Raw genomic sequence first — 101,663 nt, 5'->3', positions numbered from 1 at the left:
GACTGTGGTCTGGTTTTAATGGCCACCCATTCCAGTGTTCTTAGCTGGGAAATCCCATGGGCGGAGAAGGCTGGTGGGCTACATACAGTCCATGTTGTACAGAGTCAGACACAACTGAAGTGACTTAGCATGCACACACTGTATTACACTCACCACACAACTTTCTAAAGCATTGAAGTACACACTCCAGCTTTCCACAGAACATAAGAAATGCTTTTACCTCTAGCATTCAACAGGATTTCCAAACCCAACTTTCTATAAGAGCTGTTGCTCTTTTAAACCCCTTCTAATTTTCTTGAATTGTGACCACTTAACTTTTGGCTGGTACTTCAACAGCTCAAAGGGTACCTGTAAAATATATCTTTTCACTTGGCTCTGTCAAGGAAAATTGGTTTATCATACTACTTCATTTTGCGAAGAAAATGAAGACCTTCCTAAGTAACTTCTTTTTTAAAAAACTAGTAAAATTTTTTGCTTATAATGATTAAGTAACTACTTCCCTATTTGCCTCTTGACTGAAGCCCTTACAATCGAAGCCCAAGGTTTCTACCTGTGGACCGTGTATGTGTAAGAATAGCCTCGATGGACAAGAGAATGGGATCAGGGACACCCATCCATCAAACGTGTGAACTGACAGCGTTTCATGAGATTTCCAAAATGCGGCCCTTTCTCTGTTGGGACTGGGGGAGAGAGGAGTATGAGTATATCTAGGTGATGAATTCCTCTGATTATAAAGAAATGATGATCAGTAAAGACAGCTACTAGAGACTCTCCCTCCTTTCAGTTTTACTCACAATCCAAAAAGAGATCTTTTCTCTTCTTCCCAATATCCTTCCTATCTTGTTTGTTAAGAGAGCAATCTATGTCATCAGATTCCAATCTCCAAAATGCTTTGATTTCTGTCATAAACAAATTGGGAACTGTTAGCAAGGTATAGGAAAACAGAGATAAATGGGCTAAATCCTCATTCTCCTTATGAAATTATGTTTGTTTGAATTTTGCTGTTGTTTCTTTTTTGAGCCACACCATGTGGCTTGTGGGAGTTTAGTTTCCTGACCAAGGATTGAACCTCAGGCCCTCAGCAGTGAGAAGTGTGGAGGAGTTGTAACTACTGGGCAACCAGAGAATTCCCTGAAGTTGTATTTTTTGAAAAATGTTTTCTGGTGTCCTTGAAGCTCCAAATATAAAGTACTACTGTCTGGGATACATGTTTCAAGACTGGGCTTCTACACCCCAAATGACATTAAGGAATTCTACAAACATGCACTTTGGCACAGTGTTGCTCAGACATGTACATTCATTATAAGGCTGACCAATGAGTTATTACATGGCACCTGTCAACCAGGCTAAACCAAAAACGGGAGCCTAAGGATCCCTGAAACTTTCTTCACTAGTTGGTTGTGACCTGAAAAACTAACGGAAGATTATTCAAACATTATATCTGAACACTTGTTTTTATATTCTAAAATATGCGACAGAGACTAATAATACACAGTTCAACCTAATGAGTGCTAAAAAATGGAGGAACATCCCAGTATTTGATAGACAGGAGATCATCAGTCACCCAATGCCCTTTAGCAAGACTTCCAGTTCACAAGGGGACCGTTTTAACCTAGTCAGTTTCCATGACCCTGTGTGCGCGTGCTAAGTCGCTTCAGTCGTGTCTGACTCTTTGCAACCCTATGGACTGTAGCCCCACTAGGCTTCTCTGCCCATGGGGTTCTCTAGGCAAGATACTGGAGTGGGTTGCCATGCACTCCTCCAGGGGCCCCAGTTGGTTTCAAAAATGTCGACACAGAAAAACAGACGGAAGACAGGGAGAAGAGATGTGACACAGAAGGGCATAACTGTTGAAGGTTCTACAGAGGCATTTATAAAATATTTAGAAATGTCACTTCCTTTGCAGATGAGGTAAATTACCTAGGATTCAAAAATAAAAGCAAAAGAATCTGGCAACAGTTAAGAAATCTCCAAAATTCTAAGGGAAGTTTAATCCAATCATCCTCATGGTTAGATGAATAAATTTTAAGTCATTCTATAAAAAATCCCTCATTATTTTTTATTTTGCCATACCAGGATACATTAAGAGTAATTGAGAGTCCAGAAGAGTAGGTTATTATGGAAAGCATTTCCCTTGGCCCTTAAAATCACTGGGTTTGGTTTATTCACTGAGGAGTTCTACTATAATCAAGTTTTCCATAAGAAGAGAAGTTTTAGCCACTGAAATCTAAGAGATATTTTTCAGTGGTACCCTGTAGAAAAGGAAAAAGAAAAACACCCTTTTGTGTTTGCAAAATGATTAGTCTGAAATGAACAATACTACCTCCAAAAACAAGAGAAAAGGCTGACTAGTTCAAGTCTGAAAGCCAGGGAAGAGGTTTCCAAGGCCCTTTTATTTGGGGACAGTCCCCTTTATAACACACGACTTCACTATGTGTCAGACAATCAGATCAGTTCCTAAAAATTAGAGGAGGGGAAAAAAAAGGAAAAACGAAACAGATGCATTTTACATATATATTAAACATAAATTAAAAGAATTTATAAAAGGGTCACGTTTCTTACAGAGTAAATGCAGAGTGTATTTTGAATGCACCTCCAGGTTTAAGTTGTTTAAGTTGTTTGTGTTTAGCTTTGCGATAATAAATAAATAACACAGACTGTTAAGTCTTGGATCCACCAGTGCCACCGCAGGGCTCTGAGTCATGACTGGCTCTTCTTCCCTTGTCGCTCCTGTGTGCAGCGTTGGCTTGGACCAGTTTCACCGGCCCATCAAAGTACTGGCTATCTTTGCGGGGTGGCATCCGCTCATTAATTCGGTCCAGACCTCGGGCTTCTTCAAAACTCCGGATCCTGTGCTGAAGCGAAAACCCTCTGATGGCTACAGGAAAACAGGAAAGGGAGGAGCTCCATTAGACATCTTTTAAGTTTCTTAGCATACAGCAACCTCCTAGAGGAAAATATAGAAGGGTGACCGTGGAGCACATGTCTGGTGAAGGCAATGAACAATATTTGATTTCAATTAGCCTGGTCTGAAGCTATTGTTTCCTTAAGGCCCAAAGGGCCACCAAAACTGTGAAAGTAATTTTCATAGCTCAGTTCATCACAGCAGAAGTGGACCTGACAAAAAGCCCCCAATATCTTTGAAAGAGTCTCTTATGGGCCAGAAACGTGCTCAGAGAGAGGAAAGAAGGCAACACTAGAATAAGAGAACAAGTTAAGCAGACTAGTTATCTAACTCAGACATCACACTGACCACACAAAAAAGTGACAAAAGAGCTAATCCATTTGTTTAGGATAGCTTTTTTTTTTTAATCTTGCAAAACCAGGAGCTGAACATAAGTTAAAAGCCATCTAAAAAAATAGTTTCTAGGTATTTTCTTTCTGTCTGAACTTCTGTATCACCAAGGAAAGGCATTCCCAGTGTGAACCACCTTCTCTAACAGAACAATTAAATTTATAACACAAGTTTATCAGTTGTGATGATTTTCAGCCTCTGATTCATAGATAATTTGTTAATTAAATTTGTATACTTTAGCTTGTCTGACTGAGGGCAACCTCAGAAACAAATCAGACTGCATTCCTATCTGCTCTTGCCTCCACTTTTGATATGCTTCAGAATCGTTAGATAAAGAGGTTGATAGTTTGAATTTCCAATAATTAAATGGATACCTCATAGCTATGGAAGGGCTATCAGAATGCACCATCTGAACAACCCATGACTGGTTGCTTAAACTTCAGCCATTACATTAAAACTGAGAGAGCCCAGAAAGGACTTTGGCTGTGGAGAGGGTCATTTGAGTTAATATTACACAAACGAAGGACACAAAGGAAATACTTTGTGAGCATAGCTAGAGTTATCTTTTCCTTGTCTCAGTGTTAACAGTTCTGGTGATGCAACAATAAAAGATGTCTAACATTGACAAAGCTTTTTAAAGAACTAACAGACAGACACATGATCACATCTATCGCAGGAACACGGCCATACCTTCCCGGGCCTCTACTGCTTCTACTGTGGCTGTGAGAGGCAGGAGCAGTGGCATGCAAAAATGAAGACAGAGAAAGAGTGAGTAAACCAACAGCACTGCTGCCAAGAGAGACATCCCGGGGCCCGACCTTCACGCTTATTCCCATCCGTAATGAAAGTGAACTGGTCAGAGAAGCGAGAGGATTATTGCGAAAAACTAAACTAGGGGTGGGGTTGGGGGAACATGAGGTGGGGAGAGTTACTAAGATTTTTCACACTGCAAGTGGCATGAGAACCTTTTAGCTAATGGCATCCACGGATAAGACAGTCAAGCTGACTCGGAGAAACGAAATGCTGCTTTCCTCATTGTAAATAGCCAGCTGCTAATTTATGCCTTGACATTCATGTATCAAAGTAATGACAGGTCCAGTCAAATCACCTGATATTACAACTGTTCTTTAGTTTGTGATAGTTCAGATGGTACTAAATGAGCTGCTGCTGTATCCTCTTAAAAAAAGTTATTCAAAACTATGAATGATTTCAAGCAACTTGTATAGAGTCTAGCTATCCTTTGAAATTACTTAATATAAAAGAGTGGCTTTTGCCACAGTAGCTATTCTCCAATTAAAATAAATAAATAAAATATATATTTTTAAAAGAGTGGCTTTTAAATAACAGACTGGCATTTGGAAGGAAAGAAAAAATGGTATATAAGTGAGAGGTTATTTCTTTTCCAAGGGGTGAATTACTAAGCTGGGAAAGGCATAAAGCTATTCAATTTCAAATGCAAATTCATGTACCATCTGGAATTAGAGACAGCAGAGGCTGGCATGTCTAACTTACATGGCTTCCATTTTCCATGGGAGAGAGCAGACCAGTTACTAAGAAGGCCCTCTTCCTCAGTGATGGAAAAGGAAGCTATTTAAAAATTAGTACTAACAGGTAAACTTTCCTGCATCTGTTTTTTAAGACAGTAAAAGCACTACTACAGTAAGTCCCCGACATATAAACCTTCAAGTTGAAGAAGGTTCGAGTTCTTCAAGTTGAAGAACATGTGTTCTCATGTTCAGTTACGTAAGTTAAAGTGAAACTGCAGCTTGTCTTCCATTGACTGATGATGATCCATCATCATGGATCTACCATCTCTCACCTCCTCCAGGCAGTAACTCTTGCCTGTTTACTCTCTGCCAGCCCCTATATGCCAGCTATTTACTGTACTTTTCAAGGTACTGTACTGTGAGATGAAAAATATTTCCTTTGTTTTTGTGTTTGTTTTTTATGTATTATGTGAAATTAGTTGGGTACCTAGGCTTACCTTTGTTGGACTTACAAACAAACTGGACATATGAACACGCTCTTGGAATGAAACTTATACTTATGTAGGGGACTTACTGTATATGAAAATGTTACAGGTTGAAGCAAGAAAGATCTTATTAGGAAAATCCTGTCAGCTTCCCCAAAACTAATTTTTAAAAGAAGGCAGGGAAGAATAATGAACAGTAACAGTTTGCTGTTCCCAAAGCTTTTTATAATGAATCATACATACAGGAAAAATTGGAAGAACTGAAAATTAACTTCTGAATGCAATGTGAAAAATGGCAACTTGGAATCAACTTATCGAGTGAGTGTTTACATTTGTCAACCAAATGTTGGCGAGTGTTAAAGCAATGTCACACCCTCCCAAATCACCTCACAGAGAACCAACTCTCAGAAGGAAAGGACAGTCCCTTCAGACAGCACACTATAACAGCAACTGTTAGGAAGTGAGAGACCAAAGCTTTCCCTGAGATTGTATACAGAGCGTTGGTTTAATTAGACTTTAAAAGCTATGTTTGCGGTAAAATGTATACTAACATCGCATTATTTTGGGTCCTCCTAGAATTGCTTTTTGCATTGGGTATTAAGATATTAGCCTGCATGAGGGATATTCTTTATAAGTAAGAGTCATACAAAACTGGAGAACTGTTTTTTTTCCCCCCTGTACTGAAATACTTTTTTTTATTGAATGAGATTTCTTTACTGAAATATAATTCATATACCAAAAAATTCACTTGTTTAAAGTGTACAGTTTAATGATTTTAATATATTTAGAGTTGTGCAACCATTACCACAATCTATGGTTAGAACATTTTCATCACTCTCCCCGCCAAAAAAACCCGATCTCCCGCCCTCATTCCTTCTCCTAACATTACACTTATCTACTTTCTGTCTCCACAGATTGGCTGCTCTAGACATTTTGTGTAAGTGGAATCATATACTATGTGGTGTTAGTGATTGGCTTTTTTCACATAGCAAATGGTTTTCAAGGCTTATTCATGCTGAGGATTGTATATCATTCCTTTTTATGACTGAATAGTATAGTTCATTGTATGGATATACCACATTTTGTTTGTTTATTCATTAGGTGATAGACATTTGTGTTGTTTCCGCTTATTGGCTATTAGAAAGCATGCTGCTATGAACATTTGTGTACAAGTTTTTGTGGGGCTATATCTTCATTTCTCTGGGTATGTAACTAGGAACAGAACTTCTGGGTCATATGATTAACTGTATGTTCAATCATCAAAGAAACTGCCTGATTGGTTTTCAAAGAGCTGCTCCATTTTACATCCCCACCAGCAGTATATGAGAATCATAATTCCTCTCCAACACTTGTTATTGTCTGTCTTTTTGATCACAACTGTCCAGTGGGTCTTTAATTAAAGTGATGTCTCATTGCAGTTAATGTCTAATGATGTAGAACATCTTTTTACATGCTTATTGGTCACCTGTATCCCTTCTTTGGAAAAATGTCTATTCAATTTTTTACCCATTTTTATTTGGGTAATTTGTCTTATTGCTATTCAGTTACAAGAGTTCTTTGCAGTTTCTAGATACTAGGCTCCTATCAGATACATGCTTCGTAAAGACGGGGTTGGCCAAAAAGTTCCTTTGGGTTTCTCTGCAAGATGTTACGAAAACACCCAGAGGAACTTTTTGGTGAACTCGGTGTTTTCACCCACGCTGTGGGTTGTCTTTTCACCTTCTTGATGGTTCTGTTTGTAGCACAAAACTTTAAAACTTTCAGTGGAGTACTGTTTATAACTGACCTGTTTTTGTTTTTCTTTTTTTAATCTTATGGTCTTTCCTCTTTATTTTGGCTACTTGGAAGCCTGGAATTAAATGTGTGATTACTGGATTTCACTGGTTTGTTTTCCTTTGTGCTCCAATTTCTCAGCATATTTATTTCCGTTTACTGTGTTGGATGTACACTGTAACTTACTCAAATCCCCCTTGGAATAAGGTGGAGTGTAAATGAATGTAGGCTATAAGGTCATATGGGATGGGGCCTTGCTCACTGAAGGCTGTCCAAGTGAAGTTCTATGAACAATAAAAGGTCTTTTCAGCTAATGCTCGTTTGTCACTGAACCTGTGGAACTGAGACTCTGATGGAAAAATGACAAAATTAACTCAGTTCTTGCAAATCAATGATAGAATAAGAAGCTCTAATAAGTTTGCTGCAACTTTAGTTATGTTCTGACACATTCCTGAGCTTTCTATCAATTTTCAAGTATTGATGCTGCTGCTAAGTCGCTTCAGTCATGTCTTACTCTGTGGGACCCCATACATGGCAGCCCACCAGACTCCTCTGTCCCTGGGATTCTCCAGGCAAGAATACTGGAGTGGGTTCTATCAATAGCAATCTTACATTGATTAAAACATTCATATTCAAGTCAGGAATGAAGAGAAACTGCATATATTTGGGACTGAGAACAAAAGGTGGGGTTATAAACAACAAATCTCCAAACAACACATCTATAAAATTCTGTTACTTATTCCAGATTTGCCGATTTACTTTTTCAAATCAAGATCTAGAAAAATTTGGTTCAGATTAAAAAAACTTTGTGGATCAGCAAATTTTTGAAAGGTTTCAAGCAAGGATGTATAGGATGTTCCTTTTTTCTTTACCCATGTTACTTCCTATTAACTCTAAAATGCCTTGTCAGAGTTGCTCTCAGAATATCTCACGTGACTAACAATGAAAACTACAGAAGCTAAGAAAATTAACTATATACTTCTAAGGAGGAAATATTCATTCTTCCTCATAAATAAACTAATATTTCAGTATCTGATTTGAAAGAGAAAAGAGGCAACCAATCCTATAAAAAGTATGGGGAAATGAGGCTGTTCCTAAGAATAGCCTTGGAATATTCACAAAACACAAAGAATTCCTATAAGAGGTATTCCTATAGGAGAAGAGGAAAAAAGAAAAACTGAAATAGAAACAATTAAAAAAAAAGGGCAAAAAAGCAGTGAACTCTAAGTTGTTAATGTTTCAGCTCCAGTTTTCAAGCCTAGAATTAGTCATCCAGTGATCTGATCTCATGTCTCTTCCCCCTGCTTGACCAGATCTGTTTATACTGACAAACATCAACCTTTTCACTCCTGGCTTCTATCAAGCCCTCTCCTTAGGAAGTCAGCGCCCATATGATTTTCAGAACTGACATTATGGTTGAAGAGGAAGCCATATCTTGCAGGATATGGTTTGCAGGCAAAGAGGCAAACTCCTTCTCTGACTGAGGAACTTTAACTGCCACTCCCCATCAAATTAAGATATAAAATGCACACAAGTGAGGCACATGCTATGCACAGATATGAAGTGCACTGCTTAATACATCTTTATATCTATGCATGCCCTTGTGTAACTACCACCCCAATAGTGATAGAGAACATGACTCCTACTCCAAAAGTCCCCTGTGCCCTGTCTGCGGCCACATTCTCCCCCCAGAGGAGCCATTTTGACTTCTTTTACTATTTATGAGTCTGCCAGTTGTTGTTGTTTTTAAAGCAGAAAAATAATTTATTCCGGAAGAGAGCAGAAGTAAATTCATCCTGAAAATATACTTAGGCATAATTCTGGTGGGACAGATCTTCCTTCCGAGTATGTTCTTCTACTGGTGGCCCCACTGTCCTGTGACAGTTCTTAAACCCTTCGCTGATGCTCATGTAGTGAGTAGGCAGAAGCAGCCTTCAGATCCACAGGTTTCACAGAGACAGTCATGTATTTTTCTTAGAAAAACAGTACTTTTTATTTTTTCATTTTATTATGTTTTAATTGTATTTTTTTCTAGAACAGCACTTCCTTTTTTTCTCTTTTATTAAAGTAAAGTAAAGTCGCTCAGTCGTGTCCGACTCTTTGCGACCCCATGGACTGTAGCCTATCAGGCTCCTCCATCCATGGGATTTTCCAGGCAAGAGTGCTGGAGTGGATTGCCATTTCCTTCTCCAGGGGATCTTCCCAACCCAGGAATCGAACCTGGGTCTCCCGCATTACAGGCAGATGCTTTACCGTCTGCTTTAGTATTTTTAGGCTCTCCCCCAACTCCCCCCCAGAACAGCACTTTCTGTCTCAGTTCAGTTCAGTCACTCAGTTGTGTCTGACTCTTTGCGACCCCATGGACTGGAGCACTCCAGGCTTCCCCGTCCATCATCAACTCCTGGAGCTTGCTCAAACTCATGTCCATTGAGTCGGTGATACCATCCAACCACCTCATCCTCTGTCATCCCCTTCTCCTCCCGCCCTCAATCTTTCCCAGCATCAGTGTCTTTCTATCTCAGCAGAGTACACAAACATTTTATGGAGTCTGTACAGTTTACATTAAGTAGGTATACAGTTAATCAAAAGGTGAGAAAAGGTGACAGGGAAAATAGTACTGCATTGTAGAGTAAGACGTTCCAATGTGCTATGAATACTTAAGGCAGTGGATGGCCAAGGTCAGGATACTAAGGTGATTTTATATCTCTTCATGACTAGAGACAACAGCTAAGTGACCAGGTCACCAACAAGGGGATGATAACTCCCTGGTTTGGACCCTCAGGGATGAACCAGGGCTCCAGGAAGCTGACGAAGCCCCAGGAACACGTTCCTCACGATGAAGGCATCATGAGGCCGTGCCACCATGGCTGTGGCCAGAGCTGCCAGCCCCTGCCCTACACCCTCACTTTGGTCCCACCTAGAAGTGTTCATCTGCCTGCTCCTGAACATCATACAAATCAAACAGTCTGTACCCTTTTGTATCTAGAGTTTTTAGTTAAACATGGTATCTGTGAGATTCAACCATATATTCAGAGTGTTATTTTTTGTACATATTCATGATGTTACCTTTATTGCTGAGTAATACTCCATTGTATAAATATTAAGTGGAATTTTTTTGCATGTACTCATAATGTTTTTGCATAGATTCATAATGTTATTTTTATTGCCTGGTTATAGGGTAGACAAATGTTTTCATTTACTGACCACAATTTTCTGAAGTGGTTGAACCAATTTACAAATGCACTGGCAATATATCTTGTTCTCCACAAACTTACCAACACTTGATATTGTCACACTTTTAAATTTTAGCCATTCTAGAGGATGTGAGTGGTATCTCACCATGGTTTTATATCGATTTCCCAGAAGAGTAACTATTTTAAGCACCAAATCTTCATATGCTTTTTGGCCATTTTGATACTTTCTTTTGTGAAGTACTGTTAAAATTTTTTGACCATTAAAAAAATTAGCTGTATTTTTCTTTTGGAGTTGTAGTTCTTTACAGACTTTGAATGTAAGTTCTTTGTCAGACATATGTACTACAAAAATCTCCCCGTTTACAGTTTGTCTTTTCCCTTTATTAGTCATGAATTTCTGTGAATAGACATTCTTAATTTTAATGAAACTCATTTGTTAATTTTTTAATTTTAGTGCTTTTTGTGTCATATTTAAATTTTTATCTTCCTCAATGCTTACTTTGCATATCTTTTTCTGGGAAGTTTATTTATCTTTTACATTTAAATTATAATTCATTTTGATTTAGTTTTTACATATGGTGAGAAGGATCAATCCATTTTCCCCCCTCCAGAGATGGATATTCAATGGCTTCAGTGCCATTAATTGAAAGGAGCCTTAATTTCCAATTTGACACTGACTGTTGGGTAACAGGAGCACACATTCCATGGAAGAAGCATTGCTCATACTCACCTGTCTCAATAGTCTGCTTCCCTCCTGAGAGGACACCCAAAGGGAGTGTCCCTGTAGGAGTCAGGCCCTTAAGAGTTAGCACGCTCTCACTCTCTTCCCTGCAAAAGAAGATCAAAGCCCCGGGTTAACGCCAGGCAGTGTCTACCACTCAGCATCTACAAACATACTTGAAAGAAGACAAGAAAAGATGCACAAAGATGGAGGATAGGTACTCCTTCTACCTCTTCCCTGACCCCCAAAAGGGATGTTTTCTGTATATATTCCAACTTTAAGCAATTAGCCAGGCCCCGCTTTTCAATTAGAGCCACTTAATAGTCAGGTGCTGATCTAATGTTTTCCATATATTACCCTATTTAATCCTCCAAATAACCTTAAAAGGCAGATCCTGCTATTATCTTTCACAGGCCAAGAAAATGAGGCACAAGATCACATGGCTGAGAAGATATAGGGCCAGGATGTGAACAGAGGCCACTGAGCTCCAGAATCCACATTAGATCACTAACATTCACTGCACTGTATCTAAGCTCACACCAAATAAATGTTTGCCAGAATTATTTCTAGTCACTTTAACATGTAGGGCTGATTCAATCTGCATTCAACCCAAAGACCCACAGTTTTGATACCACACTCCAATTCTTAAACTACTGATCTGAAATCAACTTCTAAATCACTCTCAAAACATTTTTATTGCACACCATATGACAAGGCTTTTCCTTACCGGAGAATTGAAAAGACCCGTGCCATCTTCCCAATAGCTCTGATTTTATTCTTGATGATCTCCTTGCGAACTGTAGTGCCTCCTTAGAGAATACAAACAATATGTGAGTTAAAAGAATACGTTAACAGGTTTAAAAAAATGCAGGATGAAGTGCCTTTCTAAGTTAAAGAAATGGTTTTAAACAAAGAAATAAAGGCCAAAGTTTGTCTAAACAAACAAAAAACCCAGGAAGTTTTAAGGAGCAGGAGAAAAAAATAAAGATGAAGTAGAAAAAAAAATGGAGGGGCCACAAAAAGGACAGAGTGAGCGGATTTATGAAGGAAGGAACTTACTGGTGCTTCTGAAAGGTAGAACACAGTGAAGAAGGAAATACGTATAAACAAAGACAGTTGCTACTACAGCAAAAATCTCTCTTGAGAATGCTGTGGGCCACCTTACGATGCAGGGCTTGGTTGGCCAAATGGCAAGGGATGACTTAAGCAGTTGTCTTCTACATGGAAACACAGCACACAGCTGGCTCTCCTAAACTGAGCAGGAGCTGCTTTCATTCTATCATCCTCACTTACACACTGGTGAGTTATTTCCAACCACAGACAGCTGTGCAGTAAAAATGAGGATGACAGGTAAGGTATTTTATAAAACATCAAAAAAGTTAACAGAAGACTTTGTGGCCTTTTCTCATACCAGATTTAGGAAACAGCTCACACACCAGAAGTCAATGTCCAGGCATGCATCAGGTGGCCGCATTCAAAAGTCAGAAACTAAGAAACGTGGCCTCTCCTTCCTCGCCCACCCAGCTCTGAAAATCCTGCAGGATCACACAGCAGGGGCCAGAGAAAACGTAAACATTAAAACAGAAAGGGAGGATGGAGGGCCTGTCTGAAATTACTCAACTATAACTAAAAAAGTCTAATTAATAGACTGTGATGAGACAGACAGCGAGTATTAAGCTCGTAGCACATTCTGTTCAGATACCTTTCTGAAAGCTTGAAATGTAGTGATCTTCAGGGAGAAGAGACACCAAGAAACAAGGAGATGGAAATAGAAATATGGGAAGAGAAATTTAAGTTTGCATGGAAGAGAGAGAGAAAAAAAATCAAAGTGAAATGCAATGAGAGAAGCAGGCTATTATCTTTATCAGCTCCGAAGAGACATCTTGGTATCATGATAGAATATTAAATTACAGACTTCTTGCATGGAATCTTCAGAGTTTTAAATGAATTCACATCTCTTATTTTCCAACATATTCTATCCCCACAGATCATGAAGATAAAATCAGACAAGGAAAAAAGATATTATTTGCATAACAAATAATGCTGAGAACAATGAACAAAGGACAGAATGAACAGCAGGTACATCTCTAAATGGAGGATCATGTTTTTGTATGATGGACACAATTATCTTCTCATCTCCTTCTGGAGATATTAGTTTTTCCATGTTTAAATTTTATATCTTTAGAATCTCAAGTTCATCCATTTAGGCTGTTTTTTGCTGTTGCCTCAGAGACTCTACAGAGAAGTCCCATAATCCTTGGTGTTTGCTCATTGTTAAGAATGACGGACTGGAAAGCTTTCTGAACTGGTTGGTGGTTGACTGCTGTCTTTGAGCTTTCTGTGCACAGAGTGATCGGGTGGGGCTTTTTTTAGGGAATTTTCTGTATCAGTACTGAGAGTGCGTGCACATGTGCCTGTGTGTTAGCTGTTCAGTTGTGTCCAACTCTTGGTGACCCAATGAACTGTAGCCCGCCAGGTGTCTCTGTCCATGGAATATCCCAGGCAAGAATACTGGAGTGGGTATAGTCATTTCCTTCTCCAGGGGAATCTTTCTGACCCAGAGATTGAATCCGGCTCTCCTGCATTGCAGGCAGATTCTTTGAGCCACTAAGGAAGCCCACTGAGAATGCATGGGATCACTTAATTTACCCATTTTTGGCAAAGTTATCGGTGCCCTCAACTGTATCCCTGTCCAGAAATTCTTCGGTTTACACTTTTTTGGATATTAGCCTCTGGTCTTGGGAGAAAAGACAGCTAGGACTTTAACTGTCTTTCAAATATCTTTTACCTGCTCTACTTACTTCAGCTAGGGGCCCACCTCCTTCTTCTCAATAGTCCCCAATTCTAGCAACTGTATAGTCTAGGAATTCCTCTGCTTTTTGAGGATTCTGTGCTGAACTCAGCTTTCTCCATTACTAAGCCAGGCTTCAGCTTTCTTGAATCAGCCAAGTTAGTAATACTAATTCGTTTCCTGGCTTCCAAAATTCCTACAAAAATCTCTACATTTTTGTAGGCTTATAACTTCGGTAAAAAAAAAAACTCTATTGTGAAGTATGATAAACATACAGAGAAGTACACAAAACAAACACAGACTCAATGCTTTTTTATTAAAACACAAATGGCCAAATAACCAGCCAGAACAATAAATAGAGCCTTGTCAGCACCACAGATTTCTCCCTACTTGGGCCCCTCCTAATAATTAAGAGTCTCCCTCTTCCCAAAGAAAACTGTTCTCTTGACTTCTATTGGAATCACTTTCTTGCTCTTCTTTATAGTTTTACCATTTAAGCATGTATTCACAAGCACTAGTTTTAATTTTCTTTTTAATGTTAGGTAGTTGGGACAATCAAATAATGAATTTTTGTGTCCGGCTTCTCTTGTTCAACATTATGTTTTTAAGATTCATCCATGTTTCCTCTGTTCCTACAGTTGACTGTCACTGTTGTATACAATTCCGCTATAAGAATATGTCACAGTCTATTTATCCTTTTCACTGTCAGTGGTCATTTGGGTTGATTCCAATTTTTGGCTAATTCAGCTGCTATGAATATTCTGGTGTATTTCTCTTAACTGCACATATTTCTGCTAAGTACACTCCTAGAGTTAGACTGCTCAGATATAAGGTATGTATATGTTCAACTTTGGATAATGGTTTGGCATTATCTACTAAAGTGGATGTACCAATTTATACTTTGGTATATGAGCATTCCTGTTGCTATACATTCTGGTCAACATTTGGTGTTATTCAAGTTTAACTTTAGCCACTTTGGTAGGTATGCAGAATCACCCATTGTGGTCTTAATCTGCACTTTCAAAATGACTAATGTGGCTGAATAACTTTTCCTATTTTTATTGGCCATTTGGATATCCTCTTTTACGAAGTGCTCATTCAAGTCTCACCTCATTGATCTGTAGTTTTTTATATATTCTGCAAGTGAACTGTTTGTTGGTTGTATAGCAAATACCCTCCCCCATTCTGTAGCTTTTTTTTTTAAAAACATTTATTTATCTGGCTGCTCCAAAGGTCTTATTTGTGCTTTCTATCTTCATTGAAGTATGTGGGATCCTTAGTTGTGGCATGTGAACTCCTTAGTTGCAGCTTGTGGGATCAAGTTCCCTGACCAGGGACAGAAGCTGGGCCCCCAGGCATTGGGAGTGCAGAGTCCTAGAGCCACTGGACCACCAGGGAAGTCCCTGTAGCTGTCTTTACACACTTATTCTTCTGATAAACACAAGTTCTAATCTTTAATGCAGTCCAGTAATTTCCTATATTGTTAGTGTTTTTTGTGTATTGTTTAAGAAATTTTCCTCTACTTCAAGGTCATGAATGTATTTTATGTAATACATATTAGAAGCTTTATTGTTCTGCCTATCATATTTGGATGTGTTAGTCCATCTGGAATTTATTACTGGGTTTAGAATACAATAGGGGTTAGTTAGGTTTAACTTTTTTCTCAAATAGATATCCTCAACCATACCCATCGTTTTCCTATTATTCTGCAGAGACACCTCTAGTGTAAATCAAGTGTCTATATACATGTGGATCTGTTTCTGGATTCTCTGTTTTGTTTCACTGCTTCTCTGTCCTTGGCTAGTAACTCCAGTTACTTTCTTCTTTGATCTTAGATATTTCCGTATGAATTTCAGAAACTACCCTTAGAAGTTCCATATATATTTTAGGGTCAAATTGTTAATATCTGACTTTGTATTGAATCTGCACATCAATCTGGGAATAACGTATATTTATACCACTAAGTCTTCCGATAATCTGTGGACATGGTATTTCTATTTATTTAGATGTCCTTTAATTTCTCTAATAATGGTTTAGTTTGTTGCTTAGAGGTATTACACATCATTTGTTAGGTTTATCGCTAGGAATGATATTGTCAATGGCAGCTTTTTAAAAATTTCATTTTGTTTGTTGCTGGCAAATAGACATACAATGATTTTTGCTTTCTGACTTTGTATCCAGCAGCTCTGCGACATCTGTTTATTGATTCTAATAAACAATCTATAAACTTTTAAATTGCCTCTCTATATAATCATATAAATAATCTATAAATCTATAAATAATGATCTATAAATAAACGATTGTTTTGTTTCTTCCTCCTCAATCTTTATACCTTGTATTTCTTTCTATTTCCTTACTGTACTGGCTATGACTTCTAATAAGATATTATAAAGAGGTTTTGATAGCTGGCATCCTTGTCTATTCCCAATCACTAAGGAAAGCTTTCAATATTTCACATATGATATTTGCTATAGGTTTTCACAGATACATTTGTCAGATTAAAGAACTGCTTTCTAAACCTAGTTTAAGAGATCTATTGTAAATGAAGGATGAATCTCATCCAATGCCATTTCTACACCTGGTGAGGTAACGATTTTTCTCCATTTTTTCCCTTAATGCAGTGAATTATATTAATTGATTGATTGATTAAAAAAAAAAAATTTGACCATGCCTGCAGCATTCAGGATCTTAAGTTTTCCAACCAGGGATCAAACTTGTGCCTCCTGCATTGGGAGCATGGAGTCTTAACCACTCAACTGCCAGAGAAGTTCCTGTTGATTGATTTTTTAATATATGTATTTTTTACTTTTCAATAGTTTTAGATGTATAGAAATGTTAAGATAGCATAATTTCCATATACCCTCTCCTTGTCTCCACTATTACTAGTATCTTACATTAGTATACCCTGAATGAATTTTGAATGCTAAATCTTCAAACATGTTGAATAAGTTACATTTTTCTAGAAATCTATTTTATCTAAGTTTTAAATTTTACTAGTATAAACGTATTCTTGTTATTTTCTTAATGTCTATAGGATTGGTAATGAATGTTGCCTTCTTTTTCTGTTCTGTCATCGCTATTTTTGTCTTCTTTACCAGGGATTTATCAATTTGATTGAAATGGGTACATTCTGGTTTTACTGCTCCTCTCTCCTATATTTTATTTATTTAGTTAGTTTTTGAGGGGTGCACTGCATAGCTTGTGGGATCTTACTCTCCCGACCAGGGATTGAACCCAGGTCCTCAGCAGTGAAAGCACAGAGTTCTAACCACTGGACCATCAGGGAATTCCCTATGCTGTATTTCATTTTGTTTTCTTATGTTTTCCTTAACTTCTTTATTTCATTCTACCTGCCTTCTTTAGGTTTAATGTGGTAGCCCCTTTTACTTTTAACTTCTTGAGACAAACTTTGAGTTTTCACCATTCTTCTTTTCCAACATATGCATTTAAGGCTATAAGTTTTCCTCTAAATATGATGTTAGATGCATCCCTCAAGCATTACTGTTTATTTTTGTTCAATTTAAATCATTCTGTATTTAAGCACTGATTTTACAAAATGTGATATAAAGGTCAACTAAATTTATAATTTAATTTGTTCATGTAAATTGCCTTCAAAATACACTGCAGCTAGGATGTGCCAGGAGAATCCCAGGGACGGGGGAGCCTGGTGGGCTGCCGTCTATGGGATCACACAGAGTCGGACACGACTGAAGTGACTTAGCAGCAGCACCAGGATGTGTATAAAACTTTACATGCATTTTGGAAGGAATCACACAGAAACAATTGCTTTTTCAACAAAATTAGCCAGTTTCACATCCCTTTTGGTCAGTCTCCCACAGATATGTGAGGTGAGAGGCACATGGACCTTGTACACATTGAACCATTCTAGGTAATGATTCATCTTCTCCGTTTGTAGGTAACTTGAGACATAAAACCAGATGCCTGATTACAATTTCTGAAAGAGAACTCCCTGTTGATGGCATCTCTCTCACTTAATTCTGACCATCCAGCTGCTTTAAGGTCAAGTATAACTCAGTTCCTCTCCTATGGTGTCAACCAGTGAACATCTGCTAAAGTTCTGGTTCCAGCGCCAAACCCACACCTGTCTGGTGCACTGCCTGCCCTCAAGTTTTAATGTGTACTGCTTTTCATTTTCTGTTCAAATTATTTTCAAATTTTAATTGTGATTTATTATTTGACTGCTGGATTACTAAGTATATTTTAAAATGTCCTAAAATATGGTGCTGTTCTAGTTATCTTTTTGTAGTGATTTATATCTTATCTGCCAGAGAAGGCAATGGCACCCCACGCCAGTACTCTTGCCTGGAAAATCCCATGGATGGAGGAGCCTGGTGGGCTGCAGTCCATGGGGTCGCTAAGAGTCTGACACGACTGAGTGACTTCACTTTCACTTTTCATTTTCATGAATCCGAGAAGGAAATGGCAACCCACTCCAGTGTTCTTGCCTGGAGTATCCCAGGGACGGGGGAGCCCGGTGGGCTGCTGTCTATGGGTCGCACAGAGTCAGACACGACTGAAGTGACTTAGCAGCCGCAGCATATCTTATCTGCATATAGTCAGACTGTAGTCATTGTGATTTTAATGCTTTGATACATGAAACTTGCTCTTAACCCAGAACATTTCTTGTAAAGGTCCAGTCTTGTAAGTATTCATGTGTGTTTGAAAAGAAAGTATAGTCGGTATGTTAGGTGCTTTCTCTTTCTACGTCGAGTGCTGTTGTCTGTCACTAAGTTGTGTCCAACTCTTTGCAACCCCACACACCAGGCCTCCCTGTCCTTCACTAGCTCCCAGAGTTTGCTCAAATTCATGTCCACTGAGTCAGTAGGTCAAGTTTATTATCTGCATTCTAATTTTCTACAACATTCTTAGTTTTGTTTGTCTGCTTATTCTGCCAATCCCTGAAAAATATTTGTTAAATTCTCTTATCACTGTGGACATTTCTATTTCTCATTGTACTTTGGTTAATCTTTGATTTATATATTATGAAGCCATTTTACTAATTCACACGAACAAAAATTTTTCATCATTTTATTTCATATAATTTTTCAGTATTTATTTTTATTTATTTATTTGGCTGTGCTGAGTCTTAGCTGCAGCACACAGGATCAATGATCTTTTTTTACAGCATAAGAACTCTTAACTGTAGCAAGTGAGATCTAGTTCCCTGGCCAGGGATCAAACCCAGGCACCCTGCACTAGAAGCATGGAGTCTTAGCCACTGGACTACTAGGGAAGTCCCTATTTCATGTAATATTAATCTATCTACAACAGCTTTTCTTTGGTTAGTAGTAATATAATATTATTCTTCTTTTACTTTCTGTTCTTTCCTTCTTTTATAAAAAGTAGTAATATATTCTTCTTTTACTTTCAAATTTTGTCTTTATGCTTTCTCTCTTATAAAACATCATACAGTGTTTTTTTCTTTTGTTTAATCTTTCCTATCTTTCATCTATTTACATGTAATGAAGTTGCTGACATATTTATCATCATTTATTTATCCTATTTGCCGTAGTGTTATAAGTACCTTCCCTCCTTTCCTGCTATCTAGACTATTTTTTTTTTAAACATTTATTTATTTGGCTGAGTTGAGTCTTAGCTGCAGCATATACAGGATCTTTAGTTGTGGCATGTAGGGTCTAGTTCCCTGACCAGGGATAGAACCTGGGACCCCCTGCATTGTGAATGTAGAGTCTTAGCCACTGGACCACCAGGGAAGTCCCCTAGACTATTTTTTTATTATAGTCATTTTCCCCCCTATAATTTAAAGATTACACACTTTAAAAAATCTTCTTGAAAACTACTCTGCATATTACATCATGCATCTCTTACTTATCAAAATACAATGTTAACAGGTACTTTCCGCCACCTTCCCCAGATAATATAAAGTCCTCACACCGTTTAACTCTATCCCACTGCCAACTACTATTGTCATATATTTTAACTGTCATTTAAATTCAGTAAAACATTATTATTATTATTTAATAAGGTCTGCATTCATTTTATTTACCTACGTATTTTCTACTGTTCTTGTTATTTATTCCTGACCCTCCAAGCTTCCATCTGGTATTTTCCTTCTGTTTGAGTAATATTCTTTAGAATTCCATTTAGTGTGGGTCTCCTGGTATTTCTTCTAGTGTAACTTTTACAGGGAGGGATACCTGAGAAGTGCTTATTTCTTCATTTTTAAAGGATATTTCTGCTAGGTATAGAATTCTAGGTGTACCAATTATCATCTTTCAGTGCTTTGAATATGTTAGTCTATGGTTTCCTCCTTCCATTGTTTCCATTAAGAATACATTGTCAGTTTAACTGTTCTCTCTTGAAAGTAATATTTATTTTAGCCTGGTCCAGTTAAGATTTTTTTCCCTTGTCTTTCATCTGAAGCACTTTCACTGTGATGTACTTAGATATTATTTTCTTTGTATTTATTCTGCTTTTGTTTTGGGGACTTCTTCAATCTGCGGCTTAACTAATCAGTATTAAAAAAACTTTTATCCATTATCTCTTCAAATACTGTTTGTACCCCATCCTCTCTCTCTCTTCTCTAGGATTGATTCCAAACACACAGTTGATACCTGTTCACTGTGTCTTCCATGTCTCTCATACTTTTTCTGAGTATCTTATTCTTTCTCTTTGTGATGTATTCTAGGTTGTTCCTTCTGACCTATATTCTCGTTCATTTATTCTCTGTTTAGCTTTACTGAGTCTTCTACTAATTCATCTGTTAAGTTTTTTTTATTTTTCATTCTTAGAATCTTCTTTTGGTGCTTTATCAGCTCTGCTACATTCCATTTTTATAATTCACAGTTCTCTGCCAAAATTTTTACTTTAGTCTTTTACATTCTTGAACATAGTTAGCATTGTTTAATTTTTTAGCATAGTTATTTTAAAGCTTGGTCTGATCAAGCTAACATCTGAAGAACTTAGGGGTCTGCTTTTATTTCTCACTCTTTCTGCTCCTTTTCGTTCGTGTTGTTATGTCTTCTCATGTATCTACTTATTTTGGGTTGTGAGCCATGTATTATATTTGGAAAACTGCAGCAGTTTAAGGTTCTATATAATGCTATCTTAGTCTGAAAATGTTTGCTTTTGCCAGATGCTTGGGACTACCTTATTTAAATTTCAGAGACTGAAATGATTGAGGATAGTCCCTTTCAGGGAATTATACTTCTAGTTCACCCTTACTCTTACATAGATACAAGCTTTAGGGGCCCAAAACCAATGAGCAGAAGCTTACCCATACTCTATCCGTTTTTGACAAGTCACAAACTCCCAACTTTCTCAGCTTTTATCAAGAGGGCTGGTCAATCTCTTAGCCCCCTCTTTTGAAATTCATGAATGTGTTTAGGAGAAAATTAGTCCCAAATGTGACCAAATGTCTTACTTCTCTGGATGTATGCTTTTCCTCAGATCTCTACTTGGTAATTCTTTTTCACTTTCTTAGCTTTCTGAATGCCTCTGAAGCAACTTTTTAAAATATTTTGTCTAGCTTTTCTACTTGTCTTAAGAGTCAGGCTTGGTTTGAACTGTCTGGGATTATTAAAGCAAAAATCCTTAGCTTTTATATCACTTGGATAAAACCAAAATTGTAGTTTTAGTGTGGTTTCAGGAAGGAATGGATTTAGAAGTATGCTCAATTCACCAGCTTACCCTAAAAGGTTATTCTTCATTTCCCTTCAGAAAAAAATTTTGTTAAAGCCTGTATCAGTTTATAGTCACATACCTTGTTAAAAAAAAGAGGAAAAGAGAAGATTCTATACATTTACTTTTGTACTTAATATCTAACACACTTTCCATATCAGCACCAATAGCTTTACTTCATTTTTTCACTTTTTAATGACTGTACTTCATACCATTCAATCTAACTCAACAAATATTTACCTACTATGCTCATTTACTTACTCTACTTGGTTCTGAGGTGATAATGGTAAGCAAAAACTAATTTTGTCCTCATTACTCAAATCCCTGTTGAGTGACTTGTAACAATACATGTATATTAACAGTAAAAATAAATGCAAAATTGTAACTCTATCAAATGCTAAGAAGTTAGCACCATTGATAAGAGAACACATCAGGGGTGTTGGGTCTAATCTGGGAAATCAGAAATACCTTCCATGACGAAGTGGCAATAAGTTGAATAGGAACTAACTAGAAGAGAAGCGGGAAGGAAAGGAGGCTTACTGCAAGGAAATAATCTAACTCCATGTTGAGAATCTACCATATGGATACATCATAATTGATTTACCCAGCTCTCCACTGAGGGATATTGTGATGTTTGAATCTTTTGCTACTATATATGATAATTTGATAAATATTCCCAAATATAATTTTTGGTATAATATAGGAATCTCATTCTTACGATAATTAAGGATACATATAATAGCATTAATACATACAAGAGAGTTCACAATAATTTCCACTTAGATTAAAATACAAAATTTACTAGATCTATTTCTTACATATTTCATCCTTTCCTAACTTGAATTCTTTGTTTTAATTTTCACTTGGCTACACTATTTTCACAAGAACTGGTTCCCTGCAGTGATCTCCTATCCCATTCTTAAAGGTAAACATAGTTATGCCCCATCTGCTCTGCAACTTCAATGTGGAATTTGAAGCATAAGTATGATCAGGACTTTCATCTATATTCTCAAAGTAAGCTGGGCTTTCTTCACAACACACATACTTCATCCTAACAGCTGAGTGAATCACCTTAGTATAAGCTTGGAGAGAATGAGGCAGTCAGAGGTTTATGCTAAGGTGCCACCATCTTTTCAGAATCTCCTGCATTCTCAGGTGAGTTAGGATCTATCTTTAAAATCAAATCTCACACAAATTACTAGAAAAAAAAATTTTGGCTACATAAACAAAATGTAACTATATAAAAATCTCTCAGGCTAATAAGAAAAACAAACAAGCATGTAACAGTACAAAAGTGGGAAAAATGCATGAATGGACAACTCACAAAAAAGAAATAAAAGAGGTCAATAAGCACAAGAAAAAAATGCTCATTAATCATCATAAAAATAAAATTTTAAATTAAAAAAACACCAGACTATAAACATTATAATAAGTAGTACTTGAAAGAGCACTGAGAACTATGTGTTGCACATGCAAAATGTAAACTGTTACAGCCTTTCCAGGTTATCTGTGTCTAAATTAAAATTATAAGTACTAATTGACACAGATTTTCAATTTATAGAAATCTACCCTATGGAAATAATCAAGAAAGTATTATTTTTCATTTCCTAATAGTGCTTTCTTTCATACCACATGTCAACATTTGACTTTATTGTTTGTTTGTTTTTCCCACCACTAGAATACAAGCTTATTGAGAGCAAGGGCCTATATAGTTCTTGGCACATATAAGGCTTATAATAAATGTTGATTGTTGGACAGAATATGCAAGGATTTATCTATAAAAATTTTCAAAACTGAAGTTTTAAAAGAAAAAAGGTGGAAAAAATTCAAAATCCATCAGCAGAGGATTGGTTAAAACAAAGAATAATCAACATGGACAACTATGTACCCATTGAAAATTAGTCTACAAAAATACCAGTAAATGTATGTGATGCTATCATATGACTTTATTTTTGTTAAAAAGAAAAAAAGAGGAGAAAAAAGATGCTAATAACAGGATTTATATCACGATGTTAACAGTGGGCCTCTCTGAGATGGTAGAATTACTGGTGACTTTTTCCCCTTATTTATGGCTTCCTGTATTTTTTGAATTTTATTTTTCTACAACAAACATAATTATTTTTTAATAAGGCAAAGAAAATTCTCCAAAACAAACTAAAACCCAAACTAAAAGTTCTTCATTTCTAGTTCAGAGAAGGAAAAGGCAAGTTTACCTTCAAGTTCATCATCGGAAATCAATTCATCATCAGAGCATATGTTGAGAATGTTAACCAGCATCTCTGTAACTAGATGATAAGACAAAAGAGTCCAAAATTTGTATAATTAATAAGGCACTTTCTCTAAAAGGATGTAGATATATAAATAAACATATATATATATTAAATAAACACAGATAAAAATGACTGATTGTTTTGCTGCTCAGAGTAGCTTAAGGAGCAGCGCTAAATGCAGACCTTCACGTTGATACAGATTTGGGGGAGATTACTTGCTCCAGTTAAAGTACAGAGTCTTTGAAGATCCCAATGCTTAACAACTTGATTTCATTTCAGACTGCTGCCAGAACCTTTTCTACACTGATACACACAGGAGAAGATTTCCTCCCATTTACAAAGAAAGGAAGCCGCCAGGCCTATGTACAGCAGGCTGACAGATTTGCATAGCTCATTTGCTCGTGCTCAGTCACTCTTGTCCGACTCTTTGTGACCCCATGGACTGTAGCCCTCCAAATGCCTCTGCCCACGGAATTTTCCAGGTAGGAATACTGGAGCGGGTTGCCATTTCCTTCTCCAGGGATCTTCCTGACCCAGGGATCGAACCTGCATCTCCTGCATTGGCAGGAGGATGCTTAACCACTGTGCCACCTGGGAAGCTTATTTGTATAGATGCACAAATAGAATTCTAAGGATAAATCTTCCCATTTAAATCTCTTTATCACTGAAGGAAAGGTTATTTTACTGTTCCTTACGTTATTCTAACATCTTGATCATACAAGGCCAGCTAGTTTAAACTGATACTTAGAATAAGAAAATCATAATCAACTAGAATTATAATTTAAAATCCAATTAAGCGCCACTTAAAAGTCTTTGTAGAGAACAATGAAAACAAAAAACACGTGTGATAACTTTAAGAAAAGCACTTCTGAACCATCAGGGAATGCATGCAAGTAGGAGGGTGTTACTAGTTAGGATAGCTGATCTGTCAGTTCTCTTACCTTTCTCCCCGACAAAAGGCAAAGACCACGTGAAAACATCCATAAAGTTTGGAAGCCAGTAGGGGTGTGGAGAACAGTTAAACTGCCTGATATTCATGACGTTGTTTTCATATTTTAACACAGCAGCTAAAAAAGAAAAAGAAAAATATCTGGCACAGAGGAACAGGACATGGTAACTGGTATACTGGATACAGCTGTGTACCTACTACCCAGATTTCAGGAACTGACTTTCCATTTATAAATTTAGGACACATGGAAAATCTCACAGCATGTTGTACAGTTCATTCTTTTAAGAATTATCCCAAGGAACAAAGTTACCTGAAGAGCTCATATAATAAAAGTACAAAAGAAACTTAAGCTCGGATACTTCAAAGGTCTTGCATGGTAACTATCTATAGAAATCTCAGATTCCACATGAGAAAAATTTCATCATGATTTCCCTTTATAGGCCAAATGGTTACAATTACAACTTTCCTTTGAGGGCAAACATTTCTCATTAAGTGAACACAGCCTGTTTTCCTAGTCATTAGCCAGGGCCAAAGATTTTATAAACTCTCTAGGAGTTTATAACAGCAGTTATTAATTCATAGTAGGGAATACAGATAGATGGTAAACTTGGAGCAATTTAACAAGGTTCAAAGTAGATTAAATCACTTCTCCATACAGTATGTGAATAAAAAACTGCCCATCTCTCCTATACATAGTCAGTATATTGCTCACGCTTTTAATGTTTAATATTAACTGGTTCATATACATATATTGCACACACACATACTTTGGTACCAAACTGATTTTCTTTATACTTAAAATTTTTTAAAAATCCAATCCCTTAGTTTGCATCACCAGCAATGCAATGTGGTTTGCTTTATTCTCTTAAATTATTCTTAGTATGATCATAAATAGAACAGGGTACAATAGTTCTCTAGAAATATCAGGTATAATCCATCTCCTGATTCTTGTCTCTTTGGTTATTACAGATAGCCTAGTATTCTCAAATTTTTAAGTCACTGAATATTTAAAACGTTTACCATAGACTATTAAATAAATATATGAAAACAGGATTTTCAGCTTTTAAGACGCTTCTAATACTGGTACAATGTACATGTCCCATTATTTTCATGTATATGTATTTTATTTAAGTTAGATGAGTATATAAATATTCAACAATTCCCTCAATCTACACAAGAAAAAGAGATGGAAGGTGGACACAAAAATAGAAATAGAGATCTTTAAAAATCATGACTTAAAGGTCTTTCACATAACCAGTAGAACTATTGATAAAAAAATGTCTGTTTGTACCAATAAGTCTAAAGAATATGCAAGAGAGAAAAGCAACAGAAAAAGAAGGAGGAAAAGGGGGACAGAGTCATCTTCTTCAAGAGGAATAATTAAGCATCACTAGAGAGTATTTTAAATGCCACATTTTCTTCCTTCCCAAGCCCCCTAAAAGGTTAAGAAATGACCAAGGAAAACAAGATAGTTGCAAGGTAAAGGATGTTACCAATTAAGTCAAGGCCGACAAAAAAACTCAGATTCAACTGGACTCTAAAATAGTTTACTAATGGAATGATCAAAACAAGACCAGATTAGAATGAGGCAAAGAAAAAGCTGGCAGTTAGTTAAGCTAGTAAAGTGATTGCTGATTTAGATGACATGTTTTAGCTTAGCACACTGATAAATCCACTGGCCAATCAATAGACACTTTAATAGCAAGGTTAATCAAGGCAGTGAGAAGGGAAAGTCTCATCACAGATACGAGGGTGAGGGACAGACTGTCCTTGAGGAAGTCTAACAGCATGAGAGGCACATACCATTCGTAAGGGAGGAAACAAAAACAAAAACTAAGTTTCTATTAGGAAAAGGGAAATAAGAAAGAATGGATTTAGAGAGAAGCGAGTACTGAAGGATAGCCAAGACTCAGAAAAGAATGATGAGAAGGAAAGCCAAAATGTAAGACTGGAAGAGAATTTAAGTCAAAGAAATGCCTTTTAAAAATGGACAGCATGTCACTAAGGACATCCAGAGATAACTGATCCAAATCAGATTGAAATGAGATGTGCCATTTCACAGTTGACTTTGAAATAGAGGAAATAAGTATATCATGGACCTCTTTTACACTTCTCTCCCCAACTGCATATACAAGATATGACTATTAAGTAATGAGACTTAAGAAACCATCAACGACAAACACACCAGACCTTATATATCAGATGAGTGTGGTCCTTTGATGTAATCACACCAGGCACAATAACAGTAGGATGTTATAGCAGTGTAGCGATTTATAGTCTGACCAATGCTTTTAATATTCATTTTGATTACTCCAACTTATCTTCAACAAGCCTATGTGACAGTTATTTAAGATCAACTGAGGCTCAGAGAAGTTAAGTAACTTGTTAATTGTGAATTTAAAAGTGAAGCAGGACTAGACGAGGATTTTTGCCTCCTAGCTCTCAGTGTTCTTATCAATGTACCCTGCTGCCTTACCATATGTTTAATCCAAAGATGCTGCCATTACTCAAAATGTTTTTGGAACTCTTCTTTTGGAATTACCTCCAGAGCCATTTTATAAGCAACACAAGGAAAACCAGTCTCATTACCTTATAATCATACCTTGTTCCTGACCCCAAATGGTATCGTCTAGCTTGATCACTCACCTTAGTCCTCAGTCTTGACTCCGAATGACTTTTGGCTGTTCCAAAAATCAAATCCACCCTCAAAGGACGATGATTTCCCATCACTGAGGATAATCAAAAGAATGTGTCGCAGACTCTGAAGGCAATGCCAAAAGAGGAGTTCCGAAAATGTTTTGAACAATGGCAGCATTGTTGGAATAAGGGTATAAGCTCCCAAGGTAACTACTTTGAAGGGACAATACTCACTTGGATATATTTGTTCTGGCATGTTTGTTTAAAAGTTCTATTATTTTATAGTCATACTTTATCAACAACAAAACAGTTACAGAGGCATGTTACAGAAGAGGCTTTTAGGTAGAAGATCGTCCTGATACAAACTTATCAACTAGGGAACATAAAAGTTAAATTAAAAAAAAAATGACTAAGACTACAAGAAAGCCTTAAAAGTAGAATTTCTGGATCAAAAGGCAAGTGTATATCCAAATCTTTTTTTTTTAATGGGAAACTGAAGTTAAGAAAGCTATGCGACTTCCTAAAGTCACACTATTAGTTTTGAGCAGGGCTTGGACTAAACAAAGATTTTTCTGACTTTTTGGTATAGTATTCATTCTAACTGTATCATTTTTCAAGAGCAAAAACAGTTTAATAATAGACATTAAAACACTAAATAGTGACATTTTATTGAGAGACTGTTATAAATAAATTAGATTCACCAAAACCAATAATTTATGCTGTTTTAACCTCAACCTGAAGTAATGTATTTCTTCTTATATTTTGATTCAATGGTACAGTCAAACCTACTGTAATCATTACTTATAATCACAGAGTCCCCAAATCCTTAGGAGATGAAAACTAAACAGAAGCCTAAATTCTAAGTTTCTTGGCCTTTGTTTCAATTAAGACTTCTTTTTTTCCTTATTTAAAATTTATAAATATATTCCAAAAATTACCTATGCACATAACATATGATTAAACTAGAGCTCACATTTACTCACAAATTCAAACTCAAGTATCGCTGGTCTCCTTTACCTTTATTGTTATAGACATCTAGGTAATTGGGTGCAGAGAAAATTGTAATGAGCGATGGAAAGCCCGTCATTTGGCTCTTCCTGTACATTCGATACCTAGAAGAGAAATGGCAGCCCGTCTGTCTTGATATTAAAAGAAGAAACTCTGCAGTGCTGCTGGGTTCAGAGTTTTGTCTTGCTTATTATTGCTGTTGTTGTAGGCCGTGCCACACAGTCAGCAGGATGTTACTTCCCCAACCAGAGGTAGAACCCACAGCCCCTGCAGTGGAAGCATGGAGTCTTAGCCCCTGGACTACCAGGGAAATCCTGGTACCGTTTTGATATAACTTACCCGGCATCTTGGGCTTCATGGGCTCTGATTATTGAGAGCAAATTATTGTTCTGCAGAAATTCACAAACTGCAGGGTAACTGTAAAAGAAAATTAGAAAACATAAATTCAGAATGAAGACACTTGTCTTTTAATAGGTGGCAGGGGAAAAATTAAGATGAAATGAATCTGTTTTAAATTTACAGGTTTTCATTACCACTGAACTTTTATTAATAGCTTAGCAATCATCACTCTTGTTTTCCCATGTCACTGATACACCTCATTCCAGATCAAGGACGTACATAACGGACAACCCTGGGACAGAAGGAGAGCTCCCCTACCTTCTAATTTTTTTCTTTAACCCATAAAACTCATAATAATAACACAATATCAAAACTTTTCTTAGTATCTTGATATTAAAAAAGTGTTAATACCAAAGCAGTGTGTGTGTGCATACACGTGTGTGTGTGTGGTAGGTACCAACAACTGCATAGGTGCTTTCTGAATGGCAAATACCCAATAGGAGGACTAGAGGATACAAAATTATCCCAGAGTTATCCAAGTGTTAATTATTTAATTTAGGTTTAGTCTTTGTTTCTTATTATGTTCAATAAGTTTTAAAACAGGTTGCACATTTATTCATGTGGTATAAAATGGAAAGATACAAAAAGTTCTACAGTGAAACGTCTCTCTCCAGCCTATCTCTATCTTCCAGTTACTCTGGAATCATCCAATGTCCGTGATTTCTTTGAGAGCCCTTCAGAGATACTTTACTCAGTTTCAAGCAATTATACACACACACATGCATAGCCCCCTTTAAGAAATGTTATCAGATGGTACACATAGCTTTTTCGTAGGTCTTTTTTTTTTCTTCACTTTATATTAGTGATTATTCCAATCAGCATATAAAGGATTTGTTTTCTTTTTTTCATTTTTAAAAAATATTCTAATTGCATCGCCTGGTATATTCCTTTGTCAGGATGTACAACCATTTATTTAACTAGTCTTCTATTGAATGTTTAGGTTGTTTAAAATCCTTCAGCATAAACAATGCAGGAAGCAAAAACCTTGTACATGCATTTTACACATTTTCAAGTACAGTGGATTCCCAGTACTTGCAGTAGCTATGTTCTATATAAAGTTGCTGCAAAACTGAATGTCAGAACACTGAACTCCTAGGGGAAATGCATGGTTAGGGTCCAGTAAGCCTCTGGTCACAACATTTTCATAAACGAATCAACACATAACCTTGTTTTGTATGTGTTTCTGTGCAAAGACACCTGATTTGAGATATAGTGTGGATTCATTAACATGGGACTTATGACCAACAGAGCCATACTTATTCCTGAATGAAACTTATCTAACACACCACAGCATTCTGGCACATAAGAACACTAGACAGCACTTCAGTACTATGCTTGGGGTGATTTTAAACAGCAAAACACCAACAAAAATGTGGGAAATGTTTCACTAAATAGAGCACAGAAAAAATACTTGCTTACACTGTGAGAGCTGAAATAAGAAGGCAGAGCAACTGTGCCTTCAACCTCAGCGGGAACGTGCAACGGGTGACCCAAATTTTCCATTGCTCTGTACACATGAATGTCTGTGAGTGACTGGAATTGCTGAGAGTACTGACTCTGGGGTTACAAATAAAAACAAGCAGGCAGATTTGCAAAATAGAATTCGTGAATAATGAGGATCGAAGATCATGAATGATAATAGCCACAGGATTACATTTTAGAAGTAGAAATTCTGGAATAAAGGCCAAGGCCATTTATAATTGAGAGATATTGTCAAGCTGACTGTCATAGAAACTATACCAATTTATATTCTCCTAAAGATAAAAAGCTTTATGTTCTTTATTTTAAGCAATGTACAGAGAAGTAAAATTTAAATGATTCTATCATATTAGTCACTGCTAAAGTTGGCAGAATAGAATGAAAAAGTTACTTAGAAGAATGTTAAAACTATGGCAAAACTGAGGTTTCTTTTTGTGTGTAGATTTCATTTAATGAATGCATTATCTTCAGCAATTATCACAGATTTTCAGGGTACTAAATACAGATATTACTTATTGGAATTAAAAAAAAAAAGTAGGCTTCAAACTTCCCTGAACCTCCCTACTTTGGAGTGGCAAAGTACAATGAAAGCTCACATAGGAGATTTAAGACCACAATCAACTTCCAGGAAATGTCCTGGGCTTAGTTCACAATGTCCTGTTCTTTTTATATCTTTGCCAATACCAGCAGTTCCAAAAGCTAGAGAGCTTTTAAAAAAATAACAGGATTCCCTTGTCTCAGGCTTACTGAACCAGAATCTCTGAAAGAAGAGCCAAGAAATCTTTATTTTTCAAGAAGTCAACAGAGGATGTTTGGGAACAGATAATCTAGATCACCTAGAGTCAGACAATAACACTTAAGCACTACACGATGTTGTGTTCAATTGCGTTTGGTATATTACACCTATTAGGGCATAACACCTAATAAAGTATAAAAAACAAAACAAGCAAAGGAAGAAAAGCGGTTTCTTCCTTTTATTAATCAAAAAATTGAGTAGACGTCCCTGAATGACACAGATGCAAGATACCAAATATGCAATTTAAAATACTTTGATAAAGTATATTACAACTTCCTCTTCTAATTTTCTGAGGATTCAGTTCAGTTCAGTCGCTCAGTCTTGTGCAACTCTTTGTGACCCCATGGACTGCAGCACCCCAAGCTTCCCTGTCCATCACCGACTCCCAGAGCCTGCTCAAACTCTTGTCCATCAAGTCAGTGATAACATTCAACCATCTCATCCTCTGTTGTCCCCTTCTCCCACCTTCAATCTTTCCCAGCATCAGAGGCTTTTCCAATAAGTCAGTTCTTTGAATTAGGTGGCCAAAGTATTGGAGCTTCAGCTTCAGCATCAGTCCTTCCAATGAATATTTAGGACTGATTTCCTTTAGAATTGACTGGTTTGATCTCCTTGCAGTCCAAGGGATTCTCAAGAGTCTTCTCCAACACCATAATTCAAAAGCATCAATTCTTTAGCTCTCAGCTTTCTTTATAGTCCAACTCTCACATCCATACATGACTACTGGAAAAATCATAGCTTTGACTACATGGGCCTTTGTTAGGAAAGTAATATCTCTGCTTTTTAATATGCTGTCTAGGTTGGTCATAGCTTTTCTTCCAAGGAGCAAGCGTCTATTAATTTCATGGCTGCAGTCACCATCTGCAGTGATTTTGGAGCCCAAGAAAATAAAGTCTCTCACTGTTTCCATTATTTCCCCATCTAATCTTAACTGAGGATTAGCTTACCTGTAAAAATAAGAGCACCCTCGGACAGTGTTGTGGGTATAGTGTTCCAAGGTCTTTTCATTGCCATAATCCTCGGAGGGATCAGACCAAAGCAGGTCACACACTGGCCCAAAGGCTGGAGGTTCTTTAAACCTGTCTAACTAGAAGACACGCAAAAGCCAAAAGAAGAGAAATCATGAAAGCAAAAGAGCTTTTGGAAATTGTATGTGCATGTTCAGCTGCTTCTGTCATGTCCGCCTCTTTATGACCCCATGGGCTGTAGCCCGCCAGGTTCCTTTGTCCACGGGATTTCCCAGCAAGTATACTAGAGTGGGTTGCCATGCCCTCCATCTGGGATCTCCCGGCCCGGGGACTGGACCCTTGTCTCTTTAGTTTCCTGCATTGCAGATGCATTCTTTACTGCTCAGTCTCCGGGGAAGCCCTGGTCCAGGTCAAAAAAAGACCCTTACAACCATAAGACTGTATTAGGAGAGTGGGTGGTAACCCGTAAAGAATTTTCCTTTAGGATGAAAATGAACATTTAATAAATTTACATGCATAGTTTTTGGTAATAAATTTTAATTAATAAATCCCCTTACGTCCTCATCTTAAAAGTGGTGCTCATTTAATTTGAATGTGAAGTCCATCACTATGGAAACATACTATTTATGAGAAAGACTATTTCAATTGCCTAGGTGAGTCCAGGTTACCATGAGAGCAGCAAGGGTTTTCAATGGCTCTGTTCATTGCTTATCTCATTCCGGTGGAGATTTATTTTAAAGAATGCTAGTTCTGGGGTGGGGGGTTTGCAAAAGGTTTCATCCTTTCCATTCTCTGCAGTGGAGGCATTTCACTGTAAGTTATTAACTGAAGCCTCTAATCACTGGTGCTTTAGTTAACAAATGAAAACAAAGAAACAAAAGAAAGCACACGCACCAAGTGACCAGGCGAGCTGAATGCCAAGGAAAGGACCCCTACGAAATGAAAAGGGCGCTTTTTATTAACACGACTGATTTAGAATTGTAAAATTTGAGATTCACTATGTAAAACAGTGAAAGTGTCACTATGTAAAACAGTGAAAGTGAAAGTCGCTCAGGGTGTCCAACTCTTTGTGACCGCCATGGACTATATATAGTTCATGGAATGCTCCAGGCCAGAATATTAGAGTGGGTAGCCATTCCCTTTTCCAGGGATCTTCCCAACCCAGGGGTTGAATACCAGGTCTCCCACATTGCAGGCAGATTCTTTACCAGCTGAGCTATCAAGAAAGCCCAAGAATACTGGAGTGGGTACCCTATCCCTTCTCCACCAGATCTTTCTGACCAAGGAATTGAACCGGAGTCTCCTGCATTGCAGGAGGATTCTTTACCAGCTGTTTATTTAATAACAAGGCAGCAGAAAAGGCTGTGCATTGTTACTACCGTCTTACCCTGAGAATAGTAACTTTAAGTCAGAGAAAAGAGTTTTCCAAACAGAAAATTTTTTAGTTTCCGTAAAAAGAGGAAAGAGAATACCTTTCCTCTCTCTGTATGTGAGAGAGGTAAGAGAATCTCTCTCTTCATGGTTCCATCTTGGAAGTCTGTATGATTTTAAAAATTTGTCTGTTTCTTTTAGGTTGCCCTATTTGTTGGTATTTAGCTATTCATAATATTCCGTTGTGGGGCTTCCCTGTGGTTTAGCGATAAAGAATCTTCCTGCCAATGCAGGAGATGCAGGTTTGCTCCTGGGTAGTGAAGATTCCCTGGAGGAGGAAATGGCAACTCACTCCAGTATTCTTGACTGGCAAATCCCATGGACAGAGGAGCCTATCGGGCTACAGTCCACAGGTCTGCAAAGAGTCAGACATGACTTAGCAACTAAACAAGAGAATGCAAAGGCAGAGGAGAGAAGATGATGATGCAGAACAATATAATTGAAAAAAGACTGACGGCCTTTTTTCAATCATGAAGATACACAGTCCTGAAAATCACGATTACCAACTAAGGCAAGTGTAGCAATTAAACTCTACCATCTAAAAAGTCAAAGTCAATGAATTTCACAGATGAAGAGTCCTCAGCCCATCCATTTCAACTTCCTCATTTGACAGACAAGAAAATCTAAGAGGTTAAGTGATTTGCTATGGGTTACACAATTAATGGCGGCTTCCCTGGAAGCTCAGATGGTAAAGAATCTGCCTGTGATGTAGGTAAAATGGGTTCAATCCCTGGGTCAGGAAGATCCCCTGGAGTAGGGAATGGCAACCCACTCCAGTATTCTTGCCTGGAGAATTCCATGAACAGAGAAACCTGTCGAGCTACAGTCCATTGGACCACAGTCAGACACAATTGAGTGACTAACACTTTCACTTCACTATCACATAATTAATGGCAGAACAGGGACTAGAACCCTGGTTTTCTTCCTTCCTTCAGTTCAGTCACTCAGTCATGTCTGACTCTTTGTGATCGCATGGACTGCAAACTCACATCCATCGAGTCTGTGATGCCATTCAACCATCTTATCTCCTGTCCTTATTGCAACATAATTTAAAGTTTCAGGACTATATTCAAAATATGTTATGTTTCTAGTTTGTAAAAGCCAGGTTTTGTTAAAAGTTAGACATTTACTGGAAGAGATACAGGAAAGATGTTTATAGAAGCTACTGCCCAATAAAAGATCACTGGTGATTTGTTTTTCTTACTTTTAGTTATCCATATTTAATTTTTTTCAGCAATAAAGACATATTAGTTAACTGCAATAAAAAGCGAAATTAAAAGCATTTACTCCACGAGACTAATGAATGCTTACTTACTTTCCGAATGTCATCTAAACAAGTAATTTCAGGTGACATTCCTCCATGTACACACAGAAACTGCTGGTTTAAGAGGGCAGCAAGAGGAAGACAGTCAAATGTTTCCATACATGCATCGTACACCTGTTCAGAATATTTGATTCGACCTATTAAAGGAAAAACGAAGAGAAACAGAATTTATCATACCTGAGAAAGGATACAGGCCAGATGATTATAAAGCTACTCCAAAGCCATTTAATGCAGGCAAATTCAAAAAGACAATCATCTTTGTAAAGATATTTCTGAAAAGTTGTGGATAAAGGGCAGACAAAATCTCCATCTTTTTCTAAAGACAAGTGTGGCCTTGGATTAAGTTTCTAGTTCTGTTGTCCTGGAAACCTGATAAAGTGAATGTAATCAGCTGTGTCATTAGGCAACGATGTTTATGGTAAAAATTACCCAATTACCTCAGTGCTCAGTTGCTAAGTCATGTCTGACACTTTCTGACCCCATGGTCTATACCTTCCAGGCTCTTCTGTCCACGGGATTTCACAAGCAAGGATACTGGAGTTGGTTGCCATTTTTTTCTCCAGGGATCCAGACCCAGAGATCAAACCCACGTTTCCCACATTTCCCACATTGCAGGTGGGCTCCTTACCACTGCACCACCTGAGGAACCCACCCAATTACCTGGTGGAAGCTACAGCTTTGGGCATCTCTGAGTTCAGTGACTCATGAGGTATGTTCCTGGTGGGACCCTGAAAACTATGCCAATAGAGCTTTCACAGGTGATACTGGCACTTGTGATGCATGAGGTTTCTAAGGCAGGGTGGCTCCCTAATCTGTCCAGTGTGAATACTGTTTCCTTGCACCTGAGCTGTGAGTAGCAGCAGACTGGGGAAAGGGAGGCAAAAGGCAAGAAACCTCTGGACTGAGGCATGTGCTCTGTACTCCCAAGAGGACTACTCCATGGAAATGGACACCTGGTGCTGCCTTCCTGGGTTGTGCTCTTTAGGATGGATGCCAAGCATCCATGCCCCATGGTCTCTCATTCAGTCTTGACTATTTTGTTGGTTCTAAAAAGCATTACTGGCGGTGTTGAAAATATATAAATAGAAACTGAAATTTTAGGAGTCATCAATAGAATGTCAATAATAGTTTTGCTCAGGATTTTTAAGGTCTTTAAGCAAATTATGTCCTATGCTGTTTTAGGTAAAAACATTCATCTTAGTGAACTGTATTTTAATGTGGTGGTCGTTTTGAGGCTACAGAACAGCAACAAAAATACTCCAGTGGGCTTGAGAGTTATCTAGTTGTGATATATAATAGTTGAGGTCATGAGAGGTCATGAAAGAACAGGTAATAGTTAAGAAGTTGGAAGAGGGCTTCCCTGGTGGCTCAGATGGTAAAGAATCCTCCAGCAACTCAGGAGACGCAGGTTTAGTCCCTGGGTTGGAAAGATCCCCTGGAGAAGGAAACAGCAACCCACTCCAGTATTCTTGCCTGGAGAATTCCCTGGACAGAGGAGCCTGGTGGGCTACAGTCCATGGGCTTGCAAAGAGTTGGACATGACTGAGCAACTAAACAATAACAAGTTGGAAGATGGCTTTAGTTTAAAGAGAGAGCAAACATCTTCTTCTTTGGCCTTGGGTTCAAAAACCCAATATGCTAGGAGGTGCATATTGGTAGACACTGCCAGAAGTTGTACAAGCAGGCAGCCCTACAGAACTGTGAGCTCCTTTTCCTCTTCCACAATTTCATGAAGATCACACAGAGCCCACAAGGGCCCAGACAGCAATGCTATAGCAAGTGAGTCAGACTATCCAGCTGGTAATTATTTCTGTTTAGTGCCATCCTCTAATCTCCATGCTTTTATTTATTTTTTTGAGTTGGTAATGTTTCCATTAGCTGCTTATTGTTTTATTTTTTAATATAAATTTATTTATTTTAATTGGAGGTTAATTACTTTACAATATTGTATTGGTTTTGCCATATATCAACATGAATCAAGCATCAGAGTTCAAGTATCAGAGCCTGGTCCTGGCAAGGCTTTGGGGAATAAAATGAAGGGTGATGGGTCCAGATGTGGGTCAGAGTGCAATTCCTGGGTGGCAGGAATGACTGGAGAGAGATTCCTGTAAACCAGTGGACCACTCCTCATCCCTGAAGGTGGATACTGTCCCTTTACTGCCAATACTGATTAGGATTTGAGGACATTATGGGAGTCTGTGGGCTCCTTTAGAGACTTTTAAAGAATTCTGTACTACCATAAAGGCAATTAAAATCTATTTCACAATATATGCTGACTCTATTACAACATCCAAGTTAACAAGAGCCATGTCTTCTACATCTTTGTATCTGCTTGCAATTATATCTTTCTATTCTCCTTTGCATCTGAACACTACACCTTTGGCTATTTCAAAAGTAGACCCAGAAATAGCCATAAAAAGTTTTGAAGGGAAAAAAGGCAAGGGAAATAAAGCCTTTCATTTGTGGCCAGTGATTTACTTTTTCTCTTGTAAATCCATGGAGCCAGAGTTCCCCTTGTTCCCAACATCAATAAGCAATTCCTTTGTAAGAGTCCTAAGGGTGTATATAGGCAGGGATTTTAATTACTTATTAGTTCATGCTCCAAACACCATTTTACACCAATAAACTGCCTTTCAACCCTAAGAATGACTCAGAACAATTCCTTAGCCTATTTCCAGAAGCATGCCAAGTCTGAAGAAAGAAATACAGTGTCTTAACTCATTTTGTAAATTGAAAGAGGAAGTCACGAATCAAACTAAGCACACAACCAAAATATGAATTACAGAATGTTATCATTTTTATGTTCTTAAAGTTTTTGAATAGGTATATAAACACCAATTCTTCTTTTCTGAGGGGTTAGACTGAAGATGACTTAGTTTAACTGCATTTTCTATGACGGATATATAATTTTTGTATAGTAATATTTATTATATTATCTTTATTATTGTTGAAGGCTCCCAATGTTCCTGTGCCACCTTAAACACAGTGGAGTCTGGAACCTGACTGCCTGGACTTAAACCTCAGCTCCACCACTTACTAGCAACAGTACTTTGGACAATTACTTAACTCTGTGTCTTCATCTTCTCATCTATAGTATGGGCCTAATAACAATACCCACCTACATTACAAGGTTGCTGTGAGGATCAAGTGAATTCACATATGTAAAATGCTTTGAAAAATGTGTGGCACAAAGTCGGTACTATATAAGTTTGGTTTTTTAAAAAATATTTACTTATTTATTTGGTCACACCAGGTCTTAGTTACAGCATGCAGGATATTTGAGCTTCATTGTGGCATGCAGGATCTTTAGCTATGGCATGCAGCATCTAGTTCCCTGATTGAAGCCAGGCCCCTGTGCATTGAGAGCACAGAGTCTCAGAACCTGAACCACCAGGGAAGTCCCAGTAAGTGTTAACCAATAAAATTACCTTATTTTATCCTCAGAGAAACTCTGAAGTAGGTACTATCACTGACTTCATTAAAAAGTTGAGGAAACTGGGCTCACTTGTCCAAAGCTGCAACTAGTAAGTAACAGAACTAGAACTTGAACCTGTTCACGGCTCTTAACATGATGCCATACTCCTTCCAGTCTTTATTTTTAAGTTAAATATTTAGTAGGAGAATCTAAAGAGCCAAATATATAGTTACCAAAGGTTAAACGAGCTGAGTGTTTTATTTTCATGATAAATTGTAAGGTCCATCCCATAATGAAGCAAACGCGCACCTCGGTCACAGGATCACACTGTTAACAAGTTCTAACCAGTATCAATAATAGAACATGAACAAAACAAAATTCTCATCAATATTCTTTCAAAGTAATTTTGAGAGTCAACACTATTTGCAAAAAACCATGAATTGCTCTAAACAGTGGTTATATATATTTGTTTTAATTTTTATTTGCTTTCTTTTTTTTTTTTAAAGGTAATAGGTTAAAAAAAAAAGGTTCAAAATTAGTGTGTCTTTCCCCTCCTTTAGGCAACTAGTTTTCTGGGTGTCTTTATAAGATATTTGATGCATATACATGAAAATATGTATATTTCCCTTTCACAACAGCCTTTAGTTTTTTACATAAATGTAGCATATATACACGGGTGGTGACTTAACAGCGGCAGCAGCATATGTACACTGTTTTCACTTGCTTTTTGGACCTCTTTTTTCCTGGTTGTAATGTGCGGCATGTTGTATCTTAGTTCCCTGACCAGGGGTGGAACTCAGCCTCTCAGCAGTGAAAGCATGGAGTCGTCATCACTGGTCCATCAGGGAATTCCTGTTTTTTGGACTTAAAAACATATTCTGGAGATCACGCCACATCATTATATGAAGAGCTTTGTAATTTTTAAATATCTATATAATATTTCACTTTATGGATATAACACAATCTAAGGACACCAATCTCTTGCTACTGTAAATAATGCTTATTTAAGTAATGAACAATGGCAAACAATATTTGTTTATCAAAAAAAATAAACTTGTCATAACAATACTATTTTCATTAGCAAAATTATAGGAGTTTCTGGAACGTCCTGTAATTTTACTTAATGTTTACACATCAAAAAAAGGCCCCTGGAAAAAAGAAATTAATTTACTTAGAAATTTGAACCCAGAGCTATGAGATAGAATCATAAAACCACTAGGTTACTTGCTTTCTAAATATTATAGCAATAAAGAAATGTTTTTGCAAAGATAAATAATATGTCAAAAATTAACTGTTATACTTTGCTACTCAAATTATCTCTGAAAAACTTAACTCTGGATTTGAAAGAAATTTTAAAAATATCTGCAATATAAAGCACTTTAAAACCTGATATAATAAAAGCCTCCACCTGCCCCTTTTGGAAATATTAACAAGACTGCAGCTACAAAATTTGGAACTAAGCATCACTTGGCAGTAATTATAAGTGCTGATTCTAAATGCCACAGTGTCTCTATAAGATCAGCTTATCAGTAAAAACACTTGTGCAAAGCAGCACACATGCTCTTTCCTTATTTAGGAAAAAAATTTGAAACTGTACTTGAATTTGTGTGTTTATCCCAAGATTTATTTACATTTCAGATGCAGTGTTAGAATGAAACAGGAGTATGTTGGTAGATGAGAGAAAAAAATGTGGTTTAACTAAAAAAGCATGTGAAAAGTAAATAAAAACCTGAGATAAGAAATTCTGTGCAAAATGACACATTCAAAATGTTTCCCAAAACTATTGTTGTATCTTCTAAAAATAGCCTTGAACCAAGTATACTCATCAAAAAAAGCTCTGAACAAAACAGAGGAAAAATTAGATCTACCTAAAAAACCCTGAGTCTTAATTCAAAGGCATCCATACACCTCTTTCTTCATTTCTTGTATATTGCTAAATATTGGGCATTCCAGAGCCTTTGTGAATTGCTTAATATGAATTGTTTATTTTCCCAGGTAAAGAAATAGAGACATAATGAGAACCACTCCAGCACTTGGCTTAGAAAAACAATGCAAAATATTTCCAATTTTTAAATCACTTAATGAAGTGGTTCTCAAATGACAAACAGTAGATACGTGCCAAGCCTTTGTAACAGGTGTTCTTAACTAGCAGTGTGCTACAGAATCACCTGAGATGCTTTAAAAACTTAAAGATTTCAGTCCCAGTTGGATAATTTGAAAGTTACCCGTTTAAAACCTTGTTATAATATTAACAGTTACATAGTGGTGATGAAAAGCTAATTCAAGGAATCTAGGGGAAGACAAACAATTAAAAGTACTAATCTTCCTGATCTACAGAATCACCTGAGATGCTTTAAAAAGTTGAAGATTTTGGCCCCAGTTGGATAATTTGGAAGTTACCAGTTTAAGACCTTGTTATAATATTAACAGTATTACATAGCAGTGATAAAAAGCTAATTCAAGGAGTCTCGGGGAAGACAAACAATTAAAAGTACTAATCTTCCTGATCTAACTCCCCACAGGTAATCATTGTGACCAATTATTTCTGCACCTTACATATTTGTAATTTACAAAGGCAATCACACTATACATGTTCTGCAGATGGCTTTGGTCACCTAACAACATATTTGAACATCTCTTCATATCAGGACATCTATATCCACCTTGATCTTACAACAGTTGCCTAGCATTCCACTTTTTAGATGTATTATCCCTTATTTAAGCAGCTCCTTACTGACATTTGCTTCCCTGGTGGCCCAGGTGGTAAAGAATCTGCCTGCAATGCGGGAGACCCAGGTTCGATCCCTGGGTAGAGAAGAACCCTTGGAAAAGGGAATGGCTACCCACTTCAGTATCCTTGCCTGGAGAATTCCATGGACAAAGGAGCCTGGCAGGTTATAGTCCATGGGGTTGCAAAGAGTTAGACATGACTGAAATGACTTAGCACACACATACAGGAGCATGTATGGAAGTTATACGGAAACATTACACCACTTTACATAAGGAACTTGATAATCTGCAGATTTTGGTATCTGCGGCAGTCCTGGAGCAAATCCTTGGGGACATCAAGGGATGGCTGTGAGTATGTGTGTGTATATATATATGTATAGATTTGAACTATTTCAGGATAGGTTTTTATGTAGACAGAATAGAAATCTGTATCTCAAATAGTGAGCTGCTGCTGCTAAGTCGCTTCAGTCATGTCCGACTCTGTGCAACCCCATAGATGGTAGCCCACCAGGTTCCCCCGATCCTGGGATTCTCCAGGCAAGAACACTGGAGTGGGTTGCCATTTCCTTCTCCAATGCAAGAAAGTGAAAAGTGAAAGTGAAGATGCTCAGTCATGTCCGACTCTTAGTGACCCCATGGACCGCAGCCTACCAGGCTCCTCTGTCCATGGGATTGTCCAGATAGGAGTACTGGAGTGGGTTGCCATTGCCTTCTCCAAAATAGTGAGCTAATAGTTATTAATTTTAAGTGATGTAATTGTGTGGACAATTTATATCTTTGGACTTATTAATGTTTTCCAAATATTCCCATGGGGGAAACTCAAAAGTTATTTTTTAAAACAAGTGTCTTAAATAGTGGAACCCAGGTTCTCACTAGAAAATGAAACAAAACAAGAACAAAACAGAACAGGAAGCATTTGAGGTCCAATACTTTCTTTTCTTTGTGTTTAATTTGCTTTGGGACGAGCTAAAGCATAGCTTCCAAAAAGTTCTGGAGAAGTGATTATACTTACATTCCTGTTTGAAGGTAAAATATTCTGTAAGATGCCTGCATTCATGATTTCCTCGAAGCAGAAACAATGTTTTGGGATGATTGATCTTTAAACTCCATAAATACAGCACACACTACAAGACAAACACAGGATAAAATTTTTATTTTTGATCACGATAACACATAAAGACAATTTATACAAGTTCAAATGACTTGCTGTAATGGCATATCTCATTGCTATTCCCAAGACAAAACGTGAGGAATCCGTCTTTTGAGTGTGACCTGCTGCTGTCGCCCTAGAATTCTTTCTTTTTGTTTGTTTTTGTTTTGGCCTCACTGTGTGGCATGCAGGATCTCTGTTCCAGACCAGGGATTGAGCCCAGTCCCCTGAAGTGGAAGCGCAGAGTGCCAACCACTGGACCACCAAGGAATGCCCTGCCCTAAAGTTTGAAAGAACATAGGAGAGTAGGCTTCCCAGAAACCTCTTCTTACTTTCTGTTCCCATGTTCTATCCAAGTATCTAGATCTCTATGATAAAGCCACCCACACACATTCCTTAGTCCTAAAACTTGTATTTTATTTAGTGGAGAAACACTAGAGACATTTCCACTAAAATCAGGAACAAGGAAAGGATACGCACTATCACCACTACTATTCGACACTGTACTAGAGGCTGGATGGCATCACTGACTCTACGGACGTGAGTCTGAGTGAACTCCAGGAGTTGGTGATGGACAGGGAGGCCTGGCGTGCTGCGATTCATGGGGTTGCAAAGAGCCGGACACGACTGAGTGACTGAACTGAACAGAACTGAGAGGTATTAGTCAACTGAATTGAACAACAGAAGTCAACGAGAGGCTTAAGAATGAGTAAAAATAAAACTGTTCCTGTTTGAATATAATATCATACCTGATAAACTCCAGAAAAATCAATGATACAACTAAAATAATAGAAAAGTTCGGTAACATGGAAGGATATAAAATCAACATATGAAACCAGTAGCCTTCATATATACAAACAATATGTAAGATACAGTGGTAGACAAAACTCCATTTACAACAGCAGTAAAGATTAAACACATAGGAATAAACTTAACAAGAAATGTGCAAAACTCACACTAGGAATAACTTGAAGAAACACTCCTGAAAGACACAAAAGGAGACATGAACAAGTAGACTTTCCCTGTTTTTGGATAGGATGATTCAGCATTAAAAGAATGTAGTTCTTCCAAGTTTATAAACTCATTGCATTTCCAATAGAAATACCACAAGCTATTCTATGGAATTAGATGAGTTGATAATTAAATTTATATGAAAAAATAAACTTGCATGAATAGCCAGGAAACAGCCAGAAAAACACTGAAAAAGAGTGTTAAGACATACTGTAACATTTCTAAATTAAAACAGTGGTCCTGGCACATATATAGATAAATATACCAGTGGAACAAAATGGTCAGGAATTAATCCACATATTAATCCACGTAAATCCAAGCTCCAGGAGTTGGTGATGGACAGGGAAGTCTGGTGTGCTGCAGCCCATGGGGTCATAAAGAGTCAGACACATCTGAGTGACTGAACTGAACTGAATCTATGCATACATAAAAATTTGAGATATAAGAAGAGTGGCATACATTTATTTTTTTAAACAGATATGTCAATATATCTGTATATGTTTAACCTATCTCTGAAAGATCATACAAGAAACTCTTAACAGCGATCGTATGGGTACAACGGCTAATACATGAGAAGATGTTTAATTGCACTAGTAATCAAAGAAATATTAATTGAAGCAACAATATACCCATCATTTTGGTAAATGTTAGAAAATGAGATAAAACCAAATTCTGGAGAGACGAGAACAAACATGAATTCTTAGGTGCCGCTAGTAGGCAGATAGACTGTTATAGCTATTCTAAAGAGTGATCTGAAATACTCAGTTCATGTATGGGACATACCTTTCCCCCTAGCAATCCCAGTCTTATTCATACACCATTTTGTTTTTCGTTGTTGTTGACTCGCTCAGTCACATCCGACTCTTTCGTGACCCCATTGACTGTAGCCCCCTAGGCTTCTTTGTCCACAGGATTCTCCAGGCAAGAATACTGGAATGGATTGCCATTTCCTGCTTCAGGGGATCTTCCTGATCCAGGGATTAAACCCGTGTCTTCTGCATTAGCAGGCAGATTCTTTACCACTGAGCCACTAGGGAAAGCCATAGAGCAACTACTAACAAAACATGGGACCATGAATGGATTTATCCAAGGGTGTTCCTCACAACAGTGTTCATTATACAAAGAAACTGGAGTCAACCAAGTTGTCCACCATTGAGAACAGAGAACTAAAATGTCATAGATGTTGTACTGCGGAATACAACGGAACAGACAGAAACCCAGATAGATCTTTAAAACATAATGATACGTAAAAACCAAAATCAACAGAAGCTTGTTAGAATACAGAGATTCCCAGGATCTACCCCAGACCTAAAAAAATCAGAAATTTTGGGGTGGGGTCTAGCAATTCGTTTTTGAATAACCCCTCCGGGTAATTATGATGCCTGCTAGAGTTTGAAAATGACTGAACAGCAGCATATCATTTATGCAAAACTAAAAAATATTTTTTCCTCAAAAACATTATATGCTAAAAAGTAAATATAATTAGTATATGTATTCTCAGGTATATACCAAATACAACACAATTCTGAGGCATATACCAAATACAATACAAACATGTACACTTGGGAGAGGGAGTAAGGAAAATAGAGGTCACAGATTAAAAAAAAAAAAACAAAAAACAGTAGAGGGACTTTTTAGGAAAAACTAGCAATAAATGTGCCATGACCTGAAGGGGTGAATTCAACCAAGATTTCCTACCTCCTAAAAGGAAAGACATGAAAATTCTGAATCCAGACATTTCTCTGACATCCTCTTCTAACTCACCAGCATCTTCCTGAATGAGACTCCTAACTAGTGTCCCTGAACCCATTTTTGGGCTCCTAGAGTCAGTCTACCACATAACAGCTAGAGTAACTTTTAAAACATAAATGAAAGTTATATCACTGCCATGCTTAAAAAACAAAAAACATAAACAAAAAAAGCTCTAGAGGATTTTCACTGCGTTCAGAATAAAACCCAAATTCTACCATGGTTTGCAAAGCCTGACATCATGTAACCCCCGCCTATCTCTCTGATGCACCATCCCCACTGTCCTCTTCCTCATTTTGTCTAGCCACGCTGACCTTGCTTCTGTTCCTGAGCTGTCTTAGGCGCATTCCTTCCTCAGAGCTCTACGCGGCCTCTGCCTGGAAGGTACTCACCCCACCTCCATCTACGTATGGCTCATTCTCTCAGGTCATTCACATTTTCTATTCAGATGTTACCTCTTCAGATAGAACTTCCCTGACCTCCAACTAAATTGAAAGCAAAAGTGTTAGTTGCTTAGTCATGTCCAACTCTTTGTGACCCCCTGGACTGTAGCCTGTCAGGCTCCTCTGTCCATAGGATTCTCCAGGCAAGAATACTGGAGTGGGTAGCCATTCCCTTCTCCAGGAGAACTTCCTGACCCAGGGATCGAACGTTGGTCTCCTGCATTGCAGGCAGATTCTTTACCATCAGAGATACCGGGAAAGTCCCAAATGAGCTAACTCCTGTCCCCTTTAGGCCTTTACCCTGACTTGATTTTCATGGACACTAAACAAATATAAAGATGCTGTCTCTCTTACTAGAAAACACAACAAAGGACTTGGTTATGCTTATTTATCTTCACATCCCCAGAATGATAACAATGTCTCCCAACTTAGGTACTATTAACAGGCACAGTTCTTTGCTGCAGGATGCTTTGTATGCCTGTGTGCTAAGTTGCTTAGTCCTGTCTGACTCTTTGCGACCCCATGACTGCAGCTTGCCAAGCAGAACTTTATGTGACAAACTATTCATTCATGTCATTGTACGTAATTATATGTGTAGCATAATTTCGCAAGAAGTAAAACTGTTAGATCAAAATATGTGTATGTTTTAAGGAAGACAATGCAAAAGAAACATTATAAAATGTAAACACATAGACACATACAAATATAATTAGATGGCTTTTCCCTTTTGGGGGATGACTTCCGTTTGCAACATACCAACTTTCACAATATTCCAAGGAAAAGTTAGATTAAATTCATATATAAATGTAGAAAGCACTTTCTCTTTTCTATACTTACCTTTCCAAGAACATATTATATCTTTTGATTTATTTGGTGTTTATTTCTGCCTTCTGAAATGACCAACTAACCTTTCCGAAGTAATGAGCTATAAAAGCACAGTGTACATCTACTTGAGAATGTAATTTGGTTGATATACTTCTTGGCCTCTAATTTCAAGTTTTATTCCCTCGTACTATACATCAGGATACAATTTTATGATTATTTTGTACACAACAAAGAAAGGTCATGATTATCAGAAGATCTCTTTATATACTACTGGGTGAAAGAGGATCCCATGTTTACTTAGACTAATCAACTAGTGACAGGAAATGGACTGCCATGACTGGTTCAAACCAACCAGAAAAATTCATCCCCTTGGGCTGGGATACGGGCCTTCCCTCCCCAACATTAAAAGTTCTCCCTGAACCCCCAATCCCATTTGAACAAAACAAGGATTTTGCTAGTAAGGAATAAGAAGAGAAAAAGTAGACAATAAGCAGTACCTGCTACAAACTGAATTATTCAAAGAGGAATGGTGAGATAAATTATGGTATTTATGCCACTGATCACGCTTTTGGAGAAATTTTAATGACAGAGAAAAGTGTTCTCAACACAACGTTGAGGAGAGGAAAAAGATTACAAAAGAGAACGTACAAAACAATCTCAACTTTCTTTGAAAATTGTATATACATGTAAAAGGAGAAAAAAGAATGCAAGGAAATATAACAAAATAGTAACAGTAATTATTTCATTTATAAATGTTTTTGTTAGATTCTGCATTTCCCAATTTTTCTACCCAAAAAAATGACTATTTATAACAAAAAATTGTCATCAGGGCTCCATTACCTTATTTTCCTGTTTAACATAACATTCATGTTTATCAAGCACATTGATAAAAAATTATTGTTCAATTATATACTTATATCATGTTGGACTAAACTGTAGCTTACAGAAATCTATAACCTTATTGGTTTATAAGTGACGTCCAACTAACACCAGATATCTCCTACAGTTTAATTTTAAAACTGGTGTGATATAGCACTGTCACTTTAAAGTTTTGATTAATTTCTCTCTTAAACTATTCCAGAAAAACACTTTACAATAGCCAAACATCAAGTAACAAGATAAAGCCAAATACAACCTATGATTTATTAACATCCATTCAACCAATAAATACCGAGTGCCTACTATGTGTCAAAACCTAACAGAGAGATTTCCCTGGTAATCTGGCAGTTAAGACTCTGCTCCAATGCAGGGGGCAGTCTGGAGGCAAGGCATTTAGAATCTAGGGCACTGGCAAGACCACACTGAGGTTTTCTGACTCATGAATTTAGACTGTCTATTTAAATGAAGAGTAAGATCCATTTCTCCTGTTTCTTGGGGGTTTTTTGGCAGCTTTAGAACCACAGCTGCTTCTCTCGTTGAGACCAGGCGACATGGTTGACTTGTATTAGCAGACATGCTGCATGAACAATAAACCCTTAGCCACCAGAAACGTCCTTAGTCCAGCGAGCCCCAGTGTGAGGGAGAGGAAGAACTGACGACTGCAAGAACAACAAGCGGGCTCAACGCCTCATCTCAAGCCTATTCTGGGGACACGATAATTCAATTACCTGAACTATTTCAAAAGTTACTTTTTTTTGCCGACCACGTACAGCTGAATCAATAGACATTAAATATGAATGTACTAAGTCCTTCCGTTAGCTTTTAAAAAAATATTTGTTTATCTGATTGCACCAGGTCTTAGTTGCAGCATGCAAGATTTCTGATCTTTGTTGCGGTGTGCAGGATCTCTAGTTGTGGTATGTGGGATCTAGTTACCTGACCAGGGATAGAATCTGGGCCCCCTGCATTGGGAGCACAGAATCTTAATCAATGGACCACCAGAGAAGTCCTTCTGTTAGGTTTTAAAATAGTTTTATTTTTTATATGTAAAAGCTTATATTAATACTTTGTTTTAAATCTAACCATTTTTCTGTCATCATACAGTTTTCAAAATATATAAATTGGAGTTTTCATTAACTATTTTTCCTTCAATGAACATGTACTTACTATGTGCAATAGATCAGAAATTAGTCCTACAATAGGTTAAATGCCTGATTATTTAGCATTGGCAGTTAATCTATGCATTCAGTGTAGCCCAACAGCTTGTGGTTTTACAATTAAGGTGAGCTAATCCAAACCCCATTTAGGGTGAAAAGCAATTTAAGTTATTTATATATAGCCTGTACACTACCTCCAAAGAGGAAAGGTTGGTAAACACTTAAGTTATTTGCAAAACTGCATTAATACAGCCTTCCACATGTCAGATTTTTACTGGCAAATAAAAGAAACAGTTTTTTAATATCAATTTCTATCACTTTACTTAATGAAAGTAACAAAGTTTATAAATTCTGCAAGTGTTCATTTTAATTTCTTCTACTGAAGAAAGAAAAGAAAAAAAATTTAAGAATAAATATGACAGTTCCAATATACCCAGTTTAATATTTACCTCTATACTGAAATAGCCTCTGTCCACGTAGTCACCCAGAAAGAGGTAGCGTGTATTACTAGGTGATCCTCCAACTTCAAACAACTTCATCAGGTCAAAGAATTGTCCATGAATGTCACCACATACTAGGAGGGAAAAAAGACATAAGGTGAGGCGAAAAATTATGTTTTAGAAGAGAAACAGCATTACACTATTAAGACCACAGTTTAACTTTTTTGTTTTTTTTTTCACAGTTTAACTTTTAACTTTAATCACTCTAGCTTTTGACTGGACTGCTTGATAACTGCAGATAATCTATCAATCTGAAACAGTCCTATCGGAAATATTAGACATTTTAAATTGTATTTCTTCAATGAAAAACATATCAAACAATCGTGAGACTGCTCACAATTCCTAGAATAATTATTACACATTTTAGTTGATGATGACTTGTAATCATTCCTCAAACTAGCTCAAATCTGTAATCATTCCTCAATCTAGCACAGATCTAAGTACCACCGTGCAGATCCTTCTCATACCGGTGATTGGAGCATCTACTTCTATCATAGTCTTCTCTTGTCTCAGTATGGCAGCCCCATCATTGATTATTTTTAAGGCTACTTCCTCTTCCAGTCGCCCTTCCTTCACCAAATGGTTTTTCAAAACATCAATTTTAGGTTTCCCATTCTCAAATACTTCCTTCAAAGTAAGCCGCTGGGTCGGAGGAAAGGGGACAGCTAGAAAGAAAAGAAAAAAAAATTTTTTTAACAGCTGAAGTTATAGAAAACAACCATAAAGACATCACTTTTACATAACAAATTAAGTCTAAAACATCACCATGATTTAACATCCACAGCACCAGAACTACATGGGGAAAAAAAAACTAAAGATACTATATATTATAGATGATCAATTCTAATTTTTTAGAAGGCCACAAAGTCAAAGTTATTTAAAAGATCTAGATGTATATAAATTATGCCTTACATATAAACATGAAACACTTGATTCAGCAAATAAGCTAACAGTGAGACAATGAATATATTTTTTCTATGAAAAAGTATTCAAAAAGAAACTATGGTTTAAAACATAAAGGAAAAGAAACCACAACACTACTAAAAATGCATTTATTTTATTTAGACATAATGAAACCGTGTCTTGGAAGTTTGACTTCAGTCCCTGTTCAGGGGAATCATAAATGTATGATTTTATTATTAATGCAATGTATGACTGTATTATTAATAATACATACACAAGTGTATGTATGTATTATTAAAAGGTCAAAGTGAAAGTCGCTCAGTTTTGTCCGACTCTTTGCGACCCCATGGACTATATAGACCATGGAATTCTCCAGGCCAGGATACTGGAGTGGGTAGCCTTTCCCTTCTCCAGGGGATCTTCCCAACCCAGGAATCGAACCCAGGTCTCCTGCATTGCAGGCGGATTCTTTTACCAGCTGAGCCACAAGAGAAGCCCTATTAAAAGGTAGTCGCTTAAAATATTAGTGATAATAAGAACACAACTAACAGAATGGAGCTCTTTCAGAAAATAACTTGCTATAGTAACAGAGCACAAACTTGAGAAAAATAGATATGGGAGGCCTAGTTTTGTTTTCTAGTCTGGAAATGCTAACAACTAACTTCACTTTAATAAAGATTATATACAACATCACAGTAAGTTAGCAACTGGAAAAGAAAAAAAGTTTTGACATTTTAAAATTGGCTATCATCTCTTCTTCTATCTATCTTTAAAACAGTCTACTTTAGACTTCCTGTGACCTATAGCCATAAGTCTATAAACCATACATTTTAAAGAAGAGGTTCATGTTATTTCTTTTTTTTTTTTTTCATGTTATTTCTTTTTAATTTTGGTCACATGGGATCCAAATGAACTGACCAGAGATCAAACCCGTGCCCCCTGAACCAAGAGCCCAGAGTCCCAGCCACTGGACTGCTGGGGAAGTCCCAACAGAGGGGTTCATTTTAATTTGTGCTTATGTCTGATGATTTCACTTCTAGCTTTATGGAAGTGTTATTAAGAACCAACTTGAAATCCACAGGAGCTTACACAATTTTAAACTTGCTCTAGCCATACCATTTTGTATTATTCAAAAGTAAAGAAAGTCCTATGGTAGGTTTTGTAATACTCTTGGCTACAACTTGACTCATTTTGACTATTCAAAGCCCCCTGAAAGAAATCATAGTAGCTATCCAACTGGCAATATTACACTGAAACAGGGAACCACATGCTGCTGCTGCTGCTAAGTCACTTCAGTCATGCCTGACTCTGTGCGACCCCATAGACGGCAGCCCACCAGGCTCCGCCATCCCTGGGACTCTCCAGGCAAGAACACTGGAGTGGGCTGCCATTTCCTTCTCCAATGCACGAAAGTGAAAAGTGAAAGTGAAATCGCTCAGTCATGTCTGACTCTTAGCGACCCCATGGACTGCAGCCTACCAGGCTCCTCTGTCCATGGGATTGTCCAGGCAAGAGTACTGGAGTGGGGTGCCATTGCCTTCTCCAGAAGGGGACCACATACACCCCAGTTTACTCAAGACAGTCCTAGATTTCAGCCATTCTCCTAGTGTAACTGTTAATAGCATCCCCTTTTACTCTCAAAACCACCTCAATTTGGAGGACAAATTCAGTGTTAACTTGTGTGATTTATACAGTACATCAATATACTATCTTAATAGGATAATCTACATCTATTATAAGACAAAAATATTATGATGGGTCTTTTATTCACTCATCTTAGTGAGTCTATAAAACAGGGTAAAGGTTAGTCCTGAACAAGTTTACTTACATTTTTACTAAAATAGCATTGGTACTATGGTTGTGTTTAATAATAACAAAAAACCTTTTATATTTTAGTGATTCTTACTGAAATATTTTCAAATGAAAGTAAATGCTATTTGGGATTTGCTTCAAAATTATGGGAGAAATAAGCAATAGTATAGAGCAGCAGCAGTCCTGAGAGGCACAGCGTGTGGCATAAGTCCTCTTGGAGGAGGTTGCCATTAGACCCACTACAGAGCCACCAAGCAGGTGACCCATTTCTTCCAGTAGTCAAGTATGGATGTGAGAGTTGGACCATAAGAAATCTGAGTGCTGAAGAACTGATGCTTTCAAACTGTGGTGTTGGAGAAGACTCTTGAGAGTTCCTTGGACTGCAAGGAGATCAAACCAGTCAATCCCAAAGTAGATCAACTGTGAATATTCCTTGGAAGGACTGATGCTGAAGCTGAAGCTCCAATACTTTGGCCACCTGATGCAAAGAGCCGACTCATTGGAAAACACCCTGATACTGGGAAAGATTGAGGGCAGGAAGAGAAGGGGGCAACAGAGGATGAGATGGTTTGGATAGCATCACCGACTCAGTGGATATGAATTTTGAACAAACTCCAGGAGACAGTAAAGAACAGGGGAGCCTGGTGTGCTGCAGTCCATGGGGTTGCAAAGCTCGTGCTCACTAAGCTCAGATAATCAGAATCTGCATTCTCAGTCATCACACAGGCACAGTTTACCGGTCTTCGTGTCCTTAACCCCCAGCCCCTATGTGGCCACATGGATACAAGGAGTTTTCCACTCAGAATTTCTGAGTGGAAAAGAAGGGGATCTAGAGAAATGCTTCGTAAACTGTCTTGGGAACTGCCCCCACCCTAGCACCAACAGGTAGAAAACTAAACCTTGTAAAATGCAGTAAAAATAAATTACTAGAAAAGTAATCACAGGTACAGATGTTGTGCCGATGTTGAGCTGCTATGAAAGTTTTTAAATGCTCACCACTCTCTGTACTTACTTCACTTAGCACCAATTGGTGGACAGACACTGGTTCACAGACCACACTTTCTAAGTAAGACTGGTTTGGATAAATATGGATTTAGAGGAACAAGAATAAGACTAGAATGAAAACTTGAATATTATGTATATACACGTGTTCAAGCCCCAGTTTGAGTTTTAACAAGTTTCAAACTGCCTTTAATGACATATGGAATTTCACTGATTAAAAAAATACAATCTAAGCACTTGGACTCTGAAGTTTAAGCTTCTAACATCTTACCCATGCTTTAAACTACGAAGTATTTAAACTGTAACACTGAGGTTTAGTACTTGTATCCTTTCAAGTCATAAATAAACCATATGCCACCAGACATAGAAGTTTCCCTTCTTCATTTCTGTGGCTGTGTGTTGCCTCTTTATTCCATTTCTAAAGGTATCATCCTTCCAAAACCAAGTCTTAGGACAATTTTTCAATTTTCAAAGAAAAGATACTCAAGTGTAATTACAAGGGTAATAAGTAATTCCAGATATTTGTTAAAAAAATTATGCTAACCAAAGTAGACATTTTAATTTTTTTCTAAATATATATATGTTTTATTGAAGTACAGTTGACTTACAATGTTTTAGGACCAAATTAGGCATTTTTAAATGAAAGAATCAAAATGTCAGTAGTGCCAGCACTCAAGTTATTGCTTTATTGATTATTTCATATTGTCACTTGGGGGACTGGTCCTTTATTTTTAACATAGGCTCATCATTTTAAAAGGTACAATCCTTTTCAACAAGAAAGTAGGGTTACTAGATGGATTAAAGGGTTTCAAAACGCAAGCATAGTGTTAAAAAAATTTGACTGTGAATCAAAACATCATTTACCCAGAAATATGATAATTTAGGGGTTAACAAACTATAGTACTTTTTTTTTTTTTTGAGGAGAGGAGGTTCTTGGCATTCAAAGATGACTGGTACTAGAAAAGGCCACTTAGGCCTTCCCTGATGGTACACTGGTTAGGAATCCACCTGCCAATCCAGGAACAAGGGCCAATCCCTGGCCCGGGAGGATCCCACATGCCATGGAGCAACCAAGCCCATGCACCACAACTGCCGAGCCCACGCTCCTGAGCCCACACGCCACGACTCCTGCACGCTCTAGGGCCTGTGGGCCACAACTACTGGAGACTGTGCTCCACAACCAGAGAAGCCACCACAGTGAGAAGGCCGAGCACCACAACTAGACAGCAGCTCTTGCTCATCACAACTAGAGAAAGCCCATGCGAAGCAATGACGATCCAGCGCAACCAAAAATAAATAAATAATTAAATAGTTTTAAAAAAGAGCAGGCTACTTAGAGTGTATCCACATTAAAAAAAAAAAAAAGTCATAAGAAATAGTGGAGGGAAGTCATTCAGCTTTTTATCTTTAAAAATAAGGGACTTTCTCAATGGTCCAGTGGCTAAGATTCTGTGCTCTCAATGCAGGAATCCTGGGTTCAACTTCTGGTCAGGGAACTAGATCCCACATGCCAACTAAAGATCATGTGTGTCAAAACTTAAGACCCAGCACGGCCAAATAAATAAATAAATGAGAAAGTAAAAACTGCAGAAATGGTTTTATTTCATAATTAAACTAGCTGCAACATGATTATAAAGGGAGTTGTTAGTACAAATACAACCAAGAATTTCAACATAAACCTTCTGAAAACTGATGAGCCCTCCAGACTCTTAAATCCAACAATCTATTTAACATCTACTCAGATGTCTAAGAGGCATGTACAATTTAACATGTTATGGAAACAACCTGTGTGCCCACTGACGGATAAATAAAGATGTTATGGTACATACATACACAATGGAGTATTATTCAGCCTTAAAAAATGAGAAAGTTTTATAATTTCCAACAATATGGATGGATTTGAAGGCATCATGCTAAAAGTGAAATATGTCAGGCAGAGAAAGACAAAATCCTGTATGGTAGCACTTACATATGGAATCTAAAAACAAAACGAAACTCATAGAACAGGAGATCAGACTTATAGTTACCAAAGGAGAAGGGTGGGAGGAAGGAGAAATGGAGGAATGGGGTAGCAAGATACAAATTTTCAGTGAAAAGGTAAATAAGTACTAGGAATGTAATGTACTTGAATGATAATAGCTAACACTGCTGTATGATATATAAGAAAAGTTAAGAGCATAAATCTTAAGAATTCTCATTGTTGTTACTGTTGTTCAGCTGCCAAGTCATGATGGATTCTTTGCGACCCCATTGACTGCAGAGTCAGGCTCCTCTGCCGTTCACTATCTCCCTGAGTTTGCTCAAACTCATGTCCATTGAGTCAGTGATGCCATCCAACCATCTCATCCTCTGTTGCCCCCTTCTCCTGGCCTCAATCTTTCCTAGCATTAGGGTCTTTCCCAATCAGTCAGCGGCTCCTTATGTAAGATTATGTAACTCAGAATCAAACTTCCACTCATGTACATGTCTTCCATTTCGGTTCCTTCTCAATCCTAAGACAAGCATTAATAGAAGGATTTTTTTCACCCCACTGTTAAAACAGAATCATTGTTGACATGGTTGATGACCAAATCCAAATCACATTTTGGACACTTTGCAAGGAATATTACAAAAGAAAGCATTTGTCTTTGCCTCATCTCTCTCCTCAGAAGTAGAAGCACAGTAATAAAACAAACTATTTTCATCACCAAGTAAATAGTGATTTTCTGTATTCTTTGATAATTCATATAGCGAGTGCCCAGTCTATTAATGTTTCAGCAGGAAAACATCGCACTGAGACCTCATATCAGTCTGCACCTTCAGGTGGAACATCTTAGCATTCTAGTCAGTCCCAGGTGATGCCAGTTGTACAGAATCTGCCAATGCAGGAGATATAAGAAACACAGTTCGATCCCTCGGTCAGCAAGATCCCCTGGTGTAGGAAACGGCAACCCATTCCAGTATTCTTGCCTGGAAAATTCCAAGGACAGAGGAGCCTGGCAGGCTACAGTCGATGGGGTCACAAAGAATGGGACATGACTGAGGGACTGAGCACAATCAAAGAAGTCAGGAGAAGAGGGGAGAGGAGGCACATGGTGCTCTCTTTCACTAAGTCTAGAACGTTCCTTAAAGACCTCTGGAATGAAGGCAGCCTCTAGGAGCAAGAAGAGGCCCCCAGATAAAAATAAAGACTTCATTCCTACCACCACAAGGAACTATCAATAACCTGAACACGCTAATGATCAGATTCTTCCTCGAGCCTCCACATGTAAACTCACCCTGGTGGGCACTTTGATTTCAGCCTTTGAGCTGTTGAGCAGAGAAGTCTATGCCACAAATGTACCTCTGAGCCACACAACTTTGAGCTAAAAAATCACTGTTTTAAGCCACTAAGTTTTTGATAATTTGTTACACAGCAGTGGAAAACTAGTATTGAATTCTTGAAGTTAAAGTTTTTTCCTTAGACTGTTCAACAATCACAAATACACTTTTATATGCACAAGAAACTAACACGAGACATCTCTCAGAATCGAAACAGTAGTCCCAACTTACAACTGTACTATGACTCATAGGACAGACAAGTGAGCCAAACCAAACCACAACATACATCACAGACTATCTGAGCTCAAACTTTCTCACACCAGATGTTTCAGATCTGTACGTTTCAAGATAAGACCTCAGGTAAAGTAATTTAACAGTAACTCTGCATAAACACCAGATCTGATCTAACACTAGAACTTATGAGTACCAGCAACTTATTAAGTTTACAGATTCTAACCAGCCCTTGCCCAGATTACCAACTTCCACCCTAAAAATCCAACAACAGTCTCTTATCTAACAATAGTATCTATGAGCAGCCTTCCTAACTGCCTCAGAGAAGGTCCCTAGCCCCTCTGGTTCTCACTGGTTCTGTATGCGTGTGCTCAGTTGCTTAGTCATGTCTGACTCTTTGCAACCCTGTGGATTGCAGCCCACCTGGCTCCTCGTGTCCATGGAATCTTTCAGGCAACAATACTAGAGTGGATTGCCATTTTCCTCCTCCAGGGGATCTTCCTAAACCTAACTTTTCTTTATAAACAAATCCTTCAGCTGACCTTGTTTCTGGGTACATCCATGTACCAGTGTAACAGTGTACACTTATGAGGCCATTTGATAACCACCTGCTCAGGGCCACCCTGACTACAGCAGTGCGTTGCCTGAGCTCTAGTAATTTTGTCGAGCACTTCAGGGTCAAGGTGATATGTGGGTCCTCTTTCAGTCTTATCAGATTGTACTGTTTGGAAGCAAAATCTGGCTTCTAATTAGTAGCATTCCCATCACCTGTCTGTTTGTTCAGTATCTTGAGTGTCACTCATCTATGAGGAAGTACATAGGCAGAGGACAGACAAGGATCTAAGAAGGGTATCCTCCAGCCAGCCCCAATGGCTGGTTCAGACAGCCTCTGACAAGTTTGGAAGGTCTCATTAGATGAGTGTCTTAGATCAACTCTGCACTAGGTCAATTTTTCTAAAACTTCCTAAGGATCTTCCTCAGTCCTTAAACTCCTGAGAAGTGTTTTGTTTAGTTCTGTCTACCTGGAGCTGAGGATCTGACTGGCCCTCAGTTGGTAACAGTTGATCTCTGGTGTCACTTTGTGTCTTCTAGAGACACGTGGTTGCAAAAGTGCCACCCTTAATCATTGCTGCAGATCACACTGAGCTTTCTCAGTCTGAGCCTTTGTCTCCTCCATGCCTCTTCTGCTTCCTTTACGTTTTCAGATTATGAATATACTCAATAAATGGCATAATTTCACCCAGGAAAAACTATGAAATACAAATGGCATCTTGGGGAACATCTAACATGAACAAAATTATTTGAGAGGCACCTTCAAACAATAGGAAACAGAATTCTGAATACCCAATGCTCTGCATTCTTTAATATGAGGAGACTTCCAAATGCAATTCAAACTCTAAAACTGGCTCCCTGAAAGAATTCCCAAATGCCAGGAAAAAAGAACATTTGCTGAAGGAATCAGGCTTGTGTAAATATCCCTGATCTCTATCAATTAGTCCCTATTTTGATGTGTTTAGGAGACACAAGGCTTCCCTGGTGGCTCAGACAGTAAAAAATAGGCCTGCAATGTGGGAGACATGAGTTTGATCCCTGGGTGGGCAAGACCCCTGGGGCAAGGTCATGGCAACTCATTCCAGTATTCCTGCCTGGAGAATCCCATGGACAAAGGAGCCTGGCGGGCTACAGTCCATCGGGTCAAAAAGAGTCAGATAAGACTGAGCGACTAAGCACAGCACAGGAGATACAGAGGCTTTCCTGGTGGTTCAGTGGTAAAGAATCCACCTGCCAATGCAGGAGACACAGGTTCAATCCCTGGGTCAGGAATATCCCCTGTAGGAAGAAATGGCAACCCACTCCAGTATTCTTGCCTGGAAAATCCCATGAACAGAGGAGCCTGGGGAGACTACAGTCCATGGCGTTGCGAAGAGTCGGACACCAATGAAGTGACTTAGCACTCACACAGGCAGGAGACACAAAACCTGGAAAAGACTATTTGGCATTACCCTAAAGAGAATTTAGAGACCAATTAATCCACAGGCAATAAAAGCCCTTTTAATTTGTAACTCTCTGAAAGTTGTAAGATTACTCATTTCTAATACCCTCACAATTCCCCTCTCATTCAACCTTTAACTCTTAACAATGTCTTTTGTTACTGATTTTGAAGGAATGTAAAAGACTGCATGTAAAGACACGGAAATGTGAATGCAGTGTATCAGATATGTTTTTGGTTATGTAGAAATAAAGAGAATAATTTTGTATTTTAGAAAAAGAAATGTCTGTCTCACCACAAAAAAGATATGGTCATTGTACGGTGCTAATATGTTGTCAGCTAACACCATTGTGGTAAATAATCATTTTGCAGAATATAAGTATATCAAATTAACATATTATACACCTTAAACTCACGAAATGATATATGTCAATTTTATCTTAATAAAGCTGGCGGGGGGAATTTCTGGTTGTACCAAAAAATGACAGAGTATAGCTACAGATAAATTAGACAGTAGACCTTAATAAAGGTAGAAAGTCTGAGAACTGGTATATTTTATTTGTCTGGGTTTGTACACAAACAAAACAACCTTTGATGAGAGAAAGAAAATACATCAAAATTTCTGACAAAACTGGTTAAATGTGAAGTATTTATCATAAGGAATAAAGGCTTATAAATCCTTTTAATGTAAATGCTTTCATGAGTAATAAATAGAGGAAAACTAGAATTTGATTTTCTTTCTGTCAAAAGGGCAAAGTTATTCTGTGCTGAAAGAAGACATTCCTTAAATCCTTAAATCAAAGTATCCTGTTAATTCTGTGCTTTTTTTTCTTTTAACAAACTTGTAAGTCTTCTTTTTATATTCCTTACTTTTAGAAAAAAGATGACATTCCTAATAAACAGTGTCACTTATTACTGTATTTTTAAATATACTGCCTTTAATTTACTCCTCATCTTTGGATAGTCACAACTAGTATTTTGTCACACAACAATTCCCTTCAATTTTGTTCTCCAAATTCAGAACAATAAAACTGTAAAGATGTCTCTTACGCCTACAATACCTTTGGGTCTACCCAATTAAAGGACCATTAGGTTACACAAAGATTTGATCCTTTACCTTATTAAAAATATTTTTAAAGGATTAACAGAAATTATTAGCTCTGTTTGGCATTCTCCAACTTTTAATTAATTCAAAACTATTGTGAGAGCTCTTTGCTTTATTAAAATGGGGTAAAAAGAAAAAAAAATCTGACAAATGAAAAGAGTTCAGCCTTCAGCTTTCCTAAGTTAATGACGTATTAATTTAAAATGTGTTAAAATGGCAGCCCACTTCAGTACTCTTGCCTGGACGGAGGAGCCTTGTAGGCTGCAGTCCATGAGGTCGCTAAGAGTCAGACACGACTGAACGACTTCACTTTCACTTTTCACTTTCATGCATTGGAGAAGGAAATGGCAACCCACTCCAGTGTTCTTGCCTGGAGAATCCCAGGGACAGGGGAGCCTGGTGGGCTGCCGTCTATGGGGTCGCACAGAGTTGGACACGAATGAAGTGACAGCAGCAGCAGCAGCAGCAAAGTAGATATGCTTCAATGTTTGTATATCTTTCAGGTTAAAGATATATTTATATACAAAGACTGACGCAATAGCTGTCGACAAAAGATTTATCTCTAGGTTTAAATAAGGTTGTATTGGTGACATTCCTCATACATTTTATAGGATAAATCAAAAGGCTTGGAGATTTGTCAATATCCTCTCTGTTCAAGACATATTCTTACTTTCAGAATACTCAATGACTGACTCTTTATGAAACTGATTATATACTTTAACAGAAGATTCCACTCTCTTCCATTCTGACAAGGCTGGTTAATGGTTAATATAATAAATAATGAATAAATAAAGCCTGCAGACTCAACACCTACAAAGAGTTTCTGCTTCTTCCTTACATTCACCTCAAGTTCCAGCTATAATCTAAAGATCAACAGCTAACCTTGGGGAGACATGTCAAAAGAACTTTGGTAAAGGTATGTATCACGTACTTGTAACTAACACTGCTGCTGCTGCTGCTGCTAAGTCGCCTCAGTCGTGTCTGACTCTGTGCGACCCCATAGACGGCAGCCTGCCAGGCTCCCCCGTCCCTGGGATTCTCCAGGCAAGAATACTGGAGTGGGTTGCCATTTCCTTCTCCAATGCAACTAACACTACATGGAACAAATTAACTATGCGTAACGCTGACATCATTGCTATGGCCAGACACTGTGTCTGAGTTAGGATTTCCAGAACTGTTTTGCTCCAAAAGCAGAAGATAACGTGAATAGACCATTTATGTCCAAAATCAACAGAACACAATCTCTCAGATGCCAGAAGCCACTGATTACCATGCACATTCCATGATTTTGCCCTTTATTCTCTTGGATATTTTCTTCTGTCTCAAGATTCCAGACTGTCAGTAAACACCCTGCCCTTTATTCTTAGTACTACCAAGACCTTTATCCTTGATAATCAATAAATGCAGGACTAATTCCTCAGACACTGGGAAAGGAAAATAATCCATATCCAAATTAAAGGGGAAAAAATGACTTGGTTACCATAGGAAGATCCAGATAGATATGAAATATATGAGACATTATCTCAAGTTTTAACCATAATTATTGAAGTTTTGTCTGTTACAGATGTCATGTGTGTAGTCTCCAGAGTCTTAAATAATGCATTCAGTCATCATCATGCCAGGTGACTCTGACGCAAAAAATAATCATCTGACCTAGAGGGTGGGATGGGTGGGTGGGAGGGAGGCCCAAGGGGGAGAGGACATATGTATACATATAGCTGATTCAAGTTGTATAGCAGAAACTAACGAAACATTGTAAAACAATTATATTACAATAAAATAAATAAAAACAAGAAAAAATCACCTAAGAAAAAGAACAAAACGGCTTGGTGTTTACAGAGGTCAAAATTACTATCATCAAAAGCTTGACAAACACTCACAACCTCTCTTAACAATGGCACAGATCTTGACTGATCACTCCTAAATGGTAAATCCTCCAGTTTAGTTAAAAAATGATCAGAAGCAAAGAGTGAAAATTGAAACAGAAACCACAAATTGTTCCCAAACTCAGAAAAAACACTATGACTTAGAAGTCAGAAAAAGTGAACCGAATCAAACCACAATGTGCATTACAGACTATCAAAGCTCTTTTTTTTTTTTTTTGACATTAGCTCATTATGTATGTTCCAGTACTACACAGAAACTGATCTGACAAAAACACTTCAGGGACTCGGGTGTACTAAAGATAAAATCACTGACCATTCCAGCAAGTCAACCACATCACATAGTGTAGCCAGTCCCTGCCCAGACTACTAACTTCCTCCCTAAATTCAGTCTGTGACCAATCTCTGCTCTGAAAATTCTGTGTATCCTCCTTTCTAACTCCCTCCTTCTGAGATGCTCCACCAGTTATTCTAGTATATGTTATTCCTTGCTGCAACAAGCTAAGTGTAACTTCATTTTGATAAGATGTAGATATGCTCCTGGTAGTCTCTGGTGACAGGCTTTAACCTCCCCAAGACAGGGAACTGGTGGCCTAGAATCAGGGATAGGAGGAAGACTTTTGTTACACACCTTTTAAAAGTTTATGCCATATTATTGTATTACTCACCTAGAGATAGACATCTTGGGAGTGCGAAGTCAAGTAGGCCTTAGGAAGCATCACTACGAACAAAGCTAGGAGAGGCGACAGAATTCCAGCTGAGCTACTTCAAATCCTAAAAGATGATGCTGTTAAAGTGTGGCACTCTATGCCGGGAGATATGGAAAACTCAGCAGTGGCCACAGGACTGGAAAAGGCCAGTTTTCATTCTAATCTCAAAGAAGGGCAATGCCAAAGAATGTTCAAACTACCACGCAAATGCACTCATCTCACATGCTAGCAAAGTAATGCTCAAAATTGTCCAAGCTAGGCTTCAACAGTACGTGAATGGAGAACTTCCAGATGTTCAAGCTGGATTTAGAAAAGGCAGAGGAACCAGAGATCAAATTGCCCAACATCCATTGGATCATAGAAAAAGCAAGAGAATTTCAGAAAAACATCTACTTCTGCTTCACTGACACACTAAAGCCTTTGACTGTATGGATCACAACCACCTGTGGAAAATTCTTCAAGAGATGGGAATACCGTACCACCATACCTGCCTCTTGAGAAATGTGTATGCAGGTCAAGAAGCAACAGTTAGAACTGGACATGGAAAAACCGACTGGTTCCAAATTGGGAAAGGAGTATGTCAAGGCTGTATACTGTTACCCTACTTATTTAATTTATATGCAGAGTACATCATGCAAAATGCTAGCCTGGATGAAGCACAAGCTGGAATCAAGGTTGCCAGGAGAAATATCAATAACATCAGATATGCAGATGACATCACCCTTATGGCAGAAAGCAAAGAGGAACTAAAGAGCCTCTTAATGAAGGTGAACGAGGAGAATGAAAAAGCTGGCTTAAAACTCAACATTCAAAAAACTAAGATCATGGCATCTGGTCCCGTCACTTCATGGCAAATAGATGGGGAATCAATGGAAACAGTAACAGACTTTATTTTCTTGGGCTCCAAAATCACTGCAGATGGTGACTGCAGCCATAAAATTAAAAGACGCTTGCTCCTTGGAAGACAAGCTATGAGGACAGGACATATATTAAATATAACCAGGACAGCATATTAAAAGCAGAGACATTCCTTTGCCAACAAAGGTCCATGTAGTCAAAGCTATGGCTTTTCCAGTAGTCATATATGGAGTGAGAGTTGGATCACAAAGAAAGCTGAGTGCTGAAGAATTGATGCTTTTGAACCGTGGTGTTGGAGAAGACTCTTGAGAGTCCCTTGGACAGCAAGATCCAACCAATCCATCCTAAAGGAAATCAGTCCTGAAAATTCATTGGAAGGACTGACACTGAGACTGAAGCTCCAATATTTTGGCCACCTGATGCGAAGAGCCTCATTAGAAAAGCTCCTGATGCTGGGAAAGATTGAGGGCAAAAGGAGAGGGGACAACAGTGGACGAGATGGTTGGATGGCATCATTGACTCAATGGACATGAGTTTGAGCAAGCTCCAGGAGTTGGTGAAGGATAGGGAAGCCTGGGATGCTGCAGTCCATGGGGTCACAAAGAGTTAGACATGACTGAGCAACTTAACAACAACAACAAATTGTATTACTTATTCAAAATGTACATAACTCTATTATAAATTAATCAATCCAATGGGAATACTACCAATATCTGTTTTGGCTGCAACTCATCTAGGAATCGAAGAGTATTGCTGGATGTCAGAGAGGTAAATTCACCACCTGTTTCTACAAGGCTAGAAAGAATACTTTTGGGTTTTTTTTTTTTTGGCCATGCTGTAAAGCTTGAGGGATCTTAGTTCCCCTACCAGAGACTGAACCCAGGCCTAGGCAGTGAAAGTGCTGAGTCCTAACTACTGGACTGCCAGGCAATTCCCAAAGATAACTAATCATTAATGGATCATCAATACATCATCAACAGATCTTGGTGTCCAAATTCAAAACCTCTTCCTATTGTGAAACTTAACAAATCTAAATCAGCCATCAGTTAGAGGTGATAATTTGCTTTGTACCTAATGTGAACAAAATGTTATTACATTTTGTGTTTATTAAAATCAAACTTAATGACTGCCATTAAATAGCCTCATAAGTGGAGCTATGCTTGATAAATATCATGGCTCACACTGTAAATAAAGTGAAGATTTTCAAGCTATTGTAAAACATTTTTGAAATTCTCAAAGAATTTGCAAAAACAGAAAGTACAGCATAATGAATACCACAGTATCAATGTTTAACCTTCTGCTTATCTTCAAATCACATCAAAGAAACCATATACTCAATGCAAAACAATTTTTAAAAACATATACAAATTACTGTATATAAAACAGACCAGCAATAGGATTTATTCTATAACACAGAGAATTGTATCTTGTAATAACTTATAATGGAAAACAATATAAAACATATATATTATATAACTGAATTACTCTATGATACACCTGAAACTAACAATATACTGTATATCCAGTATACTTCAAATTTTAAAAAATACTTATTTCTTCATCCATTTATTTGGCTGCATCAGGTCTTAGCTGTGGGACACAGCATCTTCCTTCCATCACGTGGGACATTTTGTCACAGCTCACAGATTCTCTAGTTGTAGTGGGCGGGCTTAGTTGCTCCACGGCACGTGGGATCCCAATTACCCAATCAAGGTCAAACCCATGTCCCCTGCAAGGTGGATTCCCAACCCCTGGATGACCAGGAAGATCCCCATACTTCCATTTAAAAAAAGAATTTTTAAAAAACTAAAGTTCACAGAAAACAATAACTCCCACAAAACCAAATCTCTTAGAATGCCACCAAAGATAATCACTGTTAAAATTCCGGTACAGATCTTACTATTTTTAATAGTTAAATATTTTATTTTATAATCAGCTGTACTATACAATCCTGTAATCTGTCTCTTGGAAAATACTGCAGAATCCTCCTCTTATAACCTGTTTCTTTGAATTTTGTATTAAACTACTAAAATCTCACACCAACAAATATTCTTCTACAATAGAATTCTCAAAGTTTGCATCGTAATTCACCTAACCAATCTGCTATTATTAAACATTGCAGCTATTCTTATTGTTAATTTTTGCGATCATGAGTAATGTAGAAAGAAATATCTTTGTTCATACCTCTATCATCTCATATGCTCACTGGTCATTCGAATTTACTCATTCATAAATTATCTATAAACAACATCTTCTTTGCTCACTTTTACTGTCCTTCTGAATGATTTGCTGTTCTTTAATTAGTATAAAAAATAACTAAGAATACACCCATGGAATAAAGCTAGTCATATAGTGCAAATATTTTCTCTCTGAAGCATACTTTGAAAAGGAGGCATTTCAACTCCAGGCAGTATTTCAAAGTAAATTTTATGCTGGGAAATAGATGGGGAAACACTGGAAACAGTGTCAGACTGTATCTTTTTGGGCTCCAAAATCACTGCAGATGGTGACTGCAGCCATGAAATTAAAAGATGCTTACTCCTTGGAAGAAAAGTTATGACCAACCTAGATAGCATATTCAAAAGCAGAGACGTTACTTTGCCAACAAAGGTCCATGTAGTCAAGGCTATGGTTTTTCCAGTGGTTATGTATGGACGTGAGAGTTGGACTGTGAAAAAAGCTAAGCGCCAAAAATTGATGCCTTTGAACTGTGGTATTGGAGAAGACTCTTGAGAGTCCCTTGGACTACAAGGAGATCCAACCAATCCATCTTAAAGGAGATCAGTCCTGGGTGTTCATTGGAGGGACTGATGCTGAAGCTGAAACTCCAATACTTTGGCCATCTGATGCGGAGAGCTGACTCATTTGAAAAGACCCTGATGCTGGGAAAGTTGACGGCAGGAGGAGAAGGGGACGACAGAGGATGAGATGGTTGGATGGCATCATTGACACAATGGACATGGGTTTGGGTGGGCTCCAGGAGTTGGTGATCGACTGGGAGGCCTGGCATGCTGTGGTTCATGGGGTCGCAGAGTTGGACACGACTGAATGACTAAACTGAAGTCATCTGCACCAAATCCTGGATTAATTTTAGGGTATAGCTCCCTTAACTTCTTTTTTAAAAATAAGCTTTATTGAGGTGTATTTAGGAACAGTAAACTGTATCCACTAATGTGCACAATTCGATAAAATATGACACATCTCCGTTTGTCAAACCACAACCACAATCAAGATATGAAACATTTCCATTACGCTTGAAAGACCCTCTCCTCTACCTCCCAGCACCATTGCTCTACTTTCTGTCACTACACATGAATTTTGCACTTTTTATTTTTGTATGAATGGAACAGTCCAGTTTTTAGTTTTTTTGTGTCTGGTATTTTTCATAAACATAGTGGTTTTGTGATTCACCTGTGCTGTTGAATTTATCAGTTAGTTTTTATCTTTTTATTGCTGACTAGGCCCCACTGTGAGGATTTACCATGAGGTCATTCATTTACCCATTGAATATTTCCTGGTTTGGACTATTATGACCAAAGCTGCTATAAACATTTGTGCACAAATCTTATTTTCATTCAGTTTAGTCGCTCAGTCGTGTCTGACTCTTTGCAACCCCATAAATTGCAGCACACCAGGCCTCCCTGTCCATCACCAACTCCTGGAGTTCACTCAGACTCACATCCATCGAGTCCGTGATGCCATACAGCCATCTCATCCTCTGTCGTCCCCTTCTCCTCCTGCCCTCAGTCTTTCCCACCATCAGAGTTTTTGCCAATGAGTCAACTCTTTGCATGAGGTGGCCAAAGTACTGGAGTTTCAGCTTTAGCATCATTCCCTCCAATGAACACCCAGGGCTGATCTCCTTCAGAATGGACTGGTTGGATCTCCTTGCAGTCCAAGGGACTCTCAAGAGTCTTCTCCAACACCACAGTTCAAAGGCATCAATTCTTCGGTGCTCAGCTTTCTTCACAGTCCAACTCTCACATCCATACATGACCACTGGAAAAACCATAGCCTTGACTAGACGGACCTTTGATGGCAAAGTAATGTGTCTGCTTTTGAATACGCTATCTAGGTTGGTCATAACTTTTCTTCCAAGGAGCAAGAGTCCTTTTAATTTCATGGATGCAATCACCATCTGGAGTGATTTTGGAGCCCAAAAAAATAAAGTCTGACACTGTTTCCACTATTGCCCCATCTATTTCCCATGAAGTGATGGGACCAGATGCCATGATCTTTGTTTTCTGAATGTTGAGCTTTAAGCCAACTTTTTCACTCTCCTCTTTCACTTTCATCAAGAGGCTTTTCAGTTCCTCTTCACTTTCTTCCATAAGGGTGGTGTCATCTGCATATCCAAGGTTATTAATATTTCTCCCAGCAGTCTTGATTCCAGCTTGTGCTTCATCCAGCCCAGCGTTTCTCATGATGTACTCTGCATAGAAGTTGAATAAGCAGGGTGACAATATACAGCCTTGATGTACTCCTTTTCCTATTTGGAACCAGTCTCTTGTTTCATGTCCAGTTCTAACTGTTGCTTCCTGACCTGCATATAGGTTTCTCAAGAGGCAGGTCAGGTGCTTTGGTATTCCCATCTCTTTCAGAATTTTCCAGTTTATTGTGATCCACACAGTCAAAGGCTTTGGCATAGTCAATAAAGCAGAAATAGATGTTTTTCTGGAACTCTCTTGCTTTTTCCATGATCCAGCAGATGTTGGCAATTTGATCTCTGGTTCCTCCGCCTTTTCTAAAACCAGCTTGAACATCTGGAAGTTCACAGTTCACGTAGTGCTGAAGCCTGGCTTGGAGAATTTTGAGCATTACTTTACTAGCATGTGAGATGAGTGCAATTGTGCGGTAGTTTGAGCATTCTTTGGCATTGCCTTTCTTTGGGACTGGAATGAAAACTGACCTTTTCCAGTTCTGTGGCCACTGCTGAGTTTTCCAAATTTGCTGGCATATTGAGTGCAACACTTTAACAGCATCATCTTTTAGGATTTGAAACAGCTCAACTGGAATTCCATCACCTCCACTAGCTTTGTTCGTAGTGACGTTTTCTAAGGCCCACTTGACTTCACATTCCAGGATGTCTGGCTCTAGGTGAGTGATCACACCATCGTGATTATCTGGGTCGTGAAGATCTTTTTTGTACAGTTCTTCTGTGTATTCTTGCCCTTGGGTAAATACCTAGGGGTGGAGTGCCAGAGATGTAAGGTCAGATGTATAATTAACATATGAGGAGACTGTCGAGCAATTTTCCCCAAGGACTTTTACAACTTTACATTCCCACCAACGGTGCCTGAGAGCTTGTCACTGCACATCCTTGTTAGAACTTGATCGCTGTCCCTTCAGTTTCAGCCATTCTAATGGGTGTGTCATGGTAGCTCACTGTGGTTTTAATGTGTACTTCTGTAATAGCTAACGATACCAAATATCTTCTTGTCTACCACTGGCTATTTATACATCTTCATTTGAGACTTGTCTGTTCAAATCATGCCCATTTTTAAATTTTGCTGGTTGGCTTATCGGTGAGTTGTTCTTTATATATTCTTAATAAAAGTCCTTTGTAAGACACACCTAGTGTATTTTCTCCCAGTCCAAGGCTTGTCTTTCATTCTCTTAACAAAACATATTTAGAAGAACAAAAGATTTTAATTTTGATGAAGTCCAATTAGCAGTTTTTATAGTTCTTGGTTTTTGTGACTTAAGAAAACTTTGTCTACCCCAAGGTCACAAAGATTTCTTCTAGGTTTTCCTTACAGTTCAGTTCAGTTCAGCCACTCAGTCGTGTCCAACTCTTTGTGACCCCATGGACTGCAGCATGCCAGGCTTCCCTGTCCATCACCAACTTCCCATAGCTTACTCAAACTCATGTCCATCAAGTCGGTGATGCCACCCAACCACCTCATCCTCCGTCGTCCCATTCTCCTCCCGCCTGCAAACTTTCCTAGCATCAGGGTCTTTTCCAGTGAGTCAGTTCTTTGCATCAGATGGCCAAAGTATTGGAGTTTCAGCTTCAGTATCAGTCCTTCCAATTAATATTCAGGACTGATTTCCTTTAGGATGGACTGGTTGGATTTCACTGCAGTCCAAGGGACTTCAAGAGTCTTCTCCAACACCACAGTTCAAAAGCATCAATTCTTTAGTGCTCAGCTTTCTTTGCGATCCAACTCTCACATGCATACGTGACTACTGGAAAAACCACAGCTTTGACTAGATGGACCTTTGTTGGCAAAGTAATGTCTCTGCTTTTAATACGCTGTCCTAGTTGGTTATAGCTTTTCTTCCAAGGAGTAACTGCCTTTTAATTTCATGACTGCAGTTAACATCTGCAGTGATTTTGGAGCCCAAGAAAATAAAGTCTGTTACTGTTTCCATTGTTTCCCCATCTATTTGCCAAAAAGTGATGGGATTGGGTGCCATGATCTTAGTTTTCCGAATGTTGAGTTTTAAGTCAACATTTTCACTCTCTCTCTTTCACTTTCATCAAGAGGCTCTTTAGTTCTTCACTTCTGCCATAAGGGTGGTGTCATCTCCGTATCTGAGGTTATTGATATTTCTCCCAAGTTTACAAAAATGGTAACGTTTCACTTTTACATTTAGGTCTGTGATCCATTATTAAATAAGCCTTGTGTAGGCTACATGTCAGATTTTACTTTTCTCCACACGGATATCCAGTTGTCCCAACACCATTTGTTGTAAACGTTTTCTTTTCACTGCTGAATTGCCTTATCAAAAAATCAAGTGACCATTTATGTGTAGCTCTATTTCTGGACTCTGCTCCTTTCCGTTTATCTATCTGTCTGTGCTTTTCACCTTTACCACACTGTCTTGATTACTGTAGCTTTATAATGAGTCTTGAAATCAGTAGTGTGAGTCCTTCAAGCTTGTTCTTCCTTTTTAAAATCAGTTTGCTTACTATTTGCAATAGCCAAGTCATGGAAACAACCTAATTGTCCATCAACAGATGAATGGATAAAGATACGGTGTGTACACGTACACGTACACACACACACACACACACACACACACACACACACACACACACACAGAGGAATACTACTCAGTCATAAAAAAAGAATAAAATAATGTCATTTGCAGCAAACATGCATGGGCCTAGAGATACTCATACCAAGTGAAGTCTGAAAGATAAACACAAATATCATATGGTATCACTGACATGTATAATCTAAAATATGATACAAATGAACTTATTTACAAAACAGAAACAGACTCACAAGCATACAAAATAAATTTAGGGTTACAAAACAGGGAAAGAAGGGCTGAATTAGGAGTCTGGGCTTAGCAGATACAAACTATGATGGATAAAATAGATAAGTAAGGACCCACTGTAGAGCACAGGGAACTATTCTCAAAATCTTGTAATCAACTATAATAGTAAAGAATATATACATATTATATATATATAGCACGCCAGGCTTCCCTGTCCTCCACTGTCTCCCAGAGTTTGCTCAAGTTCATGTCCATGGAGTCAGTGATGATATGTAACCATCTCATCCTCTGCACCTCCTTCTCCTGCCCTCAATCTTTCCCAGCATCAGGGTCTCTTCCAATGAGTCAGTTCTTCGCCTCAGGTGGCCAAAGTACTGGAGCTTCAGCTTTAACATCAGTCCTTCTGGTGAATATTCAGGGTTGATTTCCTTTAGAATTTCTAGAAGTATGTTTGTTTAAATCATGAATGGGATGTTGAATTTTTGTCAAACAGTTTTTCTGAATTTACTGAGGTAATGCTATGTGTTTCTCCTTTATTCTGTTAATATATAGATTATATTCATTGATTTTCAAATGTTAACACAACTTTGCATTACTGAGATAAATCCTACTTGATAATAACATGTTATTCTTTTTGTTAGTACATTAAATTTGCTAATATAAGTTAGCTACAATCTCTGATGCTAAATTATTTATACTGTGCTAGGCTGTCAAAAGTATCCAAAAAACACTCTTCAGTATAGGTTTCAGATTTCAACTTTCTTAACTATAGAGTCACAAAAAATAATAGTGATCATAATGATAATTGTTGTCTGCTAACTACAAAATAGCCATTATGCTGAGGGCTTTACATACATAGTCTCATCTAACCTAATAACACTCTATGAAGTATTATTATCCCCACTTGACAAATGTGAAAACCAAGGCTCAGGGAAGTTAGAAACTTTGTCCAAAATCTCACAACTAGTAAGTAACTGGAGGAGCTGGAATCTGATCTCAGGTTGATTGATTCCAGAGACTAAGTTCCTTTGCTATGGCGAAAGTCACTCAGTCGTGCCTGACTCTTTCCAATCCCATGGACTGTCCATGGAATTCTCCAGGCCAGAATACTGGAGTGGGTAGCCCTTCCCTTCTCCAGGGGATCTTCCTAACCCAGGGAATGAAATCCTGGTTTCCCACATCGCAGGCAGATTCTTTACCAGTTGAGCCACAAGGGAAGCCCAATAACTGAAGTAGGTAGCCTATCCCTTTTCCAGCAGATCTTCCCAAGTCGAGAATTGAAATGGGTCTCCTGCATTGCAGGAGGATTCTTTACCAACTGAGCTATCAGGGAAGTCCTCTGCTATAGTGCTTCATCAAATAATCTCTAATAGTTTTTCTTCATACATAAGTCAAAGTCAAAAAAAAAAAAAGGTTAGAATACAAATAATCTCTCTGGAAAGCCACTAAAATTTAAGTTTAAATGAGTACTATGTAGACATAACACACAATAAGTAAATTCATATGCAAATATACTCAAGAAAGCAAAAGAATTTTATACAATCCAGGATTTTACACAATTCAAGATTTTACAGAATTCATGGTTATACAATATTACTAACTGAAAAATAAAACACTCAGTACCTGAAGAGATCTAAGTTCCTATAGCTGGCCTTCCTAAAATCCTATTTAATAGTGATTATTTGTTAAAACCTTAAGTTCTGAAATCTATAGGAGACAAAAAACTGCAAAGGTTCTTTAAGTAAAAGTAGAAAATACGAGGGAGGTAATTATATTCTAAGTTAAATAATTCAGTATTTATCAAGCATCTACTACATACTCATACTGTCTAGAAGGTAAGGTATAGATTATATAACATATGAGTTTACCTTAAAGAAATTTATATTCTATTTAAGCACACAAAATAATTAATGTAATATCAATATCATATCAAAAAATAAGATGTAATATCAACACAGAACAGTTAAGCAATATACTGTATTGGAAGTATTAGCTGTATGAAAGACTATAGAGGGGATTATCAGTAGATGGCTACAGAAATCGGGGAAGGGCATCAGAAAGCTGAAACCTGAGCTGGAAGTCTGGGTCTTCTGGAAATTCCAAAGCTACTTTCTCAATCTTCATTTTTAGGTATTTATTTCCACTCTTGGCACCAAAATAAAATAAACAGAAGGTATACTAAAAGAGAGAAAAGAGGAAATTCGAAACACAGATGTAATGTACTGCCTGTAGACCCAGATTTGATCTCTGGGTTGGAAAGATCCCCTGGATAAGGGAATGGCTACCCACTCCCGTAGTCTTGCCTGCAGAATCCCATGGACAGAGAAGTCTGGTGGGCTAATAAGTCCATGGGGTCACAAAGAGTCAGATATAACTGAATGACTAACACTTTATACGTATTTTTAATGAAATAGTTAAAAAAATAAATTTACATAAAATGGTATAGAAAATAATATAAATACTATGAACACCCATGTACCTACCACATAGATTTAAACTATTAAGTCTGCCATATCTGTTTCAAATACTTTAAAGAACTAGAATGTTACAATTATAATTGAAGACAGCCTCCATCCTTTTCCTTCATCCCAGAGGTAATTAGTACCATTAAGTATTTGTGTATCATTCTCAATGTCAATTTCTTTATATATATATAATTTTGCTTAAATATATTTATACACAATATATTTAAAATTTTTATATATGTATCATACTGTGTATCCTTTTGTAACCTGGATTTTATATTCAATGCTGCTTGCCAGATTTATCTGGAATGAGGCCAAGGTACCCATATTTCCTTTATTTTTTTTTTAAGCTCCACAGGTGATTCTGTTTGGTAATCAGAGTTCAGAATCATCATTCTAAGCCTTAATACATTTATCCAAGAAAGTTTTTAGTGCTCCCAAATTGCCAACATATTTTAACCTAGTTTTTGCCCTGAGACAGTTGCTATTAGATTACCTGGATTACGGGAAAAGAAAAAAAAAACAAAAACCTATTGTATAATGCTTTCAACTCAGAAGCAAAAACCCTAATCAAATCAAGTTATATATGATTCAAGACAATAACCAAACTATAAAAATGAATTTCTGAAGGGGATGGGTGTGGCAACAAAGGGGTAGTAACACAAGAGTCTTATGGTGGTGATTCAGTTGAGTATCTTGATTGTGGTTGTAGCTATAAACATGTGAAACTGCATACAGCTACACACACACACACACACACACACACACACACAAAGTCCATGTATAACTGGTGAAACAAATAAGCTCTCTGGATCGTGCCAATGTCAATATCTTAATTTTGGTACAGTACTTTGGCAGTGTGAGATACTGACACTGTGGAAGAGACCTAGGGGAGGGTGTATAGGACTTTCCTGTACATTTCTTTGCAACATCTTGTAAATCTAAAATTATCAAAAAAAATTTTAATAAATTTTAAAAACTAAGTTCTTACAGTACACTGAAAAAATTCTGCAGCCTTTTCATGGTCAAATTCAACTCAATACACTGCTTTAATATACATCCACTACATAAATGATACATAGTTTCATATGTCTAACATCTGATGCAGAACTGCATTAAAGAGAAAGACCACATTGGTGACAACCACGTTAATGCTGTAGGAAGTATAGGAGAGAAACCTTAAAAGTTACTGGCCTTTAAGCTATTATTTTTAGATTATTGTGTGGTCTTATCCTCATGGGACACTAGGATTCACCTAAATAGCTGTCTCTGTTCACTGCAAATAACCCTGCTTTCATTCCTATTTTAAGCCAACAAGCCTGCCCTACTTTTGCAGCTTATTTCCTAATCTCCTCACCTGCCTTTCCAATCATGAACCAGTTAAACACCACTTAAGAGGTTATATTAACTATTATTAGTGAAAGTGGTATGTACATTTCAGGTCCTTTAATAACTAATCAGAAAAAACTTTATTTCAATAATCTGAAATCACTCTTTCAGATTATTCTCTCTGTTCTTTGACAGTCACAGAATTCACCTGTCTTCAAGAAATCATAACTTTACAGTAATCATATGTGTTCAATAAAACTTGCACAATAGTAAAAAACAACAACTAACTTACTTTCATGAATAAGTCCACCAATTACCTTTATTACTCTGGCCCTTCATTAAAACTATCCTATTTTGTTTTTAAACTTCCACAAAGCCTTAAGTCACAAGAATAAAACGTACCAAGGCATACATCCAAAAAAAAAACAAAACCTCCCACAAATTAAGTCTTACCTAGTAGGGCCACTGACCAACCGTTAAAGTTTAAACTTGAAAGGATTATCAATTTATAGAGTGAAAGGGGCAAAAATTTCTTACCAGATATAGTCTATGGTTTAGTCATCTGCTCTTCCCGGTGGTATTAGTCATAGGAAGCTCCACAGTTCTAATTTTCTGTTACATTTTTGGGAAATTATCACAGACTATACTGAGTACTTTTCAAGACAGTAATTAAGCTTCTGAGTATAACCAAAAATAAGTTGCTTATAGTAAGAACTCACCAAATATGTTTCTGAACACATGATTTTCAAAATTCTATCTATACTATAGAAAAGGAAATTTTCACTATTTTGACTAAGCATTTAAGTTCTTTCAAAAGCTAAGGACACAAAAGTTGGAAAACATATAACACTGTTAAGCTATCATTGACATATACCACTTAAAATCAAACAGATCTGGGGTCAAATCTCACCAAGATTCAAGAATTCATTTAATAAAGAATAGCTAACATTTTTTTAAGCACCCACTATGGGCAATATGCTGAGCACTTTATATAATATGAAATATAATCTTTAAATTCTGAGTTAGGTAGTTATCTCCGATTTTAAAATTCAAACAAGGAAAAGAAGTCACACAACTAGTAATCAGCAGTTCCCACGCTCTTTCCTACACTGTCTTCAATAAAGTTAAGTTTCTTAGGCTTTCACTTAGACATTTACTAAGCACCTATGGTCTAGGCACTGTATTCAGCATTAAGAATACACAGTTCTTAGAGACTTCCCTGGCAGTCCAGTGATTAAGACTCTACCTTCCAATGCAGTGGGTGCAGGTTCGATCCCTAGTCAGGGAGCTAAGATCCCACACGTCTTGGGGCTAAAAACCAGACAGAAGCAATACTGTAACAAATTCAATAAAGACTTCAAAAACTGGTCCACACCAAAAAATAAAATAAAAAATACAGTTCTTGCACTTGAAGAGAACAGTTTAGTACAAAGAATAAATTAGAAAGCATTTCCAATTAGAAATTAGAATGAATAAAGAACATTAAAATATTTTCAGAAATTTGTAAAGCAAGTGAGAGTGCTCATGGGAGCATGTAGGAGGCAAATATCTCATTCTTCTGATGAGGATGAGAGCAGCTAATACGTACTGGGCATTTACCAAGTGCCTGTCACTGTACTCTATGGAGTTTATTTAATCCTTACAACTATCTGGCTTACCTGGTGGCTCAGCAGTAAAAAGTCTGATCCAGGTTCAATCCCTGGGTCAGGAAGATCCCCTGGAAAAGGAAATGGCTTCCCATTCCAATATTCTGGCCTGGGAAATCCCATGGATAGAGGAGCCTGGTGGGCTACAGTCCATGGGATTACAAGAGTGGGACACGACTCAGCAATTAAACCACCACCACCATCCTACAAGCTAAGTTTTATCGTCCCTCTTCCTCAAATAGGGAAACTGAGGTAAAACAAAGGTAAGTGATTTGTCCAAGGTTATGCAGATAGTAAAAGAAGCCGAATTTCAATCATTCATCTGACTTCAAAGCCCAAGTTCTAAAACAATTACTCATACAGCCTCCTAGTAAAAGAGAAAAAGTTTCTCAGCAGTCTTCTTGGCTAAATCCTGAAAGATAAATAGGAACTAGTCACGTTAGGGGGCAAGATTTTATATAGAAGTGGTGCAAAGAATCCTTTCACAGATACAGCACGGCATGGGATTCCAGGGGACAGCAAGGAGTAGGAACGTAGGTTTGGGAATGGGGCTGTGAAATAAGGAGGAAGTAACACAAGGTTAGAGGGTAAGCACGAGGGAAACTTCCGCATCAGCAAAGGTGGAGTTTACCCTACGGGCTGCAAGTGTTCATGAAGGATTTCAAGCACAAGAAAGATTCTTTATATCATCCAAGGATCATGATGGCATCATGAGATTAGATTAAATCGCCCTACCAAGAGGCTCGGAGAAGGCGATGGCACCCCACTCCAGTACTCTTGCCTGGAAAATGCCATGGATGGAGGAGCCTGGTGGGCTGCAGTCCATGGGGTCGCGAAGAGTTGGAGCGACTTCACTTTCACTGAGCGACTTCACTTTTCACTTTCATGCACTGGAGAAGGAAATGGCAACCCACTCCAGTGTTCTTGCCTGGATAATCCCAGGGACAGGGGAGCCTGATGGGCTGCCGTCTATGGGGTCGCACAGAGTCGGACATGACTGAAGCGACTTAGCAGCAGCAGCAGCAGCAAGAGGCTACTGCAACAGTATTAATATAAGCAAGAAGTGAGAGAGGAAGATGAAGCAGTAGCTTATGTAGAAACCAGAAGTCCACAGAACTGAGTCTGATAGAATGGGATATGACATGTAAGGGACAGCAAAGAGTCTGGCCTGATTCCCAGGCTTGTCATCTGAGCCAGTGACTAAATGGGTAAGTGGTGTGATTAACAGGGATGGGAAATATACTTAGGAAATCCTTTCCATCTTCTCTCCTTCTTAGTCCTTTTTAATATTTATTTTATTCCTTTACCACTTTTCTCACTTCAGTCTCACCAAAAAGAAAAACAAGTCTGTCGTGATATCTGTTCAGGTAATGTTTGAATGTTCCATAATTCTGAATTACATTTATAAGTCGATTAAGCCTCAGTTTGCTTGTTTTCAACACACAGCCATCAAAATAATCTTGCTCTCTCCTTAATGGAATCACTGCCAACTGATCACTGACAGTTTTCAGTTGCCCCTCATCCTTCTCCTCTTCTTCATTAGGCCACTTCCCTTCTCTGAACTTATTCACCCCTCCTCTCAATTCCTTTAGTCAAGTACACTTTGTTTCTCCATCTTTACTTCTTTACTTCTTCCATGCCCGGCTATGTAGCTGCAACAACCTCTTTTCCTACTAAACAAGTAGCCATCACTCCACGTCAGCTGTATATACTTTAAAACTCACGTTCTAAACAAAACAAAACAAAACTCGTGTTCTTCTCTTCAGCATGCCTTCCCTGGGCCACCAGTGCATCCTCAAACTGACAGTGCCTTTCCCGAGTCTGGTTACTGGAGGCACCTCTTAACTGTACTCTTTTCTTCTCTCTCCAACTTTATATTCTGAAACACTGAAATTCTATCAAAAAGTGAAAGAATACTAAGATGAATATCCATTTGCTCTTCACTCATATTCCCCAAGGGACTTCCCAGAGGTGCGAGTGGTAAAGAACCTGCCTGCTAATGCCAGAGACACAAGAGACATGGGTTCGATACCCGGGTCAGGAAGATCCCCTGGAAAAGGAAATGGCAACCCACTCAAGTATTCTTGCCTGGAGAATTCCATGGACAGAGGAGCCTGGCAGGCTACAGCCCACTGGGTCACAAAGAACCCAACACAACTGAGGCAACTTAGCATAGACCACGGTAAACATTTTGCCACTTTTGCTTTCTCTTTCAACAAACAGATTTCTTTTCCCTAAACCATTCGAAAACAAATGGCAGACATCATGACATTTCAATCTAAATGCTTCATCAGGTATCACCTCAGAATTGGAACATTATCCTTTATGACCACAATACCCTATCACATATCCAAGACATTTAATTTTGAATTTCTATATCTAATATACACTCCATATTCAAATTTGCCCAGTTGTCCTAAAAATGTCCTCTATGGCTCATTCATCTTCCCCATCCAGCCTTGGCACTGTACTTGACTGCCATTTCTCTTTCATCTTTTCTCATCTAGAATACTCCTCTTGCCTTTTTAATTTTTCATCACTGTGACATTTTTGAAAAGTTCAGACCATTTGTCTTACAGAAAGTCCCATAAGTTGGATTTGTCTGATTATTTACTATAACTAGATAAAGGTTAAATATTTTTAACAAGGGTTACAGGTGGCTCAGTTGTAAAGAATCTACCTGCAACGCAAGAGATGTGGGTTCAATCCCTGGGTCAGGTAGATCCCTGGAGAAGGAAATGGCAACCCACTCCAGTATTCCTGCCTGAGAAATCCCAGGGTCAAAGGAGCTTGGTGGGCTACAGGCCGGGGGACACAAAGAATCAGACTCGACCTAGCGATTAAATAATAATTATCTCCTAGTGCTTATTTCATTCAGAATTTCACTCTCTTGGGCTGACACTGTCTGGACACTGCACCAAAACATCATGACTTGTTAGCATTCAATAAATCTAATAACAATCATCAAAGATACACATTCACTTAGCCAACTAGTATAGCATATTTTTCTGTCAACCAAGCTAGAGAGCCTAGTTACTAAGTTATACCCTCTTCTAATAACAAAGACTCAGGAAACTAAAAGATTTCATGATAAAAATCTAGTTTGCCAACAAAATAAAACTGAATATAAGGAACCAAAGTTCTCTCTGCATACATCTGAATAATTAGGCAGATTATAAAGATAATGAAATCAGATATGACTTAGGTTAGGATGAAATTTTTAGACCTCAGCTTTTTATCTTTGAATGAAGCTAAAACTTAACATAAAAATGTTAAAATAGAATGCTGTATTCTATTAATGACTGCACCAAAGGATGATGATTTAAAAATACCTTTTTATTTCTATTAGTCCTTTAGCAATTAAGTAGCAGCAAAGCCCCAAAATGACTACAAATATAACAGAATTAGTTGAATAATTTTGTCTCTTTTCCCAAAAATGTTACTTTAATGGAAAGATAACTCTGTTATCAAATACTGCTTAGGAAAAAGTTTTTAATCAATTCTTTAATTCACTTTAAGTAATGAGTCCTTCTGGCGCTAGTGGTAAAGAACCCGCCTGCCAGTGCAGAAGATGTAAGAGACAGGGGTTCGATCCCTGAGTCAGGAAGATCCTCTGGAGGAGGGCCTGGTAACCCACTACAGTATCATCCATTGCCTAGAGAATCCCACGGACAGAGGAGCCTTGCGGGCTACGTTCCATAGGATCGCAAAGAGTCAGACACAACTGAAGCGACTTAACATGCACACAAGTCCTTAGCGTTTGTCTCTCCAACGATCCAATAGCTTTTTTTTAACTCTACAGTAAAATGTGATGTTACTTTATAGAAGAAAATTTTCTTATCAAGTGTCTGATATAATAAGGCTTTCATCACAATCACTATCATACAGGTAAAAAGAACACCTTATTCCTACTCAAAAAAAAAAAATTGTTTAAATTAAGAGATCCTTTCTGAATTTTGAGACTTTCACTTAGAGGTGTGAGTTTCAAACAGTCTTGGATGTCCAAGTGTTCAGATAGTTTGGCAGCTTGTTAATTACAACGGTAAACTAAGCATAACTGAAATACTTTTGACAAATTCAACAGATGTGTGCTACATGACTTGCTCACAATGAATATTTATCCTCGAAAATATTTCTTCTACGTTGGCACTGTATCAAATGATTGAAAATATAAGGGATCAAAATATGAATATGAGCACTTTCAAATCATTTTCATGTTGACTGAAACCATTATGAAAGGATTTAGGTAAAATTACCATATTTACATTAAAAGAATATGATTTGCACAATAAAAGGTTTAACATGACATATATTAAATTCAAAGCATACCAGTAGATGGAAAATACAGCTGATCCTTGAATAAGGAGAGGGTGAAGGGTGCCAACGCTGCACCCACTAGAAAGTCCGCTACAACTTACAGTTAGCCCTCTGTACACACACAGGTGGTTTCTCCATACCCAAAGTTCCTCCGTATCCATGGTTCTACATCCTTGGATTCAACCATCTTCAGATCATGTAGCACCATAGGATACTATTGAGAAGATCCATGTATAACTGGGCCTACAGTTCAAACCTGTGTTGCTCAAGGCTCAACTGTATGAAAAGTATTAATGAAAGTAGAGTAATGAAAAGTATTAACAGCAGTTGCTTCTGTAAGGAACGAATATGAAGCCTTTGTTTTCTTCCCTTTTGCCTTCCACAATTTATAGGGTTAAGCATATATTTACAAGAAAAAATAATTTTAACCCTTGGTAAATTCATTCTCATGATATGAAAATGGGAGAGGGAACGAACAGAAAATAAAAGAGGTATAAGTACCAGAGACAGAAGGGTTCAGGGTATACTAGTGGAAACGGTCATTTCTGGTCACACTACTCTTCTTAAAAAATTTTAAGAAAGCCGTGCGTGCGTGTGTGTGTGCCAAGTCGCTTCAGTTGTGTCCAACTCTCTGCGACCCTACGGACGGGAATCTCCTGGCAAGAGTAATGGAGTGGGTTGTCATTCCCTTCTCCAGGGGATCTTTCCAACCCAAGGATGGAACCTGTGTCTCGTGTATCTCCCGCATTGGCAGGCAGGTTCTTCACCACTGGAGTTTCCTGGGAAGTCCAAGAAAGCCACAGCCACATTCAGTCCCAGTGCCAGAATATTAAACAGCCAGTAGTCTTCAAGGCGCGCTACAAGTGACAGTACATTCTCTGACTAGACAATATACTGGAATTTCAGGAGAATGGGAGAACTGTATCGAAAAAGAAACCTGACTTCTGTTAAAATCCATTCGGCCACCGAGTAACAAACTTAGACAATGCATTCTCCCTATCTGTCATGTAATGCACAGTGAAATTTCCTTGTTGCTGCTGAGAAGATTCAGTCCAGAGGAATAAAAACTTTTTATAAAAATCACTGTCAAAGGAAAAAAAAAAAAAATCCCTCCAATAGGAAAAGAAACTTGGAAACCAGAAAAAAAAAAAAAAAAAATCAAGCTGAAAGATTTTTACAATTCAATTGTTTGAATTTCTGCTCCAGACACAAGTAGTGATGCTCTACTGCATATGGACTGTTCTAGAAACTCACACATAGATTAATTTTTAAAACAAAGAGCAAACAAATGAGCACCCATTGGGAGTACACTGCAGATGGCTCTCCATAAACATTTAATGAGTGAGTGAAATCATAAGAATTTTTATATTTTTTAAACACAAAATGAACACCTTCAACTGGGAGAGAAGAAACCAGCTGCCAGGGAATACAAGACAGACTGTATTATTGGTTTCTATGCTGTTATCCATGGGATTCCACCCAGATGTCCTTTAAATTATAGAAGAGGTATTTTCCTCAGAACAACTTCTTAACTTGTAATTTCATATGCTTTCTGATTCTGATATTTTTCAAATGGTTCATAATACTACATTGTCTTAAGCTTTTCACATCCATTATGTCATTTGCATGGCTGAGATGCTTGAGGAAGAAAGTATTATTAACTCTATTTTGCGGATGAGATTATTGAAGCAAAAAAAAAAAAAAGGGTTTAACTAAAAAGGCAAGGTTAGAAAAAAAACAGGCAAGGTCACAAGTAAGCTTGAGAAGCAGGAGTAAAACCACTGGTCTAGTCCTTCATTTTAGGCAAGTTGCTGTTTAAAAGACACTTAAAATACAAATCACTCCCACCCACCCACTCTTCTCCACCATTTGCTCAAGCAAAACAATTAAGTAGACTTTAAAGTGAACAGGAAATGACAGAACCAAAAATAACTGGGGTGTGGTCTCACCTCTGAAAAAGATTTCCAGCTGTGAATAAATGCAAACAATTCTGGCCAGACAAGATAACATTAGATCAGATTTAGAACCCAATACAACCAGGGGACCTTAGCTATAAATACAGTGACACCTTACTTTCTTAGAATAAACCTCAATATTTCAAACTCAGGAAAATGTAGATAAAAAGCAAGGTAAGTCACCAAGAAGCCACAATTGCTGTGCTCAAGTTCTCATGCTCAAGTTTTTACATACTAGACAAACCCATACAATCTAAGGGCTTGAAATCATTCATGTTTCATTTCTTTAAGAGTAATCTGATAACAGTCATTTATAATTTCCCCAAAAAACAAACGTGAATCATAGACTATGAGGGTGTTCACTTAACTATGGGCATGCCTAGCAATAAGTCAGCACCTGCATATTAGCTGCATTTTACTTTACTTCTGTATTTAACGATTTGAAAGGGTCATTTTAAAATGACCTTTGTATCTTTTATATCATTTCCTTTATAGCTTATTGCACGTTATGGTAGAAATTATGTGCTACAATGGCGATCAGAATTTGAGATCTGTAAAGGTCTGAGGACTACCACTAAGCTTCACTCAGATCCTATTTATTCTGACTTGACACACTATTCTGGTTTATCTGGTTTCCCTGCCTACTTCAGCTTATAAGTGGCAGATTAGAAGGGCATATTTTGACAGATAAAGAACAGTACTGAAGGAGATAAACTAAAAACAGACAAAAGCACTAAACTGGTATAGCAGTGAGGAGTCATTTTAGCACAGGAGGAAATTGCCAACACCCTTATATAGCAGAATGCACCGGCCATATTAACTGCATGGGACAGAAATTAATGTACATTATGATGACCTTGATTTATCAAAGAAGACTGTCTAATAGATTCTAAATCTTAAAGAGATGGTTATATACCCTTGATGAGTTATATACTATGAAAACTGACATTAAAATGGTCAAAATAATTTAGCAGTTAAAGGGCTGTCAGTTAGATGACCAATTCTCTTAAATCTCTAATGATAGCAGACAAATGCTGAGGAGGTAAATCTCAAAAATCCCATTATATTTAATAAATATTATATAGTGTAGATAATTAACATTTATGATCAACACTTATGATGATGACTTTCTGGGTGGAAACTACATGATACATTAAAATTATATACTGCAGACAATCAACTTTTATGATGCTTAATGTTTCTGGAGGTGGGGGGGCCCTAAGTTATAACTAAAACTCTTTCCCTTCATTGACCATTCAATCATTTTTCTCCACTAAGAGAAAAATGTTTTCTCATCACCAATCTTGGTTTCTTTTCTTCATATAATTACCAAAATAAAAAAATAAAAGTATTTTAAGAGTTCTCCCCACTTACAACTAACCCCTTTAATCTAGAGGTCACTAACACACCTGGATCTTGGTATATTCCCTTCTTATAAAATAGTGCTTTCAAACCCAGTATTAAAACTCAGAGAGAAGAGTTGTACTTAGGTCTTATGTCTGAACAAAAGAAGCACATAAATTAGTGGTTATGTTTAAACCACTAATCTTATTTTAAGGGCAGAAACAACTACAACGTAAGGAACACTTTAGTCGATGTTGGACACCTGAATCAGAGAATATCATTTTCCAAGTCTCTGTGGCCAAAAGGAAAATAAAACAACCATCATGTCAAGAGATCTGTAGATCCCCTTCAAATATCATAAAATGAATTTATTTGTATTTATTTCACTATATTGTTTCTTTTAGTAATAACAGTGACGTGATGATCTGGAGAAAGTGGGCTAAAAGGTACATGGTATTCATACTTAAAAAAGCTTGGGGAAGGGGCAAGAAATATCTGACCTTTCAGAAGAGGAGCGGCAGAAAGATCTGACTTGGAAGAGCCTACTTAACACCCTGCCCACTTCACCCTAGATGGCTTCCCCCCAGGTAAGAGACTAAAAAGATGGAGATCCAGACTCTTTAGGGGTTGATAGGATTAGAAACACCCACCCTGCCTGGAAATCCGACACTACTGGAGATAAACGAGCATTCCTCAGCTAGCTACTGGTCCAGGTGCCACAGAAATCGCCTGGCGCCCCCGCCGGGCAGCCCCGGTGGGGATCCCCGCCTCCCACACCCCTCCAGATCCTCCTCCGGGATGGGCGCCGCCCGGGACCCCGCCGCCCCCCCGACTCCAGTCCTCGTCTCCTTCCCTCCCTCCGGCCCCGAGCCATCGCCCGGCCGAGGGCCGTTTCCCGCCGATCGACTGGAAGGCCTGGCCCGCTTGGCACCTTTGATGACGCGTTCGGTGGTGGAGAGGTGGTGGTTCCTCCCAGACATGATCCCCTCGGCCTCCTCCCGGTCCGGGGAGATCTCCAGACGTGCGTCCCCGCCTTCGCCTCCAGCGATCTCGGCTCCCCGGGGCCGGTCAACCGGCCGTGCCCCGGCCCCGCTTAATCAGGGCGGCCAAGGCACCAGAAGGAGGCGGCTGCAGCAGCCCGGCCTCGAATCCCACGGACACTATGCGGGCCCCCTGACCGCTCCCTCCCGCGGCGCCGAGTCGGGAGCGCCCGCGACAGCAGATCAGGGAGGCTACGCGGGCAGCCGCGGCTGCGCGCGGCCGAGACTTGTGCGCGCGGCCGGGCTCGTGCGCGCGCGCGCGCTCCCCTTGCTCGGCGCCTCCCCAGCTTCCCTGCGGCGCGCGCGCCGCCGCAGCCGCGGTTACCGCGCCGAGGCCGTGAGCTCCGCAAGTTTCCCCGGCAGCTTGGTCGCCTGACCTCCAGCCCCAGGGCAGTAGACAACCTCGGCTTTACCGTTCGCGCGGAGCCCCCGAACCGGCGCCGCCGCCCTCCGTACACGCGCCTTTCCTTTCTCTCCTCCAGCTTCCGAAAGTCGGTCTTCCGCCTCTCCTCTGCCTGCCCTCCCCTGCAGCTCTGACTGCTTCTCAGCTGCCTGCGCCGCCCGGGCCTGGAGCACCTAACACCGGGCCCTGGATCCCGCACCCAAAGGCCCAGCGGAACCGCGGCCATCTTGTGACCCGGCCCAAGCGTCCCGGCGGCTGTCTGGCGGAGCCGTGCGCATCCTGTCCGCCTGGGATCACCTTGCAGGGCGCCCTCGTCCTCCCAGACCTTCCCCACGGCGGGGCCTCCCTCCCTTTCCTCGGGGTCTCCCCTCCACTCTGTCTCTAGGAGTCGTCTTCAGTTTGATCCAGCTCCTTCCCACAGCTTCCCCTCCCCCCAGTCACCAAACCCATTTAAACCCCTGGTTTAAGTTATCATATTTGTCGAGAGAGCACCTAATATATAGTGAGAACGATCGCGTGCATCCTAGTTCTAATCTAGTAGTGGGGAGTGGAGGGGGGTGGTTTCCGAGTGGGTGGGTAAGAGCCCCTCCACCCCCCCACACACACCCCGACAGGTGCCACACCCTCCTAGCTTCCTTTCCACTTGTCAGAAAGGGGACCGCAGCCCCCTCCAGGGAGCCCCTGGGCCAGATCTCCTCTGTGCAGGGAACTGACCTGTAAGTTCTGCGTGCCACCTACACAGCTGGAAGCAGTCCTTCTTCCCCTTTGACACAGTGACACAGTACCTGCTTCCCCCGTCATTTTTACCGTGTAAAACGATGGGCAAGTCTCGGTAGAGTCAATAATCTGGCTGACCTTTTCTCTCCTTGAATTGTAAGCCTAGTATAGAAACTGTCTTCTAGTATGCTGCTGCTGCTGCTGCTAAGTCGCGTCAGTCGTGTCCGACTCTGTGCGATCCCATAGACGGCCGCCCACCAGGCTCCGCCATCCCTGGGATTCTCCAGGCAAGAACACTGGAATGGGTTGCCATTTCCTTCTCCAATGCATGAAAGTGAAAAGTGAAAGTGAAGTCGCTCAGTTGTGTCCCTGTCCGACTCTTCGCGACCCCATGGACTGCAGCCCACCAGGCTCCTCCATCCATGGGATTTTCCGGGCAAGAGTACTGGAGTGGGATGCCATTGCCTTCTCGGATCTTCTAGTATAGTGCCTGGCAAAGACAAAAGTATTTTGATTTTAGTCCTGATAGTGGAATGTTAAAACTGGGATCCAAGGAGGTATATGCAAATTACAGGGAAACCAATCTTAACAGTCACTGTGGTGGCCAGTGAGTAGTCATAAGTGGCTCGGTACATTTAGAGTAAATAAAACAAATATTTATTTCCTCAAGTGTACTAGCCACATGTGAAGCATTCACTAACTACCTGTGGCTAGTGACTAATTGGATGTGGTAGAATAAGACCTAATGCAAAGAGCCATCCCACTGGAAAAGACCCTGATGCTGGGAAAGATTGAAGGCAAAATGAGAGGAAGGCAGAGGATGAGATAGATGGTTCCTTAGCATCACTGACTCAATGGACATGAATCTGAGCAAACTCTGGAAGATAGTGAAGGACAGGGAGACCTGGCGTGCTGTAGTCCACGGGGTCTCAAAGAGTCAGGCACAACTGAGCGACTGAACAATTACAACGGACTAGGACACTTCCATCATCGCAGAAAGTTCTTTTGGACAGCTCCCAGCTAAAAGATTATAGAGCTTAACCCAAATCTCCTTTAACGTAGATTTATGTCATGGGACCAACCTAGACAGCGTATTAAAAAGCAGAGACATTGCTTTGCCAACAAAGGTCCGTCTAGTCAAAGGGAGAAGGGGACGACAGAGGATGAGATGGTTGGATGGCGTCACCAACTCAATGGACACGAGTTTGAGTAAACTCTGGAAGTTGGTGATGGACAGGGAAGCCTGGCATGCTGCAGTCCATGGGGTTGCAAAGAGTCGGTCATGACTGAGCGACTGAACTGAGCTGACTGATGTAGTGGGAGGTGATCTGGGCAGATACACTAGAGCCAGACCCCGAATTATGCTTTGCAGTTTTTTTTTTTAATTGGAGGTTAATTGCTTTACAATGTGGTGTTAGTTTCTGCTATACAAGGAAGTGAATCAGCTATATGTATAAATATATCCCTTCCCACTTGTGTCTCCCTCCCACCCCACTCCCCTCAGCCTACCCCTCTAGGTCATAGTATATGAGCACAGAGCTGAACTTCCTGTGCTATACGGCAGCTTCCCACTAGCTAGCTATCTTACTTACACATGGTAGTGTACATATGTCAATCATACTCATTCAATTCATGCCACCCTCCTCATCCCCACCTGTGTCCACATGTCTGTTCTGTACAGCTGCGTCTCTATTCCTGCCCTTGCCTTGCAGTTTTGACCTAAAGGCAATTCATGGCAACTCTAGGAAGACCGGAGCCCTTCAGGAACTGGACAGATTTTGGTTCTGTGTTCTTGGGTCTTGATTTCAGGCTTTCACCAGAGAGAATTGTTCAGAGATTCTGAGGAAGTTCCTCAACTATGAAGTAACCAGAGCTTCACACCTCTATCAAACAGATCAACTTTCTAGTGGTCAAAAATGTATTGGTTCCTGGTGCTGCTGCTGCTAAGTCACTCCAGTCGTGTCCGACTCTGTGCGACCCCATAGACGGCAGCCCACCAGGCTCCCCACTCCCTGGGATTCTCCAGGCAAGAACACTGGAGTGGGTTGCCATTTCCTTCTCCAATGCATGAAAGTGAAGTCGTTCAGTCATGTCCGACCCTCAGCGACCCCATGGACTGCAGCCTACCAGGCATAGTAGAGGCTAAAATTCATCTAGAAGAATGTACACAAGATGACTAAAAACAAAGAGTTTAAGAAAACACTGCAAACCGACATGAAGAGATGGGTTATTCAATAATAGTAGTGGGGAAATTAACCAACTATCTGGATCTCAGATATATCTTTGTTTGTTCATTTTTGTTGGTTTGGTTTATTTCTTTTGTTTTCTTTGTTTTTTGGTCACACTGGGAGGCATGCAGTATCTTAGTTCCCTGACCAGGGATCAAACACATGCTTCCTGCAGTGAAAGTGCAGAGTCTTAACCACTGGACTGAGCTATGGAAGTCCTTGGATCTCAAAGTGGAGCCACATTTTAATACCAAACTTCATAAGTAATAAATATGAGAATTAAAACAAGGTGCTATTTTTTACAGAGAAAATTGGAAAATATTTTTAAAAGATGATACTGTTGGTAGTACATCACAAGAAACGCTGGGCTGGAGGAAGCATAGGCTGGAATCAAGACTGCCGGGAGAAATATCAATAACCTCAGATATGCAGATGATACCACCGTTATGGCAGAAAGCAAAGAAGAACTAAAGAGCCTCTTGATGAAAGTGAAAGAGGAGAGTCAAAAAGTTAGCTTAAAGCTCAACATTCAGAAAACTAAGATCATGGCATCTGGTCCCATCACTTCATGGCAAATAGATGGGTTAACAGTGGAAACAGTGGCTGACTTAATTTTTCTGGGCTCCAAAGTCACTGCAGATGGTGATTGCTGCCATGAAATTAAAAAACGCTTACTCCTTGGAAGGAAAGTTATGACCAACCTAGACAGCATATTGAAAGGCAGAGACATTACTTTGTCAACAAAAGTCCGTCTAGTCAAGGCTACGGCTTTTCCAGTGGTCATGTATAGATGTGAGAGTTGGACTATAAAGAAGATGAGCGCCGAAGAATTGATGCTTTTGAACTGTGGTATTGGAGAAGACTCTTGCGAGTCCCTTGATTTGCAAGGAGATCCAACCAGTCCATCCTAAAGGAAATCAGGCCTGAATATTCATTGGAAGGACTGATGCTGAAGCTGAAACTCCAGTACTTTGGCCACCTGATGCGAAGAGCTGACTCACTGGTAAAGATCCTGATGCTGGGAAGGACTGAGGGCAGGAGGAGAAGGGGACGACAGAGGATGAGATGGTTGGATGGCATCACCGACTCAATGGACATGGGTTTGGGTGAACTCTGGGAGTTGGTGATGGACAGGGAGGCTTGGAATGCTGCAGTTCATGGGATCGCAAAGAGTCAGACACGACTGAGTGACTGAACTGAACTGTTGGTAGAATTATAAATTAGCGCAATTTCTCTGGAAAGGAATTTGGTAGTATCAATCAAAGAAGATATATGTATGGCCAATGAGAAGACTCATTAGTCATGAGGGAAATGCTGAGATACTATTTTACTAACCTAGAAGAGCTGAAATTAGAACTTCCTTGGTGGTATAGTAGGTAAGAATCCACCTGCTTATGCAGGGGACACAGGTTCAGTCCCTGGTCCAGGAAGATCCCACATGCTGAGGGGCAACTAAGCCCATGCACTGCAGCTACTGGAGCTGTGCACTACAACTGCTGAAGCCAGCCACTCACCCTTGAGCCTGCACTCTGCAACCATAGACGCTACCACAATGAGAATTCCATGCACCACAACAAAGAGTAACCCCTGCTCACCACAGCTAGAGAAAGCCTGCATGTAGCAATGAAGACCCAGTGCAACCAAAAATAAAAAAACAAAAACCAAAATAAAAAATAAAAAAATAAAAGCTGAAATTAAAAACTCTCAACATGTAAGTGTTGGCAAGGATGGGAGCAACTGGAACTCTCCTGCATTGCTGGTGGGAGAGTAAAATGCTACAACTACTTAGGAAGTTTGTTATAAAAGTTAAATATATACCTACAGTATTACTCAGTAATTCTACTCTTGGGTATTTTACCCAACAGCCTTATATTAACCCAGCAAAAATACCCAATACTACTCAGATAATAAAAAGAAAATAATTAATGATATATGTAACAGTATGGATGAATCTTAAAAACATTATGGTGAACAAAAGAGGCAAGACGCCAGGACTTCCCTGGTGGTCCAGTGGCTAAGCCTCCATGCTCCCAATGCAGGGAGCTCAGGTTCAGTTCCTGGTCAGGGAACTAGATACCACATGCTGCAACTAAGAGTTTGCATGCCTGCAACTGAAAAGATCCTCCATGCCTGCAGCTAAGACCCAATGCAGCCAAATAAACTTTTAAAAAAACGAAGAAGCAAGACATGAAATAGACACTATATTATTTCATTTGCACAGGAAAATGGTTCAGTGAAGTATGACACTGGATGGAACATTATACATTATGGAAAAATTATACTTTAGATGGAAAGATATTTGATATCATGAGAAAAATCTCAGGAGATAAGCGAAAAAGTACAATATGGACTTCATGTTGTTAACAAACGAGCTAATGTCTGCATAAAAAGGCTAGGAGGAAATGTTAATATAGTCATTCATTCAATAAATATTAATTAAATGTCATCTATGCCAAGTACTGTGCTAGGCAGTAGGGATACAGTGATGAACTGAAATCAACACAGTTCATACCACCGTGGAGCATTAGCTGATGATGAAAAGATGTTAAAAGTAGCCATCTCTTGGTGGCATGATTAAGAGTCACTTATATAAAAATAAGAGGGAAAAAAAAGAGAGAAAAGAGTAAAAAAAAAATGAACCGTAATTTTCCATATTTTCTATGGTAAGAAAGTACTACTTTATAACTAGGAGAAAAAAAATTTTAAGTGCTCTTTTCTTTCAAAGGCCTATTGTCTATGACTATTTCCAGCAGCATTAAGTATTTATTTGGAGAACTTTCTGAGAGACTTCTCTGATCAAAACAAACAAAACATCTAGTACCATTCAGTGAAAAAAAAACTCTTAAGTTTCCCTTCAAAAACAATTTTTATTTTAAGTAAATAAGGCTTTAATGTACTGGTGGTGGTGGTAATGTTTTTATATTAATTCATTATATTAATATTAAGTCATTATATTAATAGCTCCTGGCAACAACTGGAGAGTCTACCCACCTAGCCAAGGTAACTTGTATCTTCATCTCATTGATGTATTTGATTCTCTTTCCTTTTACTTTCTGCATTGGTCAGAATTGACTAAATATTTAAAACTACCAAGATTCATGCTTAATTGGCAATCCTACTAATTTCTTCAAATCTAGGTTTCCATGTTACAGGGCCTGTGAGACTTGTTTTTTTTCCTTATGAAACTCCCTAAGCACTTCAAAAACCTTAATTAATGACTAACTCTTTTGAGAAATAATTATGAATGCTTTTAATTTAACAAAAGCAAAAAGAAACCTAGTTTCCACTGTTGTATAAAAGTAACCTGGCTTTAGTTTCTGTATGAAGCTGTTAAATATTAAACTTCTGTGTTAAATGCAGGCAAGAGAACTGCAGAATATTTTTAAAATGAATAAAATGAGTATTTCTAAAATAGCAACAAAGAGTAAAAAGGTATTTTATAGTGTATAATTTTTAATTTTATATGAAAAGCACTACATAAATGTTTTTATTAGTAATACATATGATATGGACATCACATAGTAATATTTCACTTATCTCTTTCTATATGAGTGCATTTGGGCTTCCCAGGCAGGAGATGTGGATTCAATCCCTGGGTCAGGGAGATCCCCTGGAGAGAAAATGGCAACCCACTCCAGTATTCTTGCCTGGGAAATCCCACTGAAGAGGAGGCTAGCGGGCTATAGTTCATGGGGTCACAAAGAGTCAGACACTGAACACACACACACATGAGTGCACTTAACTTTGATTATATTACCTTAGCATGAATACCCCCCACACCAACAGTCGAGGTCTAAACAAAATTAGCAAATTTATATTAAAAAAAATTTTTTTTTTTGCAGTTGGAAAAACATGACCCAAAGGAACATTCTACCCATCATAGCCTGATATGAAAGTAGTAATCTCTGTAGACATGTGAAAAAAAAGCACTAAGGAAAGTCTTGCCTGGTGTGCTGCAGTTCATGGGGTTGCAAGAGTCAGACACAATTTAGCGACTGAACAACAACAAATATATATTTACAGGTTAATATTCAGGTCATTTGGGGGGTAATGTGCAAGCCTCTGAAGTGTGTTACCCCTTGGTCTTCCTGGGAGAACCCACTATTAAACTGTAACAGGATTAAGGGCCCCCCCCAAGTTGCCCATGATTACTTTTTTTTTAAAATCATGACAAAACAGGAAAAGATGGTAATAGTCATTACTGGCTACATAATACAGTACAGTCTAGGAGAATAGAATTTAATACCTCTGTCACCGTTGGGCTCCAGCATTCCACAGGTGAGAGATACCACAGGTAAATGTCAGGGGCATTCATCAAGTTGCTTGGGCCAAAAATTTACAGTGGGAGCAGGCAGAGGGGGAGGCCAGTCCTCACATCATGTCCTATAAACTTACACCCCCTACAGTCCATTTCCCATAGAACAGATCCTTTTCAACTAAAAACAAACACCAGTCCAGGTTTGATGCAGGGTACAGGATGCTTGGGGCTGGTGCACTGGGATGACCCAGAGGGATGGTATAGGGAGGGAGGTGGGAGGGGGGTTCAGGATGGGGAACATGTGTACACCCGTGGCAGATTCATGTTGATGTATGGCAAAACCAATACAATATTGTAAAGTAAAAAATAATAATAAACAAACAAAAAAACCCTCAAGTGTCTCTTTTTCTAAAAGTGATCTCCTTCTTAGTAGACTTCTGTCTAATTCATTGTTCTCAGCTCAAACCTCTTCCCCTCCATCCACTACATTTCAGACCTAGTGGCCTTATACAGGATATACTGTAATTTATACAAATAGCCTCAAACAGACCAAGTTCATTTCTGTCCCAGAGCTCTTGCATTTCCTGAATATTCATTGAAAGGACTGATGCTGAAGCTCCAATACTTTGGCCACCTGATGTAAAGAGCTGACTCACTGGAAAAGACCCTGATGCTGGGAAAGATTGAAGGCAAAAGGATAAGGGGGCAGCAGAGAATGTGCTAGTTAGATAGCATTACCAACGCAATGGACATGAATTTGAGCAAACTCCAGGAGATAGTGAAGAACAGAAGAGGATGGTATGCTGCAGTCTGTGGGGTTGCAAAGAGTCAGACATGACTTAGCAACTGAACAACAACAAAATTGCTCAGAACATTCTTGTCCTAGACCTTCCCAAGTCTGCCTCCTCATTACTCTCAACTCAGGTGCCTCTCCTGAAGGCTAGCCTTCCCTAAACACTGTGCTGCCTAAAGCTACAACACCCACCACTCTCTGCCTCATTTCCAAAAATTAATTTATCTGTAGCGTGTCTACTCTCCCTTCTTAAGGGGGGTATCTTTGTCTGTTTTGTTCACTGCTGTTACGTTGTCATGCTGACCGTGGCCTGAGGTTAGAGGATAATAATTTGTTGAATTCATGAATATCTTCTTACTCTGGTCCTAAGCAGAAGTTCTTAACTTGTGGTACAGGGATTTCAAATCATTCCCTCCCCATCCAGCTCCCAACTATAAATGAAATCAAGGTATTGAGTTTATTTTCAAGTGCTTTGGGGTGTATGTGAGAAATGTATAGGAAAGCATTTATTTTTCATTTTCTTGAAGGAATCCAGAGAACAAAGTGTTAATGACCACTGATACAGTTTTAATTTACAAAGCACTGTCCCTTAAAAAAAAAAATTCTTCTTTTGGCCGTCCTGCATGATGGAACTGGAACCTGAACCCCCTGCAACGCAGAGTCTTAAACCACTGGACCATCAGGGAAGTCCCTAAAGTTTCTTACACATTTAGTTCTCTTACATTTATGCAGATAGACAGTATAGAAATGATCTTTTCTACCTCGTAGATAAAGTCATTGAGGTGTTGGAGACATTAAACAGATCAGAGTTTGCACAGCCAGTCAATGATGGAATTCACACAAATCCATTCTCTGGACTCAAAATACTTTGCCCTGTTGGCTGAAGACCAAGACAGAATCCACTCTTGCTTAACTTCATTTGCTTCCAAAAGCATCACACTTAAACATTTTTCTAAGAGCTTTCTTATTTAAACTAGTTTATAAGAGTGCATTAAAATTTTCGATGAAAACAGTTATCATCAGCTAGATCAAGGCAGTTTTTTTCAAGCAAAAATTTAATGTATGGACCAAGGAGTGTAAAACAGTTTTCCATTAGGTTAAGTGGAACATAATTGAGGAAATAGCTTTGCAAGGATAAATATAACAAATGAAAGTAGTGTTGAGATCTCTAATGTTTAGATTTTATCTACCCTTTCAGTTAGGATGCACAACTGAACCATCTATCCTAAAAAATCAATTTAATCTACTTTTTAAAAAAAGTTAGGTTTCCCAGAAAAGAAAAATCTAAATTTAATCTCTTTCCTCTGTTCATGCAGTTTTCAAGAGGAATGGGATGGAGGGACCTACATTATTTGGATTAAACCATGTACATTTGGGGCAAAGACATTTCTCCTCAAGGGCGATGCCTGTGTAATAACCAATATGGGAAAAGAATCTAAAAAAGAATGGCTGTATGTATATGTATAACTGATTCACTTTGCTGTGGGTGTGAAACTAACACAACATTGTAAATTAACTCTACTCCAATTTAAAAAAAAGTGGGGGCATGCCTATAGGATACAACCAGACACCGGCTTCACAAGAGCTTGTTTCATTAACCTCAAGGACTTATGGGGAACATGCCACTTGAAAGAATCTCCTATTCTGGGAGGATACAGTAGATCAAAGAGAATTTTTTCCTTCCTTATGAGAAGCTATAATTAAAGACCTAATCCTTTATTTTAAGGAAGAAAAAAAATGTCCTCCTTTATTGAATTAGTTGTTTTCCTCTCCTTAAAATGCACATGGTTAACGTCATGTTTTGGAAGGAATTTCCTTTTAACTGGCCTGTCATTCTTAGATTTTGGTGCATTTTAAAATGTTAGCCTGGGGCTTCTTTGGTGGTCCATTAGACTCCCATCTTCCAATGCAGGGGGCGCAGGTTCAGTCCCTTGTTGGGGAGCTAAGATCCCACATGCCTGGTGGCCAAATAAATAAATAAAATAAAAAATGTTAGCTGAGCAATGTGTGTTCCTGGCATCTTGGGACCTGTTACTTCCCCGGGACAATGTGAAGCCCAGCGCCCAGTCCCTGCCACCAGCAGAGGCCCAGTTCTGTGCAGAGCAAGGGTGGCAAATGGAAGGACAGCCCTACTGAAGATGGCTTGTTACGCTCACTGGCAATCACATAAGCGAGAAGCCTGAATTCATTTACTTATGGAGTGTGTCTACAGCTAGGTACAGGCGGCAACAACCACTGTATCCAGAATTTCTCCACTGAGGACAAGTTCAAGTTCCACTTTGGGATCCAAGGGCCTCATGTGGGCAACTGTGGTTCCCACAGGTTGGCATGTACACCAATGGAGGCCTTATTATGGTAGACTGTGATAACCATCGGGTCAGCATCTTTTCTTCTGAGGGCAGGTTCAAGACAGAGATTGGACCAGGTGGCCTTGAGGGCCCCAAGAGAGTGGCCACAGAACGGATGGTGACAGGTTACACATCTTAACTGTCCGGGCCAGTGGCAAGCTGGTTGGCCATTTCGGAGGCCATGGGGCCACTAACCACTACTATGCAGTGCCTCTGGCTCAGATGGTAAAGAGTCTGCCTGCAATGCAGTTTAGACCTGGGTTCGATCCCTGGGTTGGGAAGATCCCCTGGAGAAGAGAATGGAAACCCACTCCGGTCTTCCTGCCTGGAGAATTCCATGGACAGAGGAGCCTGGCTATAGTCTATGGGATCGCAAAGAGTCAGACACAATTGAGCGACTAACACTTTCACTTTGTGAACAAGAATGCAATTGTAGTGATAGATTTCCATAAATGTTCATGGAGGTGGACACCCCTGGCAGAGTTCCTCTTCAGGTTTGCCTCCCACAGGAGGCAGTGGACCCTTCAATGCCTCCATGGGGTTAGCTGTGGACTTCAGGGGGAGCCCCCTTGTGGCTAACAGGGGAAGTGCAGCCTCCAGCCATTCCAAGGCTCTGGCTCCTTCTAGTCCTGGTATCAAGTCTGCAGAACCACTACAGCGCCACAGGGCCTGGCACTGACCACAGATGCCCATGAGATGGTGGCCTATGCTGGTGTCAAAGAACATAATCAACAATCTGTCATAGGAATGGAAGAGATTTATCTGAGCCACATTAAGGACGATAGCTTGGAAGACAGCATCACAGTTAACTCTGAAGAATTGCTCCGGAGAGACAGGGTTTTCAGCAGTTTTATATGTTGTCAGAACAAAGAGGGCATCCCTGGTGGCTCAGGCAGTAAAGACCCTGCCTGCAACCCGGGAGACCCAGATTCAATCCCTAGGTCGGGAAGATCCCTGGAGAAGAGAATAGCGACCCACTCCAGTATTCATGCCTGGAGAATTCCGTGGACGGAGGAGCCAGGCAGGCTATAGTCCATGGGGTCACAAAGAGTCAGACACAACTGAGCGACTAACACACACACACACACACACACACACACAGAACAAAGAGCACTCAACAAGTCAGGGAGACATTCCTTCAAGGTTTTTGTTTTTGTTTTTTAAAAAAAGCACATATACAGAGAGTCAGTTTGACCTTGGCACCCGGGAAGGGAGTTTTATCATTGAAGGAATATCAGCACTGGTGTCCCAGGAAGGGAGACATTGAATCTTTACTTTTCACACAGACATTCTTTACTTTGGGTCAGTGTACCCTTTTTTTAATCATTAAAGCAGATGTACAATGTATGTTTGATATGCCACAAACAAGGCTGTTTTAGTTAGCATAAAATTCAAGTTAGGTCATGTGTAAGCCAGAATGACTTCCCCAGACTGCAATATGTGAATACTTTATCACTGCTAATCAGAAATGGCAACCCACTCAAGTATTTTTGCCTGGGAAATCCTATGGACAGAAGAGCCTGGTGGGCTACAGTCCACAGGGTCACAGAGTCGGACAGGACTTAGGGACTAAACAACAACAAACGACTGTTTTAAGGTCTATGCTACACAAGTGGCTGCACAGAGACCCTGCCTAGTTCATGCAGGGAAATACCGAGGGGTGACTGGACCAGAGGGTCTGGCCAGGAGGTGGGCCACAAATCTGGCAGCACTGAGTGCGGGCTGTGGGCATGGGTGCCCTCCCTTTCCCCATCTCCCAAACTCAGGGTTGCTCTCTATTTTTTTCCTTTGGCTATACCATGTAGCATGCAGGATCTTAGTTCCTGCATTGGGAGTGCAGAATCTTAACCACTGGACCATTAGGCGCACCATGCTAAGTTCTTTAATCATGTCCAACTCTTTGCCACCTTCTGGACTGTAGCCCACCAGGCTACTCTGTCCATGGAATTCCCCAGGCAAGAATAATGGAGTGGGTTGTCATTTCCTACTCCATAGAATTTTCCCAACCCAGGGATCGAACCCACATCTCACATCTCCCACATTGGTTCAGTTCAGTTCAGTTCAGTCGCTCAGTCGTGTCTGACTCTGCAACCCCATAGACCGTAGTATGCCAGGCCTTCCTGTCCATCACCAACTCCCGGAGTTTACCCAAACTCATGTCCATTGAGTCGGTGATGCCACCCAACCATCTCATCCTCTGTTGTTTCCTTCTCCTTCTGCCCTCAATCTTTTCCTGCATCAGGGTCTTTTCAAATAAGTCAGCTCTTCACATCAGGTGGCCAAAGTATTAAAGTTTCAGCTTCAACATCAGTCCTTCCAATGAACACTCAGGGTTGATCTCCTTTAGGATGGACTGGTTGGATCTGCTTGTTGTCCAAGGGATGCTCAAGAGTCTTCTCCAACACCACAGTTCAAAAGCATCAATTATTTGGCACTCAGCTTTCTTTGTGGTCCAACTTTCACATCCATACATGACTACTGGAAAAACCATAGTCTTGACTAGACGGACCTTTGTTGGCAGAGTAATGTCTCTGCTTTTTAATATACTGTCTAGTTTGGTCATAACTTTCCTTCCAAAGAGTGTCTTTTAATTTCATGGCTGCAGTCACCATCTGCAGTGATTTTGGAGCCCAGGAAAATAAAGCCAGCCACTGTTTCCACTGGTAGGCAGGTTCTTTACCACTAGTGCCAGCCACCTGGGAAGCCCACTAGGTAAGTCCCTTTTTATTCAGTTGTCGCTTTAACTGGGTGGGCCTAGACTGTGGTCTCAAAGATGTGTACCTTCCTTACACATCTCCCCTGTCCCTTCAGTGTGCTCCCCACCGCCAAGCTAGGTCCAGAGCAGCCTTTTACTCCAGGTCTGGTTGTCTGCCTACCACCCCCTACACTGACAGTGATAACAATACCCCATCACTCCTATTAAATGACTTCACACACACACAAAGCCAAATACAGGATGATATATACTTTAAGAGCACATTTCACTTAGAATCACCTCTTCAAAGATTTCTTTTCAATATGCTATTTGAGATTCCTTGTTTCAAAGAGACTCAGCACATGTTTCTGGGCTCCCTACGGGGGGAAAAAAACTAAAAGGTGTATAAAAGGAATGATCATGGCTCACAAGAAATGGCAGAGAAAACAAAAGAAAAACCTACAAAACACTTAAAATGTATGGAGACTTGTTGTTTTTTGACGTTTTGATGTTATGCCTATGTATGAATGTTATGATGGATGCACACTTATGCTGTTTCCAGTCATAAAAAAGGAACATTTTGAAAACAGATTTTCTTTTCAGGGGCCTCTCCTTGGAATTTCCTGATGGCTTTCTTTTAATGTGTATACTTATAAAAACCTTTGTGGATTATTTTCTGAGTTTATTCTTAGGCAACCTCAGGAGATAAGCAAACCACAGATGGAGAAAAATATTCATAACCTAATGGAAGAAACAACTCCTTCTTGGCTTCTGATCGCCAGAAGTAGAGCACTTTTGGATTACTCCTTAACTATAATTGATGCCACTGTTTCAGAATCCCACCCACTGCCAGGGTCAAAGATTGTTCTTATACAGGAAACATAGTCTGTGAACTCCCTTCCTTCTTTTAAAATAAACCTTGAAGAGACATCTGGCAAGAACTGTGATGTTGGAGAGAAAAATATTTTGGGGCTGACAGCTCTAAACATACTTAGCTGAGAGCTGATAAGGACCTATGGATCTTTTCCAACAACTTTTTCTTTTTCTTTTTTTTTTTCTATTTAAATAGAATGGAATTCAGTTTATTTCAGAAGGATGGAAAGGATTCACTTCCTCTGGGATTTACACCTGTCATTCTTGAGAAGTCCAGGTATATCACATTAGATCATTCGGTTCAGTCTATCAGTTGTGTCTGACTCTTTGCGACCCTATGAGCCACAGCACGGCAGGCCTCCCTGTCCATCACCAACTCGCAGAGTCCCCCCAAACCCATGTTCATTGAGTCGGTGATGCCATCCAGCCATCTCATCCTCTGTCGTCCCCTTCTCCTCCTGCCCTCAATCTTTCCCAGCATCAGGGTCTTTTCCGATGAGTCAGCTCTTCGCATGAGGTGGCCAGAGTATTGGAGTTTCAGCTTCAGCATCTGTCCTTCCAACAAACACCCAAGACTGATCTCCTTTAGAATGGACTGGTTGGATCTCCTTGCAATCCAAGGGACTCTCAAGAGTCTTCTCCAACACCACAGTTGAAAAGTATCAATTCTTTGGCGCTCAGCTTTCTTTATTGTCCAACTCTCACATCCATACATGATCACTGGAAAAGCCATAGCCTTGACTAGACAGACCTTTGTTGACAAAGTAATGTCTCTGCCTTTCAATATGCTGTCTAGGTTGGTCATAACTTTCCTTCCAAGGAGTAAGCGTCTTTTAATTTCATGGCGGCAATCACCATCTGCAGTGATTTTGGAGCCCAGAAAAATTAAGTCAGCGACTGTTTCCACTATTTCCCCATCTATTTGCCATGAAGTGATGGGACCGGATGCCATCTTAGTTTTCTGAATGCTGAGCTTGAAGTCAACCTTTTCACTCTCCTCTTTCACTTTCATCAAGAGGCTCTTTAGTTCTTCCATTTCTGCTATAAGGGTGGTATCATCTGTATATCTGAGGTTATTGTTATTTCTCCCAGCAGTCTTGATTCCAGCTTGTGCTTCCTCCAGCCCAGCGTTTCTCATGATGTACTCTCCGTATAAGTTAAATAAGCAGGGTGACAATATACAGCCTTGATGTACTCCTTTTCCTATTTGGAACCAGTCTGTTGTTCCATGTCCAGTTCCAGCTGTTGATTCCTGACCTGCATACAGGTTTCTCAAGAGGCAGGTCAGGTGGTCTGGTATTCCCATCTCTTTCAGAATTTTCCACAGTTTACTGTGATTCACAGAGTCAAAGGCTTTGGCATAGTCAATAAAGCAGAAATAGATGTTCTCCTGGAAGAGTGTGAAAATCTTTAATAAAAGAGATGAGCATTTTGTTTTCCAGTAAATAAAAAACCCTGTGTTGACATTTGGTGTCCTTATTTCTCAAGACGGATTTTGTTCAAATCAGTCTCAGCATCACTGAATGGTAAAGACAAATGTGCAGAAGTGACTTGATAGAAGGGCATTCACCTTCCACCAAAAATTAACAGTATTACAAAGAGATGGCTAAGATCAAAGTTTTAATCTTCTTAGTGACCTGTTTACTTTGCTCGGCTCTATCCTAGGTTGTTGTTTCATCACTAAGCTGTGTCTGACTCTTTTTCAACCCCAGGGACTGTAGCCCACCAGGCTCCTCCGTCCATGGGATTTCCTGGGCAAGAATACTGGAGTGACTTGCCATTTCCTTCTCCAGGGATCTTCCTGACCCAGGGATCAAATCCCTGTCTCCTGCATTGGCAGGTGGATTCTTTACCACTCACTGAGCCACCACAGAAGCCCACTCTATTCTATCCTGGCCACACATTCACCTCTTTCAAACTTCTGTTTCTAAAGAAAGACCAGGAAACAAGCAATTGGCAAAACCAACACCAAAGACAGTAAAAACACAACAGGAACTGCTGCCAGGGCGTAAGGAGCCCTTCTATCAACACAAAGCTTGCAGGCATTCCATTTGATCTTTTCATTCATTCTTACTGTGTGGCAGGTGCTGGAATCACAAGAGAAACCAGGTAGAGCCTCTGCCCAGAAGGAAGCTGGTGTATAAAGAACAAGCAACTACAATGCAAGTCCAGTAACTGATAAGCACAGGGAGGCATTAATCCCACCTGGGCAGGTGATCCAGAGGTGGCACAGGCCGAGGATGGAGTGAATATCATTTTGAATAACTGCATTAGAAGCTAGTCCAATACAGCTGCTTAATGCAATTTAAAATTCCAATAGAAGCCACGTAATAAATTATTCGTGAGTTAAAAAAAAAAAAGGAAGGACTGAGAAACAGGCATTTGGGAATTTTTATGTAGTAATAAGACAGCATCAATTCTTTTTTCCCCAAGTCTTTATTCAATTTGTTACAATATTGTTTCTGTTTTATGTTTTGATTTTTTGGCCATCGGGCATGTGGAATCTTCACTACCAGAACAGGGATTGAACCTGCAACCCCTGCAGTGGAAGGCAAAGTCTTAATCACTGGACTACCAGGGAAGTCCCTAGCATCAGTTCTTTTACCCTACTGTTCATTTTTGTTGTCGAGGATAAGTAACAGACCCCTGCTCTTTTGAATAAATTGGAGAAAGAGCAGATTTAGAATTTTAAATCTCATGACAGAACTCTTCCCTGTGAGACATTCAGCAGACATGGTTTGAATGAACCAAGTATATTCTTCTGCTTCATTGACTACACTAAAGTCTTTGAGTGCATCAAAACAAACTGGAAAATTCTTAGAGATGGAAATACCAGACCACCTTACCTGCCTCCTGCGAAACCTGTAGGCAGGTTAAGAAGCAACAGTTAGAACGGACGTGGAAGCATGGTCTGGTTCCAAATTGGGAAAGGAGTATGTCAAGACTCTATATTGTGACCCTGCTTATTTAACTTCTATGCAGAGTACATCATGTGAAATGCTGTGCTGTGTCAGGACATCTAACAGGAAGCTTCCTGTGTGCTGTTTTGGATCTGTCAGGAATTCTGTTCCTTATTAATTCCTGAATACTCAGGAATTAAGAAGAGAGGCAAGCCTCTCCCAGGGGCTGAGGAATCCAGACATTTCCTTCATTAATTTTTCTATACGGTAATAAGTACCCTCTTCCTTCTTGTGAACCATACGGTAAAATGATTGTTTACAACTCTAATATGGATCGCCTATGTTTTGTAAGTCTGGAATTTTAATGTTTATCTTTGCTGAGAATAACTACCTTGTAAGACAGTATATATCCCCACACCATGTTGATTAAAACACCTTTGTTCCATCAGAGCTCTGGTCCCCGTGTCTTTCTTTCTCTCTCTCTTTTTCAGGCTGATCCCCTGGAGCGCAGAGGCTCTCTGAATTCACTTTCCTGACTGGGCTTCTAAGACCTTCTCGAGAAGGCACTCTGAGCCTTCACCACATCGAGAGGACGCCTAAGGCCCCGTGCAGGGGCTTTATTGGCTTTCTGCGTAAACCAAGGAATATCAGCCTCTCTCTCTCTCCTTTACTTTCTCATCGGTCGACTCCAGACCACCAGGTTCCGGTCCATTAAATGACCTCAACAGTGCTGGATGAAGCACAAGTTGGAGTCAAGATTGCTGGGAGAAATATCAATAACCTCAGATATGCAGACACCA

General features: G+C 39.0%; 1 protein-coding gene across 2 annotated transcripts; it reads right to left on the bottom strand.

Moving 5' to 3' along the window:
* Positions 1 to 2,392: 2,392 nt before the first annotated feature.
* On the bottom strand, positions 2,393 to 83,692 carry PPP3CC (protein phosphatase 3 catalytic subunit gamma). Of its 2 annotated transcripts, XM_068973849.1 has the most exons (15): positions 83,540 to 83,692; positions 48,996 to 49,193; positions 48,478 to 48,602; positions 41,827 to 41,938; positions 34,661 to 34,806; positions 31,894 to 32,033; positions 28,612 to 28,689; positions 28,282 to 28,376; positions 24,620 to 24,745; positions 23,622 to 23,693; positions 12,658 to 12,684; positions 11,683 to 11,764; positions 10,965 to 11,062; positions 3,986 to 4,015; positions 2,393 to 2,878 (listed from the first exon to the last, which is right to left on the bottom strand). In XM_068973849.1, exons 1-15 carry the CDS (start codon positions 83,586 to 83,588, stop codon positions 2,661 to 2,663), a joined length of 1,596 nt encoding a protein of 531 aa, XP_068829950.1. In that variant the 5' UTR covers positions 83,589 to 83,692; the 3' UTR covers positions 2,393 to 2,660. The 2 variants fall into 2 exon arrangements, with proteins under 2 accessions (XP_068829950.1, XP_068829949.1); XM_068973848.1 differs by lacking the exons at positions 3,986 to 4,015; positions 12,658 to 12,684.
* Between the last annotated feature and the right edge of the window lie 17,971 nt (positions 83,693 to 101,663).

This window comes from Capricornis sumatraensis, chromosome 6 (assembly GCF_032405125.1).
Source record: "Capricornis sumatraensis isolate serow.1 chromosome 6, serow.2, whole genome shotgun sequence".
Classification (NCBI taxonomy): domain Eukaryota; kingdom Metazoa; phylum Chordata; class Mammalia; order Artiodactyla; family Bovidae; genus Capricornis; species Capricornis sumatraensis.
This window is presented reverse-complemented; position numbering and strand designations above follow the sequence as displayed.

Coding starts and splice junctions, on each gene's coding strand:
- PPP3CC (XM_068973849.1), bottom strand. CDS start 83,588: ATGTCTGGGAGGAACCACCACCTCTCCACCACCGAACGCGTCATCAAA. Junction 48,603..48,995: donor AGTAGATGCTCCAATCACCG/GTATGAGAAGGA, acceptor TTTCCCTCCTAG/TATGTGGTGACATTCATGGA. Junction 28,690..31,893: donor GGGTGCTCTTATTTTTACAG/GTAAGCTAATCC, acceptor TTTCTTTTACAG/TTACCCTGCAGTTTGTGAAT.